This window comes from Pseudorca crassidens, chromosome 18 (assembly GCF_039906515.1).
Source record: "Pseudorca crassidens isolate mPseCra1 chromosome 18, mPseCra1.hap1, whole genome shotgun sequence".
Taxonomy (NCBI): Eukaryota; Metazoa; Chordata; class Mammalia; order Artiodactyla; family Delphinidae; genus Pseudorca; species Pseudorca crassidens.
In genome coordinates, this window is record NC_090313.1 from 971,820 (window position 1) to 1,115,998 (window position 144,179).

Sequence of the window (144,179 nt, forward strand, 5' to 3'; positions counted from 1 at the left end):
TGTTGGAAAGGCCAGTAGGAAGCCTCTAAAATTGCCTCAACCTAGGAAACATGTAAATCCAAAGCAATCTGGCAGAAAGGATTCTGGGAAGATGGTGGAGTAGGAAGCCCAAGGAATCTGTCTCCCCACCTAGACAGCAACTGTACTGGCAGAATTCATCTGACATAACTATTTTGGAACTCTGGAGTCTGTTGAAGGCTTGCAACTTCCAGGGGAAGAACTGGACAGTAAATTGTGGTTAACTTTGGTCAATTTTGGCTTTTCACAGAGTAGCAGCTACTTGTTCCCTACCCACAGCCATGCAAGCATCTTGCACACAACTTGCAGGAGCTAGTGTGGGTAAGAAGGTCCCTGTCTTGCAAATACCGAGCATCTGTGCTTTGATTTCTAGTTGCTGCTTTTGCTCACAGAGGTGCAGACAAAGAGGCAGGCAGCCATTCCTTCTGTAAATACTTCCACCTCTAGCTGAAGTGGCTTTCAGGTGATTTAAAGGGCCAGCACCCTCCCCAACCCCCACCCCCACCCCCTGCCCCTGACACACTTCATTTTTTGCTTTTCTCCTTTTGGGAGCCAGACATTAAATACTACTGCACATACAGGGAAAATTAGAAAGTGACTGCACCTGCCCAAGGGAAGGCTCAGAAGAGACATAAAAAAAGACATTATTTGCACTTCAGGCTGATCCTTGGCACAGAGACAGTCTACAACAGTAAAACAAATAAGTACATAAATAATAAACATGGCAAACCCTGGGGAAGGGGAAGAATCTGATTTCCAGAGTTACACATTATTATATTCAAATGGCCAGTGTTCAACAACAACAACAAAATCACAAGGCATACAAAGAAAAAGGAAAGTATGGCCTGTTCAAAGGGAAAAAACTCAACAGACTGTACCTAAAAAAGATGTAATGGCAGACATACTAGACAAAGACTTTAAAACCACAGTCTTAAAGATGCTCAAAGAACTAAGGAAGATGGGGAGAAAGTCAAGAAACTGGTGTGTGAACAAAATGTGAATATCCATAAAGAGATAGAAAACCTAAAAAGGTACCAAAAAGAAATTATGGAGCTGAAAAGTACAACTGAAATAAAATTTCACTAGAGGGATTCAAGGCAGACTAGAGCAGGAGGAAGAAGGAATCAGTGAATTGAAGACAGATCAATGGAAGTTATTGAGGCTGAGGAACAGAATGAAAAATGATCGAAGAGAAGTGAGCAGAGCCTAAGGGACTTGTGGGACATGATCAAGTTGACCAACACAAGCATTGAGGGGGAAGAGAGAAAGGGCAGCAAGAATATCTGAAGAGATAATGGCTGAAAACTCCCCAAATTTGATGAAATACATGGCCATAAACCTCCAAGAAGCTCAACAAACTCCAAGTAAGATGAACTCAAAGAGAACCACACTGAGACATTATAATCAAACTTTCAAAGATAAAGAGCAAATCTTGGAAGCAGTAAAAGAGGAGAGATTCATCACCTGCAAGGGATCCTCAATAAGATTATCTGAAGATTTATTATCAGAAGTTTTGAAGGCCAGAAGACACTGGGTTGATATATTCTCTGTGCTAAAAGAAAACTACTGTCAACCAAGAATCCTGTATTCAGCAGAACTGTCCTTCAAACGTGAAGGAGAAATTAAGACATTCCCAGTTAAACAAAATCTGAGGGAGTTTGTGGCCACTACACCTGCCCTGCAAGAAATGCTCAGGGAGTGTTGCAGGTGAAATGAAAGGACACTAGACGGCACCTTGAAGCCGTGTAGAGAAATAAAAATCTTAGTAAAGGTCAAATAGGGCAATTATGAAGCTAGTATTTTTATGACATTGGTTTGTAACTGTACTTTTTGTTTTCTGCATAATTTAAGAGACTAATACATTTAAAGAAAAAAGTATTAGTGTATAACTAGTATTAATGTATATTACTGTAACTTTGTAACTCCAAATTTTGTTTCCTGCATAATTTAGGAGACTAGTGCATTTAAAAGAATTATTAATGTTTGGGGCACACAATGTATAAAGATGTAATCTTGTGACATCAATAGCCTAAAGGGCTGGGGATAGAGCTGTAAAGGAGCAGAGTTTTTGTGTTATTGAAGTTAAGCTGCTGTAAATTCAAATTAGAGGAATGATTTCAGGATGTAAATCCTCATGGTACCACAAAGAAAATTGCTATAGAATATAAGCAAAAGCAAATTAAGAACGAATTTAAACATTTCATTACAGAAAAAGTCAACTAAATTCAAAAGAAGACAGAAATGCAGGAAATGAGGAACAAAAATATAGACAAACATTGTATACGCTCTACGTGCTATAGGGCATACAGAAAACAAATAGCACAATGTCTCACCTAGTGAATGGGGCAGATGCTTTCCACGTCAGCAAGAAAGAACTGGATGGCCAATCATGAGTCCCCTTATAGGAGGGACCAGCAGGGTGAACCTGGGCCCCCAGAATCCTTTGCTCTTTCTCTGCTGCCAGGCAGAACTGGCTCTGCTGAATGACCATCTAAGGGTCACACAGCCAACCAGGGTGAGGCAGGTGAAACTGACAGGATCAACTGATTCCCCGGTGCCTGGCACATGGTAGGCACTTAATAAATACTAATTGAATAAATGAATGAATAGGTTTTTCACACACCTGCCGATGAAAGGTTACCAGGAACCTGACACTGGTCTGCTGAGTTCTTTTATGCATGGCCAACGAATCGTCACAGTGCGAAGTCAACCTCTTCCAAACGGTCTTCTTTGCACCAATGAAGGGAGTGGCAGAGGGTACTTTTTGATTCAAGCAGGCTGCCCCAAGTGTGAAGGTCACCTGCTCTTGCTGGTGAAAAAAAATAAGTAAGGAGCAGCATAGAAACCGACGTGGCCTTGGACACTGTGCTTGTGGAGCTGCCGAAGGAGCCCATGACTTCTCTCCTGCCCAGTGTTCTGTATGAGGCTGGAAGCCGAGCTCCCACTCCAAGCAAGGACTTCCATCACCTGGCCATCACCAAAACTGAGGTAAGGCACCAGTAAAGCTAAGGAGCTGCCTTCCTGGGTGTTACAGCTTTAATGCTTGCCGAGCGCACACTTCCTCTCACGCTGGGAATAAAGGGCACACTCTTTGAGACCTTGAGCTATGAAGTCAGACAAACCTGTTTGAACCTGCCTCCATCACTCTGTGTGTGTGTGTGTGTGTGTGTGTGAGAGAGAGAACTTGGGCGACCTAGTATCTTCACACGCACAATGGGGCAGTCTCGTAAGACCTACCTCAAGGTGGTTTTGGCACAAGACAGAATGAATTGCACAGAGCGCTTGATAAATGTTAGATGCCATTGTTACTTACTGCTCTGACTGAATTATACTAACAAGAACTTGACCACTGGTAGGGAAACTGAGTTAGTACTGCAAGTTTAGGATTTTATGGCTTGCCTCTTCCTGGCAGTGAGTTAGGTCCTTTGGGGATTTCATTCTATCGAACATCTGAGTTATGTGTAGCCAACTTGTCACCACCCTGAAAATGTCTACAGTGGACCCCCATCTGGTCTGGGGCTCCAGTGATCAAGAAGTTGTTCCTGACTCCCTGTGCACCCTTCCTGCTGTCACCACAGAAGTGAGGCCTCAGGTCCTGATGAAAACAGCCCAGGCACCGCCTCCTCAGCTAAGAAGGCTTTCCTGCCACCCGGGCTGGGCAAGTCACGCCTTCTCTGACTCACAGACGCCGAGTCCTCAATTGTTACTGGCTTTTATCGGACTGTCTCCCCCACCCTGAGGGCCTTATTCCTGGAATATAGTACTTTCTCAAATAATTGTTGAAAGAGCAGAGGAGGGGGCATTCTTTGCTACCCAGCGTTTTCCCATAGATACAATATTACCTTCCCATAGATACAATATTACCTTCCCATAGATACAATATTACCTTCCCATAGATACAATATTACCTTCCCATAGATACAATATTACCTTCCCATAGACACAATATTACCTTCCCATAGACACAATATTACCTTCCCATAGACACAATATTACCTTCCCATAGACACAATATTACCTTCCCATAGACACAATATTACCTTCCCATAGATACAATATTACCTACCAGCTGTTTTCAAATCTGGCTGCACATTTGAATCACCTGCAGAGCTTTAAGAACGACTGGTTCCTGGGCCGCACCCAGACTAGTGAAGCCTTTTGGGTGTGGAGCACAGGACTGGGTGTTTTGTAGAGTCTCACATGCTTCTAATACAGCCAAGGTTGAGAACCACGGTTATGAGCCATGACTGTTAGGCCCACAGGCTTGCCCACACTCTGAGAAACTACTTGTGTGGGAAGAAGAAGACCAGCCTCCAAGTAAGGGGGCAACTTACATCTTTCCACCTCGGGTTCTTTTGTCTTTAAAATGGTGATATGACATCTACTGCACGGAGCAGTTAGGAAGAAAGTGACTGAGAGGAAGTGTCTGCTCGCATCGCGAGTCACATTTGTGATGAAGCAGGAACGTCCTAGCTCACACTGCGGTTTTAGTTATAAAATACAGTACCTAAACAAGCAGAGAAGATGCCAAAGGAGTTCAACTCTTTAACTGTGGTCTGTCTACCTTCAGGGACGGAAGGGGGTTGAAACAAAGCCAGATTGAGCCACGTTGGTGCCCAATGTGGTTAATAGGTTGGTTCCCCTTCAAGCTGATTGTTTTAAAATATTTGCTCAACATTCATTCAGAGGAGGCTGAGGGCCAGGTGGGGAGAACACAGGTTCTCCCTGCTGCCCTGAGCAATTCAGCTCTAGCCTCAGAAAAGACCCTCAGAAGGCAGTTGAGGGCCCAATCACTGCTCCTTCAGGAAACCCATCCACAACGATCATTTCTCCTAAGTATTTCTTTCTGCCACATGGACTTCTCTCCCTGAGAGGAGTTCTGAGGAACAGGATTTTCACCATCTGGGTGCATCTCAAGTCCAGACTGTCCTTGTCTTCATCCAGCTCTGAAAAGGGGAGGCCTGGTCTCCCTGGGGGTTAAGTGGGGCTTGCACATTAAAAGATCACATGACTGTTCCCAGCAGGGAAACTCGACGGCCCACATTTCACCTGTGGAGCTTCCTATCATCCGTGAATCCATGTTCCTTCACCGGAAGAGAAGCACCAAGGTGGGAGCAGGCCTGCCCAGGGCTCCTGGCTCGGTGGGAAGACAGCAGCGTCGCTCTCCTTCACCAGCTTCTTCCACTCCGGCGGTGGGATTCGCTCTGGACAGAGTTAAGGCAAGCAGAAAGGATCAGGAGACTACATATCTATCCAAATGATTAATCGAGCTTTCCTGTTACGAAGTCTAAATTTTCCTGTATTATTCCTTTAAGTAGTAGGCTGGAGGAGGGATGGCATTTAAGGCTTTGGGATAAGTGAACAAATGGCAAAAAGAATCAGTGATTTGGTACAACAAGACCTGGGCTAAGACCTCGTTCACTCACAGGTCTGCTGATCGTTGGCACATTAAATGGTTTGTCTTTTAACACACCTGAGATGATGATGCCTGCTTCGCAAGATGAGTTCCAGGACGTGATGGGATAAAAGAGTTGAAAATTTAGAAAAACTGTTAAGGGTGTGTGGGCTTGAGGTCCAAGTATGATTTCCAGAAAGTGACACCAGAATGAATACATTTCAGGGTTTAATCAGCTTGTGAGCTTGTGAGTGTGGAATGAGCGAATGAGCTAGTTCAGAGGAGAATTTAGGGAACAGCAGTTTAAATAGTAAAGGCAGGCTGAAATAAGCTTGCTAAGTTAGAGAAAACTGGTTAACGGGACGATGTCCAAAATACATTCCATAAAGTCTATGGGTAAAATTTTATGTGATTTCTTCCTGATAAGATGTGTAGTACTCATTAAGATAGTTTTAAAAAACTCTTTTGATCAAGTATATTTACCAATTACGATCATTCTTCATCCAATTAAATATTTTATCATTCATGCCTCCCATTGATTAGAAAGTGAATTTATATGCTAGTTGCCAGGCAGGGTAGCTTCTAGCAGTATATTTTACTGTTTTTTAAAATGGTATAAAACAAAATCAAAGGATTTATTTGTGAGTTTTAAAATAAATCTTATTTAAGTTTTCCCAAAAGCTCAATGCTAGAGTTAGATATATTCATGTACACATATTTACTGAAGAAATATAACTTCCATTATCACATTCTTTGCTTCATCAATAACCCATTGGTTTAGCTACACATTATTCTAAGTTAGCTAATAAGAAAGACTATTAACTCCATTTAATTTTAATCTTGACATTACTGCATTTACTTACAAGATGTTTCTAACTTTTGTATAAATAGGTCCTCATTTTGAGACATCAATTTCATGTTTATTTGAATTGAAAAATGAAGTTTTTCTGAATAAATAAGGCTGATTTGGCTGACTGGCTTGATAGTAAGAACTAACTGGCAAAGGTTATTACATGGTGACTATTTTCCATAAATTGGCTTCATTACATTTGCAACCCAAGGCTTTAGAAAACTCTCTATGAAAATATACTGGCAACGATGCTCTGAAAGGACTGCCTTGATTATTTTTCCCCAAGGCCTTTTGAGTAGATCAGATTAAACTGTTCACTTCCAAGAATGAAAGACTAGGGACTTCCCTGGTGGCCCAGTGGTTAGGACGCCGCACTTCCACTGCAGGGGGTGTGTGTTCGATCCCTGGTCGGAGAACTAAGATCCCACATGCCGTGTGGTGCAGTCAAAAAATAAATAAATAAACCAAGAATGAAAGACTAGCAGGTACAATTAATAATTTTTTGAGATGTTGGAAAAGACTTTTGTATATTTCCCAGGAACCGAGAAACTGAACGACTCCAATCATTGAATTGCAAAGCCTTTCAAAAGTCAGATGATTTCTAATTCTTTGCTTTCAATTAAATTAGAAGAATTATCAAATGGTAGACATTAGAAGTAATTTTTGATTATAGATAACTATGAACAGTTGGTATATAACTTGAAAGAATTTTAAAGGGTTAAGTGGTATTTTATAACAAAACTCCTCTGCTCCATTCAGTGTCACCAAGCTTTCTCAGCAGTTAGTTCAATAAAAATGGAAACCTGGAATAGAATTGTCCAACATTGTCTTATTCTACTAGCAAAAGGTATTCATCAAATTCATCTGTCAATATATGAACCCATTGGGGAAAATATCCCCATCTTTCTGAGAGGAATTTTCTTTTTAACACTTTATTGTTGACTATTTTAAACACGCACATAAGTAGAGAGAGTAGAGAGAGAAACTGAGCCCTCACCAGTTTCGAGAATTATAAACATCCTGCTGTTTTTAATTCAAGGAAGGTTATTTCTAACCATCAGACTTTTATGTTTATGTCTTAGTTGGTTTGGACTGCTATAGGAAACTGCCTTCGACGGGGTGGCTTATAAGCAGCAGAAATTTATTCCTCACAGTACTTGACACGGGAAGTCCAAGATCAAGGGGCTGGCAGATTCAGTGTTTGGGGAGAGCCTGCTTCCTTGTCCAGATGAGGCCATCTTCTCACTGTGTCCTCACATGGCAGAATGCGTGAGGGACGCTCTGGGGTCTCTTCTGTAAGACCCTAATCCCATTCCTGAGGGCTCCACCCTCATGATTTAATGACCTCCCAAAGGTCCCCCATTCAAATGCCATCACACTGGGGATTAGATTTCAACATGTGAGTTTGGGGGGAGGGGCACAAACATTCAGGCTATAGCAGTTTATACCTCTATTTTAATATTTGTTTTGATTAGTTATGTACTATTGTAATAGAGATATTTCTTAGTACTTAAGACCTGTGATAGGAAGTCCAAAATTTTAATTAACATGCACATTTTTATTGCTGGGAATTTTGTCCTTCTCATTAAGATAAAAGTATGTGAAATTAAATTATGAAAATTCTTTTGGAAGGTACAGGAGCAAAAGTTTTGCGGACCACTTGTTAAGGAAACAACAGTAGGCTAAGTGTAAAGCTTTACTAGTTTCAAACTGGGCCAAGTCTTCCCCGGTTCCTCAGCACGTTTTGTGATTTTCTGGTGCACGCAAACCCGGCACATTGTTTATCAGCCAGTCCCGTAGAGACTGGAGAAGGTGAAAAAGTCTGACATAGCTTGTAAGTACCACTTGGGGGTTTAATAAATGCAGATTGTGATCCAGTGGGCCTGGAGAAGGGCCCAGCAGCTTTCCTTCATGGTACATCTCAATGAAAAGGTTTCAACGTAGATGACACATCCACATGCATGAGCCCTTCCCACACTGGAGCTTCAGGACCATGTCACGTCAACACTCACAGACCAGCCAAAGGAGTTGGCTAGGGGCTTCCCTGGTGGCGCAGTGGTTGACAGTCCGCCTGCCGATGCAGGGGACATGGGTTCGTGCCCCGGTCCGGGAAGATCCCACATGCCGCGGAGCGGCTGGGCCCGTGAGCCATGGCCGCTGAGCCTGCTCGTCAAAAAAAAAAAAAAAAAAAAAAAAAAAAACAAAGGAGTTGGCTAGATCCTGTCTTTATTAAAAACGTTTAGGGGGATTGGTGGTGGTGTGATGAATTGGGAGATTGGGATTGACATATATACAGTAATATGCATAAAATAGATAACTAATAAGAACCTGCTGTATAAATAAATAAATAAATAAAATTTAGGAAGCAAAAAAAGAAATTACCCAGCCCATAAAAACTAACCACCCTGTACCCTGGGGCCTCTTGACCTCTGAGATGGCCCATACTCTGTCTGTGGAGTGTGTTTCTCTGTAAATAAATCCACTTCTTACTTTAAAAAAAAAAAAAAAAGTTTATATTCTGCTATTCATAGATTCCTTAGCATTAATTTAGATTTTTAAAAATACCGCATGGAAATAGTATTTACATCAACTACTGAGTTTTTGTGCCAGTGCCTCACTCACCTTGCCCATATCCAGAATGTTTTGGGAGCTCTGCTCTCTGGCCTCCGTGGTGGGCAACTTCTGGGCCAGACTGTGTGTGTTTGCTTTTGGGGGCAGGTTATCTGGAAGTCGTGGATGGTTTCTCTCCACCTAGAAGAAGAAACAACCCTCCCTAGAGCAGCGAGGGCGCCCCCTGCAGGCTTCCTGCTGAACAAGCAGCAGCACAGCAAGTACTGGGCTTTGGCGGGTGTGGCAGTTTCAAAGTGTCCCAGGCACCCGTGGCTGTCCCTTCCTCCCTCTTTAAAGAAAGCCTTTTGTTGCTGGCCCTAGAAGCCTGTCTGGGAGCCGTGAGGGAGCCCAGGGGCAGCCCCGCTCGGCTGAACTCCCACAGGGCATCCACGGTGTGCAGCAGCCCAGGGCAGAGCTGCAGTGCCGCCCGTGTCTAGTGGCTGCCAGGAGTCCTGCACGGGCCACATGGTCAGCTGCTCTTCTTATATTCCATCCAAGGAGTGGGGACATGCGTTAGACCAGCGAAGGGTGCATTGATTTAGTCACTTGGTGGGCGTTTTTAGGTGCCTACTATGTCAGATGCGAAAAGGCTGAAGCAGCCCTGCTCCGAGACGGAGGGGCGGGGCCACAGGTAACCAGCGCTGTGAGGGGCAAGCGGACACTGTGCTGAGTCTAGGGGGAGAGTGAGCTTCCCAGCAAGGCCCAGGCATGTGGGAGCCTTGATTGGTCAGGAGGTCTGGGCGGGGCCTGAGATTCTGCACCTCAAGCAAGTTCCTGTGTGAGGAGGTGAGAGAGAGGCCTCCCAGCAGCTGTGGGGACGGCCAGATGAGGACGACACAAAGCCACAAAGACGTGGAGGTCGAGGCAGCAGGGTATGTTGGACACAGAGGGATGCGCGGGGGCACAAGGAAGTACCAGCTGTCCCTGAGGCTCGCCACGTCAGGGCACCCAGGTTTGCAGCAGTGCTGTCCCCAGGCTGGCCCCGTCGGCTGCACCCATGCTTGTCCCCTGCGTCCCCTACTTGAGACAGTCGACTCCACAGTTGCTCACAAGATGCCAGGAGCTGAGGTCCTGCTGGCATCCTTGCCCTGCATCTTTCTGGCAGAGGCCCTGCGAACAGAATGCAGTGCGAAGCTTGTGGATTTTGGTCAATCTAAGGTAAATGCCTATAGGAAGAAGAGTCACGTAAGTTCTTACAAGGCTCTTCAAACGTAGCCGTCTTTCCGAATAGTCGAAGGTCTCTGGGTCTGTGAACTGACTCTTATCTAGGAATTGGTTGAAGGGCCATGTCTCACTTTCATGGTGAATCAAGTCACACCTGCGCTCACAAGACCCAAAACGGGCTTTAGCTCTGCAGACCAAGCAGGAATCTAGTGGGTGGTTCGTCCATTTCAGCCGCAGAGCGACTGGGGGCGGGGCTATTCTGATTACCGTACAGGCCCTTCTGACTGTTAGGGTCACCTTCCTGACCTTGACTCTAAAACACCTGTATCTTCCCTTTAAGTCAGGGAGCCTGTGAGTTTCCTACTGCTGCTGTAACAATTACCATGAGTTTCGTGGCTTCAAAGGACAGAATGTATTCTCTTACAGTTCTGGAGATCAGAGGTCTGAAATCAGTGTCAGCGGGGCCCCTCCCTCTGGAGGCTCTGGGGGAGAGTCTGTTCCCTGCCTCCTCCGGCTTCTGCTGGCATCCCTAGGCTTGCGACAGCAGCTCCCCGGTCCCCAAGGCCACATCTTCCCATGTCTCTCCTGCTCGGCCTTCATGTCACCTTCTCTTCTGCATGTCTGCGAGGAAAATCTTTTCCTGATTCCCTCTTAAAAGGACACATGATTGCATTTAGGGCTCACACGGACAATCCAGGAGAAGCTCCCCATCTCAAGACCCTTAACTTAGTTGCATCTGCAAAGATCCCCCCTTTCTCCCACATACGGCAATAGTCACAGGTTCCAGAGATGAGAATGTAGCTATCAGTCTACTACAGAGCCCACTTTAATTGCAGTCACTAAAGTCTTTTCAGAGATTCTGGTGTTTCCTCATCAGTGCATTCTCAATGTTTTGTAGAAAAGAGTATTATTGGCCCCTTGGGGGCCACAGTTCAGAGGAAGAGGGTGGGTTGCCCATAACCAGTTCATTCCAGTCTTACTATCCTGGGAAGTCTCTGAATTCTGATGGAAGTTTTTGGCATCTCGACTTTACTTGGCTGCCACTCAGTTTAGGCTGCTATTAATCAGCTGAGTAAACAACTAGAACTGATGTTTAAACCACCACACTGTCCATAAATTCAGTCCAACCTGTATTCTTTTCTTTCTTGTTCAGAACCCTACACTCGGAATCCATTCCTACATTTGTTCCCCTCACGTTTGCTGACGTGAAGTAATAAAGTGCTTGTTCTTTTGGTTGGAAGCTGCCTCCTCCAGACATTGACTTTGTTATTGGCTACTTCAGATCTGGAAAAGGCTGTGGCATGGGGGGAGCTTAAGGAAGTCAGCTTCCTTGGTGGGGGGATGGCGTGGAGAATCAGCTGGGTATCTGTGGGTCTGACGTATTCTGCGTCTGCTGAGGCCTGCGGCATACCTTCATTCTGAGACATAGAGTCTCATTCTTTCCAGATTGTTGAACCAACTTTCACACAGACACTTTGTGGCTATTTCAACCCTCTGACTGTAAGGCACCCATTATTTTAGCATGTGCATAGCAAGTCCCAATTCTTACGTTTGACGACTTCAGACATTTTGTTTGCCATTTGACAATGTTCAGTGCTGTTAGGAATTGCTTCTCTTCCCTACAATCTTGAATCCCTCTTACCTTTCACACTGTTCTGTGGCAGCACCAATGCAGTTTCCCCAAACCTGACCCATAATGAACAGTTTATTTCAGGGGACCACAGGTAATTGGCCATTTTCCACCATAGGACATAGGCTGCCAGATTCTCATTCCTCAATATTAGTGGGATTTTTTACTCAGGGCAGTGTAACTTATTTCCCCAAATTTCCTTTCTCCAAATGTCTTTACTGTTGCCTCTAACCATCTCCCTGTTTATCAGTTTTCTTTTGAAATTCTTTGTTTTAAGCAACAGAAACCAATCCTAGCTGACTTAAGCAGAAAGAGAACTTATTGGAAGCATCTCAAACAGCTCAGAGAATCAGCTGGAAGACTGGAGAATGGGATGGGGCTCAGAAGCCAGAGGCAGGGCAGCATATGCACGAGCACACGCCAGGCCCCTGTGGAGTCACTGCTGTCACCTGTTGGGCACCGCTAGCAACATCCCACACGCTGCTGTGAACGGCCCCAAGCCATCACCTCACCTCTGCATCACTCGTGAGGCAGGGTCATAGGCAGGAGCTCCTCACTGGTTGAGCTCTGGCCTCCTGTTGCCAGGGCAAGGGACCCCAAATTTTATTCCTCCCAAATAGATCAGTGTACTTGGGGAGAAGATGATTGATAAAATAAGAAGTATCCTATTTCCTGTCCACAACTTACTTCAGCGCACATCCCAGTGAATTATAATCACCCACTCACTTGTGTGGGTTTCCCTGCCAGCTGGAAAGACTGTTGTCAGCAAAGACTTGTGCTTTGTGTCTTGAGGGTGTAGCAACAGTCCCTAGCACAAAGTTCACACTCAGACGAGCGTAGTTGAACTGAACGAATGACGAGTAGACCTTGGGTAGGGCTGTCCTTGGCAAGTGGGAGCTTGTGTCTGTGGTGTGCAGAGGTGGAGAAGCAGCTGTGCCCCTTATTCCTTAGAGGGTAGAACCTGTAATTTACCTCTTAGAAGCAGCACAAGAGGTTTATTGAAATGTGTATTAAATGGAAACGCTAGGCTCCAGGACACCTGGAAGACTTAGAATTTTTCTGAATGTTTCTTGTTTAACTAGTCAAAGTTGCAAGACGAAGCACAGCTTTATCGCAGTCTACCAGTCAGTTCTGGGTTAGAACCTTGAGCCTTTGGGGTGCTTCTCTGTGGTTATTTTGTAAGTGGAGGTTATGGCTGAAAGCTGGTGTGGCTTCCTGGTCTTACAGGGCAGCATGGTGGAGGGAAGGGGGTCCCTAGAATATCAGTAGTTCTGAGGCAGGGCTTGAGAAGAGCTGAGGCCTGAGCACCACAGCAGCAGGGTTTTCCGCCAAGTCAAAGCTTTCTCATACGTTCAACCCAAAGCAAAGCTGCCAGTTAAGATCAGATCTCACTGAAGTAACAGACACAGCCACTCACACTGCTCTAGCAACAAGACACGCCCCGCCCCGCAACAAGCCCGCGGGAAGGTGGGCTCCAGGGTGAGCTGGTCCAGGAGCTCCAGCACTGCCGACAGGAGCCCACCATCTTCTCACCTCTGCTCTGAGTGCGCACTTCAGCTCCATGGGAAGGTGGACTCCCCTTGGGCCTCCTTGGTCACATACAGAACGACAGGGTGAGTTTGCCCTGCCATCCTGTTGGACTCGCACGTCACTTGGCCAGCGCAGCCCCCAGGCACACGCTAGGAGAAGACCGGCCCATGTCTGGGGGCTGCCCTGATCAGACTGGCCTGAGCCACGTGGGCCTGGGGAGCGGTGGGAGGGGTGGAGAGCTGCAGTGGGGGGAGGGGCAGGTTCTGTTCAGTATAAAGAAGGTGACAGTGATGACCCCCCAACTCTTCAGTGGAGAGAACATACTTATGAAGTGTCTGTTACTTTAGATGATAGTTTCTGCCTATAATATCGAATTGCTCCATTTTATGTTTGTGGCAAGAAGATTGTGAAAACAATTCAATGCTGGATTACTGACAGCCTACTGTATAAAAATTTTTACTTTTTAAAAGTTATTCCTTTGAGGATCTGATGAAAGCTTATATAGACCATTCTATAGAAAAATGTATGATATGCTTATTCATAACATGATACTAATTTAGGGAACCTATGGATGACCACAAGAGTGGCAATGTTACAAGAGCACCCAACACGGATTTCGAGTTAAGAATTCCAGGGGCTTCCCTGGTGGCACAGTGGTTGAGAATCTGCCTGCTAATGCAGGGGACACGGGTTCGAGCCCTGGTCTGGGAGGATCCCACATGCCACGGAGCAACTAGGCCCGTGAGCCACAACTACTGAGCCTGCGCGTCTGGAGCCTGTGCTCCGCAACAAGAGAGGCCGCGACAGTGAGAGGCCCGTGCACCGCGATGAAGAGTGGCCCCTGCTCGCCACAACTAGAGAAAGCCCTCGCACAGAAACGAAGACCCAACACAACAAAAATAAATAAATTAATTAATTAATAAACTCCTACCCCCAACATCTTCTTTAAAAAAAAAAAAAAAAGAATTCCTGATTTAGGGGAACTGGTGAGCTTTTAGGGGTTCCCACTCCTTTTAAGTGAAAGGAAGGGTTTTGAGGCCTGTGAAGTCAGGAACGGGTCTGCTTTGCTCACCACTGAATGCTTGATGCCTAGAAAACTGCCTGCCACACAGAGGCACGCAGTGACCATTTGACGAATGAATGTGACAATCACTGTGCCTCCAAAGAGCTGTTGTCTGGATGTAAAGAGCTCATAAATGGGAGTATCTACTCCACGTAAGCCAGGACTGCTCAATGGTGACTGTCTCTTCAGTGGGACAGAACTTTATTCTAAAGGCAGGTTCATCTGTGTTAAGAAGCACAGGTGCTTTTAAATTCAAGTGACTTTTTTGTGAGGGGGTGGGATTCAGCTGGCCTGTCATAATTTAGTCTGTCTCTCAGTTTCTCTTTCTCACTGATGTTTAGGGCAGATGGAGAAAGTGCTTGAGAGAGAAGTACTGGATTATCCTTTGAATGTGTGTCAGGGGCAGTCTGACTTGCTAGTTTGCAGGCCTGACAACATAATCCTTCAGATCTTCTCCTTTCCTGATTTGGATGACATTGGGCAGCTGTCAGAAACCTGCAAACAATTCCAAAAGGAAGACCTTAAGATAATTTTTACTGGTAAATATTACACAGAATTTCAAAGAGAAAGGGAATGATTTAGAAAATTTTAACTTCATATAATGACAAACATGGGGTTTGTGCAATAATAAAACTTTTTTTTTTAAACCTATAACCTAAAAAACTGGCTAAGCGACTCTGCTCAAGAGGAAACAGTAGCACAGGAAGAGAGAATGATAAAGTGGTCACATCTGTGAAATGTAAGACAGGGAGGGTCACAAACAAAGCGATTCTAGCAAGAAGAAATATATCACGCTGCATTCCAAGGTAAGTGACATTTTTAAAAAGACACACATTAGAGAGAATGTTGAAAGTAGTACTAATATAGTTCCTACTCATGCATAAACTTAAGCAAATACCAAAAACAGGAAAAGAAATTGCACAGGAATTCCTAAGTGCAGACTTTGCCGTTGTTCTTCCCTGGGAAGCTCAGTAGCAGATTGGTAGAGATCCTCGGGGAAAGAATTAGTTTTCAAATGCCTCATTTCAGGCAGTCATATACATTTGGTAATTATAAGCTTTGAATCCATTTGCAAAGAGAAGTAAAGAAAATCTATTTTTTGTACATAATCATTGTTCAAAAATTAGAAAGAAAAGAACTAAAAATCATCTTAATCCTACCTTCAGTTGCTATTAAAATTTGGCATATTTCTTATCAGTATTTGTCCTAAAAGCTTGAGTACTTTTAAAGCTATTTCACTGTGAGGTTTAGGTGGTTTCTAGACCAAAATACATACATAAAAATATTCAGGTAGTCAGAAATTCTAGTCATAAAACAATTTGTTATTTGTAAGATAAATATTGGCTTAAAGATAAATTTTCTCATTTAAGAACGAGCAAGTTGCAATATAAGGTATTTTGTCTTTTTACTCATTTGAGCATTTATTCAATAAATACTGAGTTCCACCAATTTGGCATAAACAGTAGTAAACATCTCAGTCTCTGCCTCCATGGGCTTGTCATCCAGTGGGTGGGCCGTGGAGGAGTGACGGGGCCATGGGGTGGGGGGTGACGGAGTCTGCGGAGGTTTTACAAAGCAGGATTTAAAATGTGTATCAAAACATAAAAGCTCTACTTCCACAGTGTAGCCTCAATTCTTAGCCACTGTAAACATGTTAGCAATTGGCACACATCTTCCCAAACATTTTCTCTGCAAATGCAAACATCCCGTGAGTCTATAAAGGGTTTGAAGCGCATTCTGCACTTTGGACTTTACCCCACCCTGTGGAGAAGTTGGTGTTAGTGTTGCGCATTGTGGAGCTGTCACTTAGCCACGTCCCAGGAGGAACACCTGGGCTGTTCCAAAAAGAAGGGCATCTAACGGCTGGTGTGTCTATGCTTGGTAGCAGCAGTTCAATCTGTAGGGTGCAGTGTTAGGAGTTCCAATGCTGGGTGTAAGGATACTTCTATTTTATGTTTTGAGAGATAAGGCAATTTAGCTTGAGGAATTTTTTAATAACATAAGAACTAACAAATCTCATTTGAAAGCTGACAGAAATGATCCAAAAGAGGAAGACTTGGGGGTCCAGGAGAGAGGAGCCATTGCTGCAGGCCACCACCATTGGGTTCCTTCCCTTGCAGTCCTTGGGTTTCCTGGGACAGGCCTGTCTCAGCCTGATCAGGCTGCCATAACAAAATACCACAGAGTGGGCAGCATAAACTGAGACATTTATTTCTCACAGTTCTGGAGGCTGGAAGTCTGAGATCGAGGTGCTAGCCTATTGGTGCTGGTGGGGGCCTTTCCAGATGGCAGACAGCGGCCTTCTGGCTCTGTGCTCATGTGGCAGAGAGAGCTAGTGAGTCTGGTGTCTTCTTTTATAAGGATACTACTCCTATCGGATCAGGGCCCCATCCTTATGACCTCATTTAGTTGCTTCTTTACTTCAATACGGCCACACTGGGGGCTAAGGGTTCAACAAGTGAATACTGGGGTGGAGGGGGACACAATTCAGCCCATAGCAAGGCCTGAATCCAAACGTCATGGGTTCTACCACCTATTAAGATATCCTAGAAATGCCAGCAGTTTGGTGTCCAAATAGCATCTCCTGCATTGGCCCTCACACCCCAAACTGGCATAAGAATCCTCCGTCCAATCAACTGCTCCATTTTTTGATTCAGAAAAGTATGATCCTAGTGATGTAGGAAATGGCTACTCCATGAGCATGTGATGGAGTAATTGTATGTACCCTGTAGGCACACTGTGTGTAACCTGTAGGCACACTGCTCGCAACTTGGCACACTGATTTTTCTACCATGATAATAATTTAAATTACTTTACTGAAGAATACCATTCTTTCTATGGGGCAGGCTGCTTACGTTTAACTTGACTAAGACTTTTTTTAAAAAATCTCTTTTGTGATGTAAGGCTACTTCTGTATTTAGTTTTCTTTTAGATGTGTAGCAATGAAGAATTCTGGGAGAGATTTAGAGCTTCACAGGATAAACATGCTTTTGATACAAAGAAGATAGGGATGACCATTTACAAGAAACTGCTAGCTTTCCACCAAAATGCAGCCCGGCAGAAATTCACACAAAGAAGACAGACAGCATTTTTCCAAACCTAACTGAAGTGACAAAATTAAAAAATAATGATTAAAACTGAATTTTCATGTAAAAATAACTACGAGTAGACCTTGCCTATAGCTAAGATTGGGTTGAAGCAATTATCTGGTAGATTTAAGTGGGAAAATCTGTTTTTTAAAAAACCTCTTGACTCTGAATAGTGTTCTGAAAATAAACTTCTCTTTTTTCTTTTTCTTTACTGCTATTAATCTATGAACAGATCAAGAGGATCAAATACCTACTTAATTCTCCTCTTTAACCTAATACATGTCCTTAATTTTAAAGATAGGAAGAACAGAATAGAAAGCAAATCTGCTTAAAGTATAGATGATTATATGTCTTTTCATCAGAGTTAAGACAGACACAAAAATGAGAATTCAGTGAAAGAGATGAAAGTAAATGATCCTTTCTCACAGTGTGTTGTGAAAAAATTCGCGCCCTTGTCCGCGTGGATCTTCCCCATGTGCAGAATTCACTCACCCCACGAGGAATGCGGTTGGGGAAGAAACAGTGGGCTGCTGGGAAGTGGCTGGAGCAGCCACTCTCCTTCCTTGGATTTGCTGGATTTGCTGCAGAAACATCTGCAGGTGTTTCACTGCCTTGGGATTTATGAAATGGGAGACGATTACTCAGTAAGTACTACTATTATTTAGCAAGTAAAAACTTGTTTCCAAAGATGGTAAATGAGATCCTTCAAAGGGCCTATATTTCATGTCAGATTTGAGGAATTACTTCAGTTGGTGTCTATGATTTACTAGCAAAGGCTGAGAGCAATGAAAATCCCAATAGGCAGCTCCTCTCCTTTGTTATGTTCATGTTTAGAATATAATTATTAAAATCACTAAGTAGGGGCTTCCCTGGTGGCGCAGTGGTTGAGAGTCCGCCTGCCAATGCAGGGGACACAGGTTCGTGCCCCGGTCCGGGAAGATCCCACATGCCGCAGAGCAGCTAGGCCTGTGAGCCATGGCCACTGAGCCTGCGCGTCCGGAGCCTGTGCTCCGCAACGGGAGAGGCCACAACAGTGAGAGGCCGCGTACCGCCAAAAAAAAAAAAAAAAAAAAAAAAAAATCACTAAGTAGTTGAATAAAACCAAGGACTGAAATCCAAAATGAGAAACAACAGAAAACATTAAAAGAAAGTTTTGCAGAGGAATTACAAGGAAGTGAAACAGGAGGCCAACCCTCACTCGAGCCCTCAGTCACACGGAGAACTCGGTCCCTCCCCATGACCGTCAGCTGTAATTCCACGCGATGTGTCCACACGAACGGTAATTCTTTCCTTAACATTTTTGCCATTTCTTAGACATATGATAAACTCAAAGTTTTTCTGTAATTGGTAATAAAATCTTCACACATATGTGAACAGCTTTTGATCTTACCAGCCACAGGTTGCTAGACATCCCCAAACCTCAGACACTGTGCGTGCCCTGCCCAGCCAATCTGAAAGCCTACATTGGGAAGTGTGTACCAATATAAAGAGGTATTACTGTTTTAAAACAGTGGTCTCAAAATGAGTTCTGATAATCCCTGAAGAGGTATCTTAGGCACCTTTCAGAGGGTGTAACTATTCAGTACTTTTGTATTTATATATTTTTCAGCTTTATTGATATATGATTGACAGATAAAAAATTGTGATATATTTAAAGTGTACAATGAGATGATTTGATGTATGTACAGTATGAAAGGATTCCCACTAAGTTAATCAATATACGCTCATTGCCTCACATATTTACTTTTTTTTTTTTTGATTAGAATACAAGTTCTACTCAGCAAATTTCAATTATAGAATACAGTGTTATCAACTACAGTCACCATATTATACATTAGATCCTCAGACCTTATTCATCTGATAACTCAACGTTTGTACCCTTTTACCAACCTCTCCCTACTTTCCCCATGCCCCAGTCCCTGGTAGCCACCATTCTACTCTGTTTCTATGAGTTCAACTTTTTTTTTTAGGTTCCAAATATAAGTGATACCATGTAGTCTTTGTCTTTCTCTGTCTGGCTTATTTCACTTAGCATAATGCTCTCCAGGTTCATCCATATGGTTGAAAATGGCAGGATTTTCTTCTTCTTTAAGGCTGAATAATATTTTGTTGCATATAGATAGAGATATATCTACAGATACCTCTGTCTATGTAGATATCTCACATTTTCTTTATTCAGTCATCCATCGATGGACGCTTAGGTTGTTTCCATACCTTGGCTATTGTGAATAATACTGCAGCGAACATGGGGGTGCAGATGTCTCTTCAATATCGGGATTGCTTCCTTTGGATACACACCCAGAAGTGGGGCTGCAGGATCACACGGCAGTTCTATTTTTAATTTCTTGAGGAACCTCTGTACTGTTTTCCATAGTATGTATCCGTTTACATTCCTCCAACAGTGCACCAGGGCTCCCTTTTCTCCATACCCTCGCCAACACTTACCTCTTGTCTTTTTGACAACAGCCATTCTGGCAGGCATGAGGTGATATCTCATGGTGGTTTTGATTTGTATTTCCCTGGTAACTAGTGATATTGAAGAGCACCTTTTCATGTACCTGTTGGTCATCTGTATTTCTTCTTTGGCAGTATGTCTGTTCAGGTCCTTTGCCCATTTTTAAACTGGGTATAGCTCTTCCTTGACTTATGGTGGGGTTATATCCCAATTAAGCCATCATAAGTTGAAAATATCATTAAGTCAAATATCATTAAGTCCTTGACTTATGGTGGGGTTATATCCCAATTAAGCCATCATAAGTTGACAATATCATTAAGTCAAATATCATTAAGTCCTTGACTTATGGTGGGGTTATATCCCAATTAAGCCATCATAAGTTGACAATATCATTAAGCATTTAATACACCTAATCTACCAAACATCGCAGTTAGCTTAGCCTATCTTAAACATGCTCAGAACACTTACATTCACCTGCGGTTGGGCAAAATCATCTAATAAAAAGCTATTTTTAATATGGTATTGAGTATCTCGTGTAATTTACTGAATACTGTACTAAAAGTCAAAGCCAGAATGGTCGTATGGGTACAGAATGGTTGTAAGTGTATAAATGGGTTGTTCAGCCTTGTGATTGCCTGGCTGACTGGGAGTTGCAGCTCACTGACACTGCCCAGCGTCATGAGAGAGTATTGTACTGCGTATTGATAGCTGGGAAAAGATCAAAATTCAAAGTTCCTACTGAATGTATATTGCTTTCACACCATTGTAAACTTAAAAAATCGCAAGTCAAACCATTTTAAGCTGGGGACAGTCTGTAAGTGGTTTGGTTTTTCTTTGCTGTTGTGTTGTATGGGTTACTTGTATATTTAGGGCACTAACCCCTTACCAGACATGTGGTTTGCAAACATTTTCTCCCATTCCATAGGTTGCTTTTTTTTAACCTCTTCTATTGTAATTTGTTTTTTATTATTTACTTATTTTTCTTAATTTTTTTCGCTGCGTCGGGTCTTATTTGTGGCACACGGGGTCCTCGTTGTGGTGTGCAGGCTTCTCTCTAGTTGTGGTGCATGGGGTCCAGAGCGCCGTGGGCTCTGTAGTTTGCCACATGCAGGCTCTCTCATTGAGGCACGCGGGCTCAGTTGTGGCACGCAGGCTTAGTTGCCCCACGGCATGTGGGATCTCACTTCCCCAACCAGGGATCGACCCCACGTCCCCTGCATTGGAAGGCAGATTCTTTAACACTGGACAACAAGGGAAGTCCCTGTAATTTATTTTTAAACATCACTTCCTTCACAATTATTTGAAAAGGTGTTTAGTTCAGATATTTTTTTTCAAATTGATTTTTATTGGAGTATAGTTGCTTTACATTGTTGTGTTAGTTTCTGCAGTACAACAAAGTGAATCAGCTATATGTATACATATATCCCCTCTTTTTTGGATTTCCTTCCCATTTAGGTCACCACAGAGCATTTAGTAGAGTTCCCTGTTCTATACAGCAGGTTCTCATTAGTTATCTATTTTATATATATTAGTGTATATATGTCAATCCCAATCTCCCAATTCCTATTTTGTTGATGGTTTCCTTTGCTGTGAAGAAGCTTTTTAGTTCCATGTAGTAGCATTTGTTTATTTTTGCTTTTGTTGCCTTTGCTTTTTGTGTCAAATGCAAAAAATCTTGCCAAGACCAATGTCAAGGAGCTTGCCCCCATGTTTTTTTCTAGGAGTTTTGTGGTTTCAGGTCTCATAGTCAAGTCTTTAACACATTTTCAGTTGCTTTTGTGTATGGTGTAAGAAATTGCTCCGTTTTCATTTGCATGTGGCTGTCCAGTTTTCCCAACACCATTTATTGAAGAGACTATCCTTTCCCAATTGTATTCTTGGCTCCTTTCTTGAACATTAATTGATCATATATGTATGGGTATATTTCAGAGCTCTCTATGCTGTTCCATTGCTCCATGTGTCTGCCAATACCATACTGTTTTGATTACTATAGCTTTGTAATATAATTTGAAATCAGGGAACATGATGCCTCCAGCTTTGTTCTACTTTCTCAAGATGGCTTTGGTTATTTGAAGTCCTTTTTGGTCTTCTTTTGGATTTTTTTTTTTTTTTTTTTTTTGGATACACGGGCCTCTCACCGTGGTGGCCTCTCCTGTTGTGGAGCACAGGCTCCGGACACGCAGGCTCAGTGGCCATGGCTCACGGGCCCAGCCGCTCTGCGGCATGTGGGATCTTCCTGGACCGGGGCACGAACCTGTGTCCCCTGCATCGGCAGGCAGACTCTCAACCACTGTGCCACCAGGGAAGCCCTTTTGGACATTTCAACAATATTAATTCTTCCAACCTATGAACATGGAATGCCTTTCCACTTATTTGTGTTTAATTCTTTTATGAATTTTATAGTTTTCAGTGTATAATCTTTTACCTTCTTGGTTAAATTTATTCCTAAGTATTTAATTCTCTTTGACGCTACTTAAATGGGATTGTTTTCTTAATTTCTCTTTCTGATAGGTGCATTTCTATACACTAACAACAAACTGATTTCTGTATACAGATTTTGTATCCTGCAATTTTACTGTTTCCATTTATTATTTCTAACAGATTTTTTGTGGCATGTTTAGTGTTTTCTGTACATAGTATGTCATCTGCAAACAGAATATTTGACTTATTTTTAATTTGGATGCCTTTTATTTCTTTTTCTTGCCTATTTGCTCTGGCTAGGACTTCCAGTACTATGTTGAAAAAAGTTATGAGAGTGGGCATCCTTGCCTTGTTCCTGATCTTATGGAAAAAACTTGCAGCTTTTCACTGTTGAGTATGATGTTAGCTGTGTGTTTGCATATATGACCTTTAACATGTTTAGGGACCTTCCCTCTATACCCAGTTTCTCAAGAGTTTTTACCATGAAAGGACATTGAATTTTGTCAAATGCTTTCTCTGTATCTATTGAGATGATCATATGAGTTTTATCCATCATTATGTTAATGTGGTGTATCACACATTGACTGATTTGTGTATATTGAGCCATCCTGATATCCCTGGATAAACCACACTTGACATAGTGTATGATCCTCTTAATGTACTGGTCAAATCGGCTTGCTAATATTTTGTTGAGGATTTTTGCATCAATGTTCATCAGGGATATTGGCTTGTGATTTTCTTTTCTTGTAGTGTCTTTGCCTGGCTTTGGTATCAGAGTAATGCTGGTCTCATAAAATGAGTTTGGAAGCATCCTGATCTGTTCTACTTTTTAGAAGAATTTGAGAAGGACTGGTATTAATTCTTCATTAAATGTTTAGTAGATTTCACCAGTGAAGCCATCTGGTCCTGGACTTTTGTTTGTTGGGAAGTTTTTGACTACTGATTCAATCTCCTCCCTAGTAATTGTTTAGATTTTCTACTTCTTCATGATTCAATCTTGGCAGGTTATAGTTTCTAGGAATTTATCCACTTCTTCTAGATTATATAATTTGTCGGTGTATAACTGTCCATAGTTGTTTCTCATGAGCCTCAGTATCTATGTTATCAGTTGTAATGTCTCCTATTTTCATTTCTAATTTTATTTGTCTTGTTTTTTTCCCCCTTAGTCTAGCTAAAAGTTTATCAATTTTCTTTATTAAAAAAACCACAAAAACCCAGTTCTCAGTTTTATTGATCTTTAAAAAAATGATTTTTCTTTTTTAGTCTCTACTTCCTTTTTTTCTGGTCTGATCTTTGTGATTTCCTTCTTTCTAACTCTGGGCTTAGTTTGTTGTTCTTTCTCTGGTTCCTTGAAGTGTAAAGTTAGGTTGTTTATTTGAGGTCTTTCTTTTTTCTTGATGTAGGCATTTATCACTATAAACTTCCTTCGTAGAACTGCTTTTGCTGCATCTCATAAGTTTTGATGTGTCATGTTCCCATTTTCATTTGTCTCAGATATTTTTTGATTTATCTGACCCATTGGTTTTTCAGAAGCATGTTGTTTAATCTCCACACATTTTTGAATTTTCCAATCTTCTTCTTCTAATTGTTTCTAGTTTCATACCATTGTGGTTGGAAGAGATGCTTGATATGATTTCAATCTTCTTAAATTTATTAAGACTTGTCTTGTGATCTAATATTTGATCTATTTTGGAGAATGTGAATTCTCCTGCTGTTGGTTGACATGTTCTGTTAGGTCCATATGGTCTAATGTGTAGTTTAAGTCCAATGTTTCCTTATTGATTTTCTGTCTGGATGATCAGCCATTGTTGAAAGTGGGTCTTGAAGTCCCCACTATTATCTCATTGCTGTCTATTCCTCCCATCATATCTGTTAATATTTGCTTTATATATCTTAGGTGCTCCAATGTTGGGTGCATAAATATTTATAATTGTTAAATCCTCTTGATGAATTAGCTCCTTTATCATTGTATAATGACCTTCTTTGTCTCATTACAATTTTTGACTTAAAGTCTATTTTGTCTGATATAAGCATAGCTAAACCTACTTTCTTTTGGTTTGCATTTGCATGGAATATCTTATTCCATCCCTTCACTTTCAGTCTGTGTGTGCTCTTAAAGCTGAAATGAGTCTCTTTGAAGCAGCATAGAGTTGGATCTTTTTTTTTCCATCCATTCAGCCACTCCTTTTTTCTTTTTCTGTTTTTTAAAATTGATGTAGAATTGATGTACAATATTACATAAGTTACAGGTGTGCAACATAGTGATTCACAATTTTTAAAGGTTAATATATTCCATTTATAGTTAGTATAAAATACTGGTTATATTCCCTGTGTTGTACAATAATACATCCTTGTACGTAAATATTTTGTACATAATAGCTTGTACCTCTTAATCCCCTATTCCTATCTTGCCCTTCCTTCCTGCCCCTCCCCACTGGTAACCACTAATTTGTTCTCTATATCTGTCAGTCTTTCTTTTTTGTTTTATTCACTAGTTTTCTTTTTTAGATTCTACACATAAGTGATATCATACAGTATTTGTCTTTCTCTGTCTGACTTATTCCACTTAGCATAATGCCCTTGAAGTCCATCCGTGTTGCTGCAAATGGCAAAATTTCATTCTTTTTTATGGCTCAGCAGTATTCCAGTGTGTGTATGTATGTGTGTGTGTATATGTATATCCCTTCTTCTTTATCCATTCTTCTGTTGATGGACACAGGTTGCTTCTGTACATTGGCAATTGTAAATAGTGCTGCTATGAACACTGGGGTGCAAGCATCTTTTTGAATTAGTGTTTTCTTTTTTTTCAGATATATACCCAGGAGTAGAATTGCTGGGTCAAACAGTTCTATTTTTAGTTTTTTGAGGACCTCCATACTGTTTTACAGAGTGCCTACACCAATTTACATTCCCACCAACAATGTATGAATAGGGTTCCCTTTTCTCCACATCCTCGCCAACATTTGTTATTTGTGTTCTTTTTGGTGATAGCCATTCTGACAGGTGTGAGGTGGTATCTCATTGTGGTTTTGATTTGCATTTCCCTGATGATTAGCGATCTTGAGCATCTTTTCATGTTCCTGTTGGCCATCTGCATTTCCTCTTTGGAAAGATGTCTATTCAGTTCTTCTGCCCATTTTTTAATTGGGTTGTTTGTTTTCTTGATGTTGAGTTGTATGAGATGTTTATATATGTTGGATATTAACCCCTCATTGGTCATATCATTTGCAAATATTTTCTCCCATTCAGTAGATTGTCTTTTCACTTTGTTGATGGTTTCCTTTGCTGTGCAAAAGCTTTCAAGTGTAATTAGGTCCTATTTATTTATTTTTGCTTTTATTGCTCCTTGCTTTAGGAGACAGAGCCACAAAAAGATTGCTACAATTTATGTCAAAGAGTGTTCTGCCTATGTTTTCTTCTAGGAGTTTTATGGTTTCTGGGCTTACCTTTAAGTCTTTAATCCATTTTGAGTTTATTTTTGTATATGGTGTTAGAGAATGTTCTAATTTTACTGCTTTACATGTATCTTTCTGGTTTTGCCAGCATCACTTATTGAAGAGACTGTCTTTTTGCCATTGTATAATCTTGCCTCCTTTTTCGTAGATTAATTGACCATAAGGGCATGGGTTTATTTCTGGGCTCTCTATTCTGTTCCACGGATCTGTGTGTCTGGTTGTTGTGCTGGTACCATACTGTTTTAATTACTGTAGCTTTGTAGTATAGTCTGAAGTCAGGGAGCATGATACATCCAGCTCTGTTCTTAAGATTCTTTTGGTTATTTGGGGTCTTTGGTGTTTCCACACAAATTTTAAAATTGTTTTAGTTCTGTGAAAAATGCTGTTGGTATTTTGATAGGGATTGTACTGAACCTGTAGATTGCCTTGGGTTGTATAATCATTTTAACAATATTAATTCTTCCAATCCATGAACACAGTATATCTTTCCATCTGTTTGTGTCATCCTCAATTTATGTGTCTTATAGTTTTCCAAGTACAAGTCTTTTACCTCCTTATATAGGTTTATTCCTAGGTATTTTATTCTTTTTGATGTCATGGTAAGTGGGATTGTTTCCTTAATTTCTCTGATAACTTGTTGTTAGTGTTTAGAAATGCACAGATTTCTGTGTATTAATTTGTATCCTGCAACTTTACTGAATTCATTCATGAACTCTAGTAGTTTTCTGGTGTCGTCCTTAGGGTTTTCTATATATAGTATCATGTCATCTGCAAACAGTGACAGTTTTACTTCTTCCTTTCCAATTTGGGTTCCTTTTATTTCTTTTTCTTGTCTGATTGCTGTGGCTAGGACCTCCAATACTACATTGACTAAAAGAACCACTCTGTCTTTAGACTGGAGAATTTAGTTCATTTACATTTAAAATAATTATTGATATGAACTTACAATTGCCATTTTGTTAATTGTTTTCTGGCTGTTTTGAAGTTCCTTTCTTCCTCTTTTGCTCTCATGCTTTCTGACTTGATGATTTTCTTTAAAGGTATGTTTTGATTCCTTTCTCTTTATGCCTTGTGTATCTACATCAGGTTTTTGCTTAGTGGTTACCATGAGGCTTACATAAAACATATTAAAACAGTTCACTTTTAGCTGATAACAACTTAACTTTGAAGGCATACAAAAGCTCTATATTTTTACTTCCCCATCCCACATTTTTTTCTTGGTGTCACAATTTGCATCTATTTATATTGTGTAGCCATTACCAAATTATTGTAGTTATAGTTATTTTAAAACTTTTGCCTTTTAACCTTTATACTAGTTATAAGTGATTTACCCATTACCATGACAATATTAGAACATTTTGAATTTAAGTACGTATTTACCTTTGCATCACTGAGTTGTATACTTTCATATGTTTTCCTGTTGGTAATCAGTGGCCTTTTGTTTCAGCTTGAAGAACTCCTATTAACATTTCTTGTAAGGCTAGTCTAGTGGTGATGAATTCCTTCAGCTTTGTCTGGAAAACTCCTTATTCTCCTTCAATTCTGAAGGACAACTTTGCCGGGTATTCTTGGTTGGTGTTTTCCCACCCTCCCCTCCAGTATGTTGAATATAACATCCCACACCCTTCTGACTTGCAAAGTTCCTGCTGAAAAATCCACTGACAGTCTTGTGATGGTTCCCTTGTGCATAACAAGTTGCTTTTCTCTTGCTGCTTTTAAGATTCTGTCTTCTTTAACTTTTGACAATATAATAATATGTCTCAGTGTGGGTCACTTTGAATCCATCTTATTTGGTATTCTTTAGGCTTCCTGTATCTGGGTGTTTCTTTCCACAGGTTATGGAAGTTTTCAGCCATTATTATTATTTTTTAAATAACGTTTCTACCCCTTTCCCTCCCTATTCTCCTTCTGGGACCCCCTATAATGCACATATTGGTCTTCTTGTGGTATCCTATAAGTCCCTTAAGCTATCTTTACTCTTTTTTTTTTTTTCTTTTTGCCCCTCTGACTGGATGAATTCTACTGCCCTACCTTTGAGTTTACTGATCCTTCCCTCCACTCGATTTAGTCTGCTGTTGAACTCCTCTATTGAAATTTTCAGTTTAGTTATTATAAGATTCAGCTCTATGATTTCTGTTTGGTACTTTTTAATATTTTCTATATCTTTGTTGAAATTCATACAGTGCTCCTGCATTGCTCTCCTGACCTCAGTGAGTACCTTTGTGACCATTATTTTGAACTCTACTGGGTAAATCACATATCTCCATTAAGATCAGTTTCGAGATATTTACCTTGTTCTTTTGTTTCAAACATATTCCCCTATTTCTTATTTTCCTTGAGTCTCTGTGTTGGTTTCTGTGCATTAGATAAAACAGCCACCTCTCCCAGTCTGGACAGACTAGTCTCATGTAGGAGATAAACCTTGTCAATCAGCTTGGCCTGAGTATGTGGTTGCCTCTCAAACCTTTATGATTGTCCATGCTACTGTCTTTGTTCTTAGTGGCTTCCAGTAGTGGAAGGTGTGCCAAGACCCATCAATGTCTCAGTCCACTTCCACGCACGTGCAGGCTGATTAGAATCTGGGCTCTCAAGTAGCAACCAGAAGAGTACGCAGTCCACCCTTCCAGGGAGAATCTGGTAGATGAGCGTTTTTGCCTGCTCCTGTGCAGAGACCTGGGGGGATAGCTGCAGAGAGGGCTCTCATGCACCTGTCTTGTGGGTCTCATGGACAGAAGCCCCATTGGCTTTCAGAACCAGGTGATTTAAAGGTCCATCCCTCAGATGGGGAGCCTTAAAAGTTGGGGTGCTAGATGTGGCAGCCCTAGCTTTTCTTCAGGAAAAAGCTGGGAACTGGGGGTTCCCTTGCGATTGTATGGTGCTGTGCTGGGGTTTGGGCTTATGGTGAGAGGTTGTCTCCGACTTTCCCACCTGTTTCGATGTGGGTATTGACTCATTTGTCTGGTGTGTAGGAGTCGCTTGGCTAGTTTCTGGATTTTTCTCTGAGGGAACTTCTGTGTGTGTAGCTGTATATTTGGTGTGTCTATGGGAGGAGGGACGTTCAGGAGCCTCCAATGTCACCATCTTGGTCCCTCCCTTGGGTATAATTACTCATTAAGAGACTAAAAGACATTACTCGCCTTTTTACTGTGATCTTCTCACGGGTGTATAGTGGAGTTTTCCAGAGGCTAGAATGATGTGTGTTGATGTTATTACTCTGACAGCTATAAAAAGAACATGTGTTTATGTATTCTTGTGCTTAAACATTTTTGCTTTAATTCTGAATACATTAAACATCAATAGATATAATCTAGCTAATAAACAAAAGTCCTTTGGGGTTGTTAATAATTCTTAAGAACGTAAAGTGTTCCTGAGACCAAAAAGTATAACAACCATTGTTTTAAACCATGAATCTTGAACACTAACCAACTATGGCCCACAGGCCAAATATGGTGTGCTGCTTGTTTTTATATATTAAGTTTTATAGGAACACAGCCCTGCCCATTCATTTTCTATTGTAAATGTATTTTAAGGCTCACTATGATGGCAGAGTTTAATCGTTGTGACAGAGGCCGTATAGCCTATAAAGTCTAAAGTGTTTACTATCTAGCCCTTTTCAGCCAGAGCTGATGCTGCTGGATCACCTGGAACTCACTGAATCCACAGCAAGTTCTTCTCTCCCTTCCCCCACCTTCTGGAGCTCATAAGGCAAGAACACGAGCACAGCAATGCTTGAAACTGACCTTATGTCTAACAGTCATAGAGGTTTTTTAATAATTAATCTCAGTTTTTTATAAACATTTTATATTTTATAAGGAATAGATATAATAAGCAAAATATTCAGATGATTAAAGCTACGTTTTAAAAAGCAGTATTTTGTTATATATAATTCTATATAGGACAAGTACCATAACTGGAGTTCAAATTCATAGCAACTAAAATTTTTATTTAATAAATGGTTCAAAGCACAGTGCCAAAAGCATTAACATTTAAAAATTTCACTAAAAGGAAAAAATACTGTAGAATGCACAGCTGCAGAAAACTATACTAAGTTATGAAAAAACTGCTCAGACTGCAGAAAGAAAGACTCCAGATGCCATACCTAAATATTCCTCTCTAAAATAATGCCATTTATGTTATAAAACATGAGCACTCCATCAAAAGACTGGACTCTTTTTGTTAATTCAGTGGCCGTATTGTTAAAAGGGCAACAATTAAAGCTGTTGGGCTTTATACGGTGTTAAAGTTCCTATCAGAGGGAATGCAGCACGACAGGCTTCAGCTAATCCTTACGACTGAAGGTGCATGAACGACTGAATTACAATGGTTATGAGAAATGAGAGCTGCTCACTCTCCAGAAACTACAGCTCACAGAAAACCAACAAAAAGCACAATGAGATACAGACCATTGACTTACAAATGTGTAAAACTGAAAGTCCAAGTTATTCCTACACCATGTTTGAAATGCTTCAGAATTCACACTGATACAATACTAGCTTTCTTCTGGTTTTGGTCATACTTTGCTACTTTCTGAAGGAGATTATTTTTCTTCTGCTTTGGCTAAATTACATATACTAGTTTATATCAGAAATGGCCAAATCTATAACTCTGTTCAAAGTTTTAAAAGATCGCTTGAGAATGGTTTCTAGGTATCTCTATGCCACCTTTATAGTTCTAGTTTCTCTATAAGGAGTAGTTTCACCTTGTCGGTTTTATTCCAGGCTAATTTACATGCTTCCGGAAGGAATGCCCTCTCTAATCCACAGAGTGTGGGTGGGAGACCACCCACGTCACCAACATGCACATTGACTCACTCTGCCTCTTCGCTCTTCTCAGCTCCAGCCCCTGGTGAATCTTCCACCTCATCCCTCCTCCCGTCACGGCCCTCCTCAGGGGGTCTTCCATCACATTCACGGGCTCGGATGCCACCTCTGGGCTGGTACAGCTGCAAGCCTGGTCGGTCCTGCCAGGACAGAGGGCGTGTTACTCTTCCAAGGGCCAGCAATACAGGAGGGGGCGACAGGTCTATCTATTTCTAGGGCCTGATAATCCTAATTATCTAAAGAAAATCAGTCTTGAAGCTAAAAATCAGACTTTTTCACAGCACTATCTCAGAAATCAGGCATTGAGATTAAAAAAAAAAAGAGCCACGAAAAAGAAAGACAGTTAATAATAACTTGTAAGTAAAGTTAGTGTCTGGGAAACTGTTACTGCTCAAAGCCAGAACACTCTGTGGAATTAATACAATCACGGCATTCCCTCCTATTTTGAGAGGTGAAAACTCAGACACACTCATCTCAGCCCCTCAAACTCGCCACGCAGGGTGGATGCGAAGTCTGGAACATAATGAGGCATGGTCTCTAGAGATGTGGCTTTTTAGAGCTATGACCTGAACAGTCACACACATTTGTAATTAGCAATTTCTGTGTAGCTTATTCCTCAACTGTCCCCTTTATGGAAAATGCTAACCAGCCATCATACTAATCTCTTAGAGGTGGTGGGATAAAAACATTCCTGGATACAGTACATAAAATGAAATGAAACTGCTTCAGGGAATGAGGAAAGCAAAGCCAGGGAAGGACAAAGAGATTCTGCAGGCCAGGACCAGCCTTGGGGAAGCCAGCCAGCTCTGCCGTGGACCCACCCGAGGGAGCCGTCTGCTCATGTGGGCGGAGCAGCAGCCGTAGCCTTCCACGGCCACCTAGGGGCCAGGCAGTGTGACTCGGGTGGGCACGTCCTATGCTGTTTCTCCAGGGCTCACCACTCACCTTTGCCCACTCCTGGGCTGTGTGTGGAGGCCCCACAGTTACCACCATGGGGTTTACCAGAATGTTCTTTTCCTTAATATCAGCCTGGCCAATGAGAAGGGTGGGAAAGGGCTTGGCAGGCCATACAGACCCGAATCCCATGTAGACAGAGAGACAGGCTTCACACACCACCTCTGCCCGGGGCCAAAAGCATGGCTCTGCTTTCGCAGGGTAATGTCTGTGTGTACAGACGGATTCTAGAAGGACATCGCAGCTCACCTCGTGAGAAAGGAGCTATGACACATAGCACCTTATCGTCACTACAGCACCACAGCCTTAACTGAGCGGGAGAGTCACCTCGGGTTCCCACTCCCAAAGCTGTGCCAATGCCCGTCACTCACTGCTGCTAAATGAAGAGGCAGGTGAGAAACCAGTGCTCGCGTGAACGAACCCAGCAGAAAGCTCTGAGGCTACAGTAACTGCAGAAACCTCTGAGTAGATGGACGGGGCTGGTCAAGGGTGAAAGACTCCCTCTGGCTGGGGCTGGCCTTGCCTTCACTGCAGACACTTTAAAAATCAACATAGCGGGAATTCCCTGGTGGTGCAGTGGTCAAGAATCCGCCTGCCAATGCAGGGGACACTGGTTCGAGCCCTGGTCTGGGAAGATCCCACATGCCGTGGAGCAACTAAGCCCGTGAGCCACAACCACTGAGCCTGCGCTCTAGAGCCCGTGAGCCACTACTGAGCCCGTGCGCCTAGAGCCCACGTTCCGCAACAAGAGAAGCCACAGCAAGGAGAAGCCCGCGCACCGCAACAGAGTAGCCCCCGCTCACCGCAACTACAGAAAGCCCGCGCGCAGCGACAAAGACCCAACGCAGCCAAAAATAAATAAATAGATTTATAAAAAATATAAATAAATAAATAAAAATCAACATCGCTGATACCCACCACCCCCTGGATGGATCTGTGGGGATTATGCTGAGTGAAAAAGCCAGCCTCAAAAGGTTCCATGCTGTGCTCCCATTTCTACAGCTTCCTGAAATGACAGAATCAGACACAGGACAGAGGGAGGCTGCCAGGGTCGGGGGTGGCGGGGCACGTGGATACGGCCTGCAGCCCAGGCCTCCGTGCCCTCGGCTCACCTGGACGCCAGGCTGTGAGGGCTGGCCAGCACCACGGGGCCGGGCCTGGCAGGGAGATGACCCGTTACAGTGCTCCTCTGCGACGCTGTGATCCCAATGCCATGCCAGTTGTGCAGAGCTGGCCTGGGTGTTTACGGCTACCTCATTACCCACTAATAATCAGAACGCTCTTGGAGGGGGATCATCTCCCCCCTCAAACACATCAGAAACACATCTACCTGTGGAATGGTTCTCATAGAAACTGGGAGAAGACCCTCTACACAGCCAAAGCTGCAAGAAACAGCTCCATGTAACTGGCCTGGACAGAAGGAAAGGCACCGGGTCAGGACCTGTGCCCCGGGGAGATCTGTAAGGAGGAGAAAGTCCTCGTGGGTGGACCCTCACCCCGGGGAGCAGGCAGGCTGAGCAACACCCTGGGCATCCCAGTCCTAGGGTCCCGCACGGAGGAGACGGCGCCCCTGCCTGCTGGGAAATCCGCTGAGACAGACAGAGGTGCTGGAGAAGCTGGGACTCTACTCACAAGGAGTGCCTGTGTGCAGCGTGCTGACAGTCAGGGCGGAGAGAGCTTTGCAGTCACAGCTGCCACCTCTCTGCACTCCAGACCTGAAGGGGTGAACACCCTGGCATGGCTCCCTGTACACCACAGCCTGGCATGAGATCTGGGCAGAGACTCGGCCTAGCAGTGAAGAGACAGACCTGTGTCTCGGGTGGGGTCCAGGTGGGGCGGCAACAGCCATTGTCAGTGTGAGCCCCTGGCTCCGCCCAGTCCACATGGCAGCTTAGTGCTGGATCTGGGGCAGACAGGTCTCACACAGCAGTGCAGCCACCTCAATTCCTGTACCCACGACGTCCCAACCCCCAGCCCCAGCCTACTCCACACCACAGCCTTGCGTGAGATCTGGGATGAACACAACAGAGAAAAGGATGCGACCCCGGGCTGCTTCTGAGCAGAACTGTGGACACCTACACAGGTGACGCCTAGGTCCTCTGTGGCCTCAGCTGCTTCAGCACTCACCTCCTTTGGGGCAGACACTCAAGAGCAACAGAGCCTGATTGAACTCGACCCTCAGGGCTTCTGCTCCAACAACTGGGGAGCAGAGCCCCCACCCCCGACAGGGCAGTGACAGGCACGGAGCAGAGAGGAGGCCCCACCTCACAGCCAGCCCAGGCTCTGTATAGTACAACACTGACCACACCCCTATCAAGGGGCTTACGGACAGCACACCCTGAGGAATGACGTGGCTGGTGGGCATACCAAAACCAGCCCTGGCACCAAAAACACTGAATACACACCGTCTGCACAGGGACAGTCCCACATAAAAACACACTTTCAAGACCTCAGTAGATAACTCTTTCTCCTAAATTCTTAGAGACAGAGAAAATTAAGTAGAGTGAAAAGGCAGAGGAACTCCCAATTAAAAGAACAAGAGAAATCTCCTGAAAGAACAAATAATGAAACAGAGCTCATCAGTCTACTGGACCCCAAGTTCAAAAAGGAGGTAATAAAGGTGCTACCTGAATTACGAAAGATTATTGATAGAAATGTAGATCACTGTAACAAGGAACTAGAAACTATAAAGATGAAGCAACCAAAAATAGACAATTTCTGAGAGAAAAAACAAGCAATGAACAGCAGACTAAGTGGCACAGAAGAATGTGTAAGTGATCTGGAAGATGGAATAATGGAAATCACCCAATCAGAGAAGAAGACAGAAAGACAAATTTTAAAAAAATGAAAACAAAATATGAGATCTATGGGATAATATAAAATGTGCCAACCTACACATAATAGGGATTCCAGAAGGAGAAGAGAGAAAGAAGGGGATTGAAAATGTATTTGAAGAAATTATGGCTGAAAACTTCCCAAACCTAAAGAAGGACACACATATCCAGGTATAGGAAGCACAGAAGGTCCCAAACAAGATGAATCCAAACAGACCCACACCAAGACACAGAATTAAGATGACAAAAATGAAAGATAAAGAGAGAATTCTAAAGGTAGCAAGAGAAAAACAAGGAGTTAGTTACAAGGGAACCCCCAGAAGGCTATTAGCTGATTTCTCTGCAGAAACTTTCAGGCCAGAAGGGAGTGGCATGATATACTCAAAGTCCTGAAAGGGAAAAACCTGCAACTAGGATACTCTACACAGCAAGATTATCATTTAGAATAGAAGAAGAGATAAAGAATTTCTCAGACAAGCAAAAACTAAAAGAATTCAGCAATACTAAACCTACCCTTAAAGAAATATTGAAGGGTCTTCTCTAAATAGAAAGGAAGCAAGGATCTATAGGAAAGGCAAGTATATAAAATGATTGGAGATCACTTAAATAAGCCAGTACATAGGTTAAAAAACAATAAAAAATTGTAAAAGCAATTATAACTACAATTAACAGTAAAAGGATAAGCATGAACATGTAAAACAGGACATTACAAGTCACAAAATGTGAGGGAGGGGAGTTTTAAAATGTAAGTATTTTGGAATGTTTTTGAACTTGAATTACTATCAGTGTAAAGAAAATAGATATAGTGATGGGTTAAAATACTCAAACTCCATGGTAACCACAAATAAAAAATATACAATAGATTCACAAAAACCAAAAAGAAAGAAACTCAAGCATACCACAAAAGAAAATCATCAAGCCACAAAAAGAAAAACAAAAAGAAGAAAAAGAAGAAATGAACAAAGAACTACAAAAAACAACTGGAAAACAAGGATTAAAATGTCAGTAAGTACATATTTATTGATAATTACTTTAAATGTCAATGGTCTAAATGCTCCAATCAAAAAAGTGGTAGATTGGATAAAAAAACAAGAACCTACAATATACTGCCTACAAGAGACTCACTTCAGGGTGAAAGACACACACAGACAAAGTGAGGGGATGGGAAAAGATACTTCATGCAAATGGAAATGACAAGAAAGCGGGAGTAGCAATACTCATATCAGACAAATTAGACTTTAAAACAAAGGCCATAAAGAAAGACAACGAAGGGTATTATATAATGATAAAGGGATCAATACAAGAAGAGGATATTATACTTGTTAACATACATGTACCCAATAGAGGAGCAGCTAAATATGTAAAACAAATACTAACAGACATAAAGTGTGAAATTGACAATAATATAATAATAGCAGGAGACTTTAACACCCCACTGACATCAGATCCCTGGACCAATCATCCAGACAGAAAATCAAGCAACAGAAATCCTAAATGACACAATAGACCAGTTGGACTTAACTGATATCTACAGGACACGGCATCCAAAAAAATCCAGAATACACATCTTTTCAAGTGCGCATGTTATGTTCTCTAGCACAAACCATGTATTAGGTGACAAAACAAGCCTAAAAAATTTAAGAGGACAGAAATTACTTCAAGCATCTTTTGTGACTACAGTGGTATGAAACTAGAAGTCAACCACAGAAAGGACAATGGGAAAAGAATGAACCCATGGAGACTAAACAACATGCTACTAAAAAACCAATGGGTCAACGATAAAATCAAAGAAGATATCAGAAGATACCTTGAGTCAAAAAAAAATGAAGACACAACCTTACAAAAATCTATGGGATGCAGCAAAAGCAGTTCTAAGAGGCAAGTTCATAGCGATACAGGCCTTCATCAAGAAACAAGAAAAATTTCAAATAAACAACCTAACCTACCACCTAAAAGAATTAGAAAAACAAGAACAAACAAAACCCAAAGCTAGCAGAAGGAAGGAAATACTAATGATCAGAGAGGAAATAAATGAAATAGAGATTAAAAAAACAACAGAAAAGATCAATAAAACCAAGAGCTGTTCTTTTTTTTTTTGTATTTTTTTTTCAGTACGTGGGCCTCTCACTGTTGTGGCCTCTCCCATTGCAGAGCACAGGCTCCGGACGCACAGGCTCAGCAGCCATGGCTCATGGGCCTAGCCACTCCGCGGCATGTGGGATCTTCTCGGACCGGGGCATGAACCCGTGTCCCCTGCATCGGCAGGCGGACTCTCAACCACTTGCGCCACCAGGGAAGCCCAAGAGCTGTTTTTTTTAAAAGATCAATAAAATTGACAAGCCTCTAGCCAGGCTCACCAAGAAAAGAGCGAGGACCCAAATAAATAAAATAAGAAATGAAAGACATGAAAATAAAAACTAATACCACAGAAATACAAGTCATAAGAGAACACTATGAACAGTTATATGCCAACAAATTGGACAACCTAGAAGAAATGGACAAATTTCCAGAAATATACAGCCTAACAAAACTGAGTCAAGAAGAAACATATAATTTTAACAGACGAATCACTGGATGTGAAATAGAATCTGTAATAAAAAATAACTCCCTACAAACAGAAGTCCAGGACCAGACAGCTTCAGTGGGGAATTCTACCACACATACAAGAAGAACTTATACCTATCCTTTTAAAACTATTCCAAAAAATTGAAGAGGAGGGAACACTCCCGAATTCATTCTATGCAGCCACCCTCACCTTGATACCAAAACCATACAAAGACACTACAAAAAAAGAAAATTACATGCCAATATCTTTGATGAATATAGATGTTAAAATCCTCAACAAAATATTAGCAAATCAAATCCAATAACACATAAAAAGAATCATTACACCATGATCAAGTTGGATTCATTCCAGGCTTGCAGGGATGGTTCAACATATACATATCCATCAATGTGATACACCACATTAACAAAAAGAAAGAGAAAAACCACAGGATTATCTCAGTAGATGCACAAAAAGCATCTGACAAAATTCAACATCCATTCATGATAAAAACTCTCACCAAAGTGGGTATAGAGGAAACATATCTCAACATAATAAAAGCAATTTATGGCAAACCCACAGCCAACATAATACTCAATGGTGAAAACCTAAAAGCCTTCTTGCTAAATTCAGGAACAAGACAAGGATGCCCACTCTCACCACTTCTATTCAACATAGTATTGGAAGTCCTAGCCACAGCAATCAGACAAGAAAAAGAAATAAAATGTATCCAAATTGGAAGGGAAGAAGTATACTGTCATTATTTGCAGATGGCATGATACTTTCTATAGAGAAACCTAAAGTCTCCACACATAACTATTAGAACTAATAAATGAATTCAGCAAGGTAGCAGGATACAAAATTAATACACAGAAATCTGTTGTTTCTTTACACCAGCAATGAAATATCAGAAAGAGAAAGTAAAGGAACAATCCCATTTAAAATCATGTCAAAAAATAAAATACCCAGGAATAAATTTAACCAAGGAGGTGAAAGATCTATATGCTGAAAACTATAAAACACTGATAAAAGAAATTGAAGATGATACAAAGATATAGAGGACTTCCCTGGTGGCGCAGTGGTTGAGAGTCCGCCTGCCAATGCAGGGGACACGGGTTCGTGCCCCGGTCCGGGAAGCCCCCACATGCCGCAGAGCAGCTAGGCCCGTGAGCCATGGCCACTGAGCCTGTGCATCTGGAGCCTGTGCTCCGCAACGGGAGAGGCCACAACAGTGAGAGGCCCGCGTACCTCAAAAAAAAAAAAAAAAAAAGAAATAGAAAGATTTCCCATGCTCTTGGATCAGAATAATTCATACTGTTAAAAGGGCCACACTACCCAAAGCAATCTACAGATTTTATGCAACCCCTATCAAAATACCCATGACATCTGTCACAGAACTAGAACAAATAATCCTAAAATGTATATGGAACCACAAAAGGCCCAGAAGTGCCAAAGCAATCCTGAGGTAAAAGAACAAAGCTGAAGGCATAACACTTTCAGATGTCAGATTATACTACAAAGCCACAGTAATCAAAGCATCATGGTACAAAAAACTGACATACGTATCAATGGAACAGAATAGAGAGCCCAGAAATAAACCCACACACCTATGGTTAATTAATCTATGACAAAGGAAGCAAGGATATACAATGGAGAAAAGACAGTCTCTGCAGCAAGGGGTGTTGGGAGAGCTGGACAGCTACATGTAATCAATGAAATTAGAACACTCCCTCACACCATATACAAAAATAAACTCAAAATTGTTTAAAGACCTAAATATAAGATATGACACCATAAAATTCCTAGAAGAGTACATAGGCAAAACATTCTCCAACAGAAATCGTAGCAACATTTTCTTAGGTCAGTCTCCCAAGGCAAAAGAAATAAAAGCAAAAATAAACAAATGAGACCTAATTAAACTTAAAAGCTTTTGCACAGCAAAGGAAACCATCAACAAAACGAAAAGACAACCTACAGAAGGGGAGACAATATTTGTAAATGATGTGACAAACAAGGGGTTAATATCCAAAATACATAAACAACTCATAAAACTCAGTATCAAAAAAACAAACAACCCAATCCAAAAAAATTGGCAGAAGACCTAAATAGACACTTTTCCAAAGAAGACATACAGATGGCCAACAGGCACACGAAAAGATGCTCAACCTCACTAATTATTAGAGAAATGCAAATCAAAACCACAATGAGGTATCGCTTCACACTGGGCAAAATGGCCATCATTATAAAGTATACAGACAGTAAACGCTGGAGAGGGTGTGGAGAAAAGGGAATCTTCGTTCACTGTTGGTGGGAATGTAAATTGGTGCAGCCACTATGGAAAACAGTTTGGAAGTTCCTTAAAAAAACTAAAAATAGAGATACCATATTATGCAGCAATACCACTCCTGGGTATATATCTGGAAAACACAAAAACTCTAATTCGAAAAGACACATGCACCCAATGTACACAGCAGCACTATTTACAATACATAAGTCCCCTACATGTGAACCTTCAAGTTGCAAACTTTCAAAGATGCAAACGTGTGTTCCATCAATGTCAGGTGTGAGTGAAACTGCAGCTTGCCCTCCATCTCCTATTGCTGATGACCCTTCAGCTCTACCATCTCCCACCTCCTCTCCCTCCTCCAGTCAGTAACTCTTCTTGCCTGTTCACTTGATGCCAACCCCTGTATGCCAGCTGTTGTACTGGACTACTGTACTTTTCAAGGTACTGTATTGTAAGATTAAAAATGTTTTATTTTTTGTGTTTTTTTATATATTATTTGTGCGAAAAGTATTATACACCTATTACAGTACAGTACTATATAGCCGATTGTGTTAGTTGGGTACCTAGGCTAACTCTGTTGGACTTACAAACAAATTGGACTTATGAACATGCTCTAAGAATGGAACTCATTCATATGTAGGGGACTTGCTGTAGTCAAGATATGGAAGTAACCTAAATGCTCATCAACAGATGAATGGATAAAGAAGATGTGGTATATATACAATGGAATATTACTCAGTCATAAAAAAGAATGAAATTCTGCCATTTGCAGCAACATGGATCGACCTACAGATTGTCATACTAGGTGAAGTTAAGTCAGACAGAGAAAGACAAATGCTATAAGATATCACTTATATATGGAATCTAAAAATAATACAAATGAAAGTATATACAAAACAGAAACAGGCTCACAGACACATAAAACAAACTTATAATTACCAAAGGAGAGAGGGAAGGAGGGAGGGACAAATTAGGAGTATGGGATTAACAGATACAAACTACTATACATAAAAATAGATAAGCAACAAGGATTTACTGTACAGCACAGGGAATTATATTCAATATCTTGTAATAATCTATATTGGGATATAATCTGGAAAAAATGTCTGAATCAGTTTGCTGTACACCTGAAACTAACACAATATTGTAAATCAACTAAACTTCAATTTAAAAAAATCGTAACTCTGTTAATGATGTAAAAGAAAGCACCATGACATGTCATTAATATTTTCCTTACTGTCTTAGGGGTAAAATGTATAATCTTTCCATTACTTATTCTCAAGCAAATAGTGTGAATGTGCCAGTTTTATACTAAATAAAAGGTTCTTTTTCTTTCCTGGTTAAAAAAAAAAATTGATTCTCTGAGCAAAGATGATGCTGGTTTCATTTCAGGACTTGGTGCCTCTCACTGGACAAGAATAACTGCTCTGCAAATACAGACTCTCAGGGCAGTGAGCTCCCTAGGACGCTGTCAGAAGCTACGATCCTGCACCTCAAGACACCTCAAGACTCTTGGTTAGATAAAACATTTCTGTCTGGAAAAGCAGTTGTAAGCCTGCAGGATTACAGCTGATACTCTGAGCAGACGAAAATGAAGTGAAAGGTTATCCCCAGTGAATAAAAGAACCTTGCTTCCCGTGTCCTCCTTCTTGGGTGCCAGCTCATCTTCACTCTTCTCCCTTCCTGGTGTCTCTGCTGCCCCCACAGGGCCGCCCCCATCCTGGCTCCCCTCCTTCCCTCGGTCTGGGGTGAATCCTTTCCCCCTTTTCAGCTCTTCTTTGCTTCTTCCTGAAAACTTATCCAACTCATAGTGAGCTCTATGTTTTCTGCTGTCATCCAAGTGGTATCTTTGTGCTTCAAGTTCTTTTTCTCGGAATCTTCTCTCCACGCCCCTTTGCTCTTTATCACTGTCATTTTCTGACCTGTGATTCAACACAAATTATCAATAACCTTCCATAAACTGCTTGTCAATTACCCGTCTTCCCTTCCAGACTATAAGTTCAAAAGCAGACAGGGGATATGTAAGTCTGCTCATCACTGCAGTGCCAAGTTTGCACATGACGGGCACACGACAGGCATTCAATAAGAAACTTGAAAACATGAATAAACAACAGTAATAACAATATTTACTGTTACACTTGAGTCACACATATGTAATAGGCACTATGCTAAGGTACCATATACACATATTTTTATAATTCTTAGTAAATATAATCCTCCCTTTTTTTTACAGATAAAGTAAATGAGACTAAAAGTACTCAAGGGACTTTCCTAGCAGCCCAGGTGCACATCCGTCGTGACACAGAGCTGGTATTTACAGCTGAGTTTCTGTTCCAAGCAGAGCTAAAATTAACTAAAAAAAATTAATGCATGCATATATCAAACTGAATTAAAGGAATAGTAAGTAAATAAGTTGCTTCTTAGCTCATCTGGTTCTTAAAGTCCTTCTCTCCACGAGCCTCATATACGTACGTCTGTGGCTCCCCGCACGCAATGGCAGCAGGGCTGATGGGAACAAAAAGAGCTACAAGCACAAATCTGTGCCAGAAACATGCCAAAGGCGCTGCTGTATCATAAGCAATAATAAGAGATATGCCCGTAACATAAACCAGAATGCTCACAGATTTGATAGTCATGCACAAATTAATCTTATAAACAAACCAATTAACCAGAATCCCTATAAAGAAGAAACAAAACCTTTATCACAACCGTGCAAGAAAGGTCGTAAGAAGTCATTCCGAGTACTGTGATTCTGGGCAAAAAGCAGCCTCATCCCACGACCTTGCCATTTCCCCTCCAAACTCACCCCTAGCCTCCCCTCTGAGCAGCGTGGTCCTGGGCTCCAGGAAGCTCTGCAGGCACCCACGTGCAGGACATGGGGAGGAGCCTTGGGTCAGGGGAACAAGAATCCCAGCTGCACACGGCCCCCTGACTGTGGACCCAGGAGGGAGGGGCTCCCTGCTGAGGCTGCCGTGCATCCCGTCCCCAGAGCACTCTGCTCAAACTCCTCTCATGAGCCGCTGTGCGTGAGCAGACGGGGGACACCCCCGCCGCGTAGAGGCGGGGCCAGTGGACACCAGCATCCACGGCTGCTGGGCAGATCCTGGCGGGACCAGAGGACTGACCACTCCAACAGAGAAAGGGCAGCACTTGGGACTCTATTTCTGTATCACAGAAGATCTCCAGCACCTAAAAGGCTGGGCTCTCCAATTTACAATTCTGCAGCTACACTGAAGGAGGTCTGGAAGATCAAAAGGGCAAGATATCTCAAAAGACAGAGGAAAATTACAAACTGATAAAATCACCAAGTAAAGAGAGTGGGAAGGAGATCTTGAAGATGGAAGTGCAGAGGCAGGAATCCAAGAGAATAACCAGGAGAGGAGATATGGAGGAAACAATACCAGGACACTTCCCTGTTTGAAGACAGCCTCGAGGATGCAGACTGAGCAGTCCACCATCAGCGTGACTGCTGGCCAAGGAGAGACAAAGGTGTGGGCAAGAGCAGCCCAGCAAACTCCTGAATTCCAGGTAGATTATGAAATACAAGCACCCATACTGACAAAGGATATACAACCACAACTCGATGACAACCTCGGGTGCTTAACATGGTCAGAGAAACAAAAGCACGGCTCACTTTTCCCTGAGCTCCTGCAGCGAGCTCTCCAAGGGCCTGGGCTTCACGACTACACAGCTGGGACCGAGTTCCTGTTTCCCACCTCTGGTGTCAATTTCCTCTCCTCTTTCTTTGGGCTTCTCACTGCTTGACTCCTCTCCCTTTTCTGATTTCTTGAGAAGCTGAGAAATTATAATGATAGTAAAATATCACTTTAGGAATATATTATAAAAGAAGGTATTTAATAAATAATTTAAAATATACACCAACATTGAGCCCAAACGTTTGAATAGCAAAAAAACATAAGCTAAAGGTCCAATGAACAGGTTTTTGGTTAAATACACAGGGGAACATTCTTTCAATGAAATACTTTCTAGTTATGAAAAACAATTTAGGATAATGTGATAAAAAAGATATTACATTAACAAAGAAAAGAATGTTACAAAGTGGAATGATCCAATTTCTATTTGCATGTTCATTCACACACATAGAAAAACCTCTAAAAGGCTTGCAACACTGTGTTAAGAGTTATTATTTTTAGTTGGCAGAAATGAAATTATTTTCTTTCCTTTCATCTACAGGTTCCAGTTTTTCTAAAATGAACATGTATTACTTCAGTAATAAGGAAAAAAATTTTTTTAAAGGATGGCTTTATATTAATGACTGAGAATAGTTTTAAAAACACCTATTACTCTCTTTCTTGAAACAGATTTAGAAGGTTCCTATGATACGTTCGTTTAGGTATGAAATTAGGCCTCTTCCTCCCTGTTCCTGCTCTTTGAACTTTAAGTACCACAGGTACAGTCAGTTTGTAGAACATGAACCGAAGTCTACTTGTGAGAATTTTGTTCTCACTTATAAAAGTGAACTTATGTAAGTTGCAGCAGACAAAAACTACACACAGATACACCTAGACTAAACGAGTCCATTTAAGGATGAAACATAGACCGTCAGGCAAACGCTGCCAGCTGCTTCTCATCAGTGGACTATGTTCCCTGCCTGTGGGGGATCCTTTCAGACAACAGTGTATCTTTTTTTAATTAAAAAATTAATATATGCAAACCACAGGGCAGTGCAACAGTATAAGTCTCCATCCATCCAACAAATAATTTTGTGCACCTATGAACTGTTTTTACAATATTTCTGAAGCCAAAGCTTTTTCCAACACCACCTCTCCAGCTGTCCAGCACAGGCTGGGTGTCCCATGACTCAACCCAGTTCTGACACTATCCACCTGGAATTAATGTCAGATCCCACAGGACTGTCCCCACTTCAGAGGCCAGTTGCAAGTCCCAGGTTGTCACCAGTACTTCTGACTGGCCGGCTATAAATTCAGGGGGTTCTTGAATGAGACTGACTCATGGAACTTAGGGAAGTGCTTTACTTACTATTACTGGTTTATCATAAAGGATACAAATCAGGCACAGCCCGATGGAGAGATGCACAGGGCTCTCTCGGCTCCACCCCCTTGGCAGTGGGATACGTGTGTTTACCAGCTGGGATGCTCTTCAAACCCCACGCTTCAGGGACTTTTATGGAGACGCCGTTACACAGGCATCATTGATTAAACCTCTGGCCATGGGTGACTGAACTCAATCTCCAACCCTTTCCCTCTTTAGAGGTGGGGATGGGGCTGGAGGTTCCAATGCTATAATCACGCCTGGTCTTTCTGATGAGCAGCTCCCATCCTGAAGCTAGCCAGGGTCCCAGCCACCTGTCAGCTCATTAGCATACAGAGAACACTCCTGTCACTCCAGAGATTACAAGGGTTTTAGCAGCTGTGTGCCATGAACTGGGGTAAAGTCCCTGGGCTCAGGGCTAGGAACGCAGTTGTGGGTAAGAGACAAGTGCCCACAATTAAGGACTCACACTTGATAGTCTTGACAAGGCGGTGGTGGCCATGGGGGTGGGAGGACGGTATACACAGTGACAAAAATAGAAAACCGTGAACCAGATAATCTCAGGTGGTATGAAACGCTACAAACACATGATAAACAGACTAAAAGGACAATGAGGTGTGGGGCAGGGGAGGAGGGGGAATGGTTTCTCAAGGGGGTCAGGGAAGGCAGGGACCAGACAGTGGGGGGGGGGGGCTACTCATGAGAGGGCGTGAGTCTGGTGGGGGGGAAGCTCCCTGCGAGGGGAGCCGGTGGGGGGGGGGGCGGTCAGGCCAAGTGTCCCCGTGCAGCCCACATCTATGTTTGTTCTACATGCGTGTAACCTATCTCACACACACATCTGTTTCTAAAGAGCTTCGTGGAAAGGATCGCACAACTCTTTCAGGTAACAGTATTTATAGCCTACAATTTATATACAGTATTCGGGAATTTTACTTGTGACTTTGGTAACCTGACTTCCTACTTCAACTTGAGCTCACTGCTTAGTTCTCAAGTCTCAGAGGAAAATAAACCACTGGGTGGCTCTCCTTGAATCATTCTTCTTTACTGTTAACAACAGCCACGAGGACCTCTCTCTGCCTCTCTACTTTTAGGGTATTAATACAAATTCTTTTGGGTTTTTTTTACAGGTTTTATTTTTTAGGTTTTCTTTTTTTTTTTTTTTAATTTGAATTCTCTAGATGAATCTTAGGTCAGAGATCCCCAAATTGAGCACAGATGCTCACTAAAGGCCACCCTGGGAGTCAAATATGTACTGTCAGGTCAGAACACCAGACACTCGAAGGACAGAGCTGTGGGCGGCCCACGTCACTGGGGTCTAAGCTGCCACCAGGATTCTGTTTTACCAGATTCAGTAAGACTAAGCCTTTCTCTTGCTGTGCCTGTGTTGGTTTCTTTGTTTCTGTATGAAGAGCCCCACAGTTACTTGGTTTCTTTGTTTCTGCATGAAGAGCCCCACAGTTTGTGTTGGTTTCTTTGTTTCTGTATGAAGAGCCCCACAGTTACTTTTTGACATCATTTGCTTTTATGTCTTTGGTTTATTTTGGATTCTAATTCCATATTCAAACATGTAAAAATAAAATGCTATATTCCAAATACTGTAAGTCTTACTTAAAATTATAGGCAAAATTGTAGGCTACACGTTTTAATGATTCTTCTTGAAAAACTCTCAAAGCTATTGACAAAAATGCTTTTCAGAATATAAAGCATTAGGTGCTATTATTCTTTGCTGAGAAAGGTAAAGGAAAAGGTTAGACAATATTTGCATACCTGTAGATGGATACCTACTTGCCCCCTGGTCATGACAGAGCTGTCTTTCCAAGATGACAAAGGCCTTCCCGTAATATTAAGGTTTCATTTTATTATCTTTCAAGGGCTGTTAGTTTATACTGTTGAGACTACATATGATTGTTATAGGAAGTATATCTGCTACACTTTTGTTATGAAGAACTGTGTTCATACTTAAACCACATGGACAAACAGAGAACAGTCTCAGAGTTATTTCCAGAGGGACACCCTGGCTACGCCCATTATTAGGTCCATGTCCTGGCAGAGGTGGGATGGACGATCTTCATTTAATAATCTTGACTGGGCTCCTCAATTTCATCAATGTTACTAACAGATTATGAGATTTTAAAACTACATGGATCTGTAACAACTGTCATCAAAGCCAAAATGAAGGAACCCACTCTGGCTGATTTCTTGCGGGTCAAACGGCTACCTACTCATCTTGCCCACTGAGGTTTTATCTTTGCAGTAAATGTGCTGCAGCAGCATGACCTGGCCCACACCTTCCATCAGGTTGAGTTTTTCAGCAAATCCTTGAACTTAAAAAGAGCCACTTCAAGCAACAGTCTTCAGAGGTTATGTTATTCATTAGTGCTGTTCATCAGCTATTCCAGGTTTTCCTCCTAGCACTTGCAATGTCCCTCAGCTTGAGAGTAGGTGGGGACGTGCACCGCGTTTTGGCCAGTGGAATGTGGGCACATGGGACCTGTCACTTCTGTGTGGAAGGTTTAAGAACCAGTGTGCAACCTGCTGTGTTACACACCTCCTTCCACTTCATAACGACTGCGGAAGCAAATGCAAGACGGACCCTCGTCAGCTTGGCTCACTGAATGGCTATATGATGAGCAATGCACAATGGACACGTAATGTGAACAAGAAGAGAACCTTAGCTGCACGAAACCAATGAGACCTTGAGACTATTTTTACTGCAGCATAGCCCAGTCAGTTCTGATCGATACAGATGGCTGTGTGTGTCACAGGAATATGGTTAAGAAGTCCCCTCCATTGCTAGTGAACCCCACAGGACCACCTACGGGAGACACTGTTTTAGAAGCAAAGGCCTAGAAAAAGCTTTGCTTTCCTTGAAGAAATGGCATGTTTTCTCCTCATGGATAGTGAAAACTACGTTTCTGATCAACTTTTCTGTTTTTGACTGCCGAGCATATCAGAAACGAATCTATGGCTCAACTACGGCAACTGTGGTCTCTTCCCTATCCTTTCCTTTCTGCCTCTGTTCCCTCAAGTCCTGACCTTCCATTTTTTTCCTTTATATTATACAATGTTAATGAATCCCTAAAAGGCACCTTAAACCCTTTGTGGAAGAGGTAAGATTCACATGCGGTTGAAATCTAGGCTTAAAGTCATCTGAGCAGAATACTAAGAAGGTAGGGGCTGACCCCAATTTAGGCAATAAATTTTACATAGAGGATAATTCCCTCTGTGGGAATTAAACCACCCTCATAAATGAATGCATCAGTCAAAGGGAAAATTGGGCAAGAGATGTAGAAACCATTGCTGCTACCACAAAAGAAATGATACAACCCAGTTCTCTGAGTCCGTCGGCATGAAGAAAGGCCAGTAGACACGAAGCCAGCGGGTTTCAAATGTGTCGTGTTTTAGTTAGGAAATCTCTCTTGAAAGGCAAATATAAGCAGAAGCCCAGCCTACGACATTTAAATGTGGGCTCCTCTGCGTGAAGTGCTTCTGCCACACCCAGGAGCCTGGTCCTCGCCCACTCTTCCACCCATGTGGTCCCCCAAACACAGCAAGCTCAAGAAAGCCTGGGGCTCAGGGAACACCACCTGAGAACCACTGTCATAGAACAGAGAAAGAGAACTATAATAGTGAAAGACTACACTAATGAAAACGCTCTGCAAGTTCTGAAGAGCTAAAATACCGAAAAGGTTGGACCATTTTTGGAAAAAAGAAATGAAATGTCTCCTCAAAATTACCTTCCTCCTTACTTCTTTCTCAGCAGTTTTCTGCTGTTTTTCCGCTGCTCTCCCCTTACGTCTCTCCTCTTCCCTTCTCCTTCTTATCTCTTCTTCCCGTAAGCGCTTCCTTTCCAACTCCCTCCTCCTCCGTTCTTCTCGCTTTTCTTCTCGAATTCTCTAAAGATGTGGAAAGTATGTGTATAAACTGTCTGCACAGACATGATGGGAACAAGAAGGCTATTCACTGGGTAAAAGGCCAGACCTACCTGCTTTTCTAATTTTCTACTTTTAATATACTCCAAAAGAGGTGTGGTTCTTCTAGCTAAAATACAAAAATTACAATGTAGTGTTTAACTCTAAAATAAGATTTCTTTATTTTAAATACTTGCTTTCAATTTAATCTTTAAAATAATTAAGGGAAGACTATATCATTTTAAAACTTTCCTACTCTATCACTATAAAGTCAAGTAATTTGGAGGCACTGACAGACTTATACACACTAGGCATTTAATTCCTGAGTCTTAAGGGAGTCCCGTACATTACTCACCAAAATGTACAAAGCAAACAAGCAAAATGAGAACAATACATTAAACTCCCCAACGTTATAACGCATTTGTATACAGACGGCCCTCCGTATCCACTGGTTCCACATCCGCAGATTCAACCAACTGTGGATCAAAAATATATGGGAAGAAAAATTCCAGAAAGTTCTAAAAAGCAAAACTTTGACTTTGCAACTCAGTGGCAACTATTTCCATAGCATTCACAGTGTATCAGGTATTACAAGTAATCTGGACATGACTTACCGTATACAGTAGGATGTGGGTAAGCTGCGTGCAAATATAATGCCATTTTACACAGGGGACTTAAGCACCCACAGATGTTGGCACCCATGGGGTCAGGGCGGGGCTGGAGAGGCGTGAGGACTCTGCCCTGTACGGCGGTGGTTCTGGGCTTGTCAACTAGGGCAGAGCTGAGACCTACCCGGGTGGGGCTGGGGAGCCGATGCTGAGGCTCCACCCGCCTTCCCTCCTTCCTTACAAACACCCGCCTTGCTCCCCCAAAGGACTGATGTGGTGGGTAAATAGGACCCTGTATAAGAAAGTGCTTTACAAGCCATAAAAGTGTATCATTTACTAAATACAAGATGCACAACCACGCAGTACAACACTGATTTAACCAACAGTAGAACCGTTCTCGCTTACTAGGCTTGGCGACAACCACGTATGAGGAAGCCGGTCCCACGGCTGCTAAGTCTCAGAGCTGGGACCTGAGCCCAGGTCTGTCCGCGCTCTGAAGACCCTGATATGCTTGCACTAATCTGCAACTTCAGAGTGAACTAACATTTGCATTTAACCCACACTGCTCAGCCTTGACCATAAGAATCCACTAAAGGAAAATCTAAGAAAAGAAAAAGGCATTTGCCACGAATTGCCTGATTAAGACTAAATTTAAATAGGCAGAAAGAGGAGTCACAGTTCTACAGGCTCGTCCTGGGCTAGTGGATTCTAAGTCACATTTATTCATTCAGTAAACAATTACGGTGCACCTACTGTGCACCAAGCACTGGGCGAGATGCTGGGAACGGGAGAGGACAGGCTCGTCCCTCCTCTGCAGGAGGGTGGCTGGACTCTGGTGGGGGATGTGTGTGTGATCAGCAAGTGGATATCTAACAACTGCCCAGAAGTGGAAGATCTTGCTACTTCCCTGCAGCGGCCCTGTACAAGGGCATTTAAGAAGAAGCAGTAAAGAAACAGGACGAGGAGGGTGAGTTCTGTAAATAATTTCTAATTTGCTGCTTCGTTTAACTCTTCTGAAATTTATCATGTTCTACAGTGAAATCACGATTTGCCCTCAATACTGTTTCCTCCCCACGTCAGTCCTGGTGCCATAACCCACTGATCTGCTCAAGTCAGGCTCCTGGAGGCTTTGATCCTTTCTGCTTTCTTACCCTCACACCCAATCCTCAGCCGGTCTGGTCAGTTCAACCTCCAGAACACATGCTGACTCTGCCGCCCTCGTTCAAGCAGCCTTCCCTGACGACAGCGAGGGCCTCCTAACCAGAGCCCAGCTTCTCCATCTTATGGAGCAACCAGAGTGACGGGGAAAAAAAATCAATCAGACCACATCACTCCCTCGGTCCCCAGCTGTCCCTCAAATAAAATCCAGCCCATCATGCTGTGGTCCCACCTCTCCAGCCACTCTGCTCCTTGCCCACCACGTGCCAAGCACACAGGCGTGCGCCCCGCTCCTGCAGGCCCAGAGCTCCAGCCTCCAGCCCTTGTGTTTGCAGTTCCTGCTTCTTCCATCTCTTGGCCCAGCTGGTCTCGGCTCAAATACAGTCTCAGAGGGCCTCTCTCTATCCCATTATTCTATTCCATTACGTCTGTGGCACTTATCACAAGCGGAAATACTCTGGCTTGAGCATGTGTTTGCTGCAGTCGCCCCAGTAGGAGGGCAGCTGCATGAGGGCAGAAGCCTGTGTGTCCTGTTCCAGTGCTGTCCCCGTGCCCAGGCTCAGAGTCGGTACCCAGTCAACATGTGCTAAGCACATCTCCATAAATACTTTAGTGATTAAAGATCCTTCGAGCCTCACATTGAATCACCTCTTATAAAATACAGAACTTCATTACTAGACTAACGAAGAACGCTTCACTAATGTTAACCTTGTTTTATTAATTTACTCAAATACCTAAACTTGTTCAAGCAATTACATGCTAAGACTACAAAGACAAAAATACAGTTCTCTTGGGGGGTGGAGAGACAAAGTGAGAGGAGAGTTAATGCAGAGAGAGACAGACAAATAAGAAGATAAATTATCAACAGCGTAACCATTCTGTCCTGTAAGTCTTGGTGGGTGAGCAGGAGGTAGGCATGGGGAAGGGAGGGCAGAACAGGTGGGAGGGGCACCGGGCTGCACGGTGAGGCCCCAGCCCCGGCAGAGGCAGGAAGGGAGACACTTACAAGCATGTTTGGGAGAGACAAACAGGTTGCCTGATAGAGAAAGGAGTTTCACGTCTACTCTTGAGTTCTGGGGGAATGCTGCTAGGAGAGAGCCGTTTCCAAAATATTCCACTTGGGGCTAGAGGGTTGAAGGCCTGATTCAAACCAGATTCTGTGCTCTGGCTGGGCTTATCCACTCATCTGCCTCACTCGCTCAGGGGCCTTGATAGTTTTTTGAACAACAGCAAGATGACTTCATACTTAAGCAAAGCATCTCCTTTCTATGACTGCTCTTTGCAAAGATGACTGACTTCAACTTTGAGACATAAGCTTACCTGATGCAGCCCGGCACACAGCACTCCAATGTCTTCTCTACTGCTCATTCAGAAGCGTCATAACTTTGAAACAAAGTGACTGTAACTGAAAACTCAGGTGTTCTCCCTCCATCAACAGATGCTCAGAAATATTTTCCCAAGTTACCATCCTGCTACCCTTTTCCTTTTGTCAAAACTGGGAAATACTCTGTATTTCTGCCAAGCCTGTCACATGTGTCAATTTTCTATAATAATCATGAAAAAGGAAAAACAAATATATACTCTATAAATACATATCTCAATAAAGAGGAAAAAAATGAGCAAAACAGACCAATAAGTTCTCTTGTCTTTGCCTCTATGTCCCCCAGAAGCGTTTCAGGATTGGCATTAGTTTTCTCCTCCTCCACACAGTAAGTTTCTAAAAACTTCTTATATTCTGGATCTGTATATTAAGATAGAAAGAAAATAAATATATTCTTCCCCATATAGGGAGAGAAATTATATTTGACCAATGTGTTTAATTTGACCAATGTGTTTAATGCAGTTTCACAATCCAGCATTTGAAAAAGGACTCACCATCTTCAATGCTTCCAGCTTGGGTGTCTTTTTTCTTTAGCTTCTTTTTGGCTGTCTTCTGGAATGGAGCAAATTCTACCACTGCAGGATATTCTAGGCCTTTAACAGGAAACAAATTACAAAAGCCATTCTGAAATTCTGTATTCATTTTAAAACAATAGTCTAGCTTACTTAAGCACTGAGCATAGCATTGACAATATTACTGTTTAAAATATAATTATACTTTCAAGTAACAGTAATCTTAGCACATCAAACTCCAGATTTAAACAAAGGATGAGCACTTATTTACTAAATAACACAATTCCTCATATTGTAGTTGTGGTTACATGACTGAATACATTCAAAATTCTTTAAACTGTATACCTTAAAGTGGTTTTTTTTACCATATGTAATTTCTACCTCAATAAACCTTATCGCTCTCCCACCAAAGAGTTTATTTTGGAATACCTTTCAATAGGTGTCCTAGTAACATCTTACATTTTTTAATTTTAAAAGGTTAATTTAATTATCAATCTGGTATATGAGTTCAAGGAAATGACTCTGTTTACAAGAGACACTCAGCTAAAAGAGAGGGTTTCAAAGGGTGTCCATGATATCCAGGTAAGATTTGCTTCATATAGAAAAATCTAGAATGAAAGTCACTTGAAGCTGACTCTGTTGTTATGTAGGGGTGGCGGGGAACAGACACACAGAAACGCTCGCGGACAGCATCTGCCTCACGGAGAGAGGGAACACTTCCACCCTGCTGCCAAACCCGCTGAGTGATCGCTTTCACATTTGCCAGAGGGCTATGATACTTTAACTCTCATGTATCTGGAAGACACTTTTGAGTATTTATTTTATCCTCAACTACTCAGAATAAAGTCAAGAACCAGGAGGAGAGCAGGGCTTCAGACAGACAGGGACAATGTCTGCTTCATTTTCAGTGCTGCATCCATGATGCCTAGTACATAGTACCAGGATAAAATAATTTACTTTGGGAACGTAAAAGAGTAAAAAGTTCACTTATCCAGAAAACTCATTTATGTGAAAAACTTCACTCTCTGATGATGATACCTAACTAGGCTGTCACTACTACACAAAATTGCTATTAATTCTTTGGTTTATATGTAATTTTAATTTTTAACATAAACCCATAATCACAATCACATACTCAAAATTTATGTATTTATTTTAGATTAGCATCTAAGGACTCAATTAAAATTCACAAACATCCAGCAAAACTTAATTAATGTACTTAGATATTACAATAAAGAGTTTAAAAAGCCAATGACCCAACCTTTACTGTCAATGAAGATATATCCATCAAAACGATCTCTAAAAAGCAGGATGTCATCAGGATTTCTAAAATTAATGTATGCTCTTGAATAGAGATGAGGATAAAGACTGAAAAAAGAGATAACAATGAAAACAGTAAAAAACTTAAGACTTCTTTTAATTTTGTCTTTTTTTTTTTTCTTCTTTTCTGGATACAACAAACTACTTCAGATAAAACCTTTATGCCAAAGAACCATTTGTCAGTTAATTACAGCAATCTGGATATTCTTTAGCAAATAAACCAAAAACGAACAAAATATTAACCGAGATCTTTTTAATGATTTGGGAGAGACACTTTAGGTTGGTTTTTCTACTGCACAGAGCCAGGGTTAAAATACTGGTGCTCAGAGGTAGAAAATCAAAGGCAAGGTTATTCAAAGATCATCCCTAATCACATATCATGACTGCAATACAACCTAGTCACGATTCATTCAGAGGAGGAAATGTTGTATTGTAAATGAGCTCCTTTACTGATTTAGAGAACACATTTAGGTATCGTAAAAGGGTATTTATTGTAGCACATGGCATAGGATCTACAGAAGAACTAAGCCTTTCCCCTCTAGCTCACAGCTACCAATGTCCTTCATAGGTGGGAACTTTCAACCCCATTTCACAGATGAGAACACTGAGGCTCAGAGAAATTAGGTGCTCACAGAGGGAGCAGTTAGTAAAATGGTGGGACTGGGATTCCAATCTGAGTCACTCTGAGTCCAGTGCCTGACCTCCTGTAACTGTACTAGTTTTCCTAAACTTTAGTCATTTCAAAAAATCATGTTTATGTTGTGTTTTTTTTTAACCAAATCTACATTTACCTGTGATATTTTTCTTTGACCGAACTGACATTTTTTTACTTAAATGTATTTATTCAAAAGGAAAGTTTATAATGGCTACCATAAATGAGAACTCATGATATTGAAGAGAAAAAGAATAATAAAGATAATAAGAAATCACATAGTGAAAATCACCAAATTCTAGCTGAACTGTCATCTGTTGGGCTAACTTGAGGTCTGCTCTCTTTTTTAATAAAAAGGAGATTTTGAAGTGTTAAATTATTGTCAGAAACATCTTCCTACCAAGCTGTAAAAGGTAACTGAAAAAGATATAACTTAGTGGGCGTGGGTTGAGGGTGGGGATGTCAGTGATAGAAGGGAACACTAGGGGCTGCTGGGGTCTGGAATATTCTGCCTCTTTATCTGGTCTTAGTTACATGGGTGTGTTCACTTGTAAAAATTCATTAGGTTATACATCTATTATTTATTCACTTTTCTTTCTTATATCTTAATACAATTTACTTTAAAAGGTTATATGAAGTAAGGTTTAGTGATATCCAAAATAAAAAAATTAATACGTTGTTAGACTGCTTTCCTTTTTAGGCTATGGTGGTGGTACGGAGATCTTCAAATCTATTTTAGGTAAATTTAATTATCTGCCTACTTAGAAATAACGTGCAGAAATAAAGGCCTGCACTGATTTCCGCATATATGTGGGAACGAAGATGGAAACAGAGATGGCTTCTATTATCTATATTCCTTTACCATCAACTGACAAAACCTCTCAGCCTTTTTTTTTTTGGCCATGCCGCACAGCTGGTGAGACCTTAGTTCCCCGACCAGGGGTTGAACCCGGGCTCCGAGTCCTAACCATTAGGCCACCAGGGAATTCCCTCTCAGCCTCTTAACGTTGGTAAAATCTTCTCACCTGAGATCAGCAGTAAAGAGCCCGAAGTAATCGTGTGCAGGAAGGGGGTGAAGCTGCTGTTCCAGCTGCTCCTTGGTGAGGCTGGGAGGAAGCCGCCGGATGACCACCTGGGGAGAAACGCTGGCTGGGTTTCCTTTCGCTAGTACTGTATTAAGCTTACCTGAAAGCTTGGTCACCTGTGTTTATGCTCAGAGTAAAATCTAACTCAGGAGTCCAGCAGAAACACGCATTTTAGTAAAGATTAAGGAACATATGCATGGAGAACATGGCTGTCAAAAGAATAACAAGGGCTGAATAATGTAAAAGGGATCGGTGAGGTCAGAAAAGGCTGGGCATAGCAGCCGTTTTTCATAAAATCTTTTCATTAAAACCAGATAACTGTTGGTATGTGCCCGCCTCCACGCTCCCTACCAGGAGGTAAGGTACATGCAGGGCAACATCCACAGCAGCACCTTCCGCCTCCCGCCCGCAGGGTCCACCCGCGTCCACTCCAGCGCCACGGGCTCTGCTCTCCCGGCTGCGCCGTCTCCCCTGGACCGGACCGGACCCTCGGCAACGTGGAAGGCTACTGCCCGGCACTGGTAAGCCCAGCGTCCCAGCCTCGACGGGAAACACCTACAGGCTGAAGTGACTTTTCTTCCTCCAAAGCCAGAGAAGATCGCGTCAAGGGCGCCCTAGCAGCCCAGACGCCGCGGGGGCAGCGCAGCGCGGCCCGGCCGCTGTCCGCGGTGCTGAAGCGCCCGCGGCTCCGCCCCGGAGCGCAGGGATACCGCACCTTCGGCCCCGCCCCTCACACCGCCCCGCCCCCACCTTGCTGAGGACCGTCCTCTTTTCCTCGCGAGGTTCGACTGCACCGCCCCCACAGCCGGAGGACCAGGCTACTGGCGCTTCAGGCTCCCGCCGCTGCGACTCCCGGCGGAAGTGGCTTTCTGTGGGCGACGGCTTCTCCTTCCCGCTCGGACCCCGCGTAGTAACGGGCAACCCTGGGCCCCCCTCTCCCTCCTTCTGCGAGCGCATCCCAGACCCGCCGCCGAGCCGCTTCAGCCTCTCGTCAGGGCCGAAATCTCGCGAGGACTGGGCCGCCCCACCCAGTCCCCACTGTTCAGAGGCCGCACGCCCCCTCCCCCGTCCCTGGCTGCAGTTCCGCATCCCTCTCCCGTACTCCGACTTCCGTTGCCGCGCCCGTCCGGGGCCCGGGGACGCGCGTGGGGAGGGACGTTCGGCTCCTGGACGAGGGGGCGGGGGTGGGGGGGCGTATGCGGGGCCAGGACCTGCAGCTGGAGCTGGGCTGCCGAGGGCGGGCCCTGGCCCTGCGGGGGCGGCCCCGAGAGCAGCGGTCAGCTCGGGGCCCATGCCCTGGTCTCCTTGCAGCCCGACTTAGAAGGGTCTGGGGGTGGACGGGGGCTTGGCGGCCTCGCCCAGGAGCGAGTCAGCGGGAAATTCGGGACCTGAGGACTTGGCTCAAGCGGGAGCCTTGAATTGGGCTGTGCAGGGCTGGATCTCTTTCCCACCGAGAAGAGCTGGCCGTTTGGCTAAACATCCCAGAGAATGACATACACATGCTTCATAAAGCGTTTACAGCTATTTAGTCTTTTCCAAGGAAATCTGAACGTTTCATCAGAGAGTAGCAATTACATTCAGGAAAAAGCAAGCGATTGACAAACAGCACAGATCAGTACATGGCTTTCCTCTGCGGAGTAGAATAAATGCCCCAGAGTTGAGAGAAGAAATTGGCCGCAGAGAAAGAAGCCTCACTTCGACGGTCCCTAGGACTCAGGTGGCAAGGACTGGAGTAGCTCAGACTCACGGCACTCAAAATAGGGCCTTATCTCCACACATTCTCCAGCATTTATGGCATGGACATGTATACACTACCAAACATAAAACAGACAGCTAGTGGGAAGCAGCCGCATAGCGCAGGGAGATCAGCTCGGTGCTTTAGTGACCACCTATAGGGGTGGGATAGGGAGGGTGGGAGGGAGACGCAAGAGGGAAGAGATATGGAAACATATGTATATGTATAACTGATTCACTTTGTTATAAGCAGAAACTAACACATCATTGTAAAGCAATTATACTCCAATAAAGATGTAAAAGAAAAAAACAGGGCCTTAATGTTTTCCAATATAATTTTCGCTCAACTTTTTGAGGCGCTCAGTGGGACAGCAGCCATGTTTTTCTTTTACAAACATTCAGGCAGAAACACTTTTGGTTAGAATAATTCATATAGAGGTTAATTTTTAAATGCCACGTTTTTTCGTATTTTCAACTTATTCGTGTTGGCTATGTTTTTCATTCGTAGCACCTTTCTTCCCAGAACTTTAAGTACCAACAAACAAAGAAACTGGAGAATAGAGTAACTGAGGCATTAAGAGATTAAGGGAATCGCTGGCAGCCGCTGGGAGTAAATCCAGGTTTAACTCAATCCAGTCCTTTATCCCTGAACCACTCACTACCTATGAACACAATTGAAATGTGTCATTTTAAATGGGCTGAAAGACTCAAAAGAGCAGTTCCAAACCTGAGTTCTCTAAAACCCCACAAAGGAGGCCAGGAGCAGTTTTCATTATTTCAAATCAAGTCTAAAGGAATCCTATAGGAACAAACTATGCTGAAGTTGCACACACACTAGATCCAGTTTCCTTTCCTGCCTCCAATCAACTCGGTATTGAAAGCCTAGTTCTGCTGATCAAAAGCTCTTATTGTGACAAAGAAAAGGAAAATGTGGTTGTCGGAGAAGATGGTTTATTATATCCCGAGGGTGGGAGGGAGGGGCACAAGGGGCTGATGGTGAGAAATGGCAGAACTTCAGAATTCACGGTGGATGGAATTATTCTTTAAATACAATTTTATAATACCAATTTCAAGACAGTGAATGACATACACTTGTTAAATCGCTCATGATTTTATATGAAAGAAAAGTACAGCGTAAAGAATATCTACCTTCCTACACATTACCCAGCATGTTTTGTTTAAAATACACATAGAACTACATCCAAAACAAAGCCGTACTAACTAATCTCCGCATGTCAGTGAACCTAACCCTAACTGAACACTCCACCTCCTGGTCATAGGAAGGGTTACATTTTGCTCCAGAGCACGGGTCTGATTGATGGATGACCCTGACCTAAAGCAACTGGTGACCGTTACACTCTGTTTTTCTTCGAAGATGACAGCACAGTCACTTTAAAGGTGGCAAGAAGGCTGACTTCTTAGGAAACTAGGCATTATTATGAGATACTAGAGTCATATCAGAAAAATACTTGGCACTACAATTACACACTACCCTCCCTTTTTTTTGACACTTTCTGAAGACTAAACATTGATATTAAACTTGTTAATGTGAAAAACAGCTTATTCAAATGTCTTGAAGTTCTTGTTCTTTTATGTCTTAAAGCACTGTCAACAAGGTCATGGGTTAATTATCAGGCGTTCACTTTTCCAGAACATGAAAAAAAATCACACCACGTGATCGATGAAAAAACTAAATGAAGCAATGTTATTGTCTGGTGGGTAAAATAAGTGTGGAAGAGTATTAATACCTTCATTTTTATTTATTTTAAAAGTGATTATTTTCCGTTCCATAATTTGATTTTCTAGCCCAGCTAAAGAGAGGAGAGGCATAAAAATAGGCACATGTGATGCTTCACAGAGAAGAGACAGAGAAGCCATTTGCCCGACAGAGAAGAGACAGAGAAGCCATTTGCCCGACAGAGAAGAGACAGAGAAGCCATTTGCCCGACAGAGAAGAGACAGAGAAGCCATTTGCCCGACAGAGAAGAGACAGAGAAGCCATTTGCCCGACAGAGAAGAGACAGAGAAGCCATTTGCCCGACAGAGAAGAGACAGAGAAGCCATTTGCCCGACAGAGAAGAGACAGAGAAGCCATTTGCCCGACAGAGAAGAGACAGAGAAGCCATTTGCCCGACAGAGAAGAGACAGAGAAGCCATTTGCCCGACAGAGAAGAGACAGAGAAGCCATTTGCCCGACAGAGAAGAGACAGAGAAGCCATTTGCCCGACAGAGAAGAGACAGAGAAGCCATTTGCCCGACAGAGAAGAGACAGAGAAGCCATTTGCCCGACAGAGAAGAGACAGAGAAGCCATTTGCCCGACAGAGAAGAGACAGAGAAGCCATTTGCCCGACAGAGAAGAGACAGAGAAGCCATTTGCCCGACAGAGAAGAGACAGAGAAGCCATTTGCCCGACAGAGAAGAGACAGAGAAGCCATTTGCCTGACAGAGAAGAGACAGAGAAGCCATTTTAAAAGAAAAATGAAAACTCAGGAACACACTATTTGAGTCTAAATAGCAGTAGGCTATCAGGGACTCTAAGCGCCTCACTGCACACAGCCCATGTGTAGTGTGAGGGGCTGAGACAGGAAATGGGGCCTGTGCGCTGCCTTGGATGCATCGCTAGCTGGGCTCAGATTCCTCATCTGTACAGGTCTTACTCCAAAGACTTACGGGAGTTATTAGCACATGGGGACCTCAAGAAATGACAGCTATTATTCTTCTACCTTATAAATCACATTTTTCTGCCTTAGCTATTATATTTCTAACCCTTAAAAAGGTACAAATATATAAGATACATTTTAGGCTAAGATAAAAAGTTTTAGTGTTTAAGAGAGAATATTAGGTGCTTGGAAAATTCATTTCTATACAATACCTTACTTGTTAATGATGCTGTAAATAAATGCCTTGGAATAAAACATTTTTCTATGAAAAAATAGGATAATGTGTCTAATATGAGGATAAGAGCTTGAAAGAAAAGATTTGAACAAATGAAGGACCTAATCCCATCTTTTTATTAGAATGACTAAGAGTTGTTCTTTTTTTTTTTTTGGTACGCGGGCCTCTCACCGTTGTGGCCTCTCCCATTGAGGAGCACGGGCTCTGGACGCGCAGGCTCAGCGGCCATGGCTCACGGGCCCAGCCGCTCCGCGGCATGTGGGATCTTCCCAGACCGGGGCACGAACCCGCATCCCCTGCATCGGCAGGCGGACTCTCAACCACTGCACCACCAGGGAAGCCCCGAGTTGTTCTTTTTTTATTATAAATTAATTTATTTATTTTTGGCTGTGTTGGGTGTTTGTTGCTGCACTAGCTTTCTCTAGTTGCCGTGAGTGGGGGCTACTCTTTGTTGCGGTGCACGGGCTTCTCATCGCGATGGCTTCTCTTGTTGCGGAGTAAGGGCTCTAGAGCGCAGGCTCAGTAGTTGTGGTGCACGGGCTTAGTTGCTCCACGGCACATGGGATCTTCCCGGACCAGGGATCAAACCCGTGTTCCCTGTGTTGGCAGGCAGATTCTTAACCGCTGCACCACCAGGGAAGCCCTGTATAAACTGTATAAAAGACAATTTTAACATGTTTTTCATGGAATAAATCACCTGCCAATGGGTGAAACTATAAGAAATTTTCTTTCTTGCCCCCCAAAAATGTGCTACATCATTTCAGTAAGTTCTGCCACAACTGATCCAGATGCTTGGACAATTATCTAAGCTATGACATATTAAAAGTGACATATTACAGGAGAAAAGCAGCTCCAAAACTAAGACTCCCTAATCAGCTCAGGCTCCGGCCCAGAGGACTGGGCGTGGCTGTATTTACCTGCCTGGGAAATGGCTCTGGAAGGATGCTGGCTCAGCATTACAAAACCCCTGGATTGGCCAAGATGGTGGAGTAGAAAGCGCCTGAGCTCACCTCCTCTTACGAGCACACCAAAATCACAACTATTGGCAGAACAACCATCCGTGAAAAAGGCTGGAACTTTCCAGAAAAGATCTTCCACAATTGACGACAAAGAAGGAACCACGAGATAGGTAGGAGGGACAGACTTGCGATATAGTCAAGTCCCATACCTCCAGGGCCCAAAAACTTGAGAATAATTACATTGCAGAGGTTCTCTCAAAGGAGGGAGGGGTTTCAGCCCCATGTCAGGCTCCCCAGCCCAGGGGTCCTGAACTGGGAAGACAAGCCCCCAGAGCACTTGGCTTGGAAGGCCACAAGGACTTACTTTTGGGGGGGCCAGAGGGCTGAGGGAAATAGACTTCATGCTTAAAGGGCACACACAGAAACTTACACGCTCCAGGACCCAGGGCAGGGGCAGTAATTTGACAGGAGCCTGGGTCAGACTGGGCTGCTGATCTTGGAGAGGCAAGAAGCCACTGCAGCTCACCCTGGGGACATAGGCACTGGCGGCAGCCATTCTGGGAAGCTCGCTCCTTCTACCACATGGACACTGGTGCTGGGAAGGGCCACTGTGGAACCCTTCCTCTAGCTTATTAGCCCCAGGACACAGCCCTGCCCTGGCCCAATAGCTTGTAGGCACCACTGCTGAGACGCCTCAAGCAACTAACTGAGTGGGGACACGGGCCCGCCCATCAGCAGAGAGGCTGCCTTGAGACCTCCCGAGCCCACAGCCGCCCCTGGACAAGGCCCTCCCACCAGAGTGCCCAGGAACCAGCTCAGCCACCAGTCGGCAGGCACCAGCCCCAGAATCCCCTGCGCCTCAACCCTGCCCTTCAGGAAGCCGGCTCTAGCATCCAGACCAGCCTCATCCACCAGGGGGCAAACGCCAGACGCAAGAGAACCACAGCTCCACAGCCTGCAAACCCAGCCTCCCGCAGCCAGCCAGACCTACCCTGGGACCAGCTGGGCCCCAGCCCTGGCCACTAGAAGGCCAACACAAGCTTCAGGACACCCTGGACCCTGGACCCAACTGTGTCAGAACTAGTCCCCCCAACCAGAGATCCAACACCAGCTCTGGGACCCCTGGGCCCTGCAACCAGACCCCAGGACCTGGCTCTGCCCACCAGTAGGCTGGCACTAACCCCAAGACCTGGGTTCACCCACCAGTGGGCAGGCAATAGCCCCGAACTCTTCTGGACCGTGACTCCGCCCACCAGTGAGCCAGCACTAGCCCTGGAGCCCCTGGGGATTCTGCAGCTAGCTGCCTCCTGACCAGGCCCCACCAAGCAGCAGCTAGCAGCCTCCACTCAAGGCAGAGTTTGGCAACCACCCCAACCAGGTGCCAACCAAGCCCACCAGACTGCCCACATAGTCAGCCTGCCACAACAGAAGGACCCACACGTCCTCACAGGGGGAACACCTAGAGCATACAGCTTGGGAGACGAGAGGGGAGTGCACTGCTGCAGAGGACGTCTCCTACAGAGGGCCACTTTTCTAAGGTTGTGAAACATAACCAACCTACCAGGTACATAAAATTACAAACCGCAGCTTAAGTGAAATGAGGCAACAGAGGAACGTGTTCCAGACGAAGGTACAAAATAAAACCCCAGAAGAGCTAAGTGAAGTGGAGATAGGCTCCCTACCCAAGAAAGAGTTCAGGGCAGTGATTGTAAAGAGGACCCAGGAACTCAGGAGAAGAACGGATGCACAGAGCAGGAAATTAGAAATATTTAACAAAGAACTAGAAAATGTAAAGAACAACAAAACAGAGATGAAGAATACAATAACTGAAATGAAAAATACACTAGAAGGAATCAACCATGGACTAAATGATATAGAGGAACAGATCAGTGAACTGGAAAACAGAGTAGTGGAAATCACTGATGCTGAAAAAAAGAAAAATGAAAAGAAATGACCGTTTAAGAGACCGCTGAGACCACATCAAGTGCACTAATATTCACATTATAAGGGTCCCAGAAAGAGAAGAGAAAGAGAAAGGGGCTGAGAACATATTTGAAGACATAATAGCTAAAAACTTCCCTAACCTGGGAAAGTAAACAGTCACCCAAGTCCAGGAAGCACAGAGTCCCATACAGGACGAACCCAAAGAGATACACACCAAGACACACAGTAATTAAAATGGCAAAAGTTGAAGATAAAGAGAGAACATTAAAAGCCGCAAATAACATACAAGGTAACTCCCATAAGGCTATCAGCTGACATTTCGGCAGAAACCCTACAAGCCAGAAGGAAGTGACACGATATATTTAAAGTGATGAAAGGGAAAACCTACAACCAAGAATATTCTCCCTGGCAGGGCTCTTATTTAGATTTGATGGAGATCAAAAGCTTTATAGACAATAAAAACCTAAAAGAGTACAGCACCACCAAACCAGCTTTACAAGAAATGTAAAGCTTGTTTAAGCGAAAAAGAAAAGGCCACACCTAGAAACATGAAAACTACGAAAGGAAAAAGCTAATCAGTAAAGGCAAACATAAGGGAGAGGTAGGAAATCACCTAAAGCACAAAGCTAGTAGGAAGGTTAAACGATAAGAGAAGTAAAAATCATCTATATCCACAATAAGCAGTTAAGGGATACGGAAGACAATCAGATGCAAAATATGATATCAAACATAGTAATCGTGAGAGGAGTGTCCAAAGCAGGGATGTTAAAATGCATTTGAAATTAAAAGATCAGCAACTTAATTCAATCATGTATATGTATAGGTTGCTATATAAAAACCTGATGGTAACCACAAACCAAAAATTTGTAATAGATACACACAAAAAAGAAAAAGGAATCCAAATATAACACTACAGGTAGTCATCAAATCAAAGCAGACGAGAACAAAAGAAGAAAGGAATGTAACAGACCTACAAACAAACACAAAACAATTAACAAGATGGTAATAAGAACATAATATCAATAAATACTTTAAATGTAAATGGCCTAAATGCTACAATCAAAAGACACAGAGTGGCTGAAATCAACACGAAAACAAGACCCATATATATGCTGCCTACAAGAGACTCACTTCAGATCTAAAGACACACACAGACTGAAAGTGAGGGGATGGGTTCGTGCCCCGGTCCGGGAGGATCCCACATGCCGCGGAGCAGCTGGGCCCGTGAGCCACGGCCGCTGAGCCTGAGCGTCCGGAGCCTGTGCTCCGCAGCAGGATAGGCCACAGCAGTGAGAGGCCCGCGTACCGCAAAAACAACAACAACAACAACAACAACAACAACAAAAAAGATATTCCATGCAAATGGAAATCAAGGGACAGCTGGGGTAGCAATACTTATATCAGAAAAAATAGACTTTAAAATAAACACTGTTACAAGAGTCAAAGAAGGACACTACATAACGATCAAGGGATCAATCCAAGAATACATAACAATTGTAGATACACGCACCCATCATAGGAGCACCTAAATACATAGAGCAAATATTAGCAGACATAAAGGGAGAAAAAGACAGTAACGCAATAACAGCAGGGGACTTTAACACTCCACCTACATCAATGGACAGATCACCCAAGCAGAAAATCAATAAGGAAACACTGGCCTTAAATGACACATTAGACCAAATGGATTTAATAGATATATAAAGAACATTCCATCAAAAAGCAGCAGAATGACACATTCTTTTCAAGTACACATGAAACATTCTCCAGGATAAGTCATATGCTAGGTCACAGAACAAGCCTTGGTAAATTTAAGAAAATTGAAATCATACTAAGTATCTGTTCTGACCACAATGCTATGAGACTAGAAATCAATTACAAGAAAAAAGCTGCAATAAATACAAACACTTGGAGGCTAAACAACATGCTACTAAACAACCAATGGGTCACTGAAGAAATCAAAGAGGAAATAAAAAAATACTTCAAGACTAATGAAAATGAAAACACAACCACCCAAAATCTAGGGGACACAGCAAACACAGGCCTAAAAGGGAAGCTCCTAGAGGTACAAACTTATCTCAGGAAACAATAAAAATCTCAAGTGAGTAACCTAACCTTACACCTAAAGGAAATGAAAAAAGAACAAACAATATCCAAAATTAGTAGAAGGAAAGAAATCATAAAGATCAGAGCAGAAACAAATGAAAGAGAATTAAAAAAAATAGAAAAGATAAATAAAAGCAAGAGCTAGTTCTTTGAAAAGATAAACAAAATTGATAAACCTTTAGCCAGACTCATCAAGAAAAAAAGAGGGCCCAAATGAATAAAATCAGAAATGAAAAAGGAGAATTTACAACCAACACCACAGAGATACAAAAGATTGTAAGAGACTACTAAAAACAACTAAATGCCCATAAATGGATAACCTAGAAGAAATGGACAAATTCTTAGAAATGTACAATCTCCAAAGGTTGAACCAGGAGGAACAGAAAATATGAACAGACCAATTACCAGCAATGAAACTGAATCAGTAATTTTAACACTCAAGAAACAAAAGTCCAGAACCAGATGGCTTCACAGGTGAATTCTACCAAACATTTAGAGATGAGTTAACACCTATTCTTCTCAAACTATTCCAAAAAACTGCAGAGGAAGGAACGCTTCTGAACTCATTCTATGAGGCCAGTATCACCCTGATACCCAAACCAGACAAAGACATCCCCAAAAAAAGAAAATAGGCTCAATGATGAGCATAGATGCAAAAATCCTCAACAAAATATTAGCAAATTGAATCCAACAATACATTAAAAGGATCATATACCATGATCAAGTGGGATTTATCCCAGGGATGCAAGGATTTTTCAATATTCCCAAACTGATCAATGTGATATATACCACATTAACAAGGTGAAGAACTGAAATCATATGATCATCTCAAAAGATGCAGAAAAAGCTTTTCACAAAATTCAACATCCATTTATGATATGTTTTCCAGAAAGTGGCATAGAGGGAACATAACTCAACATAATAAAGGCCATATGTGACAAACCCATACCTAACATCATACAAAATGGTGAAAAGCTAAAAGCATTTCTTCTAAGATCAGTAACAAGACAAGGATGCCCGCTCTCACCACTTTTATTCAACACAGTATTGGAAGTCCTAGCCACAGCAATCAGACAAGAAAATAAATAAATAAATACATGGAATCCAAATTGGAAAGGAAGAAGTAAAACTGTCACTGCTTGCAGATGACATGACACTACACATAGAAAATCCTAAAGACGCCACCAAAAAACTACTAGAGTTCATCAATGAATTCAATAAAGTTTCAGGATACAAAATTAATATACAGAAATCTGTGCATTTCTATACACTAACTTCAAGTTATCAGAAAGGGCAATTAAGGAATTAATCCCATCTACCATCACATTAAAAAAAGTACCTAGGGGGGCTTCCCTGGTGGCGCAGTGGTTGAGAGTCCGCCTGCCGATGCAGGGGACACGGGTTCGTGCCCCGGTCCGGGAAGATCCCACATGCCGCGGAGCGGCTGGGCCCGTGAGCCATGGCCGCTGGACCTGCGCGTCCGGAGCCTGTGCTCCGCAACGGGAGAGGCCACAACAGTGAGAGGCCCGCGTACCACAAAAAAAAAAAAAAAAAAAAAAAAGTACCTAGGAAGAAACCTACCTAAGGAGGTAAAACACCTGTACTTGGAAAATTAAAAGATACTGATGAAGGAAACTGAAGGTGAAACAGATGGAAAGATACACTATGTTCATGGATCGAAGAATTGATATTGATAAAGTGACCATACTACCCAAAGCAATCTACAAATTCAATGCAATCCCATCAACATACCAAGGGCATTTTTCACAGAACTAAAATAAATAATCCTAAAATTTGTATGGAAACACAGAAGACCCCAAATAGCCAAAGCAATCTTAAGAACAGATCTGGAGGAATCATGCTCCCTAACTTCAGACTACACTACAAAGCTATGGTAATCAAAAAACATCATACTGGCAAAAAAACAAGACACACAGATCAATGGAACAGAATAGAAAGCCCAGAAATAAACCCACACACTTATAGTCAATTAATCTGTGACAAAGGAGGCAAGAATATACAATGGCAAAAAGACAATCTCTTCAATAAGTGGTGCTTAGCAAACTGGACAGACACATATAAAACAATAAAATTAGAACATTCTCTGATACTATATAAAAAAATAAACTCAAAATGGATTAAAGACCTAAATGTTAAGACCAGAAACCCCAAAATTCCTAGATAAAAACATAATTAGAACACTCTTTGACATAAATCGTAGCAATATTTTTGGATGTCTCCTAAAGCAAAGGAAATGAAAACAAAAATAAACAAATGGGACCTAATTAAACTTAAAAGCTTTTGCACAGCAAAGGAAACCATCGTCAAAATAGAAAGACAACCTGCTGAATGGGAGAAAATACTTGCAAATGATGACTGATAAGGGGTTAATATCAAAATATATACATAGCTCACATATCTAAAAAACAAACTCAAGTAAAAAATGGATAGAAGACCTGAACAGACATTTTTCCAAAGAAGACTGCAGACAGTCAACAGGCACATGAAAAGATGCTCAACATTATTAATCATCAGAGAATGCAAATTAAAACCACAATGAGATATCACCTCCCACTGGTCAGAATGGCTGTCATCAAAAAGAACACAAATAACAAACATTGGTGAGGATGTGGAGAAAAGGGAACCCTTGTATACTGTTGATGGGAATGTAAATTGATGCAGCCACTATTGAAAACAGTAGGGAAGCTCCTCAAAAAACTAAAAATAGAACTACCATATGACCCAGCAATCCCACTCCTGAGTATATATCCAAAAGAAACCCAACATTAATTCAAAAAGATACGCACACCCCAACATTCATAGCATCATTATTTACAATTGTCAAGATATGGAAGCAACCTAACTGTCTGTCAACAGAAGAATGGATAAAGAAGTGGTATATATATAGACAGACAGATAGATAGATAGATATACACACACAATGGAGTACTACTCAGCCATAAAAAAGAATGAAATTTTGCCATGTACAACAACATGGACAAACTTCAAGCATATTATGGCTAAGTGAAATAAATTAGAGGAAGACAAATACTGTATGATACCATTTATATGTGGAATCTAAAAAATACAACCAAATAGTGAATGCAACAAAAAAGAAACAGACTCACAGATATAGAGAACAAACCAGTGGTTACCAGTGGGGAGAGGGAAGGGGGAGGTGCAAGATAGGAGTAAGGGAGTATAAGGTGAAAACTATTATGTACAAAATAAATAAGCTACAAGGATGTATTGTGCACACAGGGAATATAGCCAGAATTTTAACTATAAATGGAATGTAACCTTTAAAAATTTTGACTATGTTGTACACCTGTAATGTATGTAATATTGTACATAAGCTATACTTTTATAAAAAAATTTTTAAAAAGACATATTAATGATCACCTGCTTATTTCATATGAATTCAGAAGCTGTAACAGGTATAAATATATATGTATCTGATAGGAATCCCAAATATATGAAGCAAAAGTGAACAGAATTGAAGGGAGAAATAGAAGTTCTACAGTAATATTTGGAGACTTCTAACAACCCACTTTTAATAAAAGAACAACGAGGCAGAAGATCAACAAGGAAACAGAAGACTTGAACAACACCATAAACCAATTAGACCTGACACACATATACAGAACACGCCACCCAACAAAAGCAGAACATACAATCTTCTCAAGTGAACAGGGTACATTCGCCAGAGGGACCATAAATTAGGCCACAAGAAGAGTCTTAACACACTTAGACTAAAATCACACAAAATATCCTTCTAATAAGCACAATGGAATGAAACTAGAAATCAATAACAGAAGGGAAACTGGAAAACTCACACACATGTGGAAATTAAACACATTCTTAAACAACCAATGGGTCAAAAAAGAAATCACATGGAAAACTAGAACGTACCTTAAGACAGAAACAAAAACAGGAAAAGTTATGGGATCAGCAAAAATGGTGTTCAGAGGGAAATTTATAGCTATAAATGCCTACATTCAAAAAAAAGTACCAATTCAATGGTCTGTACACTTTAAGGAACCAGAAAAAGAAGAGCAACCTAAAACCACAGCTAGCAGAAATAAGGAAACAATACATTAGAGTGGAAATAAGACATACTTGAGAAAAATAACAGAGAATGTAAACAAAATTCAAAGTTACTTTTTTGAAAAGCCATAAAAAATTGACAAATCTTTACCAGATTTACAAAGAAAGAAAAGAGAAGACTCAAATTTCTAAATCATAAAACGGAAAAGAGGAAATTATTACTCACTTTACAAAAATAAAAAGGATTATAACAGGATACTATGAACAACTGTACACCAACAAACTGAATAACCCAGATAAAAAAAATTCCTAGAAACATACAAAGTATGAAAACTGACTCAAGAAACAGCTGTAACAAGTAAGGAGACTGAATCAGTAATCAAAAACCCTCCAACATAGAAAGGCCCAGGACCAGAGGGCTTCACTAAAGAATTCTACCAAACATTTAAAGAATTAACATCTATTCTCAAACATTTCAAAAAAATTGAAGACTTATCTCAGGACTGCAAGGGTGGTACAGTATATGAAAATCAATAGAAAGGAAGGGAAAGAAACCTAAAAGATGTTGCACAAATGAGTCAAATAGGCCCCTGCATATTGATCCTCATGTTGTTTACTTCTTCACAGCAGGCTAGGATGGTTAGCTTAAGTCCACCAGAGCCAAATCAAAATTTTCACATGCACCTGTTTATATGTAGCCCAGACAAGCATATCTTCAGCCATTCAGAGCCTGCCTGTTTTGCATACTCATCAAAACTACACCCAGTGTCTGGTAGCTGTAAATAAGACAAAAAAGACCCCAAGGTGCCGCTGCACTTTGTACTTCTGTAACCCAGAGACCCCCTGCATGCTGCTACTCCATCATGGAGACATGTGAGCCCCTCTGGAACTTCCCTCTGCCCCAGGAGTTCCATTGCCCTCTTCCCCTTCTGGGTGGTGACCTCATGCTGCTGTCTCTGGAAGGGGCTATCCCCTCTTGCAACCTGTCAAAACAGGGCTCAAATAAAGCTACCCCAAATAAAGCGTGCGACTGCCATTTATGGTTGTGTCTTTTCCTTGAACAGTTCCAAAATCCTAGAACTCATTAAACCTGAACATCTCAACTGATCCAAAAAAAGCATTTGACAAAATCAGCACCCATTCCTGATTAAACAAAACATTCAATAAACCAGGAATAGAAGAGAACCTCTCCAACACTAAAAAGGACATCTATGAAAGACTAAAAGCTTTTCTTTTAAGATCAGGAATGCCTACTTTTGCCACTTCTTTTCAATAAAATACTGCAATTCTAACCAAAGCAGTTATGTAAGGAAAAGAAATAAAAGGAATCTAAATTGGAAAAGAAAAAGTAAAACTATCTCAACTTGCAGATGACATGATCCTATTGCACAGAAAATTCTGAAGAACGAACACACACACACAAATTGTTACAGCTAATGAACACGTTCAGGATACAAAGTCAACAAACAAAAATCAGTTGTATTTCTATACACTAGGAATGAGACAATCCAAAAAGGAAACTAAGAAAACAATTCCATTCACAATAGTATCATAAAGAATAAAACACTTAGGAATGAATTTAATCAAGGAGGTGAAAGACTTGTACAACGAAAACTGGAAAACATTGCTGAAACACATTAAAGACATATAAATGAAAAGACATCCTATGTTTATGGATTAGGCATATACTAAGAAGACATACATATTCAACTAAATCCCTATCAAAATCCCAGTGGCTTTATTTTCAGAAATGGAAAAAAAAATCTAAAATTCATATGGAAATTCAAGGGACTACAGTAGGCAAAACAATCCTGAAAAAGAACAAAGTTGGAGGACTCACACATCCCAATTTCAAAACTTACTACAAAGCTACAGTTGACAAAACAGTGTGGTACTAGCATAAGCATATACATATGGACCAATGGAATAGACCTCAGAGCCCATAAATAAACCCTCATATTTATCATCAATTCAACATGGATGCCAAGACTATTCAATGGGAAAAGAACAGTTTCTTCAAGAAATGGTGCTAGGAAAACTGAATATCCACATGCAAAACAATGAAGTTAGACCCTTAACTTACAACATTTAAAAAAATTAAAATGGATCAAAGACCTAAATTTAAGAGCTAAAACAATAAAAATCTCAGAATATCAGAAGTGAAACTCTGCATAACCTTGGATTTAGCAATAGTTTCTTAAATGACACCAAAAATACAGTCTACAAAAGTCAAAAACAAAAGAAAAATAGATAAATTGGATTTCATTAAATTAGAACTTTTGCATATTGAAGGACACTATCAAGGGAGTGAAAGGACAACCCAAAGAATGGGAGAAAGTGTGTGCAAATCATGTATCTGATAAGGGTTTAATATCAAAAATCTATAAAGAAATCCAACAACTCAACAACAATAAGATAAACAACCCAATTTTAAAGTAAGCAAACGATTTGAATAGACATTTCTCCAAAGATGATATACAGATGGCCAATAAGCACAGGATAAGATGCTCAACATCACTAGTGATTAGGGAAAGGCAAATCAACCAAAATGAGATACCAGTTTCACCTACTATCATGGTTACAGTAAAAAACAAAACAAAAAACAGAAAAACAGTAAAAAGCATTGGTGAGGATGCAGAGAAATTGGAACCCTCGTGCACTGGTGATGGGAATGTAAAATGGTACAGGCACTGTGAGAAAGGTTTGCTGGCTCCTCAAAAAGTTAACCACAGTATCATCATATGACCCAGCAATTCCACTCCTAGGTATATATCCAAAGGATTGAAAACAGGGACCCAGATAATCAGGCAGCCATGTTCATAGCAACATTATTCACAACAGCCAAAAGGTGAAAACAACCCAAGTGTCTGTCAACAGATGAATGTGGTAAATATATACATTTTGGAATAGTATTCAGCCATAAAAAGGAACGAAGTTCTGATAAAAGCTACAACGTGGATAAAGCTTGAAAATATTATTCTAAGTAAAATAAACCAGACACAAAAGGACAAATATTGTGTGATACCACTTACACGAAATTATCTAGAATAGGCAAATTCAGAGACAGAAATTAGATTAGAGGCTACCAGAACTGAGGGACTTTCTGCTTAGTGGGTACAAAGTTTCTGTTTGGAGTGAAAAAAAAAAGTTGGAAATAAATGCCACTGAATTAGACACTTGAAAATGATTAAAATGGCTCCCTATCCACACATGCACACACTTTATTTCTTCACTTACAGAAAAACGGGACAGAAGAGTTCCCATATACTAACCGTGTCCCCATATCCCTATCTTGCATTGATGCGGTACAGTTGTTACCAAGAGTGATGCATTAGTATTAACTAAAGTCCATAGTTTATGTTGTATACATACACTTTACCAAAATAAAGGAAAAATGAGAAGAAAAAATGGAGGCACGTCACAAGGACATAAGAGCCAAGCTGAAGACTTCCAATGGCCAAAGCTGAAACAACTGACGCCACAAAATAAATAACGTTAGCATAAAATTATCACCTAAAATAGAAAATATGTATACATGAGTTTATGCTGATAAATAAATGGGATAAATAAATAAAATGAACAAATGGGAGAGAACAGATGAAACTGTCAGGGGATGGAGCTTAACTTAAACCCCTCGACAAACGGAGGGTAGGCTGGACTTAGTGATTTGCTTCTAAAGTGTGAGAAGAGGGAAACAGTGACTTTGCAGTGGGGAAACCTGGCAGACACCATTGCCACCAAGTGATCAGGTCCACACCTCCTGTGTAAGTCATGCTGATAACATGTAACCCTGACACAATGTGGTGAGAAAGGTACTTCACACCCAAAACCCCAGTCCAATCATGAGAAACACTTGAAACAACTCAAACTGAGGACCATTCTACAAAATATCTGACAAGTCCTCTCAAAGCTGTCCAGGTCACGAAAGATAAGAAAAGTCTGAGTCAAGAGGAGCCTAGGCAATCTGACAGCTAGTTGCAGCGTGGCCCCCGGATGCAGGAGCGGAAAGAGGACATTCACGGGAAAACTGGTGAAATGCAAAGAAGTCTGCAGTTCGGTTACTGGAGACCAACGTGGATTTCTTAGTTATGATAAAAGTCCCACAGTCACCTAAGATGTTCACAATGGGGGAAGCTGGGTGAGGGTGCACGGAAGCTCTCAGTACTACCTTTGCAGATTTTCTGTAAGTTCAAAATTAGCCCCAAATAAAAGTCTACTGAAAAAGAAAAAACGACCTAAGACATGGTTTACTTTCTTTATTTCACTTTGTATAACTGCTCCGTAGGATCAGAAAACATCTGTTGCAAAGGTGTGCGATCCAGGCTCTTGAGGCAGGTCTCCATTCCTAAATGCAGAGGTGGGGTCTGGATGCATGTTGAGCAATGGGACATTTTAAAGACAAGGATGAGCGGAAACACTGACCTACTCTAGGACACAGGGGAACTGGGACCCGTCTGGAATCACGTACTGTGGTCTGACATAGGCGTCTCTAACATCATGTCACTTTCGTTCATTTCAATTTCAAAGGTTTCTTCCAAGGAAGGTCTGGAATCTGGAGTTTTCCTTGAGGTTTCTAATGGTGCAAGCCCTGCTTCTTCCACTGTCTGTTTCTCTACCTCAAATTCCCTGAAATCCCACGGAGGTGAAATAATGTTCTTTAATGTCTTCATTGTATGCACATCAAAGTCATAACATTTTAATTTGTCTTTGATGTCTGCTCCTAAAAAGAGAGAAATGCCACAGTAAGAACAAAATAAGAAATTCCATTTACCTGTCATTTCCACCAATACATGGCACCGCTCTATCGTTTAGGTCAGATGTCCTTGTAAGAGCACACGCATAGCTAAGGAGGAGAAGCGTTCCCATCATTATCTTGGGGACGAAGGGAGACTGTGGGGAGACTCCCAGAAGCACGTGCAGGCTCAGCTCCACTGGGCTCAGCAGCCGCCCCATCTCCAAAGCGAGTCTGGCACCGACAGAAGCCTGTGCGCGGTGCTCCCTCAGCTGCTGCACACGGAGAGCTGCCGGCTGGCGCTTGGCCCTGGTGCAGTCACAAGCCTCAGGTATACAGAAACACAGTGAAGGGAAATACATTGTCTACAAATCAAAATCGTGAGAACAATGGATGTATTAGGTCCAATCATTCCCGACATAAACAAAATGACAATTTTACAAAGTTCAAACTAATAGCTTTCAGTAATAGATGTTTTAACAGATAATAACATCCAAGTCTTCTTAAGATAAAAATAGTACAGCATGGAGATTACAGTTAATAATACTGTATTACATATTCAAAAGTTGCTAAGAGAATAGACCTTAAAAGTTCTCATTGCAAGAAAAAATTTTTTCTAACTATGTTTTGTGACAGATGTTAATTAGACTAACTGTGGTGGTCATTTCACAATGCTTACGAGTATTAAATTATGTTGTACACCTGAATTTAATACATTATATGTCAATTTTACCTCAATAAAATAAACTAATATGTAATGAACAATACACTTGGAAATCTCCTTTCTAAGACCATTACCTTTGTGAGGACAGGCAAAACGTCCGTCCTATTCAGTACTGTATCTCCACACCTCTCTTAGCCTTATAGGACTTTTGCGTTTAAGCTTCACAACTCCTCCTTGGACAAATGTGGAAACTGAGGCTCACACTTGCCCCAAAGCCACAAGGCTACTGGGTGGCAGACCTGAGATTTCAACCCAAGGTCTTTATTTTTAAGTTTTAAAAATTGAGCCGTAACATACAAACTGTGAACTGTGCACAGCTGCATGAATTTCCACATATGTACACATCCACATCACCACCACCAGACCAAAAGCGAGCATTTCCAGCTCCTAGAAAACCACCTCAGGGCCCTCTAGTGAACCTTCCCTTTTAATCGCTGCTCTCATTCTTCTATCACCACTGATTAGTTCTGCTTATTACTAATCTTTGTATAAATGGAATCAATCAGTATATATTCTTTTCTGGTCAAAACTGGTGAGACTCATGTATGTTGCAACACGATTCAGTCGTTAGCTCTTCTAACTGTGCAGTGTTCTCCACTCTGCTATTGCTGGACCTCGGTTGTCTCCAGTGAGCTGCTGTGGGAAAGAAGCCACTATGAACAATCCTGCGTGTGACTTCCGGCTTACCGAGGCTCTTGCTTCTCTTGCGCATAAACCTGGGAGCAGAGCTGCTACACTGTAAGATCAGCACGGAAAGTCACTGCCTCAATCGCCCCCAATGAATCACACCTCCCAGCACCCATGCCCTTGAATAAGCCCTCCTGTGTTGACGGTGCACTTAATCACGACTCATTCTGATGAACAGAATGTGATGGAAGTGATTTGTCCAACTTCCAGCTTCCAAGGGGTCCTGATGCTTTAGTTCTTGTCCCTCAGGACCCTGAGACGACCAGGCTATGAAGAAGCCTGGGTTAAAGACCCATGGAGAAGCCCAGCTGTGTCACTGAGGTCCCCCTGTGTATGAGGCCATCTTGGACCATCAGCCCCTCCAAGTGAAGACCAGCAAAAGAGCCATGAACCGACCCACAGGACTGTGGGAAACTGGCCGGAGTGGTGTGTTAGGCAGCAAACGCCTATTTAACTTTAGCAGATGTGCTGTTAAACAGTTTCCCAAAGAGCTCTGACCCGTTTATAACCCCGACAATAATCAATAATGTACGAGGATTCCAGCTGCTCCGTGCCACTGCCAACACCAGGTACTACCAGTCAGCATTTTTCACTTTTAGCCATTCTGGCAGGTTTATAGTGGTGCCTCATTACGGTGTGTTTTTTTGTTTTAATTTAATTTAATTAATTTATTTGTTTTTGGCTGCGTTGGGTCTTTGCTGCTGTGTGCAGGCTTTCTCTAGCTGCGGCGAGCGGGGGCTACACTTGGCTGCGGTGAAGGGGCTTCCTACTGCGGTGGCTCCTCTTGTTGTGCAGCACGAGCTCTAGGCGCGTGGGCTTCAGTAGTTGTGACATGTGGGCTCAGTAGTTGTGGCTCGCGGGCTCTAGAGCACAGGCTCAGTAGTTGTGGTGCACGGGCTTAGTTGCTCCGCGGCATGTGGGATCTTCCCGGACCAGGGCTCGAACCCGTGTCCCCTGCATTGGCAGGCGGACTCTCAACCACTGCGCCACCAGGGAAGCCCTCGTTATGGTTTTTATTTCACTTTACTGATAAGTAATGATACTGAGCACCTTCATTTATTTTATAATTACCTGAATAACGTCTTTGGTGAAATTCCTGTTCAAGTATTTTGTCCATTTTTGATGGAATTTCTACTCATTGTAGGATCATGCATAGGACTTTTTGTATTCTAGACGCAAGTTCTTTGATGAGTTTATGTGTTGTGGGGGACTCCTCTCGGTCTCTAATGTGCCAGCTTGCTCTCAAGTTTTTACTTTTATTGAAGCCTAATTTAGCACTGTTTCCTCTTCTGCTTTTACACCCTGTTAAAGAAGTCTTTGCCTACCCCAAAGTCCGGCTCTCAAGATGTAACCTCACTGCAATGCTCTTTCCCTTACAATGTTCATAACTAAGTGGGCACCCAAGTACAGCAACTCCATACCAACTTACCTTATGACTTGCTAATCATTAAAAAAAATTTAAAGAATTACATAGCATTGTAATGTGAATGTAAGCCAACTTAACAGTCCACTGAAGTGCAAAGATTTACATGCTATGCTCTGCATTGTAAAATATTAAGGCAAGAGCCCTTTCATTTACTTATTAGAAAAATCTGTCTTAAGATTTTTTTCAATTATGCAATTAGATTGATTGTTGTATATCACAGTGCTTTACACATATTCTATAACTGTATTTTGCATACAGCAAGTACTCAACTTTAAACTGAATGGATACTTAATGAATCATTAATTTCCACATGTTGTTCCACTGAAATAAATGGAGTTTCTTAATATTAATGTAGCTAGAATCATTAGAAAGATGAACTTAGAACTTTACATGAGAATTTGAGAAACCTAAAGAGATACACAACAATCTAAAAAATGGAATACAACGTCAATAAGAATAATTATAATCTTACCAATATAAGCTTCAGAATCACCAATGTACATTTCAATGCAATGACCAAGCATTGTAACAGAAAATGTATCATCTCGCCTAAGACCAAGGGCCTGCCAGAAAAGATTCAGCACGGTTATTACAAGAAAATTCGTCTCCTTCTCTTTGGTGTAAAACATTCTCACAGGACTCGTTTCTAAATACTCCAGGGAACCCAGGGTCGAGGTAGAGGGAGGCTGTTAGTGAGGATACAGTTAACATGAGTAGCCAATAGTTGATGACTGTTGAAACTGGGCGATGGGCATGCGGCGGGTCATTACACTATGTTATTGTTTACGTTCGAAATCCCCTCCTCCAAAAAGATTTTAAAACCTGTATCTCCACAAAAAGCCTTCAAAGACTTCTGTATTAATTAAATCATAGAAGAGAGGTAAATTGCACAATGTTCAAATACAGACATTTGAAAGATCACAAAAACTATTAACACTTCTAAACACTTCTGCTGCTCAGAAAGTATTCTGCTGCTCACAAAGTATTCTGGTTATCTCAGCGGCACTTCAGGACTTCACTCTACCTGAAAATCTCTAACCAACCTTTGAAAATCAGTTACGAATCTATCACTCACAAATTTATCTTTGAAATATTGCATTTTCTCAAATTTTATCTCTTTCTCCAAAAACAGTTGTTTCATCGATTCTAAGACGCACATTTTTTCAAATTCTAGCATTTCTGAACTTGGGAAGTCTTTCAACAGGTGGATTCTTACTACTGCTGTCCGCCGGGCACAGCCATGATACGGGAGTCTGTGACAGCAATGTGGGCTTGGCGGCCACACCAAGAGCACCACAACCCCCTGAAGAACACCTACAGAAGATACTGGACTTGCGGTTGTTGTCTAACAACCTTTTGGTGACACTTTCTGACAGAGCCAACGTCTCTGGCCGGGAGGAACCTGAGTGAAATGGGGCGTGTGCACTGGCACACGGACACAATTTTGGGAAAACAGGAATGACCACCTGGTACAAAAGTGATTTAGAAGGAGCAAACTCTGAATGGGAAGAAATGAATATCTTAACTATTTATTTAACTTATACCTTCTTTTTTATGTAGGTAGTAAAGTGATCCCTGATAAAAATCTATGTCCTAATATGTCCAAAAGAGCACTTTTTCTAAGTACAGAAAAACTACGTGACAGGAAGGAATTATGATAAAGTGTAAACGGCAGCGTATTTTTGTGTGTGGTCACCTCGCTTATTAACGGTGGCTTAGAGCTGATGAAATACTGCATGTGGATTAAGGGGAGAGTCTTTCCCAGTGATGAATGCACAGGCTTTGTTCATCTACAAACATGATCTAAGGGAATTACTTTTAAGTCATAAATAGAAAGAATGGAGTTCCCAAAGGGCTCCTCAGATGTACACCCAGCTCAGCTGTGCTGACAAACACTCCTGGACACTTGTGTTTCTCACTGACACTCAGGACAAGGTTCACATCTGCTCTAATGTGAGGAGTTACTACACGACATTCACGGACTTTTCTGTGCAAAGACAAGAATAAAATACAAGGTTGCCTGAGGAGTTTTAAAATGTAAATTTTAAACTGCACTTCTCTAAAGTAACAAAACATTGCCTAGAAAACGTCTTTTAAAAAAGTGGTAACTGTTAACCAGATTTAAAGTTAGGTACAAGCAAAAGACGAAAGACGTACTGTGTGGAAATAGTCCACGGCATTTTCAAAGTTGCCCATCAGACTATGGATATACCCTATGGCAGAATAGGTGGACGCATTCTGAGGAATCAACACCAGTGCCTGCCGGTGGTAGTCCAAGGCTTCAGCATACTTCCTGGGAGAGAAGACGAGGGAGGAGAGGAGAACAGGAAGAAAGAGAGAAAGCAGTCAGTGGGCGCAGTGGGTACTCCTTGATGTAGCCACGTAAGAACCACTTTCCTGTATCAGAGAAACAGTCTAGATGGCAACGGTCCTTCGCATCCACTGCGTATCTTCAGTGGGTCTTCCTGCCTTCCAGCTGAGGGTGGGCACTCCTGCAGGGCTACCAGCTGAATGCCATTCTTGACCCTTGGGCCTATGCCCCATCGCACAGCAAGACCTCTTTTATGTGAAGACAAGCCTCCTACACCAGGGATGGTTAAAAGCAACCAAACTGTTTTGCTTTAAGGTCTACAGGAGTTGGAGCAGCATTTCCCCAAATCCTCTGCAATACTTGCTCCGTAAAAGCTCTTGTGAAAAAAGGTTTTGTGCTTAATAATGTTTGGGAAATGCTGCAGTTCATGACGCATAGTAAAGACTGCAAGAAATCCTGAAAAACCTGCTAAATTTTGAGTAACCTCGAGGTTCCCAAACTTATTTAACCAAAGAATCTCTTTTTCAATTGGCATCTATTATCACATCAATCATCACACCATAAAACTGGCATCTGGAGGAGAAGAGTGAGTTAGGATATGGATATGGCTTTAATTAGCTCCTACTGTCCTAATTCTTCTAAATTAATTTTGAACACTAAAATTTTTTAATCCTAGAAAATTGAAGTTATTATAATTCTCAATATATTTCTAAAATAAAATTATACCAACGGAGGTAATAAAAACATTTGTTTTGTGCTTGTTACATCTGAGTAGCCAAGTACAAGAAAGCTAAATAAAAACATGGAAAAGAGCTACACAAAATTAAGTAAACTTTTACTCACAAAGAATATTTCTGAAAATGCTTTACTTCACTTACTTAAGTTTTCTGCAGACATGGCCCAAGTTGTTCAACAAAGGTTCCCATTTGTCAACTGTTACCTGAAACAAAGCACATCAGACCCATGATTACAAGCTACTTTTCATCCTGACCCGTTTGCACTGCATGACTTCACTCCTCTGTGCGAGAGGGGCTCTCTCCTGGTGCTTGCACAGCACTAGGCAAGACTGTTGAGTTGCTTTTCCAGCGTTCCTACTAGAAGCCACTTCCTGCGCGTTATTTTATTAGCGCTATTCTGTCAAAGAGCCCACCTATGCCAAAGAACTTCAGATTTTGCACCTCCAGCCCAGAGCTTTCCATCTGCCCAGTAACGTTGCTACTTAGCAACTCACAAGCACTTCAAGTCCAGCACACCACATGCTAACGTCTTATCCCCTCTCCCCTGTCAGCCCAGCTCCCCGACCTCACCCCTCTGGTGCTCTGCCACTCAGCACACAGCACCACGTCACCCCTGACCCCTCCGGGGATGGCGTATCAGCCCCCTCATCAGAACGCCACCCCCATCACTAACACGTCTTGTCTGGGCCCCATCATATGAGTCTGACCACGCCACCTGTCTTAAAGCTCCTACTGTCCTGCCACCTCTCGACAAGGTGCAAACTCTAACATCATCTTCAAGGCCCTTGAAGACCCACACTTACCCCTCCTGCCCCATTTCTTGACGTTCTCTGTGAACTGAAAATCCAAGCCATACTGAGTTGGCTCCAGTTTTGCACATACCATTCTCTACATCTGAAATACCCCCTTCCTTACTTTTGCCTGGCTAGCATCCAGCCTTTAGGACCGAGGTGTATTTCCTTGAACCCAGAAGGCCTTCTTGACCGGCCATCAAGTCTGTGTGGAGTCCTTTACTTCCTCAGTCACAGCCCTTTCTGTGCACTGTATTATTACTGGCGATTTATTTATCTGCACTGATCTGAGGGCATCAACATCAAACCAGTTTTCTGTTGCCTCCCAACCCCTAGCTCAGAGCTTAGGACACAGTCGACACGCAGCAGTAAGTCAGAACTAAGGGAATAAACAGACCTGGTCACACCCTCTAACTCCCCTGAGCCCAGCTCTGGAAGGCACTGCCCATGTGAATGAAACAAACCCTCTACGATTCTTAGGCACACCTGCTTTCCTGGGCTACTCTGACATTTGCTGCAGTTTACAACTAAATCACACAATATCTTCCCCTCCTCATATAACTGTTTAATGAGCATTTTGAAAGTTTAATAGTATTGTGCTTTTGTATTTAAACCATTACTTTAAGTGTCTGCAAGAATCCAAAGTGTCTTCTGATCATCAAAGATGTATATAATTTCAACTTCAAATGTGGTTTATGACAGTGCATCTCAAACTTTTCTGTGCATGAGAATCACCCGGGGATCTTGCTAAAACTGCAGATTTTGGTTCAGCAGATATGAAGTTCTGCACTTCTAACGAGCTCCCAGGTGACGCTGATGCGGCTGCTGCAGTCCAAGGAGCAAGGTCCTAAGGGATTCAATTCTTTGAAAATGGGCAAGGTGATAAGTGGCCACCCTATATCAACAGAAACACATGCATTATCCCGACCACCCAAGACTGAGCTGTGGAAGACCTGCTTTATATACATACGTGTGCAAACACACAGATATATAGTGTTTTTAGGTTCACATGACAATTAAGAAGAGACCAAAATAAACAAAGCTGTGTCTACAGGGACAAATAAACCGCCACCTGGCAGGGAGCCCAGGGGAGCTGTGTCTGTCTCAGTAAAGAGGAACTTATAGCCAAGGAAGATGTATGCTGTGGGCAAGTGTTCCTGGGGGCAGGAACAGAAGGACACTGGGAAGTGATAATCAGAACAGAGTAAGACAACACAGGCGTGAATAAAAGAATCAGGAACCAAAGAGCAACAACATGCAAATCTCTGACCTACAGAAGTTTACAGCGTCTCAAACTGTCAGCATTTAATATAATACCAGTGTTTACACATCCATGATAGCTGGAAGGTTAATTCATGAGCACAAATTCACGCACCTCTCATGTGACAGAACCTGGTTAAAGATCTAAATATATACTAAGTATCAGGTAAGGAAGAGCAATGATAGGTCTAATTTTAATGACATGTGGCCCCATTCCTGCAGAAGTGGGATCTGCTGCTACATGTACCCATTGGTCAAAGAGGTTCTAGACAAGGACAAGTCAGATGCTACAGTGCCTACCAGCTTCCATGTATCATCACACATTCCCTGTATCAAATAATCATGGAATATACTCTGATTACGCCCACAGATCAAAACTAGAGCCTCTTAAGAAGCAAAGAGCCAACACCTACCCTCTCAATTAGAAAGACTCATTTTGTACCATGCGACAAAACACTTCATACCATGACAAGTCAAACATTAACAAACATCTGCTATGATAAATATTAGGTTATTATATTCTAGGTAAGACAGACGGTCTAATATTATCTTCCTCATTCAGTACTAAACACACTTATGAGTGTGTGTGTGTATTACAGATATTATATAGAATACCTCATTCCCAATTGCTTTAATTTTTTCCAAAGCATCGAGAAACCATTTTTCCGCTGTTTTCCATCTAAAATAGAGGGGGAAAAAGTTGCAGTTTATTCAAAATTAGCATGTATAAACATTTTAAGAAAAATCTGAATATCTCTTTCCAGTAATATTAAAATGAAATGAGGTAAACTTCTGTAAACAGTTTTTTAAAAGTCAAATTTAAGTGAGATAAATGATTACTTTTATGGCATTACCATCACGAGAGTTCAAGATTTTAGGAAATACAGCATCTTCTCAGGAATCAGGTTCCATAAAGGCACTGTTAACACTACTTTAGCCAACACCAAACCACTGCTCCCAGGGGAAAAGCTACAGTCCTCTGCTCACACGTTCACCACCTGTTCAATGTACCTGGTTTCACACGTGCTTCTGTTTGGCAACACCTTACTTGACGTATATTGCTGATCTGTTAACACTGAACTCACAGCCAAAAGCGCTGTAACTGATGCCTGAACAAAGCTTATCTAACACCTGTATCCTGACCAAGGCATATCTCAGCCTTCCTGAGCTTAGGACACTAGACAGCACTTTGGCATTCCGCTTGGGGATCATTTTAAACTGTAAAATAACCAACATAAAGCACAAAAAAGGGAAAAGGGCATAAAATAGACTACAAATAAATTGACTGTATATGAGATTGTTACTATAGATTATTTTAAAAGGCTCCAAACTCTTTTATAAATATTAGATAATCGAATTTTTAGAATACACACAAATGCCACAAAAACACTACAGTAGTACTAATCTACTGTTTTAAAATTTAAGTATAGTTCAGTGCAAAGGACTACAGAGTCCCCTCTTTGAGTACAACACTGAATTGCTTATTCTATAAATATCCAAGACTACAGTAACCTCAACTACTGACCAGGAAACTCAGAGACTGGGCCATTCTAATTGGCTTAATTTTTGGATTATCTGCAAAGGAAACATTTTTGTTCCAAAATTGTAAGAAATCTTTCTCAAATGTATGAATCCAATTCCTAGTCAACAAAGAGACGACTAGGGATTCTGCAGTGTCTCCAGGCCACCCTGAGGGGTCCAGTGACTTAACAGAGTTGGCAACAACTGTCCAGTCCAGGACCTAAGAGCTTGTGACAGCCCACAGCACAGAGGACCAAAACCCAGGTTTAGTATTTTTAAAGAATTCCAAGATAACACTCGCTATTTTCGTTTTTTACCTGTTCGCCTCCTTCTCCTAAAATGAAATGTCTGTGAAGAGCCACTCTGATGGGCTAAACTCTGGTGACTGAGGTTTTGCTCTCTGTACAAAAAGGAAACAGAGGGGCCTCTGGCCTTTCAGTACTTACTCTCCATTTTGAAATGCGACCACGCCAACCTCATGCATAACAAAAGGGTCTTCTGGTGCGATGCTTAGAGCTTGGCCAAAGAATCTTTCAGCCAATTTTGAGTTATTGGTCAATCCATATTCTAATCCAATATAAAGCATTGGCAAATGACACCTAAAAATATTGGAAAATTTCACATATTCAACACTCAAAACTTTATAGTTCAGCAGATTTCAAATCCTGTCTGCAAAATAATTTTAACATAGCCAAAAGTAGAGCGCTTACTTGTTTTCTGACACTTCATTTACTAATATTTAATGAATATCTAATAGGCTCTTAGACTAATCAGCTGCCACTTCTAAAATCTACCAGCAACCGATTCACCCTTACTTTTCATTATTCTACAGTAAAGAGACAAAACAAAACCCCTGCAAAGCAGAAGGGCAGGCCCCACTGTGCCAGCACCCAGGCCCAGCCAAGACCGCCTTCCTCCCTCACTGACTCAGCAACACAGACCCTCATGGCTGTGCTCAATTCCACTTGCCTCTATGCAGCTGCTTCGGACTTCCAGCTAGACCACCCCCCACCCCTCGTGTGAGTCTCCACTATCGGTTATTATCAGTGCTATGCTGCAGAGCTCTGAATTATGTCATGTGTATTCTACTCTCATACCCTCTGAAAACAGTTGTAGGCAGAGTAACTAGTTTTAATTGAATTTCCCTCTCTTCACCCTGTCAGACCAGTGATCACAGTAAGATAACCTTTCCCCAAAGATGGATCTGACAATGTCAGTGAATACTGACTGCCTGGCTGGGAGGTGCCCGGGCTCTAATCTAGAATCATGACTGAAGTTACAACTGTAGCATCTACAGAAGGGTCATGAAGAACCTTTATGGATGTACCTGGAGGAAATATGAAATGCACAGGAAGGAGCTCCAAAAATCTATTCCTCGGGCTTCCCTGGTGGTGCAGTGGTTGAGAGTCCGCCTGCCGATGCAGGGGACACGGGTTCGTGCCCCGGTCCAGGAAGATCCCACATGCCGTGGAGCGGCTGGGCCCGTGAGCCATGGCCGCTGAGCCTGCGCGTCCGGAGCCTGCGCTCCGCAACGGGAGAGGCCACAACAGTGAGAGGCCCGCGTACCGCAAAAAAAAAAAAAAAAATCTATTCCTCCATAGGAGCAGCAAGAACACTGCCAACAATTGTCAAAATAAACATTTCTAGAACTTTGCAAGTTAACCAAAGGCTTACAACAATCTGAGGGGTATTTATTCTAGAAAAACAGCTGAATCTCAGTAAGAACAGCAAACTCTATGACATTTAACTTGTCTGATTCCCATCTCCTTTTCCCCAGCTCCACATTAGCCTAGAAAATCAGCAGTCTGACAGCCACTGGAGGGGACAAAAATTAGTTTGGAGCTTCTGAAATACCCCACAGAGACCTGTCACTATTTGACATATCTAGCAGCTCCCTGGAAAAGCCCCATTCACAGCTGTCTTATTTGACCTGACTCAGAGCTCATGCAGAGAAATGTCTACCCCCAAGGCATTTGTTGAAAACAATGTTTAACATTAACCTGAGGCAGCTACACCAGAAGGCCACACACAGGACCATATGCACACACAGGACCATATGCACGCACAGGAAAGGCTGGAGAAGGCCCCAATCTCTCATCTCTGGATGCCCCTGAGGCTCAGTGCAAGCAGGAATTGAAGAGGGCTAAGGCAGAATTACCAACCATGGGAACACTGAAGACATGCCCCTATACACGTACAGGGTCCTTCAGAAGAGGGGGGGAAACTCGGCTCAAGATATGAAAAGAAGCCCTGAGCTAACTGAGCAGAGGCTTCACTGGCCTCAGATGACAAAGGACACAGACTTTACAAAATTTTTAAAAGCCCAGCAAAGTCACCAAACAGCCACAACAAACAGCAACAACAACAAACCCTGGGGTGGTGTAGGGTAAATGTCATTTCCAGAATTGCCACATTATATTACTTTAAACGTCCAGTTTCAACAAAAAATAAAGAGACACGGAAAGAAACAAGAAAGTATGGCAATACATAAGGGGATAAAAGCAGGCAATAGAAACTACCCTGGAGGAAGACCATACACTGGGTTTACTAGAAAAACACTTTAAATTAGCTATTTTAAATATCCAAAGAACTAAAGGAAATTATGTCTACAAAACTAAACTATGAGAACAATGTCTCACCAAACAGAACAACAAAAGGTAAAAATTATAACAAACGATCAGAAAACCTGGAGTTGAAAAACAAAATAAATAAAAAATTCACTAGAAGGGTTCATCAGCAGTTTGAACAGGCAGAGGAAATCATCAAACATGAATAAGGTCAAATGAGATTACCCAGTCTGAGGAACAGAAAGATAAAAGAATGGCGGAAAACAACAGTCGCATCGAGTTGGGAGACACCACCAAGCATCCCAACATGTGTGTAAAGAGAGCCCTGGAGGCGAAGGGAGAAAGTAAGGGGTAAAGAAAATATTTGACACCAAAGAACATGTAGGCCAAACACACCCCAAAGCTCAGAAAACTCCCAAGTAATCCCCACCTAGACAAACCATAGTCAAACCACTGGAAAACACTAAATAAATATGTAGATAAACATCTTTAAAGCAGTAACAAAATATAACACGTGAGATCCCTGATCACCTGACTTCTAACCAAATACCCGGAGGCCAAGAAGGCAATGGATGACACTCAAAATACTGAAAGAAAAAGGACAACCAAGAATTTTATATCCAGCAAAACTATCCCTTGAAAATGAAGGTGAAATTAAGACATTTTCAGGGACACAAAAACTGAGAAATTTTGTTGCAGACTCACCTTACAAGAAATACTGAAGGAAGTTCTTAAGGGTGAAAGAAGTGACCCCAGACAGTAATTCAAATCCACATGAAAAACACAGCACCAGTAGAGGTGACTACATTTCATCTTTCTTCTCTGGACTGACTTAGAAAGCAATTGTGTGAAACAGTGTGATTAGGCCTAACGTATGTAGAAATGTAATGTTTACCACTAACGGCACAAAGGAAGTGGCAGGAGCAAAGCTGTACTGGGGTAAGGAAGCGACACCAGACAGTATCTCAAACCCACAAGGACAAATGAAGAGAACTTGAAATGGAAAAAAAGGTCAACATAACGAACGACATAAACATACACCTGCTTGCGTTTCGTCTCACAGCTTCTTTGAAAAACAACATTACACGCGGAAATAATCATAACAACGTATAACTGAGAGAACTTGTTGTTAGCAGACCTGCCCAACAAGAAATACTAGTAGGAGTCCTCAATCTGAAATGAATGGACACAAGAGAGTAACTCAAATCCACAGGAAAAAATAGAGTTTAGGCGAAGTAACCACATAGGTTAGGATAAGACAGTACCAATGTATTTTTGCCTGCAACCCTTCTTCTACTTGCTCTACTGAAATTGAGTTGGTGCCGTAAAGTAAGAATTACATTTGGTTTTTGTCTCTGGTTGCTGGCACAGGGCTCCTAAGAGCCCTGGGATCTCCTGAGTGAGAGGAGCGTCTTTTGTTAATGAGCCCCTTCTGATCACACCCAATTTATGCTACTGGGGTGACTCAGAGTGGGGCTGGTTACCAGGAAGACCGAGTGATGAGAGGACTGGAACTTTCAGGCCCACTCACAGACCTCCTGGAAGGGAGGCTGCAGCCTAAGCTCTATAAGAACTCTTGAACAGTCAGCTTCAGAAGAATTCCGGGTTGGTGAACATGCTGCGGTGCTGGGAGGGTGGCGCCCAGAGGAGCGGAGGCTCCACGCATCCCCACTCACGTGCCCTGCCCTATGCATCTCTTCCCTTTGGCTCTTCCTGAGTTGTATCACTTATAAGAAGCAAAACCCTAGGAGGGGGTTGCGGAAACCCCTGGTTTGTGGCCAGTCAGAAGTACAAGTGACCCAGGACTTGCGATTGGCATCTGGAGTGGGGAGGGGCAGTCTTGTGGGACTGGGCCCTTAAGCTGTGAGGTCTGCACTAACGCTGGGTAGTTAGTGTCAGAACTGAATGGACTTGTAGGACCCAGATGGTGTCTGGAGAAGCAGAGAACTGGTTGTTAGTGTTGGAAAGTACCCCAGTCAGTATTAATCCAAACTAGATTGGATAAAAGCTGTTCTGGTGAAAAAGTGAAACTGAGAGAAAAATGTTTATCCTGATGAGCTGATTTGAAAATTTAATTAGAAAAGTGTCAGACTGGGAAACATTAAAACATTAATCATGTCATTAATTATCACTGGTTTTGACTCTTAGCTAGTAACTAATAACTAGTAATAACTGTTCCTGGGCTTGTGAGCACCCAGAGTAGCAAAGTGAAATTAGCAGACTAGCATTTCCTCATAAGAAACAACCCACGGGAAGTTATCATTTGCTGCCAGTTCGCCAGATTGATGGATCGGGGGTATGGGCAGACACCGGAGCCAAGCTTCAGCAGAGCACTGGAAAGGGTCTCGCATGTCTTGGTGACTAGGATGGACTGGGTACGAGGACCGTTTAGATGGATCAGTAACTGGCTGAACAACTTTAATCTGGAGGATTACTCTAGTAATATGTTAGTATCATGGACTTATGGACTGAATGTATGTCTGCCCCCAAATTCGTATGTTACACCCTAACCCCCAGTGACTATATTCGGAGAGAGGGCCTGTGAGGAAATAATAAAGGTTATGTGAGGGCATGAAGGTGAGGCCCTAATATGGCGGGGCTGGTGCCCTTGTGCGAGACACTAGACCTAGCTCTCTGCCCTGTGAGGACACAGTGAGAAGGCAGCCGGGAAGAGCCCCCCACCCACCCTCCCCGGAACCCAATCAGCCAGCCGGCCAGCCAGCCTTAGAACCGGGAGAAAATAAACTGCTTCTGCTTAAACCCCCCAGTGTATGGCGTTTTGTTACGGCAGCCTGAGCTGACGAACGCAGTCAGGGAGCTATGTCTTTTACAATATTTTCATGGACAGCTAGTTAGATATCAAAGTCATACATATCAAATTTAACATAACCAAAAAAGCTGGCGCCATAAATAATATAGATGCAGAACTGGGTGCCAAAATGAGCCTGACAGTCTGGAAAGGTAAAGCAAACCTAACCAGATGAAATTCAGTCAGACAAGTTAAGGCAGCTAACCTTCACTGAGTGCTTTCTATGTGTCTGAAACTGGAATTACCTCAACTATCCCTCACAGCAAGCCTAGGTGTTAAGTGTTGCCATGATTCCTTTTCTTTAAGAGGTACACGGCTGGCCGAGATCACCAGGCAGTCTGGCTCCAGACCAGCCCTCTGCACCCCGGCACTCCCACTACCTCTCCACGCAGAGGTGGGGCGGCAGACAGCAGAAGCAGCCGCACAGGAGAACGAGGCACAGTGAAACCGATGGCAAATCCAAGGAGTCAACAGGAACGACAGCAATTCCTGCTCCCCAAAGTACCATATGCTCTCAGGGCACACCGGCCACTACCAACACATCTAACACTGATATAAATCTACAACACCGGCAGACTCAGTCCTGAACCTGAGTACTGCACTGAGCCACGTGAATACCTTCTGGACATAAGTAGGATGTAAATAGTAACTTTGCTCACGAATACTCTCATTCTTACATGAGCATGTGTAAAACAGCTTCCACCCTATCCTGTTCCCTGAGCCTAACTTGTTAGTCCCCTTTTGTATTGGTTAAGGTAAACTGCTAGGCAAAATCACCACACCAGCTTCTTTCCCTCTCACTTCCATAGTTATTTCACAATCATAAGCTACTAACATGATACATTATTCTTTTGTTCAGTTTAACAACCAATGGCAGAGATAGTAATAATAACATTTCGCTTTGCTTAAGCAACCTGCTCTGCGCACCCTTTCATCAGCTGCGCTGCCGTGAAGTAAGCAGCCATCGCTTGGTCATGTTCACTCTCAACTGCGAACGAATGCCCATAAGCGATCCAGGCCGGCCCGTAGGTCTTCTCCAGCGTCGTAGCTTTGCTAGAACAAGAGATTCCATTCGAGTGTGTAATATTTAGTCTCAAACTGTTAGGTTAATTTTATGTAAGTTCATGGTTTCAAGGACATCAGAATTAATGAATGAGTTGTCAACATGTTAAACACTAATGTAACATTTATGTTAATTCACTTGAAATAAAATGTTTAATAGTACAAGCAAATTTTTAAGTAATTTTAGGAGACGTCCACAACTTCTTAGGTACTATAGTGGAGCCCATTAGCTTTCTGTATAGAATTTACAAATGTTACTTAATCCAGGAGCTTCATTTCAAAACCTAGTAGATAAACGGTGGTAGCAGCAACCACTTAAGGAAGTGTGCCTTATACGCATCACCTAATCCTCATAACCTTCAAGATAAGTTACTATTTATATTTTAACGATAAGTATACTGAGGCTGGGAAGATTAAGTGACGTCCTACAGATGATTAAGAGAGTCATGCTGGTTCTGTGGACTGGACTATTTACATAGTCTTAAATAGTCTTCAACCAGGTGACCCACAATAATAAAGAGAACACATCACAAAACAAACACAGAAAATACAAAAGGGGAGATTCCCACTTCTCAGCATTTTATTTTCTAAGTTTTCTTTTACCCAAATGTTCCCTGTTTCATGTAGAATTCATCACTGAATAAGCACACTAAGTCAGAGAAGCATAGTTCAAAGGAACCATCATAACATGAAGCGCACCGCTCCCGAAAAGAACACGAGCACCCTTCTTCTAAAATGCTTAGCTGCCCACCAATCAGAGAGCTCGCCCTAATGCTTTCCTAGTGCAGGATCCTCTCCTGTCATCTTAGCAATTTTCCTAACAAGGCTGACATACAACGACATCATTCCCATTTTCACAGAAGAAAGGGAAGGTAGGAGAAATGAACTCTCCCAAGGAATTATAGCTAGTAAGTGGCAGAATCTGGATCAGAATTCAAGTCTGTGTCCAAAGTTTATGAACTTCACCACAGATCCATTTTCTATTTCGTTCACATGGAGGAAGTCACAGGTATTATTAGACATATTTCTGTACTTGTGTAATTGAATAGCACTGGTTAAGTAGTCTGATTGGGCTGCATGGAGCTCCTCAAGCTAAAACCACAGCAGATCCTTACATAAACCAGTTCACTATGCCAAGAGTTCTGTTTTATAGTCACATTTAGTGACCCTAACCTCACATAAAGTGTCACGTAATTTCACAACTATTAACAAAAGAAGTCCTAAGAGTAAGAGGTTAATAGTATCTCTATAAATAAAAAAACTTTCGAAATACTTTGTATTATTCCCTATTTTTTCATATTTATTCTCATTTATAAATAAAAGTTTAAATACATCATAAGCTCCTTGAGGACAAGGTCTACACCACTGACTACTTTTATCTCCCCTCATGGCATCTTATAAAGAGCAGGGTAAATAATGGACACAACCGAATGGAATCTGAAGAAAACCTTTATTCTTTCATACTGCTTTTAAAAGTACTACTAATTACTACATTAAAGCAGATGACCAAGAAATCACTTCCTGTAGGTTCACTACAGAGGGAGGAAGACAGTAAGTTCATACCTGAGATATCTTCTGGCATGTTCATTTTTATGACCGACCATGAGATAATAGCACCCCACTGCAAACCAAGACACCTAAAAAGTTTAAAACGTACCATGACCAAAGACGCTTAACCTTGAACCGGGCATCTGTAACAAGTCAGAGGTCCCAGCATATACTCTAGTTCAAGTCAGAAACATCACTGAGACAGGCTGTCTACTAAGGGTCCTGGGTGACACGAGGCCAGACTCTCTACAGCTCTTGCTCCAGGCGCTTCCCATCGCACCCCTGCAGCATCTGAACCTCTTCCTATGGCAAAGCCAGCCTGAGTCCCAGCCTCCCACCTGCACTGTGTCTTCCCCACCCCACCTTGGTTCTACAGATTCCACCTCTTCAGCTGACTTCTCTTGCACTGGTTTCGCCTCTTTATAAATTGTTTTCACACTGGTCTGGGGTGCAGATTCTTGTCTGAGACTTAAACCCTGACCCCTGACTTTTGTCTTTAAGGACATGGTTCCTGATTCCATTTTCAATTTCTAGGTCTTCATTCTGATCCATGGCAGTTTGGAAGACACAATGATTCAATTCGGTGCATAATTCAGTAAGTTATCATACATGTAATGTGAGAAAGCTACCAAGCAGTTATTAGCATTGCTTATGAGAGGTATGAGTATGACTTTCACTTTCAATATTTAATTTTTCTGTATGTTAGCTATTTCAAAATAATACGCATATACAATTTCTGTAATCATAAAAAATAAAGATTTTTAAGTTATATACTAAAAAAATATATACTTTCATGAATTGAAAAAGTGAATGCTGCTTCTAATTATCATAAGCACTGGGGACTCTGCTCCAACACCTTAAAATAAAACATTATTTGCTTGAATTTAAATTTAGCCTCTGTCTAAACACCTGTTAAGTATTTTCTTAAAGTTCAGGTAAGAAAAAAGACACTATAAGGGAAAAAGTTTATATTTACTTACAGGATTACTAGGATATAAATCCACCAATTTATGAGAAAGATAGAAAAGTTCTACATTAGAGAAAAAGAAAAAAAAAGAATAAAATTATTCACAGCAAATGAACTTTAAGATATGAGTTTCCCCCAGTTACAGCTCTTCACAATCATATAAATCTTGTTCTCGCAGCAATGATTTCATACTTTTCTTTCTTCCTGGATACAAAATCCATTTACCTAATGCCATATAGAAACTCCACGGAGCAGACACTACGGCTGTTTCACGTACCCCCACCTCCAATCCCTCAGCCCACTCCAGGCCCTAAGTGGGCGCTGGGCGCTTATCGAGTGACTAGCAGCCTGGATGAGAGGCACACGACAAAGCACTCCACGTGCTTAAGAGGCTATTTCAAGGGGCCTCGCCTGTCTTAAAGCCCAGGTTTCTTACTCCACGGGCCTAGTACAGACCGTTTTGACCACCCACAGCCAATCTGGTTGACCAAAGCCTCCCGTTTATGGAACCAGCAAGATGATGTGCTCCTGGGTAACACAAAGTCCCAGCATGTCACGACGACACTCCTAGGGCTCAACAGCCCAGGGCGGCTAGAGAGCCTGCACTTCCAGCAAACTCCCCGGAGGCGCGATGCTGCTGGCCCACAGGCCATGCCTGGAACAGCAGGGGCCCAGAGCTGGGGTGCCTGGCTAGTTTTCCTCCTGACCGAGCTGACGAGTCAGTTTAGAAGATTTAAGGGCAAATACAGTCCAAACCCTGTAAATGTTTCCAGAATATGGAAAATGTGAGCAAAAAATCTGCCCCCTTCCCGTTTCTAAACAGTTACTGACTCCTGCCATACCAGCTTTCTTATGGATTTTACAAGAAAAAGGGAAAAGGCACACCTGGCACCCAATGCTCTAAAGCTAACACACCTTGGAGCACAACTTACATCTGAGAAAAGGAAGCAGGAGTTAGGGATATAGAAACAGTGTGCTCTGCTGGGATAACAGAAGAGACTGCTGGTTACTTGGATAAGCATTTCCTCCCCCAGGTGTTAACCTGCAATCTGAATTGTCCAGGATTTGTGAGACAGAATTTCCAGAGCTACAGAATATTTTCTGTCTTAAAAATTATTATTTTAATTTAAAGAAATTCTTACCATTTGCTTTATTCAGCTCCACAAGTGTCCCTATATGTACAGGTAAACAATTTGCATGGAAAGGATCTTTTTCCATTACTCTGAAAGTTAAAGAAACACACTATGTACACACGTACAAACAGTATGTAACAGCGCTCACTGCAATTAGCTATGCTTATCCAAACAGTCATTACCACATTACATACAATACTGTGGGCTAGAATACATTTTTACTTTCTTAACTCCATTATCTTCAGACTTGTTCAGTTAAGGCAATGATTAAGTTTTAAATGAAAGGGAAAATGCTGATTTATTCAGAATCAATAAAAATAAACATCACCACATACATTTACTTTAAGCTAACAGAACTGTACCACATAAAATAAGTGGTCTAATTATTTAGAAGGATCAAAAATAATATGAAATATTAAATGAATCCTAACTATCTGTCAATTAAAATTTTAGTGAATTCAAGGATTTTAAGCAACCCGAAAGATCCATTAAAAACAGTACATGTAAAGGACAAGTGTGAACTATGCACATGGAAAGACTGGTGCTGGGGGAGGAGGCCTGGCCAGTTAGTGAGCCTGACACCCAGAACCTATAGGATTTTATTAGCCTCTGCTTTAAGAAAGAACGGACTTCATAAAACTATGTGCCAGACGGTATTCTCAAACTTGCAAATTATCTCCTGGGAGGGACAGGATACTCCCGAGTTAATAGAATAAAGCCACAAACGTGCATACACCTGTGTCAGTATATTGCTCTTTTGAGATGACACGCCCCCCCACTCCCACCCCCCCCCCCCGTACTCTGCAAATGGAAAAGGCAGCTTAAATGATCATCCATCAGTTTGACATTATTCAGAAAGCAGGTCCCATATATTTCTCATGTAAAATGGACTAAACTCTACGTTCCTGCACAAAAATAAGTGGATGTACTTACACAGAAGTCAGCTTGTAGCACATTTTAAAATCACAGTTATAATAATGTCTTTCAGCTAAAGACACGACCACATCCAGATTCTCCTGCAAACCATCTACAGACTCGGGGATAACAGTTTCACTAGGTTTATTATACTGAAACAGAGAAATGCAAACATGACTCAGTGTGCAGCACCGAATCAAAAGGCAGACTCAACGTGGCCCGAGTGTTTCAAGGTTTAACACAATGACACCTGTGAGATGCTCGAAACTTTTCTAACTTCAAGTATCACCAGTACTCCTCTCAGCAAGTCTAATTCTCTTCTCAATTTTATCACAGAATTCCATGGTAGGAAGTATTTTACAAAATAGTAGTTTAGGAAGCACGAGGAAAAAAATCCTCATTTTCACACATCATTGATTATCTGATAGTTCAATCTTTTAAAAGTATGAGTTGTTCCCGGGAGGCAGACAGATACTTTGGGAAGCTTTTTCAGGAATCACATCATATACTTTAAATAATCTAAATCTGTCCTTGCAAATGTGCTAAACTGATAAAAATTAATTTCTAAATTCTTAACCTGTGAAAGAATAGAGGACAAATTTAATGAAATAAGATGCTTATACAAAGCAAATACTAACTTTGTGTTTTTACTTACCTTTTTCAATTTGTTCTCAAATAGAAAACGTAGCAATTCCTGTTCTTCAGTACAGAGCTTGCTAAGAGGTAGTGATTCAAGAAGTTCTTTTTCTAAAAAATGTTGAGAAAAAAGGAACATCCTCACAGTATTTATGGGGAAGAAAAATCAGCAATGAAAAATATTCTTCTATAGTTCTTGGTTTAAGTAAATTGAGCTCAAAAGAGAAAATAACAAGATAGAATGAACTGGAGAAAACCAAGACAGTGGTTCCAGACCCAGGTAATAAGAATCACCTTGAGGGCTCTGCATGAACCTGCCAGGCAATTCTAGTCATCACCAGACTTAAGAACCACCAAGCCACTTACCCACCCTCAGCACTACGGACACTGTGGGGACAATTCTCTGCCGTGCTGGCTGTCCTGCGCACTGTAGGATGTGTGCAGGACCTCTGGTCTCTACCCACTAGATGGAGCAGCAACCGCCCACGCCCCACCCACCTGCAAGCTGTGACAATGAAACTGCCCAGACACCGCCAAATGTCCTCTAGGGGGCAAAACCACCCTGGCTGAAAACCACGCATTAGGCTAAAGTGTCTGAATGCCATTAATACAACATCTCCACTTTCTGTTTCTCTCGTTTATCCACCTCACACCACTGGCAACATACTAGGTCAATGGTTCTCAGCCCCTGATGGATCTCAGGATCATCTGGGAGCTGTAAACCATCTGAGGCCAGGGCCCCACCACCAGATTCTGATTCGACTGGTCTGGAGTTAGGACCTGCACAGTGATGTTTTTAAAACTCCTGGGGGTTTGAAGAGCAGCCATGTTGGAAATTACTGAATCAGATCCTGAATTCTTTACAACTTTAAATCACTCATCACATCACAATCCCTGAAGATTCTGACGGCAAGAAGCACCGCACAATATTGTATTTTGCAACGTGCTTCACGTTTGAAGATGTGAAGGAAGTTTAAACCTGTACATAATAGCCTGCTCTTGATTCTATAGATTTCAGAAAAACAAAAAAATCCAAACAGTATTAATTGTGCTAAACATAAAAACACCTGGGTTTCCAAACCTTCTTGGGCTGTCAACATGTGGTGTGACGTTAAAAGATCAAATGCTTCAAAGCAGTAGACGTCAAGCTTCAAAGCTTCTTTATAGCTGTAAGTAGCGAGGGTTCGGTTATCTAGAGCATCATAGATTTTTCCTCGTAAAAGACAAATAGAACTCTTTATCTGTTGGAAAAATGATGAGTGACATACTAAGTCAGCACTACTGAAATTAATTTTTTATCAAAAATCATATATTGTCTGAAGGCTAAGACTTTTTTTTTTTTTACATCTAAAAGGATGTGCTCCATCCAATGTCAGACACAATATAAATTAATAGAAACATAAAAGCAAAGTAAAACTTCTCTCATCTATCTTCCTTAGGCTCTCCTCACTTCAACAAACCTTTATAACTAGCTTACACGTTACTGCTACTTTGTTCATTACTTGTTCTGTCTCAAACAGGGTAATGATTTAGAGACAGCATACAGAGCACACGTATATTGAATCAAACACGAAGACCGTTTGATAGGTAGATCTCAATGAACGAACCTTAGTAAATATTAGAAAACCGGCAGCAATGCAGCACAGGGTTAGGAGCGTGGCCTTTGGGAACTGGACAGACCTGAGCTCAAATCCCAGCTGTGACACTTACGAGTGACCCTGGACAATGCTCTAACCTCTCGCGACTCGGTTTCCTCCCCTCATCTAACTCACAGGCTCTGTAAGGATCAGAGGTGGTACCATCGGTAGCCAGCACATGGTAAGCTGCTCACACGGCAGCCACCTCACTACTACCATTAACAGGAGGATGCAGAAATCTGATTTGTGTTCCAGATTCTGAACCTCAAAAAACAAATAAGTGAGCTTAAAGATGGTCCAGAGATGCAGCTAAAATTGGTAATGGGGACTTCCCTGGTGGCACAGTGGTTAAGAATCCGTCTGCCAATGCAGGGGACACGGGTTCGAGCCCTGGTCCGGGAAGATCCCACATGCCACGGAGCAAACTAAGCCCGTGCGCCACAACTACTGAGCCTGTGCTCAAGAGCCCGAGAGCCACAATTACTGAAGCCCTCGCGCCTAGAGCCCATGCTCCGCAACAAGAGAAGCCACCGCAATGAGAGGCCCGTGCACCGCAACCAAGTGTAGCCCCCGCTCGCCACAACTAGAGAAAGCCTGCACGCAGCAACGAAGACCCAACGCAGCCAAAAATAAACAAACAAATAAATAAATAAAAATTGCCGTCTCTCAAACCACTAAATAAATAAATAAATAAAAATGGTAATGGGATTCATCATAAAATCACAATTCAAAAATAGTAGACGACATTATGAGAGAATCTTAGACCTATGCAGTATCCTATGAGTTATTAAAAAAAGTAAACTCATAAAATAAATAACGCATTACAAATAAATCATGCATTTCTTAGCAGTTAATGGATAAGAGGTCCAAGAATAATGATAATCCTCAACTCCCTCATAAATGTATTTCTTCACAAAAAAATGTGCTTCTTAAAAAGAAAAAAAACCCTAATAATGTATGGTATTCCCACCTTCTTGAGATGAACAGTAGAGTAACCAAGTTCCTTCACAGACATGTTATAAAGAACAACTGGGAAATGGGGGATTGGTGGGTAACAGCTAAAGGGTACAGGGTTTCTCGCTGAAGTAAAAAAAAAATGTTCTCAAACGGACTGTGGTAAGGGTTGTACAGCTCAGCGAACATATTGAAAACCGAGGTACTATGCACTTCAAATGCATGAGTTGCATGCTATGTGAATTACATCTCAAGAAAGCTGTTAAAAAAAAAGTTAACAGTCCAGATTAGCAATCTGACCCTGGGTGGTATTTACCATGTTACACTGTATCAGTATAATCTCTGCCAGCAAGGAATTTGCAATTCTATGCAGGCATGAAGTATACGAACTGAAATACACAGAATAACATAAACAGTAACACCACACCACTCCCTGGAAAGAAACAGTCTAAGGTAATCAAGGTTTCTTGGGGTAAGTACAAAACACTGTTGAAATCCAGTAAGAAGGGAAAATATTATTCCACCTGTGGGGAGGAGTTTAAGGTATCAAATGTAAGAAGAAAAAGCTTAAGTCTGCCTGTTTCAGATTCAAGCATCTGAGGACACAATTACAACTTCTAACTGATGGCTCAGAAATGTCTCAGCATCTTCGTGGGTTGGGAAAATTAAGTAAGTTGGCAATCAAACTATTTTAACGTGATTGTACTCAAGTAAAAGAAGGTGATTTACATTTGCCCTATGATGTGGGCAATTCTTACTGATGCTACGGAACCATGGCTATTACAGCGTTACTTACTGAGGACTGTGACATTTCCCAGTCACTGGAGGGGTCTTTCAAGCTACTTTCATCCTTCAAGCATTTCCCGAACAGTCTTTTGCTGATCGGCTCCTCCAGATCAAGAATGTCAAGAGCCTGCTGGTGTTCTTTTGCAGCAAACTGCAGAAAACAGAAATAGCGTTTGTCAACCATGACTTCTGACGCTAGATACACACACAATCACAGTAGATTTTAAAAGGGTAATAAATATTACACCCACTCATTACTTAAATTTAAAATGTCTAAAGTAGAATTTTCTTCAGGCATATGAGCTTTTAGTAAATGGAAAGTCAGTATTTTGAATTCTCACACTCATGGGAGGGATGTGTAACATTCATATCATTAAACCTTTATCGAATAAAACAAACTGAGAGCATACTTACATGGCATCTAGCTGCAAGGTAGCGACATGCTTCATACAACTAGGAAAGAAATTAATCTATTAAAAAAGTGATCAAGATAATATGCATCTTCAATCAAAAAGAAAACTAGAACCACGAAGTGAAGAAAGCCATTTTCATAATTCCTCTTTTACTCTCGCAGAGAAAAAAAAAGTCTTTTTAACCCATATTCATCATGAACCTACTGTTTACCAGTCACCAAGGATTCAAAAAGGAATAGGGACCTGCCCTCAAGGAGGTTGTGGCAGGGGAGACATAAACACAGCACATAGTTTCTTTCATAAACTATGAAAGAATCGCATAAAAAATACTAACCAGTTGAATAAGAAAACATCTCCAGGGGAGAGAGTAACTTAGGAGTTGGTCAGCATTCCAGCACTGAGTCTGAATAACTGTCACACATCTAAGGAACTGCAAGCAGTCAGCATGACTGGATACACATTCCATGCACTGATGGTGGTGCTGGGTCAGACACAGACTGGAGAGAAATCAAGAAGCACCTGGGGTGCCTATGAATGCATCTGACTTTATCCTGTAGGCAATAGGAAATCACTGAGTTACACTGTGAGTGATGTGATCAGATCTGTTTTAGGAAGACCACCCTCTGACAGTTTAAAAGATGAACTGGAGACAAGGAAGGTGGGGTGTGGGAAAGATGTTACTGGAGAAAAGAGAAAGGAGAGAGGCTAAAACAACAAAATAGACAAATTACAGGCCTGACACGTATGAATGGTAATGAGATAGAAAGGACTATCCATACTTTCAGAGCTATTTAGGAAACAGAATTTTCAAAACTTAGTGACTAGATGGGGGGTGGGGGGAGGGAAAAACAAAGTGACCGAGATTAGGAATAAGAAATTTTCTCTTGGACTTCCCTGGTGGTCCAGTGGTTAAGACTCTGCGCTCTAATGCAGGGGGCGCGGGTTCAATCCCTGGTCAGGGAACTAAGATCCCTTATGCCGCGCGGCGCGGCCAAAGAAAAAATAAACGTACACAAGAAATCTTCTCTTTACATTTAATATGAAAAATTGAATCCTTAAAAATATTTTGACATAAAAAGAACATATACCTAAAATACTAATCTAATAACATTTTTAAAAAGCTTTAAGATTCATACACTTACTTTGTCCAGTTTTCGTGACCGAAGTGCATGAGCTGCTCTGTGATACTGGGCTGTCAGGTAAAGACACTGAGCCAACCAGTAAATGTCCTGGGGTTCCTCTGGAGGGAAAATTACATAAATGGTCAGAGGTGCAAGGTAAAGGAGAAAGTTTTTTAAGGATAGAGAAATCAGAAAAAAAAAATCAGAATCTGTCACTTACCATGAGAGAGTGAGGCTACTTTATCTGCCCAAAATAGAGCACTCTGATACTGCTGCTGTACCCAAAAACAAACAAAAAAGTGGTAATTGCCCTGTTACTTCAATAGCTTTACACAGATAGGTATTATTAGAATGCTATACAATAAATCAGCATCTCAGTACAATAATTTTTTACGTGTAGTAAAGGGTCTATCAGTCATACCTCTATCTTATATCTCAGGTAGGTGAGTTTTAGTTCAATGGTGCACTAAAAATATTACTGGAAGGCCTTTGATATATACAGTTGAAGAAGGTAGTTTTTTTAACTTATACATTGCAAAATTGTATCAGCAGGTATCTAAAGAAGTAGATAACTTAAGTGATCATTTTGCAACATCTAGCCATTAGTAAGGTTCTCAGTCTTTGCCTCAGTCCTCCTGGATGCAAACCAGCAACTCTGTTGCCAGTCAATTGGGGAGGAGGAATGCTTCTGGGACGGTTACAAATCTGCTCAATGTTAGTGCCTGGAGCGTGGAACCAGGCCTGTCTCCTTCCTCACTGCATCCCCAGGGCCAGAGAAAAAAGGCGCAGGAAGCATTTATTCAATTCAGCTGACTTACGGCAAAGCAAAATACAGCCCTTCAGCGTGCTGCCAAACATTCAGCTGCTACATTTCACATCGAACAGTTCACCGTGAACACGCTTTTCTCTCCCCTTCTTGGTTTCCATTATTGGGAGAGCACACATTTTACAGAAACTAAGTGACATCGCAGATTAAACTGATGCTGCTGATTCTGGGAACATTTCTTTCCCTTAAACACTGTCTGCTGTTCATTCAAGAGGACTACAGGGAATGAGAGTGTAGTTAACAGGAACTTTTTAAAGTACTGATTTTGAGACTACAGATTTGTTTTTTTATCTTTATTCAGTTAAATTCGGCCAAATAAAAATGACAACTAAACTTTTCAAAAATTTTCTATTAGCTAGCTAAATTCAAAGGCCACCCCGCAACTTTCATCCTAAAATAATCCTTCAACTTCCACCTAGCACGAAGTATGTACTGAGCACCTCTGTGTCCGGGGTGGGGCGGCTGCGGAGCGGGGCTTGAACACGTGTAAGGCTCGCCGCGCGCATTAGTGGCTTCACGCTCAGCGTTCCTCAGCCTCCCGGCTGCACAGGGCGGGGGGCTCGACCCCTCCCTTCGGGGGCTCTACCACGAACCAAAGCCCAGGCCCTTAGGACCGCGCGCCGCCAAGACCCCGACAGCAGCCGCCCCTGCTGCCTCCCGAGCCCCGGCCCGCGCTCCCCGGATCGGGCCGCCCACCTGGTCCAGGTACTGCCGGACGCGCTTCCGCAGCCGCTCCAGGTTCATGGCTGCGTGGCCGGGGTCCGGCGCGCACCCTCCCTCCTGCTGCCCGCCGGGCAGACCCGGCCCCCGCGCCGCCACCGCCCCAAGCCCCAAGCCCGGGACCGACCCCACCCGGCCGCGCGCGCCGCCCGGAAACTACCGCTCCCGGCCCGGCCCCGCCCCGGAAGTCCTCCGCAACTGCGTCCCTCCTGGAGACGGAAACGGGCTGCGCGCCGTTAGTGCCGAGGCTCTCTCTTGGCCCTCGGGTGGCCGGGGTTCTCGTGCGGCCGTGGACGCCTTTCCTCTGCAACTCAAGCCGCCGCGGACGCGCAGCCAATGACGTATCCGTGCGCGATTCGCTGATTAGCTCGTTCGGAGGCGGGAGCTTGGCAGCTACGCCCCGCGGGTTCCGTGGTTCCAAGTGTGACTCGCATTTCCCGTGTAAAAACGGCGGTAACCACCTCAGAGGCTGGGTGTGCGGACCGGTGGGTGCACACGCCGTCCCGGCACGTGATGTAGAAGTTCTGCCTGTGGTCGCCATGGCCAAGTGTCCCTTTCAGATTGTCTTTTGGCAAAACCCAAAGGCTCATTCCTCAACCTGAGGTAGAGGAACCTGTGATCAAAAACGAGTAAGAACTGGAAAAGCGGGTCTATTAAAATCTTGGATCCATACAGTGGAACATTATTCAGCAGCAACAGTGAATGAGCTGTTGACACATGTATGAACCTTATGCTGAGTGAGAGAGACCAACCGCAAAGGACCTCATGTTGTATGATTCCGTTGACAGAGTCTCTCATTGACCAAAGTCTGCCCAGGCTCCCCGAACTTTTTTCAGCTAGGCCTGGCTTTTGGACTTCCATGTTCCTGTCTGCCGTGTACAATTTTTGCGAGAATTCTGATGTCAGTTTAGCCAGAATCCCCCACCCTGTACCTTCCTTATCCACTACAATCTCCCAGGTGATATCTGATCACCCTGGCCCACCTTCAGGGAGAATCCTCCGAACCCTGATGCTTCCTCTTAGCCACTTCCTACTGGTGGGCCCCCACCCGGCTCCTTGGCTATACATTCCCACTTGCCTATGCTGCGTTCTGAGCTGACCGCGAGCTCTCCCTCACTGCGGATTTCCATCTCAATGGTCCCTATAACTGTGTTGGTAGTCCTCCACCTTTGAATAAAATCTTACAGTGCTTTAACAAAGGTCATTTGAATATTTTTTTCTTTAACACCATTTAAATGAAATATTCAAAATAGGCAAGTCAGTATAGACAGATATTTGAGTAGTAGTTGTCAGGGGCTGGAGTGAGGGATGGGGTTGGGCGGATGACAAGTGACCGCTAAAAGGTCCGGGACTTCTTTCAGGGTTATGACAATGCTCTAAAATGGATTGTAATGGTTGCTGCGTAGCTCCATGAATAAACTAAAAGCCACGAACTCTACACTTTAAACTTTATGGTATGTGAAATATATCTCAATAAAGCTGTTAAAAACCCCTTTTTTGACAAGTTGAACGCAGAAAGAAACATCATTTGACAAATATGTTTCACTCGACTTAATCTGCACAGCATGGTGCCAGCAGTTAGCTGTGCAAAGATGAGAAAGTTATGCATCTGAGAGCAATCTCTGCTCATGTAAAACGTTCAGTCTAGTAGAAGGAAACGTGTGTAAATATGTAGATGCAAAGATGCAAGACTCATGAAGGAGTGGAGCGACTAGCAGGGAACAGTCAGTACTACCCAAGTGAGAAATCAAGTGACATGTAAGCAATTGAAATGGAGATGACATAATCTGAACTTTTCCTTCCCCATAATGAAGTTCAACTTTTAAAATAAAGGCAATGCATTCTCATTACCTAAAAACAATTTAATGTAGACAGGCAAACAGCAAATGAAGTCAAAAGACAAGCTAGGGAGAAATTTGAAATCTACCATAAGATGCTAATTTCCTTTAGATGTAATAAGCCAATATAAAGAGACTGATGGCTCAAGAGAAAAAAGGGGGTAAATGACATGAAACTACAGTTCATAGGGAAAGAAATGCAAGAGAATAATAGACATATGAAAGAAAGCTCAACTTCACTCATAATAAGAAAAATTAAAATAGTGAGGTATCACTTTATATACAGCAGCAAAGATCAAAAAGTTTGGCAACACTTTGTGGCAAGAGTAGGGGAAACAGGCCTCCTCCTATATTGTTTTTGTGAGTGATGTTGATATACTCTCTGTGGTGAACAAGTTGGCATGTCTTCCATGCCTAAACATGTATATACTCTGCCCTAACGCTTCCAATTCTGGGAAACCTCTCATAGAGATGCATATTGCATGTGTGCGGAGTGACCTGCCCCATACGGATAGTCATTACAACATTGTCTGCAAAAGCAAAACATTAGGGACAATTTCACAACCCATCAGGTAGGAAGCCACAGCATACTCACGTAGTGGAATACCATGCAGCTGTTTAAAAGAACAGGCAATTCTACGTGCGGATATGGAAAAACCTCCAAGATATATTAAGGGGGAAAAAGCAAGGGATAGGGAAGTGTTTATCATATGTGACCGTTTGGGTAAAATAGAAAACTAAAGAATGGGTAGAAAGATCATTAAACTATCCCTGGGAGGACCAATTAGGCCATTGGCAGCAGTGCAATGCCTCTGGGAGAAGTGCTGGAAGTTAAACGATGGTGGACGTGGGAGAGACTTTTCCCTGGGTATGCCTTTGAGCTTTTTGCCTTTCAGACCATGTACTGTATTGCCTTTTAAAAGTAGATACAACCTTTATCGATATAAAATCCTAGGAAAGAAAGAAAATGCAGAGAAGCCAAAAGAACATAAAGCTTCCCACAAAGATTCCGTGTACTCAAAAACTCTTCTCTCACTACTTTTGTGAGTTGCCTGCCGTGTCCTTTTTCTATGCATACACATACACTGGATAATATTTTGAAACAGTCCCTTTAAATTTCTTCTCCTGTGTCTTTCCCTTTCCTTCTCTTCCTTTCCCACCCCTTCCATGCCAGCAGGTCATAATCAGCTCCATGCTCATTAACTTGGGGTAGGCATATGGCAGGTTATAGTTCAAGCCATATTCTCAATTGCTTCTTTCATTTAATGATATTATATATAATTATGTGTGCATTACCTCCTTAGATTTTGTCTTTTTCTGTCACTTAAGTTTCGCATGGATGCGCTCTATAAAAGACTCCCGTGATGACGGTGTGTACAGACTGTAGGCGTTCCCCTGACCCGTCCCCCCTCTTCTCAAAAGCTATCACTGTCAATTGTTGTGCATTTTCTTCTCTCCTTTCTGTGCTTTGAATGCACATATGCACATTTACAAATATGTCTTTTTCTTTTCTACAAAAATGAGGGACACAGTATGTGATTATTCTGAGAATTGCCTTGTTCACTGGTATACCTTGGAGAAGTTCCCAGTCAGAACCTGCTTTGTTCTTCCTGATGACTGAAAAACGTTTCACGTTCTATTCATCAGACTAGGCGGAGTGATGATGCTTTACAAACTAACACTCCAGGTCATACCTCAGTGGCTGTGGTGGTTGATTTTATGTATGAACTTGACTAGAGCACAGAATGCCGAGATCTCTGGTTAAACATTACTCTGGCTGTGTTTGTGAAGGTGTTTTAGATGAAATTAACGTTTGAATCAGTAGACTGAGTAAAGATTGCCCTCCCCCATGTGGAGCAGCCTCATCCAACCCATTAAGGAGCTGAATAGAACAAAAAGGTACAGCCAGGGGCTTCCCTGGCGGTCCAGTGGTTAAGACTCCACGCTTGCACTGCAGGGGGCGCAGGTTCAATCCCCGGTTGGGGAACTGAGATCCCGCAGGCCGCGTGGCGCCGTCAAATGATAAAAGCAAACAAACAAATAAAAAAGACACATGTTGCTTATCAGAGACACAACTTGGTTCAAAATCCATTTGATACAATCACCAGTTAACAAAATAATGGAGAAAAACGTGATTTAAGAAAAAAAAAGAAGGTGCAGCCAGACAGAGGTTGTTCTCTCTGCCTAACTGCTGGGTATTGACCTTCTCCCGCCTTTGGACTCGGACTGGAACCCACAGCGTCAGCTCCCCAGGTCTCCGGCTCGCTGCCCCAGACCCTGGCACAGCTCAGCCTCCGCAACTGCGTGAGCCAGTTCCTTACAGTAGGTTGACGTGCGTGTAGTTGCAGAGAGACATGTATCTTAAGAGAGCAACCGTTTCCTCCAGGAAACCTTTGAGCGCCCCCAAGTTGGGCTTACGTGTCCCTCCTACACTTTTTAGTAACACCATTGTGATTGCCAGTTCATGTTTTCACATTGCCCTGTAGTCTATATGTCCCTTGGGAGCAAACGCTGGTGGAGAAGGTAAGGAGAGGAAATAAATAGTCAGCCACTCCTGGTAGGGCTCTAATATTGTTTCCTAATCTCCAAGCGCTACCTGAAGTGGGTCGTGACTGATGTCAAAGTGTGGGCAGGGCTGTGCTCCTTCCAGAGGCTCTAGGGGAGAATCCAACCCCTTGCCTTCTCCACACCTGAGACACCTGCAGACACCCTTGGCTCCTGGGCTTTAAAGCCAGCAGCGCAGCATCTTCAAGCCTCCATCTGATTCGGACCCTCTTGCTTCTCTCTCACTTATAAAGATCCTTGTGATTATAATGCTTCCACCCCAATTACCCAGGAAAACTGCCGTATTTAGAACCCTTAACTTAGTCACCTCCAAAAAGTCCTTTTTGCCACTTTGGGTACCATATTCACAAGTTCAGGAATTAGGCATGGACATCTTGGGAGCTGTTACTCTGCTCACCACGTCGGCCACCCAAAGGCATGCCTATATTACACCAGGGTAAGAACATATAAATGGATCAGACAAAAGCCATCCTTTTTGCTGGAGGCCAACTCCAAGTGCATGGACTGCCATTTCCAGGACCATATTTTCTTTCCAGCACCGTAGGCAAGTGCTTTACCCACTGTTACTGGAGGGTAGTCGTGGGGTGGGGAGGGCAGCCAGAGGCAGACGTGAAGGTCCTGTGAAAACCTCAGAGCCACACTGTGGGAGGCAGCAAGTGTGCTGTCTGGTGGGAAAGGGTCTCTGAAGTGAGACTACCTCAGTTCAGATCCGGAGCAGAGGTTCCTCGACCTCTTGGTGTGTCATTTTCCTCATCTATCAAATAGCGCTTACTTCGTATGATTGAGGTGTGTGAGGCCTTAATGAGATCACTCATGTAAAGTGCTTAGAATAACGCTGAACATCTTCCTGTGATCATGTTAACGTGAATACCAGGATATATTGCATTGCATGAGACGACATTATATCATGTTATGCGAGGCATTTGTTACTAGTGGCAATAGGTGTAGCAGAAGTCTTGCTAGGAAGCCTGGGCGGCACAAACGGCAGCGTGAAAATCTATCTCAGCCGTTTCTGGGTCCATCTCAAGGCCGGACAGTTTGCTCCACTCCGCTTGACGTCTCTGCACCAAGACAGCTCTTGTTTATCTCCTGCCCCACTCAGCTCCATGGAATGGCTAAAAAGCAGTGACCAGGCTGCCAAACAAAGTTTCTGGAATCTCAGGTAGGCCCGGAGTTTCTCTGTCATGCTAAGGCTGGCCAGGCGACTTGTCATACCCAATTTCATGTTTAGCGTCTTCACTGAACTTTTTTTTTTATTAACTTATATGTCTGTGTTAAAGTCATATATTTGAGATGAATAATTAGTAAAATCACAAATATAATCTAAAATTTTCTTTCCATCAAACTCATTTTTAAAAAGACAAAATAAAACAGTGAATTCAGTTTGGATTACAGCCCTCAGGAGCTGAATCATACTGACATTTTCCAGATGTGTTTGAGGGTCATACATCTTTTATTTCATTCCATGAGGCCAGGCTCTTCAAATGTCTTCAGGTATTAAAAGCTTTGCTGCAGGGCTTCCCTAGTGGCCCCGTGGTTGAGAGTCCGCCTGCCGATGCAGGGGACACGGGTTCGTGCCCCGGTCCAGGAAGATCCCACATGCCGCCGAGCGGCTGGGCCCGTGAGCCATGGCCGCTGAGCCTGCGCGTCCGGAGCCTGTGCCGGGAGAGGCCACAACAATGAGAGGCCCGCGTACCGCAAAAAAAAAAAAAAAAAGTTTTATTGCAAAAGGATTTAATAAAGTAAACACACCCTTGAAAGCACAGCTTGTCACGTTTTTCCAGTTCGTTCTTTGCTGTGCTTGATGGCAGCTACGGAAACTTCTCCACTGCAAGCAAATCAAGGTGCTCTCTTGACACTTGACTATGTGAAGAATCTAAACCTTGGAGAAGTTTAATTTCAAATTCCCAAGAACCTTTAAGCAGTAACCAATACCCAAACGAGACTTCTCCACTTTCACAGTAGCCTCCCATGTAGCACATCACTCCCCTCACCACCTCGGGGGCAGTGTCACCTCCTTGCAGGACAGGGGTCTGAGTCCCAGGGATTTACTGAAGGGGCTTGTGCCCTTTCTGGCCACTTCTCTGAAGGGGCAAGCAGGACCCTTGGCTACTGGAGGATTTTTGCTAACGAGCCCACAGCATCTAGTTAAGACCATTTCTTTATCAAATGCTGTTGCTGGAAATATTTATAAACCATATTAGCCCACGTTAGTGAGTTAGTGAGTGTGGTAGGGGAACCATAGTGATGCAAGGTTCAGCTCCAGGTGTGTCATTCTAAGATCAGTGATGACGATGTGGCTGCAGGTGGCAACGGGTACAGGAGGGAAAAAAGGGCAAGAATAAAGCAGGAGCCTGCTGTGGAATATTTGTGTCCTCCCAAAATGCACATGCTGAAACCTGACAAAGACTTAGGAGTTACTAACACCTGCCCCTCACCTCCCTCGGGACTGTGGCCTGTTGTTTGCCCAGCAGCTCCAGGCCAGTGTCGGCCTGGTCAAAGGGCAAACTCCTCGGCCATCCAGAACCATCCCCCGCCACAACTCCATCCTCCCCCTTCCGTGGCCACGGTGGCAGTGGGAAGGTGGCAGGGTCTCCCTCCCCTTGGACGGTCAGTTGCTTGGTACCCAGGCGGCCAGCCCTGCGTCCTCAGGGGTCCTGGGTGCCGAGGCCCCACCGGCTACCGCAGGCCAGGCTGGCTTCCCTGGCCTCCGCCTCAGACGGAACGGCACTTTTTCCTTCGGGAATAACAACCTGAGCTGGATCTGCCTTCCCTGCGCTTCACGTTTCCGTGGACTTTGCAACTGCTGCGGTTGCCTTCAGGGCTTTAACCAAGGATGTGACATGAAACAGCAGCCCGTGTCCACAGGGCTCACTGGACTCACCGCGCACGGGGCTGCTCCCGGCATTTCCGGCAGGCAGCAGCGAGTTAAAAAGATGCGCCACCAGGTGGGCACCTGTGTGTGTGGTGGGAAAGACGCCCCCTCCGCTTGCCCCCGCACACCTACAGCTGTGACCTGAGTGCACCAGTTAGAGGTCACAGCTCAGGTGTCTGAGGGGTGGTAAAGGCCAAGGGCCAGCGAGGGACGCGGGACAGCAGGCAGGGTGCTTCCCTTACATCCCTCAAATCGCCTGTTCTTCAGCAGGAGTCACTTCCACTGTCTTCGAAGCGGGACAATGAAGAATGACACACAGAAAGAGAACAGGACCCCGATATCAGCAGTCGAATCGTGAATTACGTTGGACAGTCGTACAACTTCATCCAGGAGTTTCTAAACCCTTCCCCACCACCCTTCTTGCGTGTCAACTTGTCTGAAGTCAGCCGAATACTGGGGAACAGCTGCACATGATATTTTATGAAGTACTAAGTTCTGTGAAATTGCATATGTATAAGTCTCTGTTCTGCTGTTTCTTTTAATGAGTCCTTCCTTAAACAGTCCATGAAATACAGTCAGGAAAACAGGACACAGATTTTCAGTCTGACCAGAATATTAAACATCTCAAGGGGTTTCTCATGAATTTAAATTACTCAGAAAAGAATAGAGAACAATCTTGTTCACTGGAGTGAGGAGTGATGTGATCAGGCCACTGCGGGAGAGTAATTGCCTGACTCCTATTGGCTAAAGTGGAAAGGACACAGATAATTCCTTAGACAGTGATTTGCAAATATTCTGTTGTCATTTTACAATGACAACTCTACAAATTTGGGATTAACCTCTATCCAAACATCAGAAAAACATTTTTTTTTTTTTATATTGAGCTGTATGAGCTGTTTGTATATTTTGGAGATTAATCTCTTGTCAGTTGCTTCGTTTGCAAATATTTTCTCCCATTCTGAGCATTGTCTTTTCATCTTGTTTATGGTTTCCTTTGCTGTGCAAAGCTTTTACATTTAATTAGAAGTACAATTTTTTAAAAATAACAGCAGTACATCACTGAAAAAAGGTGTGAAAGTGTTTAAGCTAGAGATACACACACATCCTTGTACATACCTACATGCACGTGGTCTTATTAGCAGCCGAACCTTCCTCCGCACCTGGTCCTCAGATATCTAGATTTTGTTGGGCAAATACTTTTTAGCTACTCAGCGTGGGATAGAAGCTCCACAAGAGTCCTATTTAGGGAATGAAAGGGTGGTTGCTGAACTGCTGATAAGGGCAGTAGGTCCAGCTTGATGAAGAGGTCCTGGTTTTGTTGAGTGTGAGGTGCAAACTGAGGGCTGGAGTGGAGTTGCCAGGGAAGAAGGGACATCTAAGCTACACAGGGAAAGAAGGAAGCAGAGAAAGGAGGAAGGCAGTGGAACTCAGACTACAGAGTCAGGGGAACAGAGACATTTAACAAGAACTTTGAAGGAGGCTGACTGTGTGGGGCTCGATCTACACCAGCATTTCTCTCATTCCATGAAGCCTGTTGGTGACGCTACCCTTATGTCAAGTGTGTGTGTGCAGGAAGTCTCGTCCAGTGCTGCCAGAGGCCTGCAAGGAAAGAGTAGGATGCCCTGGGGGACACTGGGGCTGGGTGGGGCCCACGCTATTGGAAAAAGGGAAACGTAGATGCTTTAGGCAGCAGGGAAGGGGTTCAATAAACATCAGAAGCCATGGTGTTCCAGAGGAGAAGGAGAAGAAGCAATGATCTTTCACATCAGTGACAGAGGTCAGGCGTTATCCCCCCGTGCACCTTCGGAGAAAATGCGCCTTGTGCCAGCAGAGGACACTACCATGTGAAAAGGGAAAACACCGGGAGGAAGAGACACAACCGTGTGTACACCACTGTCTGAATTCCCTTCTGACAGCACGTGGCAAGCTGTGGTTCACGTGGAAGTGTTATTTTGAGTGGGTTTTCAGAAGGGTCTGAAGGGGATCAGAACATGCCACACCAAAAGACACCACTTCGGCTTATTGATTATTTGGAGAAACAGCAGATGCAGGAGGGCTCTCTGCCCTCCCCCTTTCTACCTAAAAGCAGGGCATAAATTTACCTCGAGAAGGATGCCCTCCTGCACCAAGCAGAGGACACCGCTCTCAGCGCCAGAGACCGGAGTCTGCAGAAACGGGTCTACAGGCAAACCTGCGAAACAGCCCTTATCTTCCACTAACCCGGGCACCCCCAGTCATGGCTCCACAGGGCACTCTGCAGCCCAAGCCCCTCTTCCTTGTCACACCCCCACAACTTAGCATTCTTGGTTTAAAAAGGTAAGTAAGGTCTTGAGTCTATTGGTTTCTTCATGTTTTCATTTTCCTTTTGAAGACTCCCATGTTCACTTAAAATATTAAACAAGCTTTATGGTTCCCTCCTGTATTGTATCTGTCAGTTCAGTTCTTCGGCCGCCCACAGATCCTCGGAGGGTAAAAGGAAGCTTTTTCCTCCCTACAGATCCTATTCCCGCTGCTTCTAAACACAATTCTGTTAAAATTCCTGGGGACTCTAATGTTTTCCCAAATTGGACTTCATGACTTGGAGACCCTTATTATAAAACAACAGCCATGCAACCGTGCTGAAGAGCTGCTCAGCTGAGCGCAGATCGCACGTGGTCATCTTTCTCTATCAGGCCGCAGCATTCCGGGTGACTTAGTACATTTTGGTTGAGAACAATTGATTATTTTGCTACAATTCACAAGCTGATGAAGATATTGGAAAAAACATGAGAAAAAGAGTGCTAATTAGGGGGATTGGAATTGTGGGCTCCTGGACGGTTCTCATCAAACAGTAGGAAGGGAGAGAACTGGGGGCTCTGCGGTCCCACCCCGTGCGGCAGCCCTCCGAGCTGGGCTGCGGCCCCGGGGCCACCAGCAGAGGGCGCGCCTCTACTGGCTTCTCCAAGGCCCGCGGGCCCAGGGTGCCGAGCGGTCGGTTTAGTGGACGCCTTGGGCCGGGTCTTGCGAGGGGCCTCGGGAGGCCGGCAGGAGGGCCGGGTCAAAGGCCCTGAGGACCAGCGAGGCCCTGTCTGTTTCAGCCACTGTTTCCAGGGTCAGTTTGCTATGTGGTTTCCCCAACCTATTCCTGGATTATGTGGAAGTGAACCTGTTTTCTAAGTAACTAACCAAGAAGTGTTGTTCAGCTTCTACGGCGTGTTTTTAGGACTTCGTAGTTGATGTTGGGAAGAGGAGACAGACCCTGCACGGCGACCGTCCCAGCTGATGGGCACCAGGGCTGTGGCGGCTTCCTGAGCTGCCTGACTGGACGGGCACCACGGCCTGAGAACACACTGCAGTTTGTTTCTTTCAAGTCATCTTCAAAGTCAGTTGCTCTTGTTTCCCAGCGGTTCAAGCCCATGTCACAGTTTCCAGTTTTCATCATTTCAATGTGCACCCTAGGTTCTGCCCACCCGGCCAGTGGACGCGAATTTCTCACAGGAGTTTGCTTTCTCTGCTGGGCGTGTCTGACCCCCAGGCCACACCACTGTTTCTGGAAGTTAAAAGTTATAGACCTTCAGCACCAGACACTCTATCCAGCGCCCACGTCTGCATTTCCAGAACATTCCCTCACATTCAGGACTCTGCTCGGCAACCAGAGGAGGGGCCTGCGTGCCCTCCGAGCCGGAGGAAAGGAGGCCGCCCTTGCAGAGACCTCCTTCTCCGTCTGGGATACAGGGATCCAGGAGCCCCGAGGGCGGCCTTATGTGGCCTTTCTGGGGCCTTTAGCTGATCTAGCAGCAAGCAAGAGGGCGAAGCAAGCGAGTCGTGTAAAACTAGACAAAATCGGCCCCCAGACTGTCATTGAGAGTGAGAGCATGGCTGTGGTGATGGGGAGCTTTCCGGGGAGCTGGGGCCCTGGGGCCGAGATGGAGGGGTGCTCATACCCAGCCCCTCAAGTGCAGAGTCGGGCCCTGCAGGCCCCGGGGGCAGTGCCTCCTTGTCTTACCCGGGGTCAGTCTGGGCCCCAGAGCCCTGTGCAGCCCCCTCCCTCCCCAGTCCCCTCCCCTCTCTCCTCTTCCTCCCCTCCCCTGTCGCGTCCCCGGTCATTACGGTCAATACGTTTATGGGGATTTAAAAGCATTCCAAAATTCTACATATTTAAACTAATTTGATGCACAGGGTAATATGGGACAAACACCTGAAAACACACCCGGTTCTTTATTTCTCAAGTTATCTTCAAAATAAGAGCTCCTGGATGGCCAGTTTTCACCCTGAGGGGCCTGTATGGGCTAACACCGCTTGCCCGGCAGAGACTCCGTGGGCAGAGGCCAGAGAGGAAAAGCCAAAGCCAGAGGAGTCTCCCAGCAAAGGAGAGCCGCTCCTTGACCCCGGGGAGCAATTCAGCAGCTTTATGAGCTGTTGACTCTCTGGGAAGCGGCAGGTGGAAAAAGAATTACGTTCTCATGACCAAATAGCAACGTTTCCAGTTACAGAATCTTTTGTGCTTCTTTTGTTGAACTTTTAATAGTCTCTTTAGCGAATACAGGTAGCTGAGTAATTGTTTCAAAAGCTCAACAGGTAACACATTTCTTTTCTAGAAACAAGGCATTTCTTGACAAGCTTATCAGGTATAACAAATCTTTTTTTATTCCCTTGTGTTCTTCCAAGCTGCTTTTTGGATTTTGGAGTTGAGTGCCATGGAGACTCAAACGTCAAAAATATATTGTCTAAATTCATTGCCTTTGGGTTTTTCAGGACTAAGCTGCAGAAACCCAGCTTCTAAAACTCAACTCTGGGAGTAACGTGGTCACTGGGGTGAGGGTCAGGCAAGACAGAAACTGACTGCCAGCAGGAAGTGCTGGTGTTGGCCCTGAAGTGCCACGGTTACAAAGGAGGGACGCACACGAGCGCTTGTAAACCAGCATTCAGCTGCTACTCGGAGGGTTTTTCTATCAAATTTATCACTGAGCGCAAGACTCTTAACACAGTGCTGTGCCCAGTTTGAGGCTTCCTGACAGGAAAGGGATGTGGACAGCCTGCGGGGGCTCTGGGATCCGCCGCCCCACAGCACACTGAATGCCGAGCACGCAGTCGAGAGCCAGGTTCTAGTGCAAGCTCGCTCTACGGACGGGGGCTCAGAGAGGCTGAGTAATCTTCTCACGCCACTCAGAGAATCCTCTGAAGGGTCAAAACTCACATCCAGGTCTGTCTGACTCCAGGCCCGTGATTTTAAACACTGTCATTGGGGATTCCCTGGTGGCGCCCTGGTTAAGAATCCGCCTGCCAAGGCAGGGAACACGGGTTCAATCCCTGGCCAGGAAGATCCCACAGGCTGTGGAGCAACTAAGCCTGTGCGCCACAACTACTGAGCCCGTGAGCCACAACTACTGAGCCCGTGAGCCACAACTACTGAAGCCCGCGTGCCTAGAACCTGTGCTCTGAATCAAGAGAAGCCACCGCAATGAGAAGCCCGCGCACCGCAACGAAGAGTAGCCCCCGTTCACCCCCACTTCGTTGTGCACAGCAAAGAAGACCCAATACAGCCAAAAATAAATTAAATAAATAAATAAATAATAAACACTCTTTCAAACAAACAAACAAACAAACAAAAACACCGTCATTGAAGGACCTCCCTGTCAGGAGCAGGGAGGAACCTGGGTGATTCCACATAGACGTGGACACCTGAGAGGAGACGGGCCCTTGACCTCCAGGGGTGCCGTCAGGGTTTGAGCAGGAAGGAGTGACGTAAGCTGCTGGTTCCCCTCTTTTGCTTTCATAGAGAATTCAGCCTAAACTAAACCTGCAGCACAAGTTCAATATAGCCTAGAGCACTAGGTGCTGTGATGCTGCCGAGGGTCCAGCTCCGCGAAGCGGGGACCGCGTCAGTCCTTCTTGTCTTGAACCCCGGGCTTGCCCCAGGGCCTGGCACATGCACAGAGTTTGTTGATAAATGAATGAGTCTTTTCATCTTTTTAATTTTATTTTTGAGGCCTTAACTACAGGATAGATGTTCGTGGTTGTGGAAAGCACGATCTTACCTGGGCGTGCAGAGGAAGGAAGCAGATTCTGAGAGCCTCTCCGCGGTGCTTAGTCGCTCTATCCAAGACCTACTGATTCCTTTTACGTCTTATGTTGTGCATTTTGGGGTCAGGGTGTACTTTCATCACACTGAGGAGTTTTAATCTGATTTATCTAGATATTTGTTAAAGTAATAATCACAGATTTTTAAGGCAAATTACACAAATACACCTGAGAATTATAAGCAAATCCACAACAGCACAAAATATGGTAACAGAGTACGAATTAATAACTAGAAAAAAATCCAATTCAAAAGCCCTTAACTCCCAATATTACTCTGCATAATTTGTTTCCAGCTATCAGCCTAAGAAGCACAAAAAATAGTTTTGCTGCATCATCTGGTCAAATACATCCTGTGAACACACGGTTTCGGAGTGCTGACTCACGTGCATTTAAGCTGTCCTCATGTGATAATCGAGGGGGGCCTGCCCTGGCCGAGGTCAGCGCCGGCACTCTGAGGACCAGGCTGGCCACGATGGCCTTGCCGTCTTCCCATCACCGCTTCTCACACGTCTTCTTCTTCTTTTTTTTTTTTTTTTTAAGTGAGATAATTTATCTTTATTGCCTAAACTGCGGAACATTCTCTACATGGCAATAAAGGAGAAATGGGCCAGGAACAGGACATGCAGGGAAACCAAACTTGGGAATTTATTAAGGAGCAGTTGAAGAGGTTAAGGTCCCAAGCTGATGAGATTGTGACCTTGAAACAGCGGACAGTCTCTCAGTTAAATAAGGGGAGGCAACAGGACAATGAGAAGGAAAGAGGACTCCCTGAGAACCAGATGGCTTCAGGCTTCAAGCAGAGGAGAGCCTGAGCTCGTAGCTTCTCGTTAGGAAGCCCCTGCTGCGGACAGGCCTCAGGCCCTTCCTTGAGCCTCCCCCACCTAGGCTAGGACTTCCTTCAAGGCGGCCCCCAGCTCTGGGAAGGAATACTGGCAGCCAGCGTCCGCCTGGGGACCACCTTCTGGCCCTCCAGCAGCATGACGGCACGTTCTCGCCCAAAGCCAGCTTGTGCCACCGTGCTGGGGAGAGGGATGGATGGGCGGCCCAGGGCTGCGCCCAAGGCCCGGGCAAGCTCAGCGCTGGTAGTGGAGGAGGCTGGAGCCACTCCGTTCAGGACCCCTTGCACGTGGCTTGCTTCAAGGGCGTGGGCTAGGATTCCTGCCAAGTCTCTGATGTGGATCCAGGGGAAGAACTGGTGGCCCGAGCCGATGGGAGCCCCCAGGCCCAGGAGGAAGGGCAGCAGCATGTGACCGATGGCGCGGCCTCCACGGCCCAGCACAACCCCTAGAGCAGCAGGAAGGACGGTACAGGAGGGCCCCTCAGCCTCCAGGCGGCCCCACCGCTCCTCCCTGCTCCTGCTTCCTCGCCTGTCCTGCATGCTGCTTCGCTCTGTCACACGTCTTCTTTTCCAGCGCTGTGCTCCAAGCCCGCCCCTGCACTTCGCTTCTCAGGTCCAGGATTTGTCTTTGCTAAATTTCAGTTTCAGTTCCTGTTGGATCAAAAATACATGTTGGAAACAAATTTTACTTTCCTTAGGTAAGGACAGTAAAATACCAATTTACTAGAATGCATGGGAAGTGGAGTATATAATTAAACTCATTCACAATTCTACTTTATTTAGAATTCATCATATCCGTTTAAAAAATAACAGTCTTGTGGAGACATAACTCTACAACATAAAATTCATCCTTTCAAAGTGTGTACTTCGGTGGTTTGGGTGTATTCAACACTGTGCAGTCATCTCCGAATCCAGTTTTAGAAGGCCTGAGTCACCCCTGCAAACCCGCTGTGGCTGACGGCTGTCCTCCGCAGCTCTTGGTAACCACTAATCTACTTTGTGTCGCTGTGGCTAGGCCTATCCTGGACGTTTCATGAAAAGGGAATCATACGCTACGTGGCTGTTTGTATCTGGCCTATTTCACTGAGCACAACGTCTTCGATGTCCGGCTACAATGCGGCACGTATAGGACGTTATTCCTTTTCATGCTTGCATAATATTCCAGTGTATGGTTATATCACATTCTGTTTATTTGTTCATCAGTTGATGGAACATTCTTGTACAAGTTCTTGTGAGGACATGTGTTTTCAGTTCTCTTGGGTGTATACCAAGGAGTGGAATTGTTAGGTTCCATGGTAACTTTATGTTTCACTTTTTGAGGAAAAGCCAGACCATTTTCCAAAGTGGCTATTTCACATCCCCACTGGCAGAAGAAGAGCGTCCTGTTGCCACATCCTGGCACCACATCCCACATCCTCAACACTCATCTTCTGTCTTTTGATTCTAGTCAGCTGGTGGGTGTGAAGGGAGGTCTCATTGTGGATTTGATTTACATTTCCCTAATAACAGAGAGCATCTTCTCATGGGCTTATTGGCCATTTGTACATCTTCTCTGGAGAAATATCAGTTTAAATAATCAGATCATCTTTTGCTATTTCAATTTCATTGTTGAAAATCTTTCTAAAATGGGTCAAAGTACTTTTACACTAGATTGGTGCTTCCACGATTGCACTTTGAACCTGTTGGCTTGTTGGTGTTGGATGTTTTGCTGGGCCTTTAGGACGTCAGCCAAACCCCAGAGTTTTTATTTTTGCTTTTATTTCCCTGAAAGGCTGTGCTGGGAACTGCCTGTGGATAGAGTCTGGGGTAATGGGACCTAGCTGTCCAGGGCTCTCAGGGAAAGGGTATGGACTCATCAGGACCTGGAAGAGGGGAGAATGAAGGCTCCCTGCTGTGTCCTGCCCTGGAGAGTGTCCGCTTACCCTGACCTTCCACAGCGTGTGTGTCAGGGGGACTACACAGCACAAATCAGTGTTTCACATGAAATGCTAGGAGTTGAATTCTTACAGTTTTATTTATTTGAACAACATAGTTAAGATATAATCAGGCAAACAGCCCATCAAGGGACGGCCTATGTGATCACAAAATATTCTCAAAACTTATATATAGCTCGAGGGGTAGGTTGGAAAGCCACCTCAGTAAACATACTGATGGATTCCTACGGCTTAAAATAAGCCACATTAGTTTTTCCCATTATCTTAAATGGCTAAAACCTGTAAATAGAACCTATTGGATTCTCTTTCAGTTTTAACTATAAGCCTAAAATAACAAATCCCTGTTGGACGCTGAATGCTTGGTAAGCAGTAGGCTCTCAAAAAACACATTAAATGATAATACAAGATATTTCATAATTAAATTCAGTTACCTATGGAAAAATGTCACCCTGTTCCTCATGCAATATTCTCAAGTAAGAATCGAAATAACCTTAATGGCATCCCTGGTCATTCATCATCCATTGATTTCCAACACACACACACACACACACACACACACACACACACACACACACACACACGATACACACACACACATACACCACACACACACACACATACCGTACACACACACACACAACATATACACATACATACACACCACACATACACATCACACACTGTACACACACCGTACACACACACACACCATACACACCAAGATTATAAAATCCTTGAGGTGGGCAAATATCTTAAGGTACCACTTGCCCACCATGTGCTCTTTTTTTCTTTTTTTGTGGTATGCGGGCCTCTCACTGTTGTGGCCTCTCCCGTTGCGGAGCACAGGCTCCGGACGCGCAGGCTCAGCGGCCATGGCTCACGGGCCCAGCCACTCCGCGGCACGTGGGATCTTCCCGGACCGGGGCACGAACCCACGTGCCCTGCATCGGCAGGCAGACTCCCAACCACTGCACCACCAGGGAAGCCCCCCACCATGTGTTCTTAATAAAGGATTTTAGATAAACAAAATTTAGGGTTTGCATAAATGTTAAAGGCTCTGTCTTTACTTTTTTTTTAACTTTTTGACCTCCTTCACCCATGTCTCCCACCACCCACCCCCGCCTCTGGCAACCACCAATCTGTTCTCTGTATCTATGAGCTTGTTATTATTATCATTATTATTAGACTTGACATATAAGAGAGAGCATACAGTATTTGTTTTTCTCTGTCTGACTTCTTTCACTCAGCGTAATGCCCTAGAGATCCATCCATGTTGTCACAAATGGCAAGATTTAATCCTTTTTGATGGCTGAATGATATCTATATGTATAACTATGTATCTCACAATTTCTTTATCCATTCGTCCATTGATGGGCACTTGGGTTGCTTCCATATCTCGGCTGTTGTAAATAGTGCTGCTGTGAACAGGGCGAGTGCATATACCTTTCAAGTTAGTGAGTTTTTTGGTTAGTGTTTTTATTCTGTGTGGCAGATGCATACAGTAAAGGAAGAAAGAAATAATATTTCATTATTTCATTGCTTGCCAAGTAAATGCCAGGCACTTTTGTAGTCAGTTTTGCAAATGTTTAACCCTGACGTGAGTTCTGGGAGAGGGTTCATATTCTCTCTTACAAATGAGCAATGGAGGCTCACGGGGGCCGGGCGAGCTTGGGGTCAACCTCACATACACTGTGTCTCCACCAAGCCCCCTGCACTGGTTACAAAAACACTGAACCATTGCTCTTCGAGGTCACTTGTGTTTGTTCTGTTTTTGCTTCCTTCTCACGTATGTGGGTTATTTGGGGTTGGGGTGCTAGCCTAGAATAATACACAACTCCAGTAACTGAGGGCTCCAGCTCTTCCAGGATGGCTAATGGGATTTACTGGTTGATCTTATAGAAACCTTATCCTCCCTCGGTGAAAAGTTATCCATCAGTTAAGTAATTTATAAGTTTAGAGTTAGGGATAAATGAGGATGATTTGAGGGGGGAGAAAGGAGGATGAAAAGTTGAAATCCTTCCTTCAAAATATTTGAGATATTTTGCAAGTTAACATTTAAACTAGCAAAAAAAAAGAAAGAAAGAAAGAAAGAAAGATTGAAGAGACATCCAGACGAGCTGGTGGTTAAGCCCTTCGGCAACTTAAGGAATGTCCAGTGTTTCCTTGGAGACGCTGCTCTGGAAGAGAAGGAATCAGGGCTTTAGCGGGAAGGGCCATTTTCTCTGCCAAGTCAATGAAACCCATATTTTCTGGAATTTTAAACATAAACTGCAGCATATCCTGTCTGTGCCAGACCAGCAGAGGCCCCAGACCCAGCTGACTGGACATTGGGTAGGTGACATCTGGTCAAGGTGGCTACTGGGATTTCTTTCGACCATCTTCCAACCTTCTGGTCCTAGAAACCAGAGTTCTTTCCTCCCTAAACCTGCAGTTTTCAAATAGCTTGGTTTTGTCCTGCTACCCCTGCTCCCACCTGAATGCTCACCAGATCCCTGTGTTTCCAAGGATGGAAGGCAGGGGCTTGTCAAGGCAAAGTTCAGGGACACAGCTCAGAGCAAGTCCTGCTAGTTCAAGGCCGGGAAGGGGTCTCTCACTGAGGAAATCCATAGCTGGGTGTCTGTCCCTCTGCCCTGTGCCTGTCACCACCCTCGTCCGGCACACGGAAGCTGAGGCCCTGGAAACTTCCAACAGGGCATGAAGGCCACTCGTGAGAGAGCTGTCTTTGGAGTTTGATTCTGACACTCAGATCACAATTTCGACTGGGGACCCAGAGGCAATGAGCTGGGAGTTGTTTCCTTATGCTTTCCCCGTCTGTTTTTCCATGAAGAAGGAAAGCACAGAGCGGTGATAACCTGGCCAGGAGGCCCAGCCCTGGGAAACCTGCCTGTCCCGCTCCCTAGGGTCTGGTCTTTGTCAGAGCTGTGAATGCTTCTCCCCTAAGGCCCCTGTCTTAGTCCCCCGGCAGCTCCTGGCCCTACACTTAAACACTTAGCGGAGCTGGTGACCCTTCAAATAAAGTGCAGGAAACCCTATTACTAGGAGCTTCTGTTTTCCCTTTTCTTTGTTTTACTTTATCTTAACATCTCCCTTTACTCTTGGGCTTTATCCGTTTCCTGTTTTGTAAAAGGGGGATTTCAAGAGAGTCAAAGTAAATAAATGAAGGATGGATTTGAAGCACAGATTCCAAGCATTTTCTTGACATTTGCTAAAGAAAACAATAAATGGGGAAAAAAAGTAAGGAAACAAAAATAAGCAAAAAACTAGAAATGAGAGCAAACATGATATGATACTTAGGTCAATAAATATAAATGGATACAACTGGGGAAAAAACCTCTCAGACTAGATTATGAAACAAAATTACAGTGTTCTGCTTAGAAGACACAAACCTGAAATAAAAAGACACAGAAATATTAAAAATAAAATTATGTCAAAAAACAAATCAGACAGATATAAACCAAAGGAGGGCTTCAGAGGAATAAACACATGAGATCCCAATAGAAAAGGGCCCTAGGACCCAGAGAAGTCAGTGAGGAGACCCCATGTGATGGGCACATTCCTCCCTCTGTCAGGGAGGACCTGGGAGAAGCCTTTTGTGCTGCTGGGCGTGTGAGCCACTGTAAACCTCTGGAAAGCAGTTTGTATCAAGTGTAAAGAATAGGAAAAGCTTTTGATATTACAAACTGGTGTTTTTTAAGCAATAAATTTGGGGAAAATGAACTCATATCTCAGACTTACACAACGTACAAAAATTCCATATTTATGAAATTCTATATTAATTAAAGATTTAAAGTGAATCAAGAAAACTGTGAGAGAATTAAGGGAAAATATAAGAGAATATTTTTCTAATATTAGCTTGAGAGCCCTTCCTCTGTATGTCACAAGAACCAGATGCCATAAGGGAAAATAGTGACAGATTTGACGACCTAAAAATAAACTAGGTGAAATGATAAATAATAACGTGGGAAAAAGATTTGTGACATTGATAATAGGAAAAAGTAAACACTAACAATACATACTAAAAACTAAAATAGACACACCAGTAGGAAGTTGATCAAAGGTATGAACAGTTAATCCACAGAAGAGATCGGAAGGAAAGAGTGTGAGGAAACGGATTTCAGGTGAAGCCATTGCACGGGGACGTGCAAATCGCTGGACCCTTTTCGAGGGCAGTGTGGTAGCGTCGGAAAATTACATGCGTACCTTTGGAGGGAACAGTTTCACTTCTAGGAATATAAGTTGCAGAAATAATATGTGTAAAGGTCCCTACGGGCTAGGGTGATTATCATAGTTTCATGAGGAATAGTGAAAAACTGGAAACAACCTAAATTTCTATAGTTAGGGGGCTGATTACACAAATTAGGGCACATCTGAGAACAAATACTCTGTAACTGCTGAAAAGGAATGGAAAAGATCTTTATATGCTGACACGAAACTCTTTCCATGACACGTGATTGAATGAAATGAGCAACTTACAGAAAACTGTGTAGAATGTGATCCCGTTTTTGTTTAAACAAGCGAATCTATGTAAGGAGAAAAGTCAGAGCTCACAGACAAGTTTTTGGCAGTGATCACTTCCAGGGGGTCCAGACCAAGAGAAGCGCGCCTCTTACGCACTCTGTACTGTTTTATATTTTATTTTTTACAATAAACAAATATTAGTTTTATAATTAAAAATAAAGATTTGTGGGCTTCCCTGGTGGCGCAGTGGTTGAGAGTCCGCCTGCCGATGCAGGGGACACGGGTTCGTGCCCCGGTCCGGGAAGATCCCACATGCCGCGGAGCGGCTGGGCCCGTGAGCCATGGCCGCTGAGCCTGCGCGTCCGGAGCCCGTGCTCCGCAACGGGAGAGGCCACAGCAGTGAGAGGCCCGCGTACCGCAAAAAAATAAATAAATAAATAAATAAATAAATAAATAAAGATTTGTAACGAATTGTTCAAGTTTTCAATGTAATTTGCAAACTAGATCTTCTGAATGCCTTAGCACCTTGTTTTATTGTACTCCACAGACACTGCGTTTTTTTACAAATTGAAGGTTTGGGGCAACTCTGCATGAAGCGAGTCCATTGGCTCCATTTTTCCAACAGCATTTGCTCACTTTGTGTCTCTGTGTCACATTTTGGTAATTCGCGCAATATTTCCAACTTTGTCGTTATTATCGTATCTGTTAGGTGATCTCTGGTGTTACTACTATGACTCACTGAAGGCTTAGATGGTGGTTAGCATTTTCTAGCAATAAAGTGTTTTTTTTTTTATTAAGGAATGTACTTTTTAAAGCCATGATGCTACTGCACACTTAATAGATTACAGTATAGTGGAAACATAACTTTTAGGTGTGCTGGGAAACCAAAACATTGGGTCCGTCTCGGGGTGAGGGTTGGGCACCGAGCGTTTATTCAGACTTTGATGTCTCTGCATTGTTGCCTGTGATGGACTAGATTTCAAGGGAAAGCAAGTCCCTGAAACGTAATGGCTGATATGCATACAGATCGGGGCCGTGGTGAGTGAAGATGTTACAGCTCTTCAGTCTGACTCATCGGGACAGTCATAAACAGGATAATTAATGACAAAATGAAAGTATCTTTTTTTTCATTCGGAATTATTGTTTTTCCAGCAACAAGGACAAGATGAAGAGGGAGAGTTTAGAGTTTAAATTATCTGCTACACATGTTCAGATTATTTTCTTTGCCTTTCTGGACACAGTGTGTGACTGCCATTTCAGGATTATCACATAATTTCCCACTGAGGTTTATCTATCCTACTCAGAAAGGTTTTCACCAAATCTTTCTGCTACGACCTATAATCAATCAGCTGAGCTCATTTTTATCTCCTTAAATCTTTTTCGGTGAGGAAATAGCGGATGAATTCATGAGTTGAGTCATTGTTCTGTGTCTTCTGTTATTAGGATATGACCACTTGGCACACGCTTGCTGACAATAGAATAAAATGCCCTAAAATAGCAAAGAATCAGTAAGTCCGTATGTTTGATGAATCTGATGAAGGGAATGGAAGTCTCAAACAACTATGGGTTGGAAAGAAAAGGGAATGTGCAGCACCTTCTCGGGCGGCGGGTCTGCCCCTCCTAGGGCGCCTGGCGACAGTGTCCTGGCTCTGAGCTCGACAGGATGACCCTGGGTTTGTGATCCTTTCCAGAATGATTTTGTTTTCTCTCTGCACTCTACGAGGCTCTTGTTCTCCTTTCTCCCCGTTTAGACTCCAAAGAACAGCGTTGACGTTGAAATGTGCAGAGGGTTATAGCCTGCGACAGAGTCCTCATTTCAAGAGAATGAGCTGAATGCCATCTGGGCAGGAAGGGTTCCCAGAGCGGGAGTGTCCCCCTCGTTCCTTTGTTTCACAAACATTTGGACACCCACCCCTCTCTAGGTGCCTGGTTGGGAGGTGCTGGGCTTTGGAGATGAACAAACGCAGCCCTGAACTCGGGGGCCTTGTGGCCCCGTTGGGGAGGTGACGTGTAGAGGAGACCATGCAGACGGTGGTGCTGATGCACTGGGGGCCGAGGCGGGGGACACTCAGAGCCTCCTGAGGGCAGTGGGAGGAGGCGGTGACCAGGGCAAGCGATGCTGGGACAGAGCCTGAAGGCAGAGCAGTTGTCACAGGCCAGACGGAGAGGAAGGATGTTTCAGGTGGCCTGGCGTGTCTGGAGAGGTGAGCGGGAGGTCCACAGAGGCAGGACTTGGGGTACATGCAGCTCAAGGAGTTCTGACCTGTCCTGAAGGCAGTGGCGAGCCGTCAATGGTTTTAAATCACACTCACACGTGCGTAAGAAAGATGGCTGGAGAGAGGGCGGAGGAGGAACCAGAGTGACACTGGAGGGGCACCGACTGGGAGCCCACTGCTGCAGTCCAGGTGAGAATACGAGGGCCAGAGTCAGGCGGCTGCATCCTGCTGCGGGGTGGGGGTGCTGCCCGAGAGGAACAGCTGGCCCTGGCTGGCTGGGAGAAGGCGGAGGAGAGGGGGTTAGGGCTGCACAGTTCCTGGGACAGGGTGACCGGCTGAACACGGGGAGAGTTGCTGACGTAGGGAGTGACAGTGGGGTGCTACGCGCACCACCGTCAGAACGTTTACTGAGTACCATCCTAAATACTTCAGACACACCGTTCCATTGACGACAGATGCCATCCACTGCTGTATGTACCACCAGAAAGAAAATTGCGGCCAGCGAAACCATGCCGTGCTCTGTAAGACATATTCCGTCTCCAGAGCTGTTACAGAGTATGTGTGTGCGTGTGCGTGTGTGTGTGTGTGCGTGTGTGTGTGTGTGTGTGTAGGGGGCGCGAGTGTGTCTTAGAATCTGTGAAATGGGATTATCTCACTCAACCCTTAGAAGCAGGCACTGTCGTTAGCCCTGCTGAGGTGGAAGACGTGTCCGGGGTCACCGAGCGAATCGGTGGGGGAGCTGCAGCACGTGCCCCCCTGGGTGTGAGTCGTGTGGAACGTCGAGATGGAGTCACCTGTTCAGCTGAAGCTGTGGGTGTGAAAGGATGGGCAGCTTGGAGTGGCACTGACGTGGAGGCAGAAAGGGCACCGCTGCGTGGGGAGGTTAGGGAGACCGGAGGGCAAACCAGGGCAGACGAAGATGATGAGGCAGAAAGGAGCTGTAAGACGGGAGAAAGAGCTGGAGCTAGCAGGGAGAGGGCACTGATGTTAAACTGACATTTTTGTAGGTCAAACACAATGAAAAATCAGCAATTTCATTCAACACACACAGAGTAGAGCTGAAAGAGTCTGCATGAAAATTCGTGCATAAAGACGTCCGTTTCCACATCACTTATGACAGTGGAAATTCTCAGTTAATCTAGTGGCCTAATAAGAAGGAACTGATCGAGCAAATAAATGATGCCATTGTATTAGAACATGTGACAAACCCTCTAAATAATGTTCAAGAAAACATTTTAGAGGCTACAGGCTATAAAAGGATCGAGCACTTCTGAAAAAAGCCGCCTTCATTACAATAATCCGTCACGGTCACCACGTTAAAGGACTGTGATGGAGCCAGTGAGCACATTCTGGGGTGTGTAGGGTGCAGGGCACAGAGGTTATTTACCTTGGAAAGACGGGCTTTTAGGATTCGCGACTGTCTCTAAGCACTTGCAGGGTGATTTGAAAGACTGTGGCGGCCTGCCGTCCTCCATGTCCACAGAGAACTCTGCTTTGGGTACAAACTCGGGGCTCTTAGAAGGCAGCATCACCTGGCTGGGAGTGTGACCAGCAGAAGCAGAGGATGCAGGACACAGGAGGACATGACCCTCCACGCTCTTCCCAGATCCTGGGCCCAGGGGTCTGCCAGCAGAAAAACGAAACCCTATCCTGGAAAACCTCCTGGAAATGGAACTTTTGAGAACCGCCTGGCACAGGCCCTGGGGCACGGCCACTCCGCCAGGAAGCTGTGCTCCCCCACCTTCTAGCTGCCGCCCCGCCGCGTTCTGTGGCCGCTGGGCTTCAGTTTCCTCATCTGTAAACTGGGAATGCAGTGGTCTCTCCGTCTCTGGGTCACTGTGAGGATTAAAGAGTCCCGGCTTTAACAGGCTCGTAAGGGTCCATGTGGACCGGCAACCCCTGGCCACAAGACCTATTGCGCGGGTCCCGGGTTTGCCGTAGGTGGGGAAACAGCCCGGGTCCGGGTAAGACCTCGATTCACAGACAGGGTGCAGGTCTCTCTGGAGAGGGCAGAGGCGCCTGGCTCTGGCTCGTGGGCAGAACCTGCTCGCCCTGCACCCAGGCTCCGTGCCCACCCGGCTCTGGTGCTGCCTGTGGATGGGGGCCCCTGATCTCCCGTGCACGCAGGCGTCTCTGCCACAGGTCTGCACCCCAGTCTTCATGCTGCAGGAGCCCCTCCACAGCAGCAGACGGTTGTCCCTGTCGACGGTGGGCAGCCGGCCCTCCTCCAGCTGTGCAGACCCGCGGGGCCTGTGCTGGGGCCACCCTGTGCACAGGTCTATCTGGAGGATCCCTTCGACCCCACTGTTCCTGGGCCTTAGGCCGCCTCCTCACGCGCCAGCCAGCACTGCCACAGCAGCTTCCTGTGTGACGCCGTGGGTTCCTGTGTTTCGGAACTGGGACCCATTAGGATGGGGCCAAACTCCACATGCTCGGAGTGGAAGTAACGGTGAGGATGACATGATTCTTCGTGAAATTAGGTCATCCTCAAAAACTCTGAGCTGTGTCAGTGAAATATAAAGGAAATCACTTTGTATTTTAAGAGATAGATTTTACACTGCCCAGAAGAAGAGATTTGAGGCCAGAGGAACCAAATGTCCTCTTGCTCTAGGGTTTAAACTGATTGATCTGTTGGTCTCCTTCTCTTTTGTTCTGCCCAGTTAGGCGGGCACCCGGCGGCACATAAAGAACACACAGCATTCTGCTTCTGGAGGCTTGACCACCAGTACAACCATGTGATTCCTGCTCTCATCAGATGGCTTACACGTCAAGAAATAAATATTCGGAGGTGGGCACAGAATGGTCTGGTTTAACGGAACGACGCTAATTAATTACTCGAGATCTGCACTGAGTACATTGCCACGCCTCCTGTTCCCGGCTTCCTGCCAGGTCAGCAGGGAGACTAGAGAAGATTTCTGGTGCAGTTACCACCACTCCTTTCCAGGTGAGACAGGCTTAACTGGTTACTTAGAGGTATTTTATTTTTGATACGTGACTTGTTTCTTCCTTATGAGAAACCTGCCTTTTCCATTTTCCTGGGTTTTAAGCTGACATCTTCGGTGTTGTGTTAGTTAAGCCGTAACAGTAACTGGAGCAGAACCGCAAGTTACCTTGACTTCCCGAGTTTCAGGCGGAGGTGGCTAAGGGTCCGCGGGGCGCAGGGGTCCACCAGTGGCCGGGCCTCCTGCACCTGTGCCGAGCAGGCAGTGTGACCCAGGCACACTCTTACCAGGCAATTAACGTAGCTTTGGTCGGGCAGCTCCTTGGCGGCAGGCACTGGGGACGTGTATAGATCGTCATTCACGGCACCGGAGCTTTCAAGTTGGCCTGGGCAGAAAGTTCTGAATGAGGCTCAGGCCTTGATTCAGAGCCTGAGCAGCCCCTGGAGGCAGCCGGGCAGCCCTCGGGAACGAGCCTACGTGGTCATTTTCAAGTAGAGAATCAGGTGCATGTGGAGGGCAGCTGACCTTCTGCTCTGCACTCTGCGGCAAAGCGCTTTGAGACAGTGCATCATGTCCCTGAATCCACCTGACTCCAATTTCTGAGCCTCTGGCAGTGTTTTCAGAATGAGAACCTTAGCCATTAAGTGCAAAACGATCCATGCAGAGTTTCCCATCAGAAAGTGTACAAACAAGGGAAGAATTTATACTGTAAAATGTGGTGGACTAAACGCACAAGGGCTGTAGGTATTACCACTTCCAATAAGAAAGCGCCCCCACATTCTAGACACGAGCTCCCAAATCACCGGCTGACCTGGAAGCGGCAGCTCCCCCCGCGTCTGTCCAACGTGCCGGCTGAGCACCAGGCAGCCGGGACCCGAACCCACAGAGCCGCGCGGCGACGGAGCAGGCACGTGCGCAGAGAGCCAGGAGATGGCCAGAGGGTTTGGCTACCGTGCTCAGGAAGCAGCACTTGTGTCCTGAAGTAAGGGGGCCCCTGGAGAGCAGAGGCAAGGGAGAGGTCCTCTGCCACTGCTGCGGAGCGGGACACGGCCTCACGCCGCGCGGTCACCGTGGGGACCAGGGGAGTGACCCAGGCTTGGCGCGAGCCTGCTGGGGGGGGGGAGGGGGAGGGGAGGGGTGGAGACGGCCCCAGGCTTACGTTAAGGAAACATCAATAGCAATTTCTGTTTTGTTATTTATTGTTTGTCTTTGGCATGAATGAGTGTTGAGGTTCCGAGGCTGAGGCCCTGCTGAGACGCGGGGCTGGGGGAGGGGTCTGAATCTGCAGGTGCTGTGGGCGCAGCCCTCCTACAAGTTGCACCAAAGTCCCTTCCATCCCCATCCATGCTGACATGGAAGAAGAACCGGGGAGATATCAGGTGGTGAACCCTTCCCCACCGACAGCTCTCTGCTGAGCGCGCATGACATACTCTGGGTGACAGGACCAGGCCACCGCCCTCCCAGACTGGGGGACACAAACAAGAGAACCGAGCGAACGCTTTCCATCCGCTACGCAGCGACGCGAAGCAGGAGAGCAAGATGCAGAGTGAGAGGCTGCGCGCCCGTCCCTGTTCTCAGAGAGCTGGCGGGGAGGCTGCAGAACCGGAGGTCGCAGGAAGGGCAGTGAGCCCAGGACGTGGCCAAGAGGCTCCACGGGGCTCCCATGGGGACACGGGTGCAGGGCCACGTGAGGGGGCCCTGGGCCAGCCTTGCACCCAGGCGCGCAGCACCCCGGGAGGAGCGGGAATCTTGGGTTCACTCCTGGGGGGCCCCCCAGATCATCCCAGGGCACCCCGGTTCCCAGAACGGCCGCTTCTTCAGAGCATTTCTCAGCCTTGACGGCCAGCCAGCACCCTGCACTTGGACGACTCCGCGAGGTCTCGGGGGCAGAAGACCGCCGGGCTGTTTGGGACCACAGAGCCACCTTCTCAGACGAGTTCCAAGTTTGCATCAGGTAAGTGGAAAGAATAACATGTGTCTTAACAGAGACAAAAGTCAGCTTGCAGTCCCCACTGGGGTGTGCTGTTTGGATAGGGGAAAGGGTCCCTGGGATCTCTTTGCCTTTTGGGTCATTTAGGAAAAGCTAAGTACTTTATAAACACGTGCCATGTTTGAGAAAGGATGGTCCTAAAACATAGCACTTGAAAACCGTAGTCTGTTTAATGGAATTTTTATTGTATGGCAACATACATGACCAAGCTTTTAAGGAAATGCCATTTCAACTATTCCATCTCTGAAAAGAAAATTCGCCTTTGGCTTCCAGGGGAGCCCTGGCATCCGGGGTCCTGCTCTGCGCACCTGGCCCCTACCTTCCTCCTGAGATCCGGGTAGGCTTTCTCCCACGTGCCCTGAAGGCAGCCCCTGCCATGGGGAAGAGTCAGCCGGGGGGCTCTGGGTATCTCCCACAGCAGAGAGGAGCCCCCGGCCGTGCAGCCCTGGAGGGACTGTGTTTGCTGGGTCACATGACAGTCGTCATGGCTTCCAAGCTCTGGGGAGGGCAAGAGAGCAGAGGGTGGCCTGTGCACTTGGCAGGAAGAGCTGAACGTCCTTCCCTCCAGTGGGCATTTTCTCAGAGATGCCATTTTGAGGAGCGCCCCTCACCACCGCACACTCACGAATAAGGTAAAGAATTTCTCCCCCAGCTAACCTCTCCCCGCCCCATCTTTTCCTCCCCTCCTTCCCCACATTATCCTCCCCTTCCTTAGCCCCTTCCTCTTCTGTCTTTGAATTTGATAATAATTTGGACAACTCCAGATATTTTTATTTGCAGCTCGGGTGGCAGATCTTCATTAAATTTGTTTGTTTGTTTGTTTTTATTTTTGGCTGCGTTGGGTCTTCGTTGCTGTGCGCGGGCTTTCTCTAGTTGCGGCGAGCGGGGGCTACTCCTCATTGCGGTGCGCGGGCTTCTCATTGTCGTGGCTTCTCTTGTTGCAGAGCACGGGCTCTAGGCACGCAGGTTTCAGTAGTTGTGGCTCGCGGGCTCTGTTGCTCCGCGGCATGTGGGATCTTTCCGCACCAGGGATCAAACCCGTGTCCCCTGCGTTGGCAGACGGATTCTTAACCACCGCGCCACCAGGGAAGCCCCCTCGTTAAACGTTTTGGCAATGGACTTGAAGATTAGCTATAGAAAGCTTTAGCCGTTTTAGGCCATTCCTCCCTCCCTGGCTTTTTTCTGGTTGGGGTGGGTTTTCCGTGAGACAAATGAAGTAAAGTGATGATAGCATATCTGTTGAGCCATCCATCTTTGTCAAAATCATATGCTTCATTTTGGAGATGGCATGATTAGAGGAATTGGTTAATGACAAAGTAGCAGTATCGTTTTCAGAATTCTGGTCGTCATTACATTACAGAATCCATTACAAACACTTCGCGGTGTGGCACTAGCGAATGGGAGCTCACTGTTCCGCTCTGTGTAAGTAAAGTGTCGAAGAGAGGCATTTTATGAGGAATCGAGTTCTGCATATTAACATGACTCAGCGGCTGTCAGTCTGAGAGAGAATTAGCCAAGCTTAAGTTGAATCAGATTTGGGAAAAGTAAGATGAGAATAAAATCTGAATATGACTCTCTCCTGTCCTGCTCCAGGCGCCTGAGCTGCACCGTACTTAATTGGTTCTAATGATCTCGAAATTTTGGTAGAAGACTTGGCAGGTTGGTAAAAGTGTTGATATGTGGAAAGCTTAAAAGTTATCTGAGTAGAATAAATTATTAAAAGAACTAATTTATTTTAGTTCAGGATGGTTCACAAGTATTAGCTTTAGAAAACTATATACACATACAGCAGAAGACAGATGTAAGAATTACTGCCTAAAACATACAGGCGGCACCTTAAGACATAGGCTTCGTTAAGACTTCTTAGCCTATAAAACCTGCACGCCACAGTCAGAGGAATTCTGTTAGAGTGGTTCATTGTCTTTACCCGGCTACCGTCATCGATCAAACCCGATATCTGCCATTGATGATGACGGAAGATGGGACTGACGGTAGCCGCTGAGTCCCCGGTTGGGAAGCCGAGACATCTTGTTCCACCGTCACATCACTCTTGTCTTTCGTTTCCTGAAGCCCGTTGGCCTCACAGGCTGAGAGATATTTGACGACCTCAGAGTCCTGCCAGGTGCCTGGGGGTGGAGGCCACTCTGTCCAGTTTGCTCGAGGTCGTGTGGACAGCCCGGGGATTGAGGACAAAGCAGAAACGGGACAGGATAAAGGATGTTTGAGGGCTTTTGAATATGTGCTCTTGCTGCACACGTTGGTACGGATTCGCCCGTCCAGCTGTGTGCTGACCACCCACCTGGGCTTGCTCGACTGACCAGCCCCTGGATTCACGTTTGCTGTTTGATTTGACTGGAAGGCGGGACCCAGGGCAGAGGACCTGGAGAAGGTAGATGTGCCCCATGAACCAGAAAGGCCACCATCAAGCTACCTGGCCTGGCTCCCATGGCCTGCCCACCCAGGCTCGAGCTAAGGTTTAGTTTTCAACACGTTTTCAACAAGATCAGACAGAAAAGACAGTTAGCCAGGAGCCCCTTGGGGTTTGTCCTGAGGAAAGACTCTGAAACACTGACAAGGATTTACACACATCAAAGAATTACTCATAAAAGTGGACGATTAGAAGGCTTGGAGTCTAATTAGTCGCAAGAGCCCACGCTAGCTTCCACTGATGTTCCTTTTCTGCCCAAGACCCGATCCGTGACACCACTTTGCATTTTGTGCACTCTTAAGTAGAGAATTTTTTATATGGTCCTAGGTTTGAGTGTTGAATATTATACAGTTTCCTCCTATGCTCTGCAGAAAATAAACACCAAAGCCTGATTTCGATTTGATTTTTCACATGACACCTGTGTGTTCGGCTCAGCCGTAATCAGCGTTTTGGCCCAATATTGACCTGAAAATTGAGTTTATTAATAATGCCTTGAAACGTTACCCAGTGATACGATGACTGCGTGAAGCCCTTGCACGTGATTGGTTATGATGTATACACGGGATCAAGCATTTGTGCTATAATATGTGGTAATTAAAGCCTTAATAGTCATAATTCTTTGCTTGTGTCCTATGACTGTAATTGGTTTTTCTGTTCCTTTGCCCTCCCACAGGGGCGGCGAGAGCCACGCAGAGCAACGGGCTTCGTTCTTATTTCACAGGACACAGTAGTTTAGGAACAATCTCAAATTGCCTCAGACTCATTCACTTTTGGAGGGAAACTGGCCCACAGATGTTTGTTCTCAGAAACAAGGAGGTGGCCCCAGTGGCCACTGATGAGTGCGGGTCACTGGGAGGCCTTGGTGAAGCCACTGGGCACCTACATCCAGTAAGGGGTTGGCTGTTCCCCCAGCACTGAGAACACCTGAAAACATGGATAGCGTCTTAAATGCACCAAGGAGCTGACTTAGGGGTCAGGAGTTTCGAGGCTACAGTCAAAGAAACCAGAGTCCTGAGCCAGCCCATGGGGAGCTCTTCCTGGGGGCACTCACAGTCCCCAAAATTGGGGTCTCTGCAAGTGAGAGACATGGGGAGCCCAATAGCAGACCACGGCTGCACCCTTGGGAAAAGGTGAATCAGAAACAATCTCCAGGACTTCTCTGGTGGCACAGTGGTTAAGAATCCGCCTGCCAGTGCAGGGGACACGGGTTCGAGCCCTGGTCTGGGAAGATCCCACGTGCCGCGGAGCGACTAAGCCCGTGCGCCACAGCTACTGAGCCCGTGAGCCACAACTACTGAAGCCCCACGCCCTAGAGCCCATGCTCCGCAACAAGAGAAGCCTCCGCAATGAGAAGCCCGCGCACCGCAACGAAGAGTAGCCGCCACTCGCCGCAACTAGAGAAACCCCGCGCACAGCAACGAAGACCCAACGCAGCCAAAAAACAAAAGAAAGAAACAATCTCCAAAAGCAACTGGCAGGTTCCTGCAGAGCAGGCCAGAGAGGGGGAGACCCTGCAGCCCATTTCGAGTGCCTGGCAGCCACACACCCTCACCTGGGGCATGGGCTGAAACAGCCCTGGACGGAGACGTCCCAAGATGCCGAGAAAAAGCGATGGCCTCCCTCCAAGGCCCCGAACTTTCCCAGTGTCTCCAGGGCACGACCGTCTTACAAAGTGAGTCGATGTGAGTAGAGCCAGCAGAAGGCTCAGAACCGACGCCCAGAGATGACAGCTACCGAAATCATGAGACGATTATGGGACAACGGCGCTTACTGTGTTTTAAGGGGGGAAAAAAGCCGAAATTTGGAATACCTGCAGGATACAGGAAACCACAAAACTTTTCAATACAGGAGGACCATCTACAGAATTTGCAAAATTTGACCATATGCTGAGCTATAAAAATATCTCCACAAGTTTCAAAGGACCACAATCATACAGATAACATTAAAGTGAGATTGCGCTAAGAATTAACGACAGAGATCGCTAGGAATCGCGTGTATTTGGATGAGCTCTAAGGTCAGGAACAGGGGTGTTCCTGTGACCTTCGTGTGCTTTTAGGATAAACTGGATGTATTTGTTGGGTGTTTTGAAACCAAGGAATTTTAGTTGCCAGTAATTAGTGATGTTGGGCTTATTTGTAGCCTCAGTTATGCAACCACTTCTCAAGAATGTTAGTCCCAGAAAGACTCACTTAGGTCTGTTAATCCTACTCTGAAGATGGTCTTATAGGGAGTTAATCCAGAAAAAAAAGAAAAGCTAAATATACACGGACGACGAACTTCAGTGTTTCTAATTTTACTGCTAGCGGAGCGATGCGCCTGCAGTGTCCTCTGCGGGGGAAGGTCACCTGTGCACATCACATGATGGGATATAGTGCAGCCGAACTACTACGATTACAGAGATTGTAAACCCACTAAAGCAGATACACAGTTGTTCCTCTTCCAGCACATAGGCGTCAGGAGAGCTCACAGAGCCTAGAGGACGTCCTGGAAAGGCTGATTTGTTATAGGTGGGAATGAAGCAGGTGTTGATCTTTAAAATGGACCTATCACATGGGTGTGAGTACTTAAAAAGTCTCCTTGGGGTGCAGAGTGGGCCTTGTTGACACCATCTGCAGCCCACCCGGCTCCCTAACCCCTGCTCTCATCCACTGAGCCTGGAGAGTTCCAACCGCGGGCCACCCCCCATGACAGAGCCTCTGGTGAAGCGCACAGAATCCCCGGGGCCTCCCATCTGAACAGGGCCTCCCTGGGGTCTCCTGTTTTCCGGTCACGCGGCCTCCCGCTGCTTTCAGGGCGTTCGGCTGCCCCGGGCCCTGCAGCGGGGAGCCCACGTATGGAGGAAGAACCAAACACGGAGAAGTTTTCAGGCCACAGAGCATTCCCGGGAAGAGTGTCTGGAAGGATGTGAGGGGCACCTCCCTTCTGTGCCTTCCTGCCTCTTCCAAGCCAGGCTGAGTGAGAGTGGATTTGAATTTTCAGGCAACTGGGAAAAAGGCAAAGAAGTGACGCGTGAGCGGCTCCCAGTGGGCTCCTCCAAGGCCAGGCCGGGTGCCCGGGTTTGCACCAGGAACCAGTCCTGCAGGGCCTCTACCCCGGTTCACTTTTCCATCTGGCTCGAGAAGGCTTTTGTGCAGCTAGATAATTTTGTCGCCAGTTATGGGTCCTGCGGTGTGGCCTCTGGCAAAGCCCTGCCTCTGCAGGGCAGGGATGCGGATGCTGGCGGGACCTGTAGGACCACCTGCCGGGAGGCCCCCGGGAGAGCCTTTGACCCACCGGCGGCCGCAGACACTGTCTCAATAGCCCTGAAGTTCGGGCTCTGCAGGGGCGCAGGCTGAACAGGACGTGTGTGTTCTGGGCCCCAGGGCTGCGTCCAGGGGACCCTCCAGATGCTCGTGAGCTCGTCGGGAGCCCAGGGAAGGAGCGGGTCCCAGGTCTCAATCCCACTGTCCCTTGCTGCCATTTTAACGTAGATGCCACTGTACGATAAGAAGCCATTTCCTCCCTCATGGAAACAAGGAGACAAGGAAGCGGTTGACCAGTAGTCTTGGCAGCACGTTGAGGAAAAGGAGAAAATGCACCTGGAAAGAAAACTGCACCCCCCCCCAACTAGAAGAAAAAGGAGATGTGAGAAGAGTGCCGTTCACCCACGCCGTAACAAAGGGCCTCGGCCTCCGTGTGGGAAAGCAGTTCTGGGGGCATCTGCTGCCCCGTCCGCACCTCTGTGCGGCCACCCTGGGGGGCGGCTGGCTCGGCCGGGGGAGGCCGCATCTCAGCGCAGCTGGCGAAGCCAGTTTAAGTAGTTATGTGTATGGTCTCCCTCCTTCCACACTCTCCCCCAACAGTGAGTGGATGAGTTCTTAAAGCTTGTTTCCTCTAGGACAAAATTGAGGTTAAATGCCAGAAAAGTGTCGTGTTGTCGTCTTGTCCTCGGGCCAGAGGCACTCGTGAGCTACTTAATTTTTAAAAATGGAAGTGATTGCTGTCAAAGTGGCAGCAGATCCAGTTAGCAGTAATAATAACAAGGGCTCCAACCTTACACAGTAGGCCTGGCCCCGGTGGAGACAGAGCTGGGCCCAGGGGCTCTGACTCTTGGTCCAGTGATGTCTCCCTCTGCCTAGATCTCGGTGTCTGTCGTGTCTTGGTGAAATAAGCCAGATGCGTCACTGGTAATAGCTTACCTTCTTCTACAGACATCACAGTAGCTATCTTGGTGTCAAGGACACACAAGTTAGAAGGTCTGACCAGGTCTCTCGTTGAAGATGAGCTGTTGCTTTCCTTGAGGCCATGATGTGCAGGCGAAGTGTGTTCACTCTGCAGTGTCACTGACAGTGGCCTGGAAAGGGGAGGGCAGGGGCTGGGCTGTGGTTTCCCCCGCTCCTTCCCCTGGCTCACCAGCTGCTACAAGCTGTTTCCTCTGCTGTGTGAGCTTCCAGGGCCCTTTCAATCAGGCTCCTGACCGTGAGTCTCCATGGAGACCACACCAGTGAAAATCTCCAAAATCTGACCTGCTCACTGCCCAGCCCGAAGGTTCCTGTCCCGCCCCTGACCTCGCCTCGCTCCTCTCCCACCTGCTTCTGTACCACTGGTCCCTCCGCAGGAAAAATGCAAGTTCACCCTGAAGCTGAGGAAGCTGGCGTCCGGAGCCTACACTGCACCCCCCAGACCCCAACCCCGAGGCCTTGGGAAGAGGCTGCCATTTTCTCTTTGTAACTTTAACCCCTTTTCTTTTTGACAGACAGCCTCTCCCAATGTCAAATCAAATCGGCTTCAGGGCCTGCCCCTACCTTTTCCTTCTCTGCAAAATGCTTCCTCTTCCCGTGTTCTCTGCCGGGCAGACGCCTCCTGAGGTGGCCCTGAGCCACCAGAGGGGGTGAGGCTGACACGGCAGGACCCCGGGCGCCTTCCAAACCCAAGCAGAGCAACTCCTCCTGAACACGCTTAAATATGTTGGTTCTGTGCTTTTGTTGGAAGAAAACGTCCTGACGCTCACAGGAACTATGAAAAACTAAGTGATCCGTAGCTGGAATATCAAGTGTTCAAGCTAATAACTGGTACGTGTGACATGTGATATTTGCCCATAAACAAGGAATAGTAATTTGCTGTGATGTCTAATTTTAAAAGATGTCAGTGAATTGGGCAATGAATCAGCACAATTCTTCCCAATTCAGTGGAGCTGCTGAGGTGACATGTGCAGGTACGTAGAAGACACGGTCGTAGATACTGTTTTCCCCTCTCTGTCCTCGAGTATAGGGATTTGGCCTATTAGTGAGGCCAGGAGATTTTTACCCATGCCACAAGGCACCCTCACAGAGATGAGTGGCACAGGGAGGGTTGATGGGGCCTGCGACATCCTGCAGGCCGTCCAGGAGAGCGTGACGGGTCTTCTGGGAGCGCCACACAGACCAATTCAGAACGGAGCAGGCAGAGCCCTTCCCCGTAACCCCACAGGTATGTTAGGCCCCCCTCTCCGAGCCTGGCCTTTACTAGAAAACCGATTCACCCAAAAGGTCGACAGTCAATAGTGACAGAGCAGCGTCTGCAGACCCCAAGTGTCCAAGCACTTCCGCACAAGCTGAACCTTAATGACCAGACAACAGGACAAAGGAAAGACGAGCGAGGGTCCTACTGTGTTGAACACGGATCAGCAACAGAGGTGATTTTGAAAAGATGATAACCTGCTGCAGAGTGCTGTTTCCAGGGAAAGACTAGAGACAGTAGCTACCCCGTCTCAGCACTTCTCGAGCTCCTAGAAGAGTGACAGGTCAGTTTCGCTCCACACCGGGGGTCGTGAAGTGGCAGGACGCCCCCAGACATCTGGGCCTCCCCCCCCGCCTCAGGCCTCACCAGCGGGGAAGGAGACACACGCAGGCAGGATGACCCCAGCGCTGCGGAGGCTGCGCTCACCCGTGGGAGGGGCCCTAGGCCCGAGGTGTGGGCGTCACGGGGCGTGGTTTTGTGCACGAGCTCCCGCGCCTGCCCCCTGCCCCCCCAGCCCCTCGGCTCGCCCGTGGGGCAGACACCAGAGGGCCCTCCTTCAAAGACCTGGGTTGGGCTGCAGCTTCTAACCGTGTCTGTGGACCCCCGAGTAAAGGCTTCCTTATTCCGCTTGGGTTGGGATATGTTGGGGGTGGGGGAGGGGGATGGCCCGCCTACTGCCCAGCTGACTCCTCGCCCATCTACCCAAATAAAGCAGCAAAACCCATCTGTGGACGCACAACCCCAGCTAACCTCTCCACTTTGAGGACCCAGGGGAACCCACAGCTGTTCTCCAGAAACAGCCTGATTCTTAACCTAGAGCCTTCCAGAAGAAAGTCAGCACAGAGGAGAGACATGAATCTCCACAGAGACGCTGACCTTGGAGCAGACAGCTAAGTAGAAAACAAAAGAGAATTAAAAGTCAAATTATTGTCCTCAGAAACGTTCCAGAAAATATTGCATGTCCATAACGTAAGAACAGGATGCTCTTTTCAAACAGGCAGAGAACAGGAAAGAAATTAAAGCATGACTGCTGAACTTAAATCCCACGGAAAAGCTGGCGGCCAGGATGGAGCTCAAATGGGGAGAGATGGGGAAACACACAAGGAGAGGAAGGGCGATCGATGATCAGCCTGGGAGCGATATGCCTGACTACTAGGGTGTCAGAGAGAAAAAAGAAGGGTGAGTACTCACTAGCACGTAACAGAGAAAACTTCCCAAGCAGGAAGAAGCCGTGGCTAAGGAGACTGACCCCACGGAGGCTGAGGACGTCAGGAGTGGGACGGGCTACCCAGACCCGGCCCGAGGGGATCTGGGGACACCGGACCCGTCAACTCCAGTTCACAGGGCGCGAGCCATCAAGCCACACAGGGTGAAACAGCAGAGGGGAGATGATGTCCACCCCCACTTCTGGGAACAGAAATACACACAGGGTGAAACAGCAGAGGGGAGATGATGTCCACCCCCACTTCTGGGAACAGAAATACACACAGGGTGAAACAGCAGAGGGGAGATGATGTCCACCCCCACTTCTGGGAACAAAAATACACACAGAAAAGGAGAAGAAACACATTCCACCTCCAGCGAGACAAGGAGCCAGCCGAGAGTCTGAACTACGCGGACTGGAGACATGCGAGGGGCAGGAGACTGCGGGCCACGAACCTTCGGAGTCAACGCCAGGCCCCCAGCGAGGAACAGAGCGTGGGCGTCAGGGCTCGCGGCGCGAAAAAGCAGCGGTTAGAGCCACCAGACCAGGCCTCGCGCCTCGCGCCTGCCAGCGGGCTGGGGGTCACCCGGGCCCAGCCCTGGTCTGGGGGGGGTGCTGCCAGCTGGACAGGTCCCACCCCCGATGGAGCCCCCTGTAAATAGCTGATCCAGGGAGGACTTGCTACGCACAGGTGAGTCATCATCAGAAAGGAACCAGCACAGGACCTGTGCAAAGACACGGTGAGAATAAAACACACAAAATAAAGGGAAGAGAGCAAGCAAAACACAGCAGAAGGAGCAGAAAAAATGGCCACGAAGGGGGTGAAAACTGAGCAGACACCCCTTCAGGAACAAAAAGATTGCCCTTCCAAACGAGAACACGCAGCAAATGAGAGGCACAGCGTGAAGTTTCTTAAGGAGAATTAATTACAACCAGAAGCTATAACAAGAAATATGATGACAAAACTAAGACTCACCGTGTTCTTGATATCAACAATTGTCCTTAGTTCAGCTCAGCTCGCCTTTTAAAAGAAGAAGGCCGTCAGGTCGAATCACAAAGCAGGAACCTGCCTAAAGCAGAGGGATTCAGGGTTTGCAATGAGAGGACGGGCAGAGGCATGCCAGGCAAATGATCCCGAAAAGAGCATCAGAACGGGGTTGCATATTTTTTTAACTATAGACAAGGTAAAGAACCAAAGATAGCCGCAAAAAATATGTGAGGAAAAAGAATCGTGGTGGTGGGGTGGTGCTAGTCTATAAATAGGCCAATTAACAAATTAGAAAACCCAGAACTACCCTCAAGTTTATACAAGAATCTACTGATAAAAATGGCATTTCAAATAATCAGGGAAAGGATTAGTCCTCATGTGGTCCTGAGACAAGTAAATAGCCGTCTGCAAAATTAACTTCAGTCCACACCAAAATAAATCCTAGAGGAATCAGAACTTAACTGGAGGAAATGAAAGCATGAAAGTAGTAAATGAAAATATGAATGACTTTTAAAATAATATGAGAGGGGAATTTCTGTCTAAAGTATGATACAGAACTCCAGAAGATAAAGATTAATAAAAATAATTTTTAACATAAAATATCAATAAATTTTATCACATAAAAATAAAATATATCTTCAACAAAACACAAGCCAAAGACAAAAATCGCAACCTATAAGCATAAACAAAAGGTTAATTTCTTTAACAAATGAGGATACCAACAAATCGATACAAAAGACCGCAGACCCAACAGAAAAGTGAGCAACAACTACGAACAGACATTCCACAGCAAAGGAAATGCACTGGCCTTAAAACTGTGAAAAGATTCGCGACCCCAAGAAACACACACAAACGTCACGAGGAGTGTGGGGTGGGGTCTGCTGTGGTCCTGCTGGGCGTGTGGCTGAGTGCCTCTGTGCCCCCGTTCCTCGAAGCATTTTTACACTTCTTCAGAGCCAGCCGTGCCTTCTTTGGAGTATCCTTATATATGGCAAATCTCTGTCATTGAAGGTAAATGTGAATTTTATTTTTCAACACAGACCGCAGTAATTTGGAATCATGACTTCAAGTGACGCGAGTGTCGAGGACAAGGCAGCAGCACTTCCCAGAGCTGAAGGTGCCGCGCAGTGGTTCCAGGAGATGCCGTGGCGGCTACGGCTCTGGGCTCCGCTGCTGGACGGGTCCAGCCTCAGCCTGTGGCTTACTCACAAGAGCATCTGGGACAATCCCTTCATGCCCCCAGGCCCCGTTTCCTCCCCTGCAAGATGGGGTAACAGTGGGTGGGAGTCACGGGGTGATTACAGGGTGACTGCTGTCTCAGTTTGCCCAGGCTGAGGGGTGTCCTTGGACACTAGATGGGGGCTGTGCTGGGGGACTGTCTGATCGGCCCCAAGGAACTAGAACTGGACGTGCCTCTCGGCACGGATTTGGGGGGCACTCTGCTGGTTAGAGCCCTGCTGGTTAGAGCTCTGCTGGTTAGAGCTCTGCTGGTGAGTGCCCTGCTGGTGAGTGCTCTGCTGGTTAGAGCTCTGCTGGTTTGAGCCCTGCTGGTTAGAGCCCTGCTGGTTAGAGCTCTGCTGGTGAGCCTCTCCTTTCTCACAAGTTGCTTTGAAAGACAATTCAGAAACCATGAAGTTTTTGTTCAGAGATTGTGGCAAACTGCTTAAGGATTTGTGGCTGAGCACAGGTGGTCCCTTTCCATGCTGCTTCTGGGCTCGGCCAGGTGACTTGGTTCGACCGATGGGACAAAAGCAGATGCTTGAAACGTGCATGGATCTTGGGGTTTGCCACCTGTGCTGTGGGGAACCCCTTGGTACCGAGTTAGCAAGCCCACTTTGCTGGCCTGAGAACGAGTGACCAAATGGTGGGGCCGGCCCTGCACTGGTGAGTGAGGCCCTCCTAGGCCACCAGCCTGGCCACCAGGAGAACTGCCCACCAACCCCAGAACGAGAGAGCGACGCCGCTTTAAGCCACAAGATGTGTGGCGGTTGTTTTATAACCGGCAGAGAGATTCTGTTAAAAAGTTAGTGGTTGAAGCTAAAGTTGCTTAGTGCATAAAATGAAGATGTGGAAACGATTCTACGCGTGGACGTTAGAAAAGAACATAACACTTTATAAAGTGCAGAGCTAAGGCCTAAAGAAGTGAAGGATATAAAATACATCTTTAGCTTAGATGCACAATGGTCTCTGAAAGGTTTTGTACCCCCGTTTGAATGGTTACCTCTTTCAAAGTTCCTCTTCGTAAGAGAAACTTTCTTGTAAACAAATCCAGATTAGGTGTTGGGGCTTGTTCTGCTGTCTTCCTGGTGCGTTTATATCTCAGGAGAATGTCTGCCATGAACGCAACAACGTTCTGGACGATTCATTGGTACTAGAGGTAGAACTCCATCACTGGGGTGGGTGCTTAGGTCAGGGTCCCAAAGTCCCTCCCAGGTTTGCCCCAGGATGCTCCAGTTTTAAAACTGAAGTCCCATGTCCTGAGAGCCCCCTTTGTCCCTGGCAGACCGGGACTGCTGGTCATACCTTTCCAGGAACAACAGTGAAGAATCCTTTGGGATCTGACAGAAATGCCAATTCTGGGCCTGCCTTGGACCTGCTGAGTCAGAACCTCAGGCCGTGCTGTGCAGCTAAGGGTTGTGCGCTGGCTCCAGGAGGGGCTGGGGTCCAGGCGCGTCTGGCAGGGGCCCAGGGAGGGCTGGAGTTTAGCAGAAGCACCTCAGGAGCCCAGTGGCTGGGCAAGCCGGCAGACCTGTGGTCTGACCACCGGCTCTCAGCCCTAACCTGCCAAGACTCAGGAAGTTGGGTTTTCCCGGCTGGCTCCAGGCCACCTTCCAGGCTTCCTTTTCACGTGGGGACATTGTCAATGTTTCCAGCAGGTGGCCCATGCTAATCACCCCGTCAGAAATCTGAGTAAACCCAGTGGTTGACTTGGTTGCTGAAGCATCAGGTGTCTCTATTGGCAAAGCACACGCGGTCAATCGCGCCATCAGCAGTGATGAAGAGAAACGTATAATTGGCGTAATTAGCACTGCAGCGTCGTCGTGTGTAATTACAAAGAACTCTCTCCGGCTCCAGTCAGGCTGAAACTGGTAAGCACAGATTTTTGAGGAAAAAGAATAAAGGAGGATATTCTGAAATTCAGCCCATTTACTCAATCACGTTTTAGCTTTTACTTTGCTTTGGAGGTGATGCGCCAATGTTGCCCGGTCCTGGTAAAAACCTATGGGGTACCTTCACCGGGACAGAGAAGAAAGTAAGATGGTTTAGTGATGAGTGTGGCCAAAAATGCAATCTCTTTTTTCTTTCTTAAGGAGGAAATTTGAGACAAAGTAAAGACAGTAGCTCTATAAATTTTTGTAGTATTCCCGTTACTTCACAGTTGGCTTAAAATAAAACACACATAGTGTAGGTTATTTCTGTTACCTGAGAAATTGCCCACATCACAGCGACTTCTGGTGACTGACTTCCACGGGTGACTGTCTACTGTCTTGGCGTTGGAATCTCCTGCAATGGCAGCAGAGGACGTGATCGTGGGGCTGCTCTGAGCAGGACGTGAGCTGAGAGCAGCAGAGCCGATGCAACGCGATACCTGAGCTCCCAGCCCGGCCACGGCTGGTGCGGAAAACTTGGCAGGTCCCAGTAGCCCGTCGGGGCCACAGTGGAGACATAGCTGAGAACCGCAGCGACAGGTGTGCACAGAGCCTCGGCTGCCCTCATCACTGGCCAGATCTTGGGAGAGAAGTTAGCTTTGAGATCAGCAGTGACATGGGCCTCTCTGAGTTTTGAATAGAGAGTCTTGTAACTTAACCAGGGATTAAGCATTTCAGCACCGTGTCAAGTAGGTAAATATGGCTGGTTATCCTTGACGCTCTGGGTTGTGCAGAGGAAAGTCTCATACAGAGATCAAGCCGTTAAGGGCACTATGAACATGGTTGGGAGTTTTTTAAAAATCTGTTAGTACAAAAGCCTTTGAATATCTAAGCCCATCTTAGGAGAGTCTCATACTGGTAATTACACAATGATGCCTATCTCTATATAGTTTAGATGTTGGCATTTAGTTTAGAGCACACAAAAAAAATGAAAACAAAGATGAAACAGAAGTACCAGATCCTCTCCAAAACGAACCAAATACAGCCCTTTTGAATAAGAATTTCAAAATACCATGCAACCACCTTTTTTGTATTTCTGATTATTTTATGGGGAGACTGAGACACAGATGAAGATAACACACACCAGCAGCTGAGGACAGAGCCAGGAGTGGCTTATGTCAATGCCAGGTTCTCATCTCGAGCTGGAGCAGTTGTTTCTGCTTCCTTTTCTCAGTGCTGGCTTAACCCCACATAAGAGTTAAAGAAATTAAATCTGTATGTGTTTCCGGCCCTGGGACTTCTCAGTTGCCTTTTTAAACTCAGCACTGAGGGCTAGAAAGGAATTCGGGGAAATCCGCCAGCGAGGTGCTCTGGTTTGCTTAGCGGTCCAGAAATCGCGCCGGGGGTTTCCCATCTCGACACCTGATGGGACCCACCAAACCTTAACTCCTGGCTGCTTGGGGGTCAGACAGCTGCTAAATCAGAAAGCATCGTCAATCGCAACGACAAAGACGATGATGCCACACATCTTAATTCGCATTTTGATCCACCGTCTAAATTCCCTGTGGGCCGAGTGCCACGTGTGTGGAGGGAGGTCAGACCAGGGCACAGGCCACGCACACAGTGGGAGACCTGCTCGCGGGCTTCTGGGCCACGGGAGGCCGGGGCGGCAATGCTTCTCGTCTCCCTGGCAGGAAGCCCTCCTCCAGGGAGCAGGAAGGAAGTGACTGGAGGGCCGTGAGTCACCGACTCTGGCTGAGACTCCTCCGGTGAGGGCATGCGGAATGTTCAGGCCCTGATTAGGCCAGACGGCCGCGAGCATCCCTGAGGCTCAGTCCCTCCCGTCTTCAGATGTACACTCACCGCGGTTTAGAGACGGAATGCCTGACCTAAACATAGGGGGGCAGATTAACTGACGCCTGGGGGTGCGGCCTGGCCCTGTTACCACTGGGAATCACCTTTGAAGTAAACACGCGAGTCTCAGGAGGGGCCTCAGTGTCACTGTGGTAGACTTTTAAAAGTAAATTTCTATTTCACTGGCTTAGAAATTTGGGATGAATTAGAGCACGGTCACTGCGACCCAGCCAGCACAGGGATAAACATCTTTTCCTCGCCTCACAGCGAGAAAGCGACCCTCAGGAACCTGACAGCCGCTGCCGCTCTGTGCAGACCCCAGGCCGGCGGCCTCCGTCGAGTCTCAGGCCCTGTGTGACCAGGCACTGCTCTGGCCACCGGCCTCCGGCTCTTCCATCCAGCAGACTCATACATTTACGTTCTGAGTCCCGTCCACTGTGTGAGCAGTGGAATTACAAAGACAGTTCAGCTGGGAGCCATGAGGCTTCCTGCTACCCCGGCCCCCAAACCCGGCACCTCAGCCCGGAGGCCCTGTCTATCCCGGGGCTCCTCCAGGGGCCTCTCCCTCCTTCTGCTTCAGGAAGCTGCTCTACACGATGGGGATGGGCAGGGACACTGAGGGCGCGACCTTTGGGGACCTTTGGGTGGTTGGGGTCCAGGGTCATGATCTCGTTAGGGGCACACGGCGTTTGC

The 144,179-nt window shown here is 44.4% G+C and overlaps 2 protein-coding genes across 18 annotated transcripts; both read right to left on the bottom strand.

Moving 5' to 3' along the window:
- Positions 1 to 2,149: 2,149 nt before the first annotated feature.
- UPF3A (UPF3A regulator of nonsense mediated mRNA decay) lies at positions 2,150 to 55,778 on the bottom strand. Of its 15 annotated transcripts, none has more exons than XR_010937074.1 (12): positions 55,511 to 55,774; positions 54,701 to 54,807; positions 52,965 to 53,071; positions 51,686 to 51,784; positions 51,441 to 51,551; positions 48,119 to 48,174; positions 47,871 to 48,029; positions 42,755 to 42,915; positions 40,748 to 41,042; positions 30,492 to 30,640; positions 4,059 to 5,222; positions 2,150 to 3,882 (listed from the first exon to the last, which is right to left on the bottom strand). XR_010937074.1 is itself a non-coding variant. In XM_067713810.1 (12 exons), the coding sequence occupies exons 1-12, from the start codon at positions 55,715 to 55,717 to the stop codon at positions 8,249 to 8,251; spliced, it is 1,746 nt and encodes a 581-aa protein (XP_067569911.1). In that variant the 5' UTR covers positions 55,718 to 55,777; the 3' UTR covers positions 6,745 to 8,248. The 15 variants fall into 15 exon arrangements, 14 of the variants coding, with proteins under 14 accessions (XP_067569918.1, XP_067569915.1, XP_067569919.1 ...); XM_067713810.1 differs by lacking the exons at positions 2,150 to 3,882; positions 4,059 to 5,222 and adding exons at positions 6,745 to 8,426; positions 8,886 to 9,014 and having other exon boundaries at positions 47,883 to 48,029; positions 55,511 to 55,777; XM_067713809.1 differs by lacking the exons at positions 2,150 to 3,882; positions 4,059 to 5,222 and adding exons at positions 6,758 to 8,426; positions 8,886 to 9,014 and having other exon boundaries at positions 55,511 to 55,775.
- A 16,909-nt stretch (positions 55,779 to 72,687) lies between these two features.
- Positions 72,688 to 100,863, bottom strand: CDC16 (cell division cycle 16). Of its 3 annotated transcripts, none has more exons than XM_067713632.1 (18): positions 100,706 to 100,863; positions 99,404 to 99,458; positions 99,205 to 99,302; positions 98,064 to 98,102; positions 97,660 to 97,800; positions 95,354 to 95,513; positions 94,292 to 94,383; positions 93,655 to 93,788; positions 92,731 to 92,810; positions 91,602 to 91,651; positions 90,637 to 90,710; positions 88,939 to 89,064; positions 83,082 to 83,234; positions 81,730 to 81,793; positions 79,205 to 79,266; positions 78,173 to 78,308; positions 76,488 to 76,578; positions 72,688 to 73,166 (listed from the first exon to the last, which is right to left on the bottom strand). In XM_067713632.1, exons 1-18 carry the CDS (start codon positions 100,751 to 100,753, stop codon positions 72,907 to 72,909), a joined length of 1,863 nt encoding a protein of 620 aa, XP_067569733.1. In that variant the 5' UTR covers positions 100,754 to 100,863; the 3' UTR covers positions 72,688 to 72,906. The 3 variants fall into 3 exon arrangements, with proteins under 3 accessions (XP_067569733.1, XP_067569734.1, XP_067569735.1); XM_067713633.1 differs by having other exon boundaries at positions 99,404 to 99,455; positions 100,706 to 100,857; XM_067713634.1 differs by lacking the exons at positions 99,404 to 99,458; positions 100,706 to 100,863 and adding an exon at positions 98,397 to 98,613.
- Between the last annotated feature and the right edge of the window lie 43,316 nt (positions 100,864 to 144,179).

Bases quoted from the DNA above. Each gene is read 5' to 3' on its own strand.
- CDC16 (XM_067713632.1), bottom strand. From the start codon at position 100,753: ATGAACCTGGAGCGGCTGCGGAAGCGCGTCCGGCAGTACCTGGACCAG. The intron at 83,235-88,938 runs GTGCGCAGAGCA...CAATATTTTTAG, and splicing joins GCAGCGCAGCTGATGAAAGG to GTGTCATTTGCCAATGCTTT. The intron at 76,579-78,172 runs GTACGTCTTTCG...CTTTTCTGGCAG, and splicing joins CCGTGGACTATTTCCACACA to GCCCTTGGTCTTAGGCGAGA.
- UPF3A (XM_067713809.1), bottom strand. From the start codon at position 55,717: ATGCGCTCGCAGAAGGAGGGAGAGGGGGGCCCAGGGTTGCCCGTTACT. The intron at 54,808-55,510 runs GTGGGGGCGGGG...GTTTCTCCCCAG, and splicing joins AGAGGACGGTCCTCAGCAAG to GTGGTCATCCGGCGGCTTCC. The intron at 53,072-54,700 runs GTGAGAAGATTT...CTCTTTTTTCAG, and splicing joins CTCTTTACTGCTGATCTCAG to TCTTTATCCTCATCTCTATT.